This window comes from Salmo salar, chromosome 12 (genome assembly GCF_965601325.2).
Source record: "Salmo salar chromosome 12, fSalSal1, whole genome shotgun sequence".
In the NCBI taxonomy this organism is placed as follows: domain Eukaryota; kingdom Metazoa; phylum Chordata; class Actinopteri; order Salmoniformes; family Salmonidae; genus Salmo; species Salmo salar.
The window spans coordinates 93855664-93999842 of record NC_138302.1 but is presented as its reverse complement, the minus strand read 5'-3'; the positions used below and the strand labels follow the sequence as shown (position 1 = coordinate 93999842).

The 144179-nt window shown below is 43.3% G+C and overlaps 7 protein-coding genes across 13 annotated transcripts in view; 2 read left to right on the top strand and 5 right to left on the bottom strand.

The window, feature by feature from the left end:
• Positions 1-31829: 31829 nt before the first annotated feature.
• Positions 31830-33526, bottom strand: LOC145859561 (major histocompatibility complex class I-related protein 1). The gene is made up of 2 exons (XM_082959462.1): positions 33363-33526; positions 31830-33262 (listed from the first exon to the last, which is right to left on the bottom strand). Exons 1-2 carry the CDS (start codon positions 33418-33420, stop codon positions 32241-32243), a joined length of 1080 nt encoding a protein of 359 aa, XP_082815588.1. The 5' UTR covers positions 33421-33526; the 3' UTR covers positions 31830-32240.
• A 90-nt stretch (positions 33527-33616) lies between these two features.
• LOC145859560 (uncharacterized) lies at positions 33617-65837 on the top strand. Of its 4 annotated transcripts, none has more exons than XM_082959458.1 (7): positions 33617-33867; positions 36191-36323; positions 36720-36809; positions 38978-39072; positions 39236-39396; positions 64475-64588; positions 65308-65837. In XM_082959458.1, exons 2-7 carry the CDS (start codon positions 36199-36201, stop codon positions 65401-65403), a joined length of 681 nt encoding a protein of 226 aa, XP_082815584.1. In that variant the 5' UTR covers positions 33617-33867; positions 36191-36198; the 3' UTR covers positions 65404-65837. The 4 variants fall into 4 exon arrangements, with proteins under 4 accessions (XP_082815584.1, XP_082815586.1, XP_082815587.1 ...); XM_082959459.1 differs by having other exon boundaries at positions 33628-33867; positions 36186-36323; XM_082959460.1 differs by lacking the exon at positions 36720-36809.
• On the bottom strand, positions 65788-73043 carry irak1bp1 (interleukin-1 receptor-associated kinase 1 binding protein 1). The gene is given in 5 exon segments (NM_001165270.1): positions 65788-66183; positions 66254-66270; positions 66272-66382; positions 71411-71476; positions 72738-73043. Coding segments are annotated over 5 exon segments (735 nt in total). The 5' UTR covers positions 73029-73043; the 3' UTR covers positions 65788-65933.
• Positions 73044-81656: 8613 nt separating this feature from the next.
• On the bottom strand, positions 81657-104244 carry LOC145859559 (DCC-interacting protein 13-alpha). Of its 4 annotated transcripts, none has more exons than XM_082959454.1 (22): positions 104068-104244; positions 102678-102809; positions 98930-98989; positions 98466-98537; positions 97999-98086; positions 97657-97698; positions 97483-97541; positions 97209-97355; positions 96915-96997; positions 96574-96732; positions 92846-93034; positions 88660-88702; positions 88480-88536; positions 88179-88270; positions 85838-86023; positions 83704-83756; positions 83407-83581; positions 83253-83289; positions 82876-83022; positions 82506-82556; positions 82318-82407; positions 81657-82099 (listed from the first exon to the last, which is right to left on the bottom strand). In XM_082959454.1, the coding sequence occupies exons 1-22, from the start codon at positions 104119-104121 to the stop codon at positions 81944-81946; spliced, it is 2172 nt and encodes a 723-aa protein (XP_082815580.1). In that variant the 5' UTR covers positions 104122-104244; the 3' UTR covers positions 81657-81943. The 4 variants fall into 4 exon arrangements, with proteins under 4 accessions (XP_082815580.1, XP_082815581.1, XP_082815582.1 ...); XM_082959455.1 differs by having other exon boundaries at positions 83704-83753; XM_082959456.1 differs by having other exon boundaries at positions 102711-102809.
• Positions 104245-104962: 718 nt separating this feature from the next.
• Positions 104963-127341, bottom strand: asb14a (ankyrin repeat and SOCS box containing 14a). The gene is made up of 12 exons (XM_082959452.1): positions 125484-127341; positions 123351-124049; positions 122587-122761; positions 122307-122353; positions 122077-122208; positions 120868-121026; positions 120391-120636; positions 114062-114233; positions 113573-113858; positions 106320-106577; positions 105815-105968; positions 104963-105498 (listed from the first exon to the last, which is right to left on the bottom strand). The coding sequence occupies exons 3-12, from the start codon at positions 122718-122720 to the stop codon at positions 105326-105328; spliced, it is 1761 nt and encodes a 586-aa protein (XP_082815578.1). The 5' UTR covers positions 122721-122761; positions 123351-124049; positions 125484-127341; the 3' UTR covers positions 104963-105325.
• A 287-nt stretch (positions 127342-127628) lies between these two features.
• On the bottom strand, positions 127629-129690 carry LOC145859558 (small ribosomal subunit protein uS12). Its single transcript, XM_082959453.1, has 4 exons — positions 129510-129690; positions 128832-128991; positions 128434-128554; positions 127629-127818 (listed from the first exon to the last, which is right to left on the bottom strand). Exons 1-4 carry the CDS (start codon positions 129511-129513, stop codon positions 127672-127674), a joined length of 432 nt encoding a protein of 143 aa, XP_082815579.1. The 5' UTR covers positions 129514-129690; the 3' UTR covers positions 127629-127671.
• Positions 129691-138673: 8983 nt separating this feature from the next.
• The window catches only part of LOC145859556 (V-type proton ATPase subunit S1), a 15888-nt gene continuing 10382 nt past the window's right edge, over positions 138674-144179 (top strand). Inside the window, exons 1-3 of the mRNA XM_082959451.1 lie at positions 138674-139005; positions 142839-142879; positions 143605-143693. Of these exons, the coding sequence (XP_082815577.1) occupies positions 138905-139005; positions 142839-142879; positions 143605-143693 (231 nt within the window). The 5' untranslated portion in view covers positions 138674-138904. The remainder of the gene's footprint in view (positions 139006-142838; positions 142880-143604; positions 143694-144179) is intronic.

Below are 144179 nucleotides of genomic sequence, written 5' to 3'. Positions count from 1 at the left end.
CTTGGCCATGGTGGAGAGTTTGGAATCTGATTGATTGCTTCTGTGGACAGGTGTCTTTCATACAGGTAACAAACTGAGATTAGGAGCACTCCCTTTAAGAGTGTGCTCCTAATCTCAGCTCGTTACCTGTATAAAAGACACCTGGAAGCCAGAAATCTTTCTGATTGAGAGGGGGTCAAATACTTATTTCCCTCATTAAAATGCAAATCAATTTATAACATTTTTGACATGCGTTTTTCTGGATTTTTTTGTTGTTATTCTGTTTCTCACTGTTCAAATAAACCTAATCATTAAAATTATAGACTGATAATTTCTTTGTCAGTGGGCAAACATACAAAATCAGCAGGGGATCAAATACTTTTCCCCCTCACTGTATACATGAGGTACCAGTACCAAGTCAATGATAGCTTGGCTATATACATGGGGTACCAGTACCAAGTCAATGATAGCTTGGCTATATACATGGGGTACCAGTACCAAGTCAATGATAGCTTGGCTATATACATGAGGTACCAGTACCAAGTCAATGATAGCTTGGCTATATACATGAGGTACCAGTACCAAGTCAATGATAGCTTGGCTATATACATGAGGTACCAGTACCAAGTCAATGATAGCTTGGCTATATACATGGGGTACCAGTACCAAGTCAATGATAGCTTGGCTATATACATGAGGTACCAGTACCAAGTCAATGATTGTCACGTCCTGACCATAGAGAGCTCTTATTTTTTATGGTAGAGTAGGTCAGGGTGTGACTGGGGGGGGTTTATCTAGTTTATTTAGTTCTATGTTGTTTTGTTTCTAGTTTCTTCTTTCTATGTTGGGATTTTTGTATGATCCTCAATTAGAGGCAGCTGGTCATCGTTGTCTCTAATTGGGATCATATTTAAGTAGTTGTTTTTCCCACCTGTGTTTGTGGGAGATTATTTTGAGTTAGTGCATGTTGCACCTCTTTCGTCACGGTTTGTATTTTGTTTGTAGTTTATTGTTTGTTTCACATTAAAATAAAAGATGTGGAATGATACCTACGCTGCGCTTTGGTCTCCTTCCTACGGCGAACGTGACAGAATCTCCCACCACCAGAGGACCAAGCAGCATGGCCAGGAGTGGACATGGGAGATCCTGGACAGCAAGGGGCCCTGGACGCAGATTGGGGAATATCGCCCTCCAAGGGAGGAGATAGAGGCAGCAAAAGAGGAATGGCGATGATACGAGGAATTAGCACGTCAACGACAGAAACCCGTGAGGCAGCTCCAAAATATTTTCTTTGGGGGGGGCACACAGGGGAGATTGGCGGAGTCAGGGTTTAGACCTGAGCCAACTCCCCGTGCTTACCGTGGGGAGCGTGTGACCAGTCAGGCACCGTGTTATGTGGGGATGCGCACTGTATCTCCAGTGCGCATTCATAGCCCGGTGCACACTGTGCCTGCGCCCTGCATTTGCCGGGCTAAAGTGAGCATTCAGCCAGGGCGGGTTGTGCCGGCTCAGCGCTCATGGTCTCCAGTATGCCTCCTCGGTTCAGGATATCCTGCACCAGCTCTACGCACTGTGTTGCCAGTGCGCATTCACAGCCCAGTTCGTCCTGTGCCAGCGCCCCGCACTTGCCGGGCTAAAGTGAGCATCCAGCCAGGACGGGTTGTGCCAGCTCTACGCTCCAGACCTCCAGTGCGCCTCCATGGTCCAGTATATCCTGCACCGGTTCTACGCACCAGGTCTCCAGTGCGCCTCCACAGCCCAGTATGTCCTGTGCCTCCTCCTCGCACTCTCCCTGAAGTGCTTGTCCTCAGTCCAGTACGTCCTGTACCTGCTCCCCGCACTCGCCCTGAAGTGCGTGTCACTAGTCCGGTGCCACCTGTACCAGTCCCACGCATCAGGCCTCCAGAGCGCCTTCCCAGTCCAGTACGTCCTGTGCCTGCTCCTCGCACTCGCCCTGAAGTGCGTGTCAACAGTCTGGTGCCACCTGTCCCGGCTCCACACACTAAGCCTCCAGGGCGCCTGCCCAGTCCGGTGCTTCCTGTGCCTGCTCTCTGCACTCACCCTGAGGTGCGTGTTACCAGTCTGGTGCCACCTGTTCTGCCCCACGCATCAGGCCTCCAGTGCGCCTTCCCGTTCAAGAGCTTCCGGCGACAGTTCCCAGTCCAGAGCTTCTGGCGACAGTTCCCAGTCCAGAGCTTCCGGTGACAGTTCCCAGTCCGGAACCTCCGGCGACGTTTCGCAGTCTGGAACCTCCGGCGACGGTTCGCAGTCCGGAACCTCCGGCGACGGTTCGCAGTCCGAAACCTCCGGCGACGGTTCGCAGTCCGGAACCTCCAGCGACGGTTCTCAGTCCTGAGTCTCCAGCGACGGTCCGCAGTCCAGAGCCTCCAACGATGCTGGCGGGTTCGCGGGATGAGAAGGTTCTTCATCCTGCACCAGAGCCGCCACCAACACTAGACACCCCCCCAACCCTTCCTTTTGGTTTCAGGTTTTGCGGCCGGAGTCCGCACCTTTGGAGGGGGGGGGGGGGGGTACTGTCACATCCTGACCATAGAGAGCTCTTATTTTCTATGGTAGAGTAGGTCAGGGCATGACTGGGGGGTTTATCTAGTTTATTTAGTTCTATGTTGTTTTGGTTCTAGTTTCTTTTTTATATGTTGGGATTTTTGTATGACCCCCAATTAGAGGCAGCTGGTCATCGTTGTCTCTAATTGGGGGATCATATTTAAGTAGTTGTTTTTCCCACCTGTGTTTGTGGGAGATTATTTTGAGTTAGTGCATGTTGCACCTCTTTCGTCACGGTTTGTGTTTTGTTTGTAGTTTATTGTTTGTTTTGCAAAGTTTCACATTAAAATAAAAGATGTGGAATGATACCTACGCTGCGCGTTGGTTTCCTTCCTACGACGAACGTGACAATGATAGCTTGGCTATATACATGAGGTACCAGTACCAAGTCAATGATAGCTTGGCTATATACATGTGGTACCAGTACCGAGTCGATGTGCAGCGGTACGAGGAAAACTGAGGTAGCTATGAAAGTATAGGTAGGGGTAAAGTGACAAGGCAACAGGATTTACATATTTTTTTAGGTTTTTTTGTCATTTAACAGATGCTCTGATCCAGAACGACTTACAGTAGTGAGTATGTACAGAATAAATAGACAGTAGCAGCAGCATATTTGGTGAGTGTGTAAGTGTGTGTGTGGTGACAGTGTGCCTGTGTGTACGTGTTGGAGTGTCAGTGTAAGTATGTGTGTGTGGGTAGAGTCCAGTGTGTGTGCATACAGTTAAAAAGAGTTAGTGCAAAAATGGTGAATGCAGATAACCAAATAGCTATCAGGACTAACTATTTAACAGCCTTATGGCTTGGGGGTAGAAGCTGTTCAGGAGCCTTTTTGTCCCAGACATAGCGCTCTGGTATCGCTTGCCGTGCTGTAGCAAAGATAACAGTGTATAACTTGGGTGGCTGGAGTCTGACAATTTTTAGGGCCTTCCTCTGACACTGCCAGGTATAGAGGTCCTGGATGGCAGGGAGTTCGGCCCCAGTGATGTACTGGGCCGTACCCACTACCCTCTGTAGCGCCTTGCGGTCAGATACCAAGCTGTTGCCATACCAAGCGGTGATGCAGCCAGTCAAGTTGCTCTCAATTGTGCAGCTGTAGAACTTTTTGAGGGTCTGAGGGCCAATGCCAAATCTTTTCAGCCTCCTGAGGGGGAATAGGCGTTGTCATGCCCTCTTCACGACTCTGTTGGTGTGTTTGGACCATGATAGGTCCTTAGCGATATGGACACCAAGGAACTTGATACTATCGACCCACTCCACTAACAGCCCCGTCGACGTGAATGGGGGCATGTTCGGCCCTCCGTTTCCTGTAGTTCCACGATAAGCTCCATTGTCTTGCTGACATTGAGGGAGAGGTTGTTGTCCTGGCACCACACTGCCAGGTGTCTGACCTCCTCCCTATAGGCGGTCTCATCGTCGTTGGTAATCCGGCCCACCACCATCATGACGGCTGTCTTGTTCCCTACCCTCACCCTACCCTCACCCTCCCTACCCTAGTCAATGAATAGCATTCTCACATAAGTATTCCTTTTGTCCAGGTGGGAAAGGGCAGTGTGGAGTGCAATAGAGATTGCATCATCTGTGAATCTGTTTAGGCGGTATGCAAATTGCAGTGGGTCTAGGGTTTCTGGGATAATGGTGTTGATGTGAGCCATTACCAACCTTTCAAAGCACTTCATGGCTACGGATGTGAGGGCTGCGGGTATGTAGTCATTTAGGCAGGTTGCCTTTGTGTTTTTGGGCACAGGGACTATGGTGGTCTGCTTGAAACATGTTGGTATTACAGACTCAATCAGGGACATGTTGAAAATGCCAGTTAGAGACACCTGCCAGTTGGTTAGCACATGCCCGGAGCACATGTCCTGGTAATCCGTCTGGCCCCACAGCCTTGTGTATGTTGACCTGTTTAAAGGTATTACTCACGTCGGCTACGGAGAGCGTGATCACACAGTCATCCGGAACAGCTGATGCTCTCATGCATGCCTCAGTGTTGCTTCCCTCGAAGCGAGCATATAAGCGGTTTAGTTCATCTTGTAGGCTCGTGTCACTGGGCAGCTCGCCGCTGTGCTTCCCTTTGTAGTCTGTAATAGTTTGCAAGCCCTGCCACATAAGACGAGCGTCGTAGCCGGTGTAGTATGATCCAAATTTAGCCCTGTATTGACGCTTTGCCTGTTTGATGGTTCGTCGCAGGGCATAGTAGGATTTCTTGTAAGCTTCCGGGTTAGAGTCCTGCACCTTGAAAGCGGCAGCTCTATCCTTTAACTCAGTGCGGATGTTGCCTGTAATCCATGGCTTCTGGTTGGGGTATGTATGTACAGTCACTGTGGGGCCGACATCCTCGATGCACTTATTGATAAAGCCAGTGACTGATGTGGTGTACTCCTCAATGCCATCTGAAGAATCCCGGAACATGTTCCAGTCTGTGATAGCAAAACAGTCCTGTAGTTTGGCATCTGCTTCATCTGACCACTTTTTTTATAGACCAAGTCACTGGTGCTTCCTGCTTTAATTTTTGCTTGTAAGCAGGAATCAGGAGGATAGAGTTGTGGTCGCATTTACCAAATGGAGGGCGAGGGAGAGCTTTGTACGCGTCTCTGTGTGTGGAGTACAGGTGATCTAGAATAGTAGGATTCAATCTTAGTCCTGTATTGACACTTTTCCTGTACCGGTCAAAAGTTTGGACACACATACTCATTCAAGGGTTTTTATTTATTTTTACTATTTTCTATATTGTAGAATCATAGTGAAGACATCATCTTCCCTGTAGATCAGTTGGTAGAGCATGGTGTTTGCAACACCAGGGTTGTGGGTTCGATTCCCACGGGGGGCCAGCACAGAAAAAAATGTATGAAATTGTATGAAATGTATGCATTCACTACTGTAAGTCGCTCTGGATAAGAGCGTCTGCTAAATGACTAAAATGTAAAATGTAAATGTAAATAACACATGTGGAATCATGTAGTAACCACAAAAGTATTAAACAAATAAAAATATATTTTATATTTGAGATTCTTAATTCAAAAAGGCACTCGCACATCTGAGCTATCTTTTTTGCAGGTGCATGGTAACAGTTGAATAAAATGAGAACAAAGAAGGAACCCGCACTGCTCTTGGTACTATCACTGCTCTTTAATAAGCATTACGTATCGGCCTCATGGCGCTGACGAAGGCCGTGAAGCCGATATGTAAAGCTTATTAAAGAGCAGTGATACTATCAAGAGCAGTGTGCTGGTTCCTTTTTTGTTCTCATATTTGAGATTCTTCTTCAGCCACCCTTTGCTTGATGACATCTTTGCATACTCTTGGTATTCTCTCAACCAGCTTCACCTGGAATGCTTTTCCAACAGTATTGAAGGAGTTCCCACATATGCTGAGCACTTGTTGGCTGCTTTTCCTTCCCTCTGCGGTCCAACTCATCATAACCAATATCAATTGGGTTGAGGTCGGCTGATTGTGGCGGCCAGGTCATCTGATGCAACACTCCATCACTCTCCGTCTTGGTCAAATAGCCCTTACACAGCCTGGGTGTGTGTTTGGTTATTGTCCTCTGCATGTATTATTTGGTGTTTTACATTTGGTGTTTTACACAGAGGATTTTTTGCAGAATTCTGCATGCAGAGTCTCAATTTAGTGTTTGTCCAATTTTGTGAATAATTGGTTGCTGAGCGGACCCCAGACCTCACAACCATAAAGGTTAATGTGTTCTATAACTGATTCAAGTATTTTTTGCCAGATCCTAATTGCTATGTAGCACGTGCTCCAGCAGGTATATCTCTCTGGTCACCCCCAAAGCCAATTCCTCCTTTGGCCGTCTCTCTTTCCAGTTCTCTGCTGCCAATGACTGGAACGAACTACAAAAATCTCTGAAACTGGAAACACTTATCTCCCTCACTAGCTTTAAGCACCAGCTGTCAGAGCAGCGGTCGGCGACGGTGGAAGTCCAGCAGCATAGAGGGGTCCAGAACGTCCGCCGCCGGAACCCAGCACCTCTCCTCCGGACCGTACCCCTCCCAGTCCACGAGGTACTGCAGGCCCCCTACCCGACGTCGGGAGTCCAGGATGGCTCGGACTGTGTACGCCGGGATCCCCCCGATGTCCAGGGGGGGCGGGGGGGCCTCCAGCACCTCACTGTCCTGCAGCGGACCAGCTACCACCAACCTGAGGAGAGACACATGAAACGAGGAGTTAATGCGCTAATACGAAGGAAGTTGTAACCTGTAACACACCTCGTTTATCTTCCTCAGGACTTTAAACGGCCCCACAAACCGCGGACCCAGCTTCCGGCAGGGCAGGCGGAGAGGCAGGTTCCGGGTCGAGAGCCAGACTCTATCCCCCGGGTTAAACACGGGGGCGTCACTGCGGTGGCGGTCAGCGCTCTCCTTGTGTCGTTCGCTCGCCCTCCTTAAACATTCCTGGACCGCGTGGCAGGTCTCCTGAGAGCGCTTGACCCATGCCTCCACCGCAGGAGCCTCTGTCTGGCTCTGTTGCCATGGCACCAGGACCGGCTGATACCCCAGCACCACCTGGAAGGGTGACAGGTTAGTGGAGGAGTGGCGCTGAGAGTTCTGGGCCATCTCGGCCCATGGCACGAACTGCGCCCACTCCCCTGGCCGGTCCTGGCAATACGACCGCAGGAACCTGCCCACATCCTGGTTAATGCGCTCTACCTGCCCATTACTCTCGGGGTGGAACCCCGAGGTCAGGCTGACCGAGACCCCCAGCCTCTCCTTAAATGATTTCCATACCCTGGACGTAAACTGGGGACCCCGATCAGATACGATGTCCTCGGGCACCCCATAGTGCCGGAAGATGTGGGTGAACAGGGCCTCCGTGGTCTGCAGGGCCGTAGGAAGACCGGGCAAAGGGAGCAGACGGCAGGACTTAGAGAACCTGTCAAAAACGACCAGGATCGCCGTGTTCCCCTGAGACGGCGGGAGATCCGTAAGGAAATCCACCGAGAGGTGAGTCCAGGGCCGCTGTGGAACGGGGAGGGGCTGTAATTTCCCTCGAGGTAGGTGCCTAGGAGCCTTACACTGAGCGCATACTGAACAGGAAGAGACATAACGCCGAACATCCTCAGCCAAGGTGGGCCACCAGTACCTTCCCTTCAGGCCCCGCACTGTCCGTTCCACCCCAGGATGACCCGAGGAGGGTAGAGTATGGGACCATCGGATCAGGCGATCGCGAACACCAAGCAGAACGTATTTCAGGCCCACGGGACACTGCGGTGGAGTGGGTTTGGACCGACCCACCCGCTCGATGTCCGCATCCACCTCCCATACCACCGGTGCCACCAGACAGGAGGCGGGAAGTATGGGAGTAGGATCGATGGTCCGCTCCTCGGTGTCGTAGAGACGCGACAGTGCGTCAGCCTTCCGGTTCCGGGAACCTGGAATGTACGAGAGAGTGAAGTTAAACCTCGTAAAAAACATGGCCCACCTTGCCTGATGGGGATTAACCCTCCTCGCTGCCCGAATATACTCCAGGTTATGGTGGTCGGTCCAGATGAGGAAAGGGTGACGTGCCCCCTCAAGCCAATGTCTCCACACCGTCAAAGCCCTGACCACGGCTAACAGCTCCCGGTCCCCCACATCATAGTTGCGCTCCGCCGGGCTCAGCTTCTTAGAAAAGAACGCACATGGGCGGAGCTTCGGAGGAACGCCCGAGCGCTGCGATAGCACAGCTCCTACCCCAGCCTCGGACGAGTCCACCTCCACTATGAATGGCAAAGAGGGGTCCGGATGCGCCAGGACAGGTGCATTGGTAAACAGAACCTTCAGACGATGGAAGGCTCTGTCCGCCTCTGCTGACCATCGTAGCCGCACCGGCCCCCCCTTCATCAGTGAGGTAATGGGAGCTGCCACCTGGCCAAAACCCCGGATAAACCTCCGATAATTATTAGCGAACCCCAAGAACCGCTGCACCTCCTTCACAGTGGCTGGGGTTGGCCAATTACGCACAGCCGTCACGCAGTCACACTCCACCTACACCCCCGAGGTGGAAATGCGATATCCTAGAAATGAGACGGCTCTTTTGAAGAACTCACATTTCTCAGCCTTGACGTATAGGTTATGCTCCAGCAGCCGCCCAAGCACTCTACGCACCAGGGACACATGCTCGGCGCGTGTGGCGGAGCAGATCAGGATGTCATCGATGTACACCACCACACCCTGCCCGAGCATGTCCCTAAGGACCTCGTCCACAAAGGATTGGAAGACAGCGGGAGCATTCTTTAACCCATACGGCATGACGAGGTACCCGATGTGGTACTAAATGCGGTTTTCCACTCGTCTCCATCTCGGATACGCACCAAGTTATACGCACTCCTGAGATCCAATTTCGTGAAGAAGCGCGCCCCATGTAATGACTCCACTGCCGTAGCAATGAGAGGTAGCGGGTAACTGAATCCCACTGTGATAGCATTTAGACCTCTATAGTCAATGCACGGGCGCAGACCTCCCTCCTTCTTCTTCACGAAAAAGAAGCTCGAGGAGACGGGGGATTTAGAGGGCCGAATGTATCCCTGTCTCAAGGACTCAGCGACGTATGTATCCATAGCCACTGTCTCCTCCTGAGACAGAGGATACACGTGACTCCTAGGAAGAACTGCGTCAGCCTGGAGGTTTATCGCACAATCCCCTCGTTGATGGGGTGGTAATAGAGTCGCCTTCGTCTTACTGAAAGCGATAGCCAAATCGGCATACTCTGAGGGAATGTGCACGGTGGAGACTCTCCACCGTAGTTGCACCGATGGAAACTCCTATGCACCTACCTGAGCACTCCCTCGACCACCCCGTTAGAGCCCTCTGCCCCCACGAAATCTGGGGGTTGTGTGTGGCTAGCCAGGGGATTCCCAGTATCACTGGAAACGCTGGGGAGTCAATGATGAACAGGCTGATACGCTCCACATGACCCCCCCACGTCTGCATAACCAGTGGCACGGTGACCTCCCCTACTTGGCCTGACCCTAGCGGTCGACTATCTAGGGCGTGCACGGGGAAGGGGTGGTCCAGCTGAACCCGGGGAATCCCTAACCTCTTAGCTAACCCATGGTCCATAAAACTCCCAGCTGCACCTGAATCGACTAGCGCCTTATACTGGAAGTGAGGGGAAAAATTAGGAAAACAAACGGAGGTGTACAAGTGGTCGACAGGGGGCTCTGGGTGTGGCTGGTGCGGACTCACCTGGGGGTCGAAGCAGTGCTCTGCCTGCCCTCCGAACTCCCGGAGGGACCTCTCCAGCACCGGTCCACAGTGTGTCCTCTGCGTCCACATCGGGTGCAGGAGAGACCCCCCCCTCCGGTCCTCCTCGATGCAGCCACCCCCATCTCCATGGGCTGTGGAGCGGGAGGACTGGGAGGCGGAACGAACAGGCCCCGACTGGAACGTCCCCGGGCAGCCAGCAGGTTGTCCAATCTAATGGACAAATCCACCAGTTGGTCCAGAGTGGAGGTGTTGTCCCTACATGCCAGCTCCCGGCGGACGTCCTCGCGAAGGCTGCACCTATAGTGGTCTATCAGGGCCTGCTCGTTCCACCCCGATCCAGCGGCGAGAGTCCGGAATTCCAACGCGAAATCCTGAGCGGTCCTCGTCTCCTGTCTCAAATGGAATAGTAGCTCACCCGCCGCCCTGCCCTCCGGGGGATGATCGAAAACAGCCCGGAAGCGGCGGGTGAACTCAGGGTAGTCACCCCGGGCCGAGTCTGGACCATCCCAGACCGCATTGGCCCATTCCAGGGCTCGACCCGTGAGACACGAGACGAGGACGCTCACCCTCTCTTCGTCGGAGGGAGGGGGGCGGACGGTCGCCAGGTACAGTTCCAGTTGGAGGAGGAACCCCTTGCACCCAGCGGCCGTCCCATCGAACTCCCTGGGAGGTGAAATCCGGATCCCGCTGGCACCCGCTTCAGTGGATGTGGGTAGGGGCGCAGGGTGAGGGACCGGAGCTGGTCCGGCTGGGGAGGCACCTCTCTCCCATCTCTCCAACCGGGCCAACACCTGATCCATGGCCAAGCCTAGGCGGTGGAGGAGGCCGGCATGTTGGGAGACCTGCTCAGCCATGGATGGCGCTTCTGCTCCTGCTGACTCCATAAGTTTCGTTGCGGGATTCTGTCACGTCTGATTTGGACTGGCGGATAGGCGGAATCAAATGCAGGAGACAGAGGTGCTGGAGGTGAGTGTCTTTTAATTAAACTGACACACACAAACGCCGAAAAGCACAGGGCGCTATACAAAGTTCGCCTGGGAGAAACACTTTCCCATAAAACACAAAATATAATTCCAAGGCACAAAAAGGCAAGGAGCGCAGCCCGGTAAATCCCTCGACAAAACTGTCGGTAACACAACGTGGACAATAAACAATCCCGCACAAAATCCCAACTGAAAACACACATTAAATAAGCCCCCACTAATGACATACACAAAACAGGTGTGGAACAGACAGACAAAACTAAAAGACACAGAAACAACGATTGGTGGCAGGTAATAGGCCGGCGACGACGACCGCCGAGCGCCGCCCGACCGAGGAGGGGCGCCGCTTTCGTTGGATCCTGTGACAGAGAATGATTTATTTCAGCTTTTATTTCTTTCATCACATTCCCAATGGATCAGAAGTTTACATACACTCAATTAGTATTTGGTAGCATTGCCTTTACATTATTTAACTTGGGTCAAACATTTCGGGTAGCCTTCCACAAGCTTCCCACAATTATTTGAGTGAATTTTGGCCCATTCCTCCTGACAGAGCTGGTGTAATTGAGTCAGGTTTGTAGGCCTCCTTGCTTGCACACACATTTTCTATAGGATTGAGGTCAGGGCTTTGTGATGGCCACTCCAATACCTTGACTTTGTTGTCCTTAAGCCATTTTGCCCCAACTTTGGAGGTATGCTTGGGGTCATTGTCCATTTGGAAGACCCATTTGCGACCAAGCTTTAACCCCTCCTGACTGATGTCTTGAGATGTTGCTTCAATATATCCACATAACTTTCCTCCTCATGATGCCATCTATTTTGTGAAGTGCACCAGTCCCTCCTGCAGCAAAGCACCCCCACAACATGATGCTGCCACCCCCGTGCTTCACGGTTGGGATGGTGTTCTTCGGCTTGCTAGCCTCCCCCTTTTTCCCACAAACATAATGATGGTCATTATGGCCAAACAGTTCTATTTTTGTTTCATAAGACCAGAGGACATTTCTCCAAAAAGTACGATCTTTTTCCTCATATGCAGTTGCAAACCGTAGTCTGGCTTTTTTATGGCGGTTTTGGAGGAGTGGCTTCTTCTTTGCTGAGCGGCCTTTCAGGTTATGTTGATATAGAACTTGTTTTACTGTGGATATAGATACTTTTGTACCGGTTTCCTCCAGCATCTTCACAGGGTCCTTTGCTGTTGTTCTGGGATTGATTTGCACTTTTCGCACCAAAGTACGTTCATCTCTAGGGGACAGAACGTGTCTCCTTCCTGAGCGGTATGGCGGCTGCGTGGTCCCATGGTGTTTATACTTGCATACTATTGTTTGTAAAGATGAACGTGGTAACTTCCGGCATTTGGAAACTGCACCAAAGGATGAACTAGACTTGTGGAGGTCTACACATTTTTTTCTGAGGTCTTGGCTGATTTCTTTTGATTTTCCCATGATGTCAAGCAAAGAGGCACTGAGTTTGAAGGTAGGCTTTGAAATACATCTAGAGGTACACCTCTAATTGACTCAAATGATGTAAATTAGCATATCAGAAGCTTCTAAAGCCATGACATAATTTTCTGGAATTTTCCAAGCTGTTTAAAGGCACAGTCAACTTAGTGTATGAGAGAATGACACAAATATACATTTTCACAAAGTCTGCTGCCTCAGTTTGTATGATGGCAATTTGCATATACTCCAGAATGTTATGAAGAGTGATCAGATGAATTGCAATTAATTGCAAAGTCCCTCTTGGCCATGGAAATGAACTGAATCCCCCAAAAAACATTTCCACTGCATTTCAGCCCTGCCACAAAAGGAACAGCTGACATCATGTCAGTGATTCTCTCGTTAACACAGGTATGAGTGTTGACGAGGACAAGGCTGGAGATCACTCTGTCATGCTGATTGAGTTCAAATAACAGACTGGAAGCTTCAAAAGGAGCGTGGTGCTTGGAATCATTGTTCTTCCTCTGTCAACCATGGTTACCTGCAAGGAAACACGGGCCGTCATCATTGCTTTGCACAAAAAGGGCTTCACAGGCAAGGATATTGTTGCATCTGCACGCACAGTGAGGCAAAGACTTTTGGAGGATGGCCTGGTGTCAAGAAGGGCAGCAAAGACGCTACTTCTCTCCAGGAAAAACATCAGGGACAGACTGATATTCTGCAAAAGGTACAGGGATTGGACTGCTGAGGACTGGGGTAAAGTAATTTTCTCTGATGAATCCCCTTTCTGATTGTTTGGGGCATCGGGAAAAAAGCTTGTCCGGAGATGACAAGGTGAGCGCTACCATCAGTCCTGTGTCATGCCAACAGTAAAGCATCCTGAGACCGTTCATGTGTGGGGTTGCTGCTCATCCAAGGGAGTGGGCTCACTCACAATTTTGCCTAAGAACACAGCCATGAATAAAGAATGGTACCAACACATCCTCCGAGAGCAACTTCTCCCAACCATCCAGGAACAGTTTGGTGGCAAACAATGCCTTTTCCAGCATGATGGAGCCCCTTGCCATAAGGCAAAAGTGATAACTAAGTGGCTCGGGGAACAAAACATCAATATTTTGGGTCCATGGCCAGGAAACTCCCCAGACCTTAATCCCATTGAGAACTTGTGGTCAATCCTCAAGAGGCGGGTGGACAAACAAAAACCCACAAATTCTGACAAACCCCAAGCATTGATTATGCAAGAATGGGCTGCCATCAGTCAGGATATGGCCCAGAAGTTAATTGACAGCATGACAGGGCGGATTACAGAGGTCTTGAAAAAGAAGGGTCAACACTGCAAATATTGACTCTTTGCATCAATTTTATGTAATTGTCAATAAAAGTCTTTGACACTTATGAAATGCTTGTAATTATACTTCAGTATTCCATAGTAACATCTGACAAAAATATCTAAAGACACTGAAGCAGCAAACTTTGTGGAAATTAATATTTGTGTCATTCTCAAACTTTTGGCCACGACTGAATATACAATTACTAATCAGGGGAATTGGAATCAGGTGTGCATAATGAGACAGTTCAGTGACGCCTAGAGGCCGGTGCCGTAGACCTCCGGAACTGGTGCACGGAAAGAGCAGAAGTACCAGGGGAATCCATGACAGACTGATCATGAGGATGAGGGGAAGTGTACAGTAGACTTGTATGCAGTGGTGTAAAGTACTTAAGTAAACATACTTGAAAGTACTACTTAAGTAATTCTTTGGGCTATCTGTATTTTACATTACTATTAATATTTTTTACTACTTTTACTTCAAATCAAATCCATTTATAAAGCCCTTCTTACATCAGCTGATATCTCAAAGTGCTGTACAGAAACCCAGCCTAAAACCCCAAACAGCAAGCAATGCAGGTGTAGAAGCACGGTGGCTAGGAAAAACTCCCTAGAAAGGCCAGAACCTAGGAAGATACCTAGAGAGGAACCAGGCTATGAGGGGTGGCCAGTCCTCTTTCTGGCTGTGCCGGGAGAAGATTACAACAGAACATGGCCAAGATGTTCAAATGTTCATAGATGACCGGCAGGGTCAAATTATAATAATCAAGTGGTTGTCGAGGGTGCAACAGGTCAGCACCTCAGGAGTAAATGTCAGTTGGCTTTTCATAGCCGATTATTCAGAGTATCTCTACTGTTCCTTCTGTCTCTAGAGAGTTGAAAACAGCAGGTCTGGGACAGGTAGCACGTCCGGTGAACAGGTCAGGGTTCCATAGTCGCTGGCAGAACAGTTGAAACTGGAGCAGCACAGCACGGCCAGGTGGACTGGAGACAGCAAGGAGTCATCAGGCCAGGTAGTCCTGAGACATGATCCTAGGGCTCAGGTCCTCCGAGAGAGAAAGAGAAAGCAAGAAAGAGAGAAAGAAAGAATTAGAGAGCATGCTTAAAATCACACAGGACACCGGATAACACAGCAGAAATACTCCAGATATAACAGACTGATCCTAGCCCCCTGACACATAAACTACTGCAGCATAAATACTGGAGGCTGAGACAGGAGGGGTCGGGAGACACTGTGGCTCCATTCGACAATACCCCCGGACAGGGCCAAACAGGCAGGATATAACCCCCACCCACTTTGCCAAAGCACAGCCCCCACACCACTAGAGGGATATCTTCAACCACCAACTTACCATCCTGAGACAAGGCCGAGTATAGCCCACAAAGATCTCCGCCAAGGCACAACCCAAGGGGGGGGGGGGGGGCAACCCAGACAGGAAGATCACGTCAGTGACTCAACCCACTCAAGTGACGCACCCCTCCTAGGGACGGCGTGGAAGAGCCCCAGTAAGCCAGTGACTCAGCCCCCGTAATAGGGTTAGAGGCAGGGAATCCCTGTGGAGAGAGGGGAACCAGCCAGGCAGAGACAGCAAGGGCGGTTCGTTGCTCCAGTGCCTTTCCATTCACCTTCACACTCCTGGGCCAGACTACACTCAATCATAGGACCTACTGAAGAGATGAGTCTTCAATAAAGACTTAAAAGTTGAGACCAAGTCTGCGTCTCTCACATGGGTAGGCAGACAATTCTTAAAAATGGAGCTCTATAGGAGAAAGCCCTGCCTCAAGCTGTTTGCTTAGAAATTCTAGGGACAGTTAGGAGGCCTGCGTCTTGTGACCGTAGCGTACGTGTAGGTATGTACAGCAGGACCAAATCGGAAAGATAGGTAGGAGTAAGCCCATGTTATGCCTTGTAGGTTAGCAGTAAAACCAGTAAATCAGCCCTACTTCACTACATTCATAAAGAAAATGATGTACTTTTTTACTCCATACATTTATCCCTGGTCATCCCTACTCTTATCTGGCGGACTCACTAAACACATGCTTCGTTTGTAAATGAGTGTTGGAGCATGCCCCTGCCTATCGGTACATTTAAAAATCAAAGATAATGGTGCCGTCTGGTTTGCTTTTTATAAGGAATTTGAAAATATTTATACTTTCACTTTTGATACTTAAGTATATTTTAGCAATTACATTTTCTTTTGATACTTAAGTATATTTAAAACCAAATACTTTTAGACTTTTACTCAAGTAGTATTTTACAGGGTGACTTGAGTCATTTTCTATTAAAGGTATCTTTACTTTTACTCATGTCAATTGGTTACTTTTTCCACCAGAGCTGGTATGTGTTTTGTTACACTCAGAGTCAATAATGGGGCATTACATTTTCCCACAATTGTTTACACATGTTTGATGAATCTTTGGCCCATTTCCCCAAAACTCTAACACAAAAACACAAACAAAATGTAAAACTCCACAAATCTCTAACAAAAGCAAACACTACATTCAAAACTGTTCTCTTTCCAACATTATTTTTTTGCACCAAAATAACACACACGCGTCATATGAATAGATCTGTCTACCAACCAACAACACACTGATGTGCTCAACACAAAACACTACTATGAATAGATCTGCCTACCAACCAACAACACACTGATGTGCTCAACACTAAACACTACTATGAATAGATCTGCCTACCAACCAACAACACACTGATGTGCTCAACACTAAACACTACTATGAATAGATCTGTCTACCAACCAACAACACACTGATGTGCTCAACACTAAACACTACTATGAATAGATCTGTCTACCAACCAACAACACACTGATGTGCTCAACACTAAACACTACTATGAATAGATCTGTCTACCAACCAACAACACACTGATGTGCTCAACACTAAACACTACTATGAATAGATCTGCCTACCAACCAACAACACACTGATGTGCTCAACACTAAACACTACTATGAATAGATCTGCCTACCAACCAACAACACACTGATGTGCTCAACACTAAACACTACTATGAATAGATCTGCCTACCAACCAACAACACACTGATGTGCTCAACACTAAACACTACTATGAATAGATCTGCCTACCAACCAACAACACACTGATGTGCTCAACACTAAACACTACTATGAATAGATCTGCCTACCAACCAACAACACACTGATGTGCTCAACACTAAACACTACTATGAATAGATCTGCCTACCAACCAACAACACACTGATGTGCTCAACACTAAACACTACTATGAATAGATCTGTCTACCAACCAACAACACACTGATGTGCTCAACACTAAACACTACTATGAATAGATCTGTCTACCAACCAACAACACACTGATGTGCTCAACACTAAACACTACTATGAATAGATCTGCCTACCAACCAACAACACACTGATGTGCTCAACACTACTATGAGTATCCCATCCGTAGGTTCATGCCTTTTGCATTTTCAGTGTTACACTGTAGCCGGTTGTAAAAGATTGTTACAATAATGTGTAGCTATTAAAATATACATAAATAAACACACACAAATGCAATACAGTAACAAAAACATTGTGTTTTATTTCCAAAATGCAGTATTGTTGAACACTTGTGTTTTGTATGTAACACTTTCCATACCCAACAGGAGAAAACCAGGAAAAACATTGAGTAAGATAAAGGTTTATCTGTACAAAAAAAAAAATGAAAGTGGCTCATTCTTTCAAAACACAAAAAGATAAAAACACATGCAAAATGTAAGAAAAAGGACATTAGGCTGCATCCTGCCTCCTATTTTGGTCTGGCCACAGCACCTCATCTACATCATAAGCGATGTTCTCCCTGGCTAAACAACAGGGGAAACAATCTTCTGGAGTGACGGATCCAGCCGCTGAAAGCCCCCACATCAAACTTCTCCACATGCATCCTCCATTGCCTGGAGAAGAGGCATGCATGCAAGGGGATGGCGGTCATACACCTTCCATCGCCATGCCGAAAAAAACTATTCAATTGGGTTTAGGAATGGGGAATATGGTGGGAGGTATAGAACAATAAATTGTGGGTGGTCGATGAACCAGTTGCGGAGCAGAGCAGCCCGGTGGAAACTCACGTTGTCCCAGATGACAACATACCTGGGCTGCTCTGGTCCACCCCTCTGCTTGGCTGGAATGAGGATGCCATGTAGTGTGTCCAGGAATGTGATGAGAAGGGCGGTGTTGTAGGGACCAAGGTTGGCATGGTGATGGAGGATGCCTTTCTGGCTAACAGCTGAGCACATGGTGATATTCCCTCCACACTGTCCAGGGACATTCACAATGGCACGGTGGCCAATAACGTCCCGTCTTCGTCCCCTTCTTTTGGCTAGTACTGTAATGTGTTTATACAGTGCGGATATGATAGTAAATTCACAGTATAGTACTTACCTGCACATATTCATAGTGCTGTTCTTTAACCCTCTGTGAGTTTTGCTCAAATGGCACCCTGTAGACCTGTTTCATCTGGATTTTGTTGTGCTGTAATACACGGTCCAATGTAGACAAGCCCACCTGGTGAATGTTATTGAATATTGTGTTGTCTGCAATTATGTGGTTCTGGATTTCTCGTAGTCTAGTGGTATTGTTTGCCACCACCATGTTCACAATAGCAGTATCCTGTTCTGGTGTGAACAGCCAGTGTCTTCCACCATGGCCTGGCCCTCTCTCAGTTCTGCAGAAGATCCACAAATATGATATTATCGGTAACAGTGAGCTAAAATAATCTATTTTCTTTCAATATGAAATGACATTACTGTAACATTGGCCAACAATCACTGAGTAACATAGGCCTACTGATATGTTAGACTGCAGTATACTACAGTATACATACATAAAGAGCATAGTGTAGATGGTAGGTAACTTACCGGTCGTCATTTCTGAATGTACGGATGATAGATGCAACCGTGTAGCGGCTCAGGTTGGGCTGAACTCTCTGCCCAGCCTCTCTCATACTCAATCCATGGTTGAGCACATTGTTAAGAACATGGTCAACCAATGTGACCCTGATCTCATCTGAGACAACTGTCCTTCCTCGTCCTCGACCTCCTCTTCCTCCTCCTCTTCCTCTCACTTCTTCACCTCTAGCTCTTGCTTCACCTTGATTTCCATTTTCCTCCATAACAGGAGAGCTCATCTGTGGCCTTTTATAGTGCTAAAGCTCTGATTTCTAAGTGAACAATTCAGCAACTAGTGTTTACACCTGTGATGAGTGGGTGTTGCCAATTGGTGTATAGAGCTTGGCATTATGATTGGCGATGCTTCCAAAGGGACTAAAGAGATTTTAATTTTGAATGTTGTGCCTAATGTAGAGAACTGTGTGTAGTGTTTTGCAAAAAGTGTGATATAGAATTGAAAACTGAGTGTAAAGCAGGAATTGTGTTTGCAATTTTGCAGACTTGGTTTAGGGATTTGGTCCATTTGTTTCAGGTTTTGGTGATTGCGTTTCAAGTTCCAATTTTAGTGTGTAAACAATTGGGAAAAAGTGTAAGATGAGCACCTGCAGTTGTACTGTTGAAAGTCTGAAAGTGCTGGCTACAAACACAGATATTTTGATATTTCTCACATCAACTGGATACACCTCCACGGGGTGGTACTACATCCTAAAAAGCATTATGAATTCTGGATATTGTGGTTTGCTTATAACCAAGAAATGTATCTGGCCCATTTCTACCAGTGAGATGCAGAATTTCTTGTATTTGTGTGTTGTGAGTAAATTCTGTATTTTTATACACCTATGATATGTTAATCACATATTAATGGACATATATCGTGAAATAGAGTAGTGGTGAAAATTCCCTTTAAGATGGCAGGTAGGCTTTTGTCTCCATGTGTCATTGTATGCACTGATGGTCAGTCTAGTGTGATTTTCTCGAACCACGAATGTCCCAGTAGTGATGGAAAGTCTCCTTTCACGATGTAGAGTGGCAGCTTTTTAGTTTGTCTGTTTAACTGAACTGTGACATCAGTGATGCTTCCGACAGTGACAGATTCACCTGTGTAAATCTTTAACATGATGTGTGCTGGCTTAAGTGGAAGGTGTTTCAGTGTCTTATTGTAGACTGTGTCTGACACAAGAGATACAGCTGCCCTTGTGTCAATCTCCGTACATACCGGCTGTCCCTCTACCAAGGGGGAGACATAGTAGCCGTGAGGCCACCCAGCAACAGTCAGTATATTCAGTGTGACTTCCTTGTCTGATGAGTTACTCACCTCTGTCATGACGTTGCCCTCTTTGGGTACAGCGAGCACAGTTGACCCCCCTCCCTCTGCACCAGGCCTTTTCTATGCACCATCCCCCAACCTCTATACTTCGACACCAGGCTCTGTGAGAGCAGTTGTAAATTCCTATGAGAAGATCCTGCCTCATGGCCCCAGTATAGAGAGAGAGTGAGTTTTCATAGAGAACAAAGGAGTTCTTCCACCTCACAGAACTTGACAACCGAACAATATTCAGGTTCTGGAGAAGGTATAAAAGATCGGTGAAGAATCCAGCTACGAACTGGTCCGTTTGGTACAATTTTGTGAAACTCATGAGAGACAAAACGGCCATATTACCATAATCATGTTTATACAATAGCCTCAGCTATGAGACTTACATCTAAATGGTTGTATAAAATGAATGAAAAGGATGGAAATGTTTGTGAAATTGTGTAATGTGATTTTGGACTGTTTAGCCTGATATGGATGGGGGCAGTATTTTCACTGCCGGATGAAAAATAGTACCCTACTCTTGCCCAGAAACAAGAATATGCATATTATTAGTAGATTTGGATGGAAAACACTCTGAAGTTTCTAGAACTGTTTGAATGGTGTCTGTGAGTATAACAGAACTCATATGGCAGGCAAAAACCTGAGAAAAAGTCAACCAGGAAGTGGAGGATCTGAGAATTGTAGTTCTTCTTTCTAGTCCCTTTCGAAACTACAGTATCTGTGGTGTTACGTTGCACTTTCTAAGGCTTCCATTGGCTGTCTAATGCCTTCAGAAAGTGGTTTGAGCCTTCTCCTGTCACTGGGCAGAGTATAGGAGCTCAGTTACTGAGTGGTCTGCCTGGCAACAAAGGGATTGGATATGCGCGGTCCTGCGAGCACGCTGTTTTTTATTTTTCTCCTTGAATGAATACGCTATTGTCCGGTTGGAATATTATCACAATTTGACGTCAAAAATACCATAAAGATTGATTTTAAACAGCGTTTGACATGCTTCTAAGTACGGTAATGGAACATTTTGACTTTTTGTGTCTCGAATTGCGCTCGCGCGTTACCCTTTGGATAGTGACCTGAACGCACGAACAAAACGGAGCTATTTGGACATAACTATGGATTATTTCGAACAAAAACAACATTTCTTGTGGAAGTCGCAGTCCTGGGAGTGCATTCTGATGAAGATCAGCAAAGGTAAGAGCATATTTCTAATACTAATTCTGAGTTTAGGTTGCCCCAAACTTGGCGGATGTCAAAATAGCTCGCCGTGATGGCAAGCTATGAACTCAGAATATTGAAAAATGTGCTTTCTCCGTAAAGCTATTTTAAAATCTGACACAGCGGTTGCATAAAGGAGTTCTGTATCTATAATTCTTAAAATAATTGTTATGTATTTTGTCAACGTTTATGATGAGTATTTTTATAAATTCACCGGGAGTTTTTGGTGGGAATACATTTTCTGAACATCACGCGCCAATGTAAAATGCTGTTTTTGGATATAAATATGAACTTGATTGAACAAAACATACATGTATTGTGTAACATAATGTCCTAGGAGTGTCATCTGATGAAGATCGTCAAAGGTTAGTGCTTCATTTAGCTGTGTTTTGGGTTTTTGTGACATATATGCTTGCTTGGAAAATGGCTGTGTGGTTATTTTGGTCTATGTACTCTCCTAACATAATCTAATGTTTTGCTTTCGCTGTAAAGCCTTTTTGAAATCGGACAATGTGGTTGGATTAAGGAGAAGGGTATCTTTAAAATGGTGTAAAATAGTCGTATGTTTGAGAAATTGAAATTATTGGATTTTTGAGGTTTTAGTATTTCGCGCCACGCTGTTCCATTGGATATTGGCTAGGCGTTTCGCTAGCGGAATGTCTGTCCTCACCAGGTTTTAGTGAAGGAAACTCCAATTCCCTTTGGAGTCTTAACTAAGTCCTTGGCACGCCCCCAGGGACACAGACAGGCTGTCTCATGACGCCAGGTCCTTTTTCTATGTCCCGAATAAAACCCCCACTTTGGTTTTCTATCACCAGACTGAGCTGACCTCAATTACGAGATCCCTAAAGGTTGGAGACCATGCATTCCTCTTTCTGAACTTTAACCATATCGATACTGACAAAATAAGAACAAGTCTTTGATATTAATTACTAGTCTGCAGCTAGGAATTCGGTATCATTGAATGCAAAGACCGACGAAACATATGTCCTATAATGACATGAATGAATGTCACTCTGAACGATCCATTATAACCACGACAGAGAGAGAGAGTGCGGACAAACTCTCCAACAGAAACAAACTTTTCAACAAAGATCCCGACGACACACTGAGCGTAAATATATATATTGATTGCAATTATTCCCGAATGAGTGAGCGTTCATGTGCAAAGGATTAGCATTTCAATTGTTATAATTATCAACTCTGTAGTGTCTTCTCAGCCTCCCCCACTCCCCTTTTGTCTAACAAGCCGCCATGCCGGTTTAGCCCACTAGGGCACATTCCTCTATCATTTCTTGTAACGATATCTACTGTTTGTTATGCATTTCTGTGAATTACTTAGTTGGTAAATAAATGATTTTAAGATAATTGATGTATAGATGACTCATAGTGAAGACTGGGTTCGTGCAGATAACCAACAATTTACGATGTTTGGAATGAGACTGCTGTGAGGTAACTAATATGTCATTAATCAGAAGACTAACAGATCCGATATTATAATATCTGAAAGTTATATTAGGAACATTATAACTTTGTAATCTGAATATTTTCCTTGGTGCCCCGACCTCCTACTTAATTACAGTTACACGATTCATCAGTTTAACCTGTTAAGGACAGACGTTACGCTAGCGGAACGCCGTTCCGCCTGCGGAACCCCTAGCCAACAGCCAATGGCATCGCACGGCGCGAAATACAAAACCAACTAAAATACCACAATTCAATTTTCTCAAACAATCAACTATTTTACACCATTTTAAAGACAAGACTCTCATTAACCTCCCTAGTCAACAGCCAGTGGAATCCCGTGGCGCGATATTCAAATACCTTAGAAATGCTATTACTTCAATTTCTCAAACATATGACTATTTTACACCATTTTAAAGACAAGACTCTCGTTAATCTAACCACACTGTCCGATTTCAAAAAGGCTTTACAACGAAAGCAAAACATTAGATTATGTCAGCAGAGTACCCTGCCAGAAATAATCAGACACCCATTTTTCAAGCTAGCATATAATGTCACAAAAACCAAAACCACAGCTAAATGCAGCACTAACCTTTGATGATCTTCATCAGATGACACTCCTAGGACATTATGTTATACAATACATGCATGTTTTGTTCAATCAAGTTCATATTTATATCAAAAAACAGCTTTTTACATTAGCATGTGACTAGCATGTGACTAGCATTCCCACCAAACACTTCCGGCGAATTTACTAAATTACTCACGATAAACGTTCACAAAAAACATAACAATTATTTTAAGAATTATAGATACAGAACTCCTTTATGCAATCGCGGTGTCTAATTTTAAAATAGCTTTTCGGTGAAAGCACATTTTGCAATATTCTGAGTAGATAGCCCGGCATCACAGGGCTAGCTATTTAGACACCCACCAAGTTTAGCCCTCACCAAAGTCAGATTTACTATAAGAAAAATGTTATTACCTTTGCTGTTCTTTGTCAGAATGCACTCCCAGGACTTCTACTTCAATAACAAATGTTGGTTTGGTTCCAAATAATCCATAGTTATATGCAAATAGCGGCGTTTTGTTCGTGCGTTCAAGACACTATCCGAAGGGTAACGAAGGGTGACGCGCGTTTTGTGACAAAAAAATGCAAAATATTCCATTACCGTACTTCGAAGCATGTCAAACGCTGTTTAAAATCAATTTTTATGCGATTTTTCTCATAAAATAGCGATAATATTCCGACCGGGAGTCATTGTTTTGGTTCAAAGACTGAGAAAGTAAAATGGACTCTTCACGTGCACGCGCGCACCCGTCTCATTGTTCTCAGATTGACCACTTACCAAATGCGCTACTGTTTTTCAGCCAGTAACTGTAGAGTCATCATTCAACATTCTGGCGCCTTCTGAGAGCCTATGGGAGCCTTAGAAAATGTCACGTTACAGCAGAGATCCTTTGTTTTGGATAGAGATGACAAAGAAGGCCAAGAAATGGTCAGAGAGGGCGCTTCCTGTTTGGAATCTTCTCAGGTTTTGGCCTGCCATAAGAGTTCTGTTATACTCACAGACACCATTCAAACAGTTTTAGAAACTTTAGGGTGTTGTCTATCCAAATCAAACAATTATATGCATATTCTAGTTACTGGGCAGGAGTAGTAACCAGATTAAATCGGGTACGTTTTTTATCCGGCCGTGCAAATACTGCCCCCTATCCCCAACAGGTTAATCTAACCACATTGTCCGATTTCAAAAAGGCTTTACAGCGAAAGCAAAACATTAGATTATGTCAGGAGAGTACCCTGCCAAAAATAATCACACAGCCATTTTCAAAGCAAGCATATATGTCACAAAAAACAAAACCACAGCTAAATGCAGCACTAACCTTTGATGATCTTCATCAGATGACACTCCTAGGACATTATGTTATACAATACATGCATGTTTTGTTCAATCAAGTTCATATTTATATCAAAAACCAGCTTTTTACATTAGCATGTGATGTTCAGAACTAGCATACCCACCGCAAACTTCTGGTGAATTTACTAAATTACTCATGATTAACGTTCACAAAAAACATAACAATTATTTTAAGAATTATAGATACAGAACTCCTTTATGCAATCGCAGTGTCAGATTTTAAAATAGCTTTTCGGCGAAAGCACATTTTGCAATATTCTGAGTACATAGCCCGGCCATCATGGCTAGCTAATTTGACACCCACCAAGTTTGGCCCTCACCAAACTCAGATTTACTATAAGAAAAATTGGATTACCTTTGCTGTTCTTCGTCAGAATGCACTCCCAGGAGTTCTACTTCAACAACAAATGTTGTTTTGGTTCAAAATAATCCATAGTTATATTGAAATAGCTCCGTTTTGTTCGTGTGTTGAGGTCACTATCCGAAGGGTGACGCACGAGCGCATTTCGTGACAAAAAAAATCGAAATATTCCATTACCGTACTTCGAAGCATGTCAAACGCTGTTTAAAATCAATTTTTATGCTAGTTTTCTCGTAAAATAGCGATAATATTCCAACCGGGCGACGTTGTATTCATTCAAAGGCTGAAAGAAAAAAATGGAGTAGTCTCTCGGATGCGCATCTCCAGTGTCACTGTTCTCAGCCTGACCACTCACAAACAGAGCTGCTGTACTTAGCCCAGAGACTGCAGACACCCCATGACACTTTCTGGCGCCTTCTGAGAGCCAATGGAAGCCTTAGAAAATGTCACGTTACAGCACAGATGCTGGATTTTCGATAGAGATGCTACAGAAGGACAATAAATTGTCAGACAGGGCACTTCCTGTATGGAATCTTCTCAGGTTTTGGCCTGCCATATGAGTTCTGTTATACTCACAGACACCATTCAAACAGTTTTAGAAACTTTAGAGTGTTTTCTATCCAAATCTACTAATTATATGCATATTCTAGTTTCTGGGCAGGAGTAGTAACCAGATTAAATCGGGTACGTTTTTTATCCGGCCGTGAAAATACTGCCCCCTATCCCAAACAGGTTAATCGCGTAATAATAATTACAGAGAGTTATTTGATAAATATGTCTTCAGTTTTAATGATGCCAAAGACACGACACCTCAGTGTTCTCCTGCTCAACAGTGTGAACAGGTCTCTTTTTCTTTCGTTGGAATATTTCTTTCTTGTTTTCAGTCTTTGTTGTTTTCTCTTAGCTCTTTTTGTTTCTGCAGGCTCGTTCGATGTGGCTCTTTTTACCACAGGCTTGGCAATCCATGTCCTTACACCAGCATGTATATGCCTGATGTCCCATTTTGCCACAGCCGAAAGCATGTGCCTTGATTTCCCTGTCTCTGATTTTCAGTTGCAACTCTGTGCACTTTTCCTGATTAACTCAGCTGCTGAGCCTCTTTAGCAGCTAGTTCCATGGAAGACACTGACTTCAATGGCCTTTGCCAAGGTCAGATTACTTTCAGTCAACAGTCTCTTTTGTGTAGCTTCACTCCGTAGCCCACTTACTAGTCTATCTCTAATGGTGTAATTTAGAATATCATTAAATTCACAGCACTCTGATAGTTTCTTTAACACATCAACAGACACTGTCACTGATTCTCTCTCTCTCTTCCTGATTTCTTCTGTGGATCCTAAAACTTTCAGCAATTACTAGTGGTTTTGGTGAAAAGTGTCCTTTCAGTATTTCCACAAAATTCCCATACATCTTATTGCCTGGCCTGTCTGGCTGTAGCAGGCTGCATAGTAAATTATATGTGGTCCTATTACACAAACAAATGTAGGCCAAATGTTGTCCTCAATGTCATTTGCAATAACAAAATATTCAAACCATTCTGTATATGAGCTCCACTGCTCAATACTTTCATCAAACTGTCCAATGTTTCCAATAATTTCAGGCATTTTTTGTTTCTTAATAGGCTCCTGATTGTCACTCACTTCAATATTGTCCTCAACCACGGCAATATTCTGTTCAGCCATGGCAATATTTTCTTTAGTCACGTGATCTTCATTCACTTCACTCACTGACATTGCATCCTCAAATTCGCTCATTTAGCAGTTTTTTTAATTCAGTTCCTCTTCACAGCTGAATAAATGTCCTTTCCTTTACACACTGTATATTCCTCCCTTTTTAATGAAGTTGTTTTCCCGCTCCGTCATCCGTCTCGAATCCTTTTCTGCCGTCCATGACGAAGCTAACTCTCTCTTCTTAGCTATGCACTTGCCTCAGCTAGCAATACACTGTGCTAACATTAGCCTTTCAAACTCAACTCTGGACTTCGAAGTCAGTTCCACTGCTTTTTTAAATTGTTCCACTCTAGTCACAGACTGATTTAGACCTGGAACACCAGGTGAGTGCAATGTAATTATCAGGAATAACAGAACCAGCAGACTCTGGACCTTGCAGGGTGAGAGTTGAATACCCCTGGCTTAGACTGTACCATGGAAAATAACAGTTTTAAACATATAATATTTTTTTACAATTCTGTACAGAATAGTCACTGTCGGTTCAGACTTCTTTGTAACCAATCTTTTGTTATGTCTCGTGGGTTTCATAACCACATATTTATAACAATTCAATAATGATGAGATGGGAGACAGTAATTCAGATGATCATCTCTACACACACAAAGATCCCCCATGATGCTCTGCGGCACAACCCCAATACACCACAAACTGTCTTGATCACCTGTTAAACTCGACTGTAGGCTATAAACCGCGCTGCTTATGGGATTGCATACAGCAAGAGAGATGCGCATGGTCATTTGTTGTATGGCTACTTCAGGAATATGAACCCATCACGGCCAGAAAAGGTGAGGAATTTATTCTGCAATGGTTATGAATATAAAATAAATAGGAAATAGATTGCTATGGCTATGTTGAATTACTTTATATTCCAACACATCGATTTTCACTCTTCTCACTAAAGCCAAATGGCTGCATCCTGTTATGTTTTTATGAACCAGGCGGTGATGTGTGTCATCCCCATATGTACAGAATACTTACTTCAACGACCAGTAAATCTGCGTACGCATGGTCTTAAGTTTGCAGGTGAGCACATTCTCACGTCAAGTTCCATTTATATAAATGCCAACTTTTGTGTGAAAACTGGCACATCTTTGGGTATATTTTATACGTACGCACGGTTTATAAATGAGCCCCCTGGACTCCACTAGGTATTCCATGCACATTTTGCAATGTGTTTAAAAACATATATACACCGAGTGTACTAAACAGGTGTAACGCTTTTGGTTTGGAGACGTAGCGGAGTCAGGCGCAGGACACAGATTTGAATGCAAAACAGTCTTGTTTACTCAAAAACACAATCAAAAATCTCCAACAGCAAAACAACAAGGTTAGGAGAAATACCTCCAACAATCACTGACAAAGAACAATCACGGACAAAACAGAAAGGGAAGCCAGAGGGTTAAATAAGGAACATAATACGGGAATTGAAAACAGGTGTGTATAATCAAGACAAAACAAAACGAACAGGGAAACATGGATCGGTGGTGACTAGTAAGCCGGTGACGTCGACCGCCGAACGAACAAGGAGAGGGGCCGACTTCGGCGGAAGTCGTGACAACAGGACCTTCCTAATATTGAGTTGCAGCCCCTTAAGCCTTCGGAACAGCCTCAAATCGTCGGGGCATGGAATGTACAAGGTGTCGAAAGCGTCCTACAGGGGTCCTGGCCCATGTTGACTCCAATGCTTCCCATAGTTGTGTCAAGTTGGCTGGATGTGCTTTGGGTGGTGTCCCATTCTTGATACACACGGGAAACTGTTCAGTTCATCGTTGCAGTTCTTGACACACTCAAACTGGTGCACCTGTCACCTACTACCATACCCTGTTCAAAGGCACTTAAGAATGTTGTCTTGCCCATTCACCCTCAGAATGACACACATACACAATCCATGTCTCAATTGTCTCAAGGCTTAAAAATGATTCTTTAACCTGTCTCCTCCCCTTCAGCTACACTGATTTGAAGTGGATTTAACAAATGACATCAATAAAGATTTGATACTGTGAACCATCAGATCCTCCTCTCCACCCTCTCCGAGTTGGGCATCTCCGGCGCGGCCCACGCTTGGATTGCGTCCTACCTGACAGGTCGCTCCTACCAGGTGGCGTGGCGAGAATCTGTCTCCGCACCATGCGCTCTCACCACTGGTGTCCCCCAGGGCTCTGTTCTAGGCCCTCTCCTATTCTCGCTATACACCAAGTCACTTGGCTCTGTCATATCCTCACATGGTCTCTCCTATCATTGCTATGCAGACGACACACAATTAATCTTCTCCTTTCCCCCTTCTGATAACCAGGCGGCGAATCGCATCTCTGCATGTCTGTCAGACATATCAGTGTGGATGACGGATCACCAGCTCAAGCTGAACCTCGGCAAGACGGAGCTGCTCTTCCTCCCGGGGAAGGACTGCCCGTTCCATGATCTCGCCATCACGGTTGACAACTCCCTTGTGTCCTCCTCCCAGAGTGCTAAGAACCTTGGCGTGATCCTGGACAACACCCTGTCGTTCTCCACTAACATCAAGGCGGTGACCCGATCCTGTAGGTTCATGCTCTACAACATTCGCAGAGTACGACCCTGCCTCACACAGGAAGCGGCGCAGGTCCTAATCCAGGCACTTGTCATCTCCCGTCTGGATTACTGCAACTCGCTGTTGGCTGGGCTCCCTGCCTGTGCCATTAAACCCCTACAACTCATCCAGAACGCCGCAGCCCGTCTGGTGTTCAACCTTCCCAAGTTCTCTCACGTCACCCCGCTCCTCCGCTCTCTCCACTGGCTTCCAGTTGAAGCTCGCATCCGCTACAAGACCATGGTGATTGCCTACGGAGCTGTGAAGGGAACGGCACCTCCATACCTTCAGGCTCTGATCAGGCCCTACACCCAAACAAGGGCACTGCGTTCATCCACCACTGGCCTGCTGGCCCCCCTACCTCTGAGGAAGCACAGTTCCCGCTCAGCCCAGTCAAAACTGTTCGCTGCTCTGGCACCCCAATGGTGGAACAAGCTCCCTCACGACGCCAGGACAGCGGAGTCAATCACCACCTTCCGGAGACACCTGAAACCCCACCTCTTTAAGGAATACCTAGGATAGGATAAAGTAATCCTTCTAACCCCCCCCCCCCTTAAAAGATTTAGATGCACTATTGTAAAGTGGTTGTTCCACTGGATATCATAAGGTGAATGCACCATTTTGTAAGTCGCTCTGGATAAGAGCGTCCGCTAAATGACTTAAATGTAAATGTAAATGTAAAGGATCATAGATTTCCCATAGATTCACCTGGTCTGTCTATGTCATGGAAAGAGCAGGTGTTCCTAATGTTTTCTACACTTGGTGTATAATTTGCAAGCAATTTAATTTTAAACATTTATTTGAACGCACATTTCACAATTTGACATAATGGCAGGCAACATTTTAGCCTTTACATTAGACATTTTTGATTTATCATATTTTTTAAATAAATTCTTAAGCACTAAGCTACTGAATGAAAAGCCATTTGGGTGCCAAATAAATCGCTCTTTTAGGTGAATGGAGCCAAAAGATCTGGCTCACCGAAAAGACTCGGAATGCCCATCACTACTCCACAACAGTCTTCCGTTGAAGTTTCCACTTACAATCATCCACTCTCCTCTAGCAGTCGATGCTTCCAGTTCCCATTGCATGAGCAGTTTGATTCTTCCAATAATCACTCCATTGCAGCATTGCCTTCTCAGTTGTCAGTTGAATATTACAAGTTACAATCGAGGTATAGGCACGTATAATGCCTCATAATTAATGTTGTAGTTAACATGAATCAATACATTAATCAATTAGGCTACATTTCATTGTCTGTAATAAAGGTATTATTGTGCAGGATGAACATACTGCATACACCACATACAATACAAAACATGGAGACAATGTAAAGCCATTCCAATAATAAACAGATCTCATACACATGATTCTCCTTACAGTACCTGTGTGGGTAAAATCACTGCCGAAGCCAAGCCAGAAAAAAATAGCCATATTACAACCCATGTGTTGTGATAATTGCGTTGTTCGCTCTATAACCTGTTAGTTCATATGCCTTGCCACCGTGATATATAGGCCTAAGTTCGAGACAATAGGAAGACACAATGGCAGAATAAATTCAACAACACATTTGTTTCATCAGAAAACCAGAGAGCAACATCTGTTCGGTGAAGTCCACAAAGCATATTGCATGTAACAAACAGTTAGTTACATAACCTACAGCATGGACAAGCAAGTTAATGTTTCCAACATTTTGGATTACTAAACAACTATTGACTTAGAACCACGGAGAGTTAGGGTACCGCATTAAACAGAAGCTGCCTCCACTATTCCAGCACCATTTCAACATCATCAAATCACCTATGCTTAATCTAATACAGTGACAACTAAAATATACCAAAAACTATTTAGTCCAACATCAGCAAAATATGATGTGGCTGTTCATGTACTAATTTGTGTGTAGAAAAAACATGTTGACTCACCCTACTTGTAGAGAAACGCCAATGCCATCCTCCTGTCTTTCACATTCCTGAAACGGTCTATGACTCTGTCATACAGTACACACTTTTAGTTTTGTTGTCCTAGGCTACCTGGCTAAAATGCTTACTCGCTAGCCTATCTTCCTTTCATGGGCAACGATGATGAGCCAGCTAGTTAACATTAGCCATCTACATATTGAACTTCCATCCTCTCAGGTAACAGGTACATTTTACTCATTTAGCAGATGCTCTTATCCAGAGCGACTTACAGTAGTGAATGCATACATTTCATTTAAAAAATTTCGTACTGGTCCCCCGTGGGAATCGAACCCACAACCCTGGCGTTGCAAACACCATGCTCTACCAACTGAGCCACACGGGACCGCCCCATCTCCAGGCACAATGTATGAATTTACGGTTGGATCAAAATCGCCGTTATAATCATTGGCCAGTATGGAGAATTAAATAAAACGACAAGTCAAAATCCCTATCTCCATCCATGGCTAATTTAGGAAAGGGACAATTTTAGCTAACTAGCCACCGGAGGTCAACAACACAACGAGATTCAACAATTCAAGTTTTTTCAGTCCATGACGTTTGGCTTTTGATGTGATTGGTGTGAAGCCAAATCCAGACGGGCTTCCCTTGACACTTTTTTTTGGTGCGCCAGGACCCTTCACAGTTGAGCTTGCTCAGTTTCGCTCAACAGTGATTGGCAATTATTTTATACTTTTTTATCAAGGGAGGCCAAATGCTCGCTGGCTTCCCTTGCATTCAATGTTATGGGCGGCAACAATACTATACTCTTTTTGACCAGACAGCATCAGATAGATGGGCTACACATACAGAGACAGAGAGGGGCTGTTTTGCTCGCTCGGATGCTTTCTCCGGTGAAATAAAACAAAATGAAACACAGAGAGACCAAATATAAAATGATTTAATATTTTTTTCTTGCTAAAGTCTTTGGGGAAGCCTGGCTTCCCTTGGCACCCATGAATACGCGCCACTGTCTCCTGGTTTAGATACTGGATATCAGGAAATACAACACAGATATAAAGTGTATTGTGTAATTAATGAAAAGTCATGATTTGAAATAATTATTAAAAGATTACTTTTGTTAATGTAAAATATATACATGCAAATCTGGACCAATGCCCAGATATATGTAATTGTCAACAGTCTCCACAACCTGATCCTTTATTAGTTGTTTGTTGTGGGGTTGGGAAATCAACAAATAATAAAATAATGATTTGCACATTTTGTGTCTGCTCTCATAGTCATAGGTGTCATTGTGAATTGACAAAGTGGCATCAGTGTCCCCCAAAAAATATTAGGTCTTCTCAGAATCTGATGACAGGTTCATTTCATCGGCCTCTAATGCATCAACGCTGGCTAGTTGCAACAAATTCTGCGAGGCGGCGCGTATCCTCCTTACGAGGCAAATGAAAATGCAGAATAGAATAACAATCAGCGCCATCACCAGTGGAGCTGAGAGGATGAATAGGTGAACTCTCTCTGCCCCAGACTCCCAACTGACATCCAGCTTGTTGTTCAGACTGAGGTGAGAGGCAGTGCAGGTGTAATTGTGTCTCTCCCTTAGCTCCTCAGTACTGACATAAATACTCTTCCTCAGCTGGTAGGTCCCATCTCCACTAGGCAGCACCTCCCCCCCTGTCAGTTCTTGTTCTGCCACTGGATGGCCGTCTCTCAGCAGGGTCAAGTTGATGTGGCGGGGGTAGAAACCAAATGCCAGGCAGATCACCTGGATGTCTCCAGAAACCGCTTTCTTTATCAACCTGAGTCTGGGAGGCACTCTCCGCATCACAAAGTTCTCTCTCTTCAGGCATTTCTTCAGTGTGTTGATGCAAATAGGAAGCCAAACATTAGCATAAAGTGTTCTTTCAGTTGCTTGCCTGATCCAATTATATCCTAGTAGTAGTTTCCCAGAATCATATGTAAAATGTGTCATGTTGTAATATACCGCATAATCTTCAAAAATTGCATTAAAAGAGTTCTTTGTCATGATCAGGGCCGGTTCACCATTGTGCAGTATCTCACAGCCACCGATTCTTTGCTGAACGTGAACACCTTCCGTAAGATTTAAGTGGTGCTTTAGGCGAAATGATCTCTCTTTCATGTGGTCGTACATAGTTCCAAGTACATAAGTTCCGTCCTGAGCTTCGTCATTCATTTTGTCTGTAATATGGTAACCCCTGTAGACAGACTGTTTAATGTTGGAGTCATAGTAACCTATTTGAACGTCATCCAACATCAACACAACCGTAAACTCAGGGAAAGGTGTCTCTCCGATTATGTATGTTGCAAGTGCCCACAGAGAATGTGATCCTGAACCTGAGAAAAGAGTGACATTATACACAGTTATGGACCGTTAACATTTTATGACATAAAAGTCATAAAATGAGTTTGAGAGAAAGTTAGTAGTCCATCTTACCTGCGTTGACAATGGTGTAAAATGAAAGAACAAACAAAAAGATTGACAGTTTGCCCATGATTTTGAGGTGTAGCCTTGTGTAGCATGTCTCAAGTTTCTGACAGACTTCCTGTTTCACTTATTAAAAATAATATATACTACGTTCCTGCCTGTGGGCATTCCAGCGTCAGGAACGCCCCTCCCTCGAGCATCCCATTGGTTCCTGCATTCCTGACGTGGCGAGGTGCGCCGGTATTTCGTGGACTGCAGCGATTGGACACGCGATATTGACAATTTTGTAAATGTAAATATGCAGGTGCGCTTGCCGGACAGAGAGTTTATTTATGTAAATATAACTACAGAGGCAGACCGAAACCACTGAGCTGTTTCTCCTCGCGCCATGGCTTGTTCCGCACACCACAGCACAACTGCTGTCAACTGACTTTACTAGTCGCCTTCCTCAGGAACGATGTCAGGCAGATAGTTGTTTAAAAGTTGATTTGACTCGGGATTTCTTATAATCACGGTAAGATAAGGTTTCCAATATGTCTGCTAGGTTTAGAAAGCTGTCGGTTTAGAAAGCAGTTGGTTTGTGTCATCATAGCATAAGTGTGTGCCTTCTTTTGCAAATGAAAAAATGCATGACTGCGTTATGGGTTTACAAGCATCTGTTAATCATGTGTATGTGACCAATACAATTTGATTTGGGTGGATAACAGTAAAAAGTTATTGCATATAGAATAGGACTATGTTTTCTGTTTCCATATGGCAGTTGAGCTATGACAAAATGTAATCAATTAATAAAAATGGACCATATGCACCGAAGTAAAATTTAGTTTTACATTGGATATTAGGTTTTCTCTGGCCAATAGCTATTGAACCAAGTTTGCCATGACTATGAAAATGGTTGACTTCTGAATCGGGGGTGGACAGACAACAATCCACACAAATCTTCTATAGCTCTTAAACAAAGTGTTCCATGAAAATGATATACACTGAGCATACTAAACATTAGGAACACTCAATACTAGGAAGGTGTTCCTAGTGTTTGATATACTCAGTGTATATCATTTTCATAGTCATTGCACACTTTGTTTACTACCGACCCCGTTCAAAGCCACTTAAAGATTTTGTCTTGCACATTCACCCTCTGACTGGCACACATACAAAATTCTTCTTTAAATCCTTCTTTACCTGTCTCCTCCCCTTCATCTACTCTTGACGTGTATTTAAGTGACACCAATAAGGGGCTGTAGCTGGATTCACCTGGATAGTCTGTCATGGAAGGAGGAAGTGTTTTTAATGTTTTGTGTATTCTGAGTATCAGGTGGAGTATGAGTATTCAGGTGAGTATTCTGAATCAGGTGGATGGTGAATAAAGCCACTTTTTGGGGGGAGGGGGAATTGAAAATCCCCCCCCCCCCCCCCCCCCCCAAACAAATGTCCTTCCCTGATTCACAATATATCATTTGTTTCTTTAAATGCCCACACCAGTAGGAATCAACTTTTTTGAGTTTAAAGATGATTGCCAGAGCTTACCCTGATGTTGCACAATGACAAAAATGATGACTTATTGATCAAAGTATGATAAATCTCAACTGCCCACTTCATGCAAAGTGACTGCGATGTCTTTTCCTAATTATGACAAATTATTTTCAACCTACATTTTAGTTTCAGGGCTAGGTTTTATTTTAATGTTACCACTAGGCTAGGGCGGTATAGCGTATATTTGGACATTTCCACGGGTTGTTCTTTCAATATCATTTAAACTATTTTGTAGCAGTTTTTTTATAAATATGAATATTTGTAGCTACTTAAGTAAATCCCTGCAGTCAACGTGCAATACGTTAGGAGATAAAGATCTCATTCTTCATTTCTCTTGTCACAATTGTTCATTTTGAAGTCACGTGGTGTTTGTTTACAAACACACAACGATGAGAGATTGGTGCCTTGTGAGTCACTCAGTTGTGCAGCGCACACACGCCTGGTGATCTAGTTACAGTATGGAATTCGCAAGTAAATGTTTGCCAGCTAGATATCTTATACATATTAACTTAACTTACTAAAATGTGCTAAATTCTTTGCAGTTGTGCATTTTGGTTTTCTAATTTAGTAGCATTTAGCTAAGTGGTAAGCTTCTTCTGAAATCAAGCTTAGTTTGGTAACAGCAGAGAATCCCCACCTGGTTCGAGAGTCTTGCAGTCTAATATTTGTGAGTAGCATGTTTGAGTTACTTGTATAACTTTTTGAGCTGATTGTCTTTCCTGAAAATAGTTAGACTGTATAAAATGTTTGCAATGCGCTCATTAGTATTTAGTTAGCATTCTCTATGGGATTTTACATGCACTTTATAGCATTGCTAACCTTTGTATTAGAGGCTGGGGGGTTAGAAAATAACGTCCCTTGTGTTCAGTGCTGGTATTACCTACTATCCCGGTATGACACAAGGTTGGTATGATAATCTGGATACCGCCCAAGCCTAGTTACCACCCACCAGCATGGCATTGTTTATTAATCAGAAACGGCTACTAAGTTCTTCATCACTGAGATGAGCCAAACAGCCTGTCAAATTGGCTATTGACGATTTAAATCCAAAATCTTGTATTTACATTTTTCTCCATTTAAACAAACATTTTACATCCACCTGATTCAGAATACACAATTTTCATAGTCAAGGCCTGCTTGGTTCAGTTGCTATTTATGAAAGAAAACCGACTATAAAACTCAATTTAACTTGTGCTCAAATTATGTATTTATTTATATAGCCTACGGCAGGCATACCTACCTGCTGGCACCAACCGTTTTAGCCTACTGATAATTCTGTCCTGTTCTCTGTCTGGTAAGGTCAGGTGTCGTGATGCCCCAGTTAACGGTGGCAACCATCCTGCAGCTCACCCTACTGCTCTCCGCGCTACCAGCCCAGTACCTCATCTCCCGGTGGACCGGAGCGTCCGTGGCGCAGCGCTACCACGCCACCAAACGGTAACAGTCCGCTCAGACCCCCTAATGGCATGGCACTCATTCATCTACAAACACACCCCTACACCTCACCATTCTGAGAGCCACCACCTTTCTAAATCTAGCAACACACATGGCACAGCATAGAGCTTTTCTTTTACCTTTATTCTCCTAATATTATAAGTGAAATATCTGACTGCAGGGTGTGGGGTTAGGGTTAATAATGTTTCTGTTTTTACTGCAGTTTTCTGGGTATCTGTGATCAGGGGTTAGAGGTCAGGGTTATGGTTATTATAATGTATGTCTGCCTCTACCAGCCTCCAGGGTATCTAGGTTGAGTTGAAGAAGTCCTACCTGAACACCGCCATCTGGACCGAGTTAGGCTGAGGTTAGGGTTATTAATGTGTCTGTCTCGACCAGGTTGTTGGGTATGTGGGGTGAGTGGCGGAAGTCCTACCTGAACACCACTGTCTGGACAGAGTGGATCGCAGACCTTATGGATAGAATCACGTACGTCACATTTACCTCTAGTAAATCTACAGCATTACTCATTATAGCAGAGGTGTCAAACTCATTGCTGGAGGGCTGTGTGTCTGTGGGTTTGCACTGCTCCCTTGTACTTATTTGATCAATTAAAGTAATTGATTAGTTAGGACCTTCCCTCACCTGGTTGTCTGGGTCTTAATTGGACATAAAGGGGAAAAAACAGAAACCAGCAGACACTCGGTTGTCCAGAAATTGAGTTTGATCCCCCTGCTGTAGGGGTGAGTGGGGTAAGTTGAGCCACCCATGTTTCTAGGAAACCATACACACAATTCATAATTTCACCAAATATTTAGGAAGAGGTAATCATTTCATGGAGTCTGTGAAGGAAAAAAAAAAAACACATGGAAAAGGTGCTAAGTTAGGTAAAAAAAATTGTCAGCGGTTTCATGATGCTTGTATCTAAACCAAAGTATATCATTTTATACATTATTTGGGGTCTCTAAGCTTCAATATGTGTTCCTAAAACTTGCATTAAAGTGCATCATTGTAGCTGTGGGCTAATATAGTCAGTGTTTACCTTGGTAAATTGAGTCAATAGCAAGTTGAGCAAATAAGTGTTTTCTTCCCAGGTGTAATGCAAGGCATTACCACTGGGATATGAGAACAACAAGAGAACACTTTTTTTTATTTTTTTATTATTTTTTTTGGGACAAGTTATGTTTACATTAATTCTGATTATTACATTACATTACATTACATTTAAGTCATTTAGCAGACGCTCTTATCCAGAGCGACTTACAAAATGGTGCATTCACCTTATGATATCCAGTGGAACAACCACTTTACAATAGTGCATCTAAATCTTTTAAGGGGGGGGGGGGGTTAGAAGGATTACTTTATCCTATCCTAGGTATTCCTTAAAGAGGTGGGGTTTCAGGTGTCTCCGGAAGGTGGTGATTGACTCCGCTGTCCTGGCGTCGTGAGGGAGCTTGTTCCACCATTGGGGTGCCAGAGCAGCGAACAGTTTTGACTGGGCTGAGCGGGAACTGTGCTTCCTCAGAGGTAGGGGGGCCAGCAGGCCAGTGGTGGATGAACGCAGTGCCCTTGTTTGGGTGTAGGGCCTGATCAGAGCCTGAAGGTATGGAGGTGCCGTTCCCTTCACAGCTCCGTAGGCAATCAGCATGGTCTTGTAGCGGATGCGAGCTTCAACTGGAAGCCAGTGGAGAGAGCGGAGGAGCGGGGTGACGTGAGAGAACTTGGGAAGGTTGAACACCAGACGGGCTGCGGCGTTCTGGATGAGTTGTAGGGGTTTAATGGCACAGGCAGGGAGCCCAGCCAACAGCGAGTTGCAGTAATCCAGACGGGAGATGACAAGTGCCTGGATTAGGACCTGCGCCGCTTCCTGTGTGAGGCAGGGTCGTACTCTGCGAATGTTGTAGAGCATGAACCTACAGGATCGGGTCACCGCCTTGATGTTAGTGGAGAACGACAGGGTGTTGTCCAGGATCACGCCAAGGTTCTTAGCACTCTGGGAGGAGGACACAAGGGAGTTGTCAACCGTGATGGCGAGATCATGGAACGGGCAGTCCTTCCCCGGGAGGAAGAGCAGCTCCGTCTTGCCGAGGTTCAGCTTGAGCTGGTGATCCGTCATCCACACTGATATGTCTGACAGACATGCAGAGATGCGATTCGCCGCCTGGTTATCAGAAGGGGGAAAGGAGAAGATTAATTGTGTGTCGTCTGCATAGCAATGATAGGAGAGACCATGTGAGGATATGACAGAGCCAAGTGACTTGGTGTATAGCGAGAATAGGAGAGGGCCTAGAACAGAGCCCTGGGGGACACCAGTGGTGAGAGCGCATGGTGCGGAGACAGATTCTCGCCACGCCACCTGGTAGGAGCGACCTGTCAGGTAGGACGCAATCCAAGCGTGGGCCGCGCCGGAGATGCCCAACTCGGAGAGTTAGTTACCAAGGATACACAACATCCTGACATGTATGTAGATTATCTTTGTTAGAAAGACTATTCCCTTGACGGAGTAATGCAGAATGTATTAAAAAAAAAGGCTACATTTACCCCACTCATGTTACATTATACACCAGCTTATAGTATCCACTACTTGCAGACTGACCCAGGCCCCACAGGCCATTTTGGAAGCAGCCATGGTAACACTGTCTGTCTCTAACTCCCAGGGTGCTGGTGGGAGGGGAAGAGGAGGGAGAGGTTCCTGGAGAATCTCCTGCTCTGGAGGTCATGCTGCAAGACAACGACCTGGGCTTCTTTGGAGGTGTGTGTGTTTGTTCTTGGTGTGTCTGCCAGTCAGGAATGAAGGGGAGAAACCCTGCAGAACCAGTCTGGGTTTACTTCCTGTTACTGATCTGATTGGTATGAACTTCTCCTTTTTATTCTCTCCTCCTACTTTACCACATATCCTCTCTTTATCCCCCCAGCCTCCCGGTCGGTCCGTAGGCCGCGCCCCCCCTTCGTCTTCCTGCGTGTGGGTGATGTCGTCATGGAGCGGAATGGTCACATGATCGGGGTGATCGTCAGCTGGGACCCAGAGCTCCGAGCCCCCCCAGAGTGGATGAGCAGGGTGCACCCAAATGAGGAGGTAGCTTTGCTATGGAAAGAAGTTTTGAAGTTGAGGACTTCTCCCCTTCTGACTGACTCGTCATCTCGATGGTCAGCTAATTCAGTTCTATGTAGGCTAAAGCCTGCGCTGACCTTGTGTTTAGCCATGCTGACAGCAGTTAGCTAGCATAGGTTGGGGATAGATGGGCTAGCCAGCTGCAGCTATTTCTCTGTCAAATCAAAGTTATGGCAAGAACGAGGATCTGGAATGTGTTTAAGACACTTGTTCTACAACACCTTGCTAACTAAGTTTCAAGATACTTTCTTTCAAAGTTTCATGTCATGTAAAGACATGTTACCATGGAAACGATATCAACTGCAAGTTGAATGCCTGTGGTCTTCAGTCAGCTCAGCTGTCATACAACACAATATTCTATAACTGGCTAGTTTTGTCTCTTATGTCGACTAATATGTTTCCTGGGGGAGAAATCCCAAAACGACTAATATCCCTACAGGGGTAGGCTATATGATGGCATTGCACAAACAATGCCCAGCTTGAGCGTAGATACATTTATCAACAAAAGATCTATGGGTGTGTTCGTGTTACAAAGACAACATTTGTAAATATATTGATGTGCTTATAAAGACAGTATGTCTACACTTAACTAGCAAATACAAATATGTTTTGTGTAGTCTAACCAGAACTAGAATGGCATTCTAATTCATTCAACCTTTATTTAACTAGGCAAGTCGGTTAAGAACAAATTCTTATTTACAATGACGGCCAAACCTGGACGACGCTGCGCCAATTGTGTGCCGCCCTATGGGACTCCCAATCACATCTATTTAACCATACACTGACCTGCACAGCTCTCTGGGTGAGGTTCTATAGCCAACTCTCCAGTGGGTGATGAAGTCCCTTCCATCTATGTCATGTATTAGAGGTTATGGACAGGTGCAGTCAGGTGACAGGAAGGGTGGAGTGCATGACACTCCATCCTGGATATGCCAGTGTGCCTCAACCCATGGGTCCAGGAGGCAGAGTTCAATTACTACAGATGTAAGATGCAGAAGCAGACCACTCTGTAGGCTACTGACCAATTCAAAGCTCCTTCCAGGAGGAACTTTGAAAATGTTCCTTTAAGAGTCTCATTAGGTCATTAGCTAACGTTTTCATAGGAATGTTTCCATTCCCACGTCAAATAGAACTTACCCAGAACGTGGTTACCATGATCTCCGAATGTAAAATATTCATGTTCTAGACATGTTTCATGGGAACGTTGCAAGAATACCTTTTATTTATCGGTTGTCAGGATGTCACTTGATGGTTCCAAAAACTTTCTCCACCAAATTTGTTTTCATTACATATCGTGCCTTGTTACTGTTGCCGAGCCAATCAAGGCCCTGATTGGTGAACCATTAATCCATTCATGGCTCTTTTTTTCTGTTGGCAAGATTAGGGATACTCCCACACAGTACTTTTAGCATAGTGTTTTCAATTTACATTTTTAAGACACTTTGACGTAGAGTCGAAGATGATTACATTGTGCATGTTCATTTATAAAGGAATTATTATTATTGAACATTGTGGTGAAAATTCTACCTTTTTTAACTAATAATGAGTAGAGGCAAAATCAAAAGCTATTACTTTTTATTAAAAACGTAATATAATGAGGAGGCTGGTTGCCCCACCCACGCAGGTGAGATGGCGTGAGAGCCTCCTGTACAAAGAGTACAGGATCATTTATATAGTCAAGATACCCCATGCAAGCATCTGTAAAACACGTGACCTTGTGTGTGATGGGACTGAGTGAAAAGGTTGCCTCAGTCTGTCGCAACTCAGTGAGGACAATAGGGGCCAGAATGACAGGAAGTCACTCCAGGCATACGTCTAACAGTAGCTCAAGTGCCTTTAACTGTCGGCTCAGATGATGTATGGTCGTACTGGTTACACACAAAACATGCATCTTTGGCCCAGAAACAACCGCCAGACAGAACAATAGCTTTATCATTGGTGTGCAGGATATATCCTTTACTCTGTCTCCAGTTAACTTAAGAGGAACCAGTTAGTTTCTGTCAAGTATTGGCTGAGTGCCCAGACATCATGAGGTCATTCTACACACACAGAACTGTTATAACAGGCCTCTTATTATGCACGCACACACTTTTCTGAGTTAGTTTTTGACAATTTTGAACCTAATGCCTAGGCTTTAGGACTGTGTTTTAGTACACAAGCATTACTAAGGTTGAGCAGAATGTCCCCACCTGGGATTTGTACTCACAACCTCTTGGTTCATGGTACCCTCTTGGTTCATGATCTTCCCGCTGCGCTAACATGTCCGTGTCAGGTATCAGTTTATTTGACTATACTTATCATTCTATAGCCAGCAACATACCACCCTGCACACCACTGCTGGCTTGCCTCTGAAGCTAAGCAGGGTTGGTCCTGGATGGGATACCAGATGGTGTTGGAGGGCCAGTAGGAGGCACTCTTTCCTCTGGTCTCCCCAAAAATATCCCAGGGCATTAATTGGGGGACATTGCCCTGTGCAGAGCATATGAGCGGAGATGGAGCGCTGAGCGTGATCCCCAAAGGCTGCAGCATCGGCCTTCTCACCCACTCCAGTAGCGCTCATTTCACAAGATCAGGGAATGCCAGGCCCTGCATGCATTCATAGGCTGTGTGCTGCTAATAGCCCCTTGCTTTAGTTACTGTCATGGAGTTTGCTAAATATTTTCATAAAGAAACTGATAAAATGCACAAATGCAAAATCAAGGTGACTTACAAAGATGAAGAGCAAGAGAGGGAGTGCAGTGATGTAGTGTCCACAACCTAAAGAATCATTGTGGAATCTGAAGACGCGTATCCCGAAAGCATGATGGTGTACTTACTACGTGCACATGCTAAAAGAAAGGAACGAGCTGTGTAGATAACTGTCATTGTAGCAAAGTATTTATAAACTGAAAATCCTTTTTTTTTTTTTTCTATGATCTATAAAATAGGCTATATTATTTATATATTAATATGACATGTAGCCTATTTGAAATGTTGAGCACCTTTTACATTAATATTTTTATTAAAATGCTTTGGTTTCAATACTTTAAAACCAAATGGTAGGTCCATGTAGTCAAAAAATAGATGGGTGTTGGTTAAATTGTGATTTTAATGACTGGAGTGAATTTGGAGTGGCATTTTATTTTTTGTATTTCTTCTTGTGAGCGTGTAATGGTTGGAAAGGCCGTAGAGCCCCGGAGAAATGATTTCCAACCGCTCAACTCACAGGGTGCCGTCTAACGGATGGGACGTTAAATGGGTGTCCTGACTCTCTGTGGTCACTGAAGAGCCCATGGCACTTATCGTAAGAGTCGGGGTGTTGACCCCGGTGTCCTGGCTAAATTCCCAATCTGTCCCTTATACCATCATGGTCACCTAATCATCCCTGGCTTCCAACTGGCTCATTCATCCCCCTTCCTCTCCCCTGTAACTATTCTCCAGGTCGTTGCTATAAATGAGAATGTGTGCTCAGTTAACTTACCTGGTAAAGTAAGGTTGAAATAAAAAAAGACTCCTGATATCTCCAGGAGTGGTAAGTATAATTTGTCTAGTAATGTATATTTGCTAGCTAGGGCTGTCTGCAGTCGTGGCCAAAAGTTTTGAGAATGACACGAATATTAATTTTCACAAAGTCTGCTGCCTCAGTTTGTATGATGGCAATTGGCATATATACTCCAGAATGTTATGAAGAGTAATCAGATTAATTGCAAAGTCCCTCTTTGCCATGCAAATGAACTGAATCCCCCCAAAAACATTTCCACTGCATTTCAGCCCTGCCACAAAAGGACCAGCTGACATCATGTCAGTGATTCTCTCGTTAACACAGGTGTGAGTGTTGACGAGGACAAGGCTGGAGATCACTCTGTCATGCTGATTGAGTTCGAATAACAGACTGGAAGCTTCAAAAGGAGGGTGGTGCTTGGAATCATTATTCTTCCTCTGTCATCCATGGTTATCTGCAAGGAAACACGTGCCATCATCATTGTTTTGCACAAAAAGGGCTTCACGGGCAAGGATATTGCTGCCCGTAAGATTGCACCTAAATCAACCATTTATCGGATCATCAAGAACTTCAAGGAGAGTGGTTCAATTGTTGTGAAGAAGGCTTCAGGGCACCCAAGCAAGTCCAGCAAGCACCAGGACCATCTCCTAAAGTTGATTCAGCTGCGGGATTGGGGCACCACCAGTACAGAGCTTGCTCAGGAATGGTCAGGGGCGGAAATCCCGGGGGGGACGGGGGACACACGACCCCCCCCCCCCCCCCCCCCCCCCAATCCTGTGAAAAATATGATTTGTCCCCCCAATATATCACTGAAACATAACTATGTAATTTAAATAATATTAATAATACGCAATGAAAGCAATTGTGCTGATTATAGACACTTAATAGCGTGTTTGTTTCAAAAGATTGCGACCCCCCCCCCCCCCCCCCCACCCTTTGCCTCACAATGGTTTGATCCACTGCCAGTTCCTTAGCTTGCTAGGTAACAGAGAGGTCGTATCTACTGTCTGAAAGGCACTCAATGAACGTAACTGATGTGAGGTTAATCCAGTCAATCGCGCACACACATTAGCTGAATATGCAGAGCTAGCGCGCAAATATTAACTATTAAGCTAGCTAGTACCTATTCCATTTGTGGCGTCGTCAAAGATGGAATCTTTGCTATCGTTAATTTATTCCAAGATCAGCATGCAGATGATGTAAGTTAGTGCTTCAAAGTCCCTGTGATAAGGTTGGCGATAAACTGAAATCCAAACTGAACAGAACTACACTCTTCTACCATTGTCTTAAATGTATTTAATGGTCTCGTTGCAAAAGCTAAATTGTCGCAAGGGAACTTTTATTTATTTTATTTCACCTTTATTTAACCCGGGTAGCAAAGATTATAGCAAACACCACTGAAACTGAATTGGTGCTCGCTAGCTTTGCAAATTCAGCTATTGTTGGAAGCCAGCCAATATGAAACAAACTATTAAAATTACAAAAGGTTGCAGCATATGTTGTGTAAATGGTGAACTCATACAGCTGTCAACTCTTGTCATTTTAATCCGTTTCACATTTGCTAGCTACCTTTTAGATCGAAGCCCAAATAGAATGATTGAAGATGATAGAAGCCCATCTCATACTGTAAATAACCTACACACTGTGTGTAGCCAGCCAGGTAGAAAAATGGCAGAAAAATAAAAGACGGACGTCAGAGTATTTTTCAATACACCAAAACGCATAGTAAGAACCCTAGTAGCCTAATATCTCAAAGACTAGTTGATAGAATTTAATTTCTTTCTGATGAACATTTTAATGGAAATGTTTCACAATGATGTCATTAGGCAGAGCAGGCAACAGATGGCACACAGACAGCAGAGTTGGGGACAGATATGCAGGGACAGACTGGCAGAGACAGGGAGTCTCAGGTAAGTTTGAGTCTTTGTTTGGCAACATTATGAAAGGTTCTCCATTTTTTTGGGACTTGTAAAATAGGAACATAATTGGAAAATGCCATAGATACCCCCACTCTCAACTTAAACTGGTGACTGAACTAAGATTTGTTAAAGGCAATGGTATTGCTGTTGTGATTAGTTGTGTAGTTTTGGGTACCGGTAGTTAGGAATATGGCAAACACCTTATTTCTTTGGTTCCTCAATATACATTTACCATATTACAATGTAGGCTATGTGTTACAGCACTACTTTTGGTGTCCCCCTCAGGAATTGCTCTTGAGAAAATTTCATGTAATTGTCCCCTCCAAAGTTGATATCTGATTTTCGCCCCTGGGAATGGCAGCAGGCAGGTGTGAGTGCAGACTAATATTCTGCAAAGGGTACAGGGATTGGACTTGGGTAAAGTCAGTCACTCTGATGAATCCCCTTTCCGATTGTTTGGGGCATCCGGAAAAAAGCTTGTCCGGAGAAGACATGGTGAGCGCTACCATCAGTCCTGTGTCATGCCAACAGTAAAGCATCCTGAGACCATTTATGTGTGTGGTTGCTTCTCAGCCAAGGGAGTGGGCTCACTCACAATTTTGCCTAAGAACACAGCCATGAATAAAGAATGGTACCAACACATCCTCCGAGAGCAACTTCTCCCAACCATCCAGGAACAGTTTGGTGATGAACAATGCCTTTTCTAGCATGATGGAGCACCTTGCCATAAGGCAAAAGTGATAACTAAGTGGTTCAGGAAACAAAACATCGATATTTTGGGTCCATGGCCAGGAAACTCCCCAGACCTTAATCCCATTGAGAACTTGTGGTCAAGCCTCAAGAGGCGGGTGGACAAACAAATTCTGACAAACTCCAAGCATTGATTATGCAAGAATTGGCTGTCATCAGTCAGGATGTGGCCCAGAAGTTAATTGACAGCATGCCAGGGCGGATTGCAGAGGTCTTGAAAAAGAAGGGTCAACACTGCAAATATTGACTCTTTGCATCAATTTCATGTAATTGTCAATAAAAGCTTTTGACACTTATGAAATGCTTGTAATTATACTTCAGTATTCCATAGTAACATCTGACAACAATATCTAAAGACACTGAAGCAGCAAACTTTGGAAATGAATGTGTCCTTCTCAACTTTTGGTCACAACTGTACATTAAGTGCTGCCTACTTGGTGTGCAAACTGCTGACTGCTGTTAACTTGCAGATGATAGACATATCAACCTAGGCAATTAGTAGTGGGAGGTGTGCTCTTCACCTTTTGCAAGGCCATTAGAACTTAAGTCTCTCCTGTTTTCTCAGCAGCTGTAAGCGGCGGATTCATCTCAACTAAGGCTGTTGCCAAAACGGACTGTTCTGCTGTGTTAAATTAAGTCTAATTTTATTGGTCACATATACATATTTAGCAGATGTTATTACGGGTGTAGTGAAATGCTTGTGTTCCTAGCTCCGACAGTGCAGTAGTATCAAAATTCTCAACAATTACACAAATCTAAAAGTAAAATAATGGAATAAAGAAATATATTTGAGGAAGGAAAGAGTACAGCTCCATACATCTAAAAGTGAAATATATTTGAGGAAGGAAAGCGGGCAAGGCTCTACACCACTCTCTCAATTTAGTATTTTTACCTAGTTATTTTCAGATTCTCTCATTTTACTCTTTTGTAGCTTTGGAAACTGTGTTTCCTATCCCAGTTCGCTCCTCTCCCTGTAGGCTTTAAAGATGCTCCCCACCCTTTGGCTGCAACCATTCTAATTTAGTGTACCCTGTGCGCACAAACCATGTGAAATTCCTGGTCTCTGGCATTGTTTGGAACTGCTGATCTGCGGTCAGGAACGCTGAGTTCATCTCAGCCTATGCTGCCTTTCAGTCCCTTTACTTTTTGGCCCTGACGGATACATGGATCGCCCCAAAGAGCAGCTCTCTCTTTATCTGACTACATTTTCTCAGTCATCTGGTCGTCACAGTGGTGGCACAGGGGGTACACATTTTTTCTCAGTGGAGATTCTCTCTTCTCCCGCTCTCACCTGTCCATCTCCTTAATTGAATTCCATGCTGTTACTTGTCCACTCAAGCTTAACATTGTTGTCCTCTATCACCCACCAGGTGTATGTTGTCAAATCCAATTAAAAAGTTGAACGCGTACGAGATGGCACACGCGAAGATGAAGCATCATTGCGCAAGCAAACACTGAGTCGAGAGAGAAGTGTGGTCGAGCGAGCAGAGGACGGTTCCTGAGAGAGAGGACACAAAGGGCAGAATCTGCTACAGTTCATCCAGGACAATAAACAGAATATAGATGCAGAATTTCCAAAGATCCACATGTGCAATGTAGCTTATATGAACACTATAAGCTACATTTTATAAATGATGCATGTAAGAGATGTTCAGGGATGATGGTGCATAGTCTGTGGATGAATAGTGCGAAGTCCATGGATGAGAGGATCATCGTGGCCGAGTTGGCCGGTTGGTGAGGGCCACGGCACGGGGGGAAGAAACTGTTCAGGTGGCGGGGGTTTTGGTCGTGATTAACCTGAACCGTTTGCCAGAGAGGAGTCTTTGGAAGAGGGGGTAGAAGGGGTCGGCGGCGAGCTCTTCCTTGCCCTGGAGTCGTGCAGGACCTCTATGGAGGGCAGGTGGCAGCCAATAATAATCAGCAGACTGGACAATCCGTTGAAGTTATGGAGTTGAGGATGGATTTGATGGTTGTTTTAGAACTGAATCAGTATGCACAGTATTCAAAGGAGGACTGAGGTCAAAACGACACCATGCACTCACCAAACATTGCACTGAGGAAAAACGATTTAATAGACAATTAAATCGGTTGTCCTCAGTGCAATGTTTGGTGATTGGGAACTACCATTGTAATTTATAGACAATCTCAAATTATTACAATTTGGCATTGGAAGTTTTATTGAAAAGTCAGTAATGCAGGAGTCAAATCGCAGGGAGAGTCAGATCAGATGTTATCAGCAAGCCAGGGCCATCTGTGGAAATGGCACAAGTAGAACAAAGATATCAGTGCAAACAGAAAAATATATATATATTTTTTAATCTATTGAAGGATGCGTGCTGGTCAGTCATTGCATCCATAGCGTAGTCTATGAATTAGAGAGGGTGGTTAAATTTCTCCAGCCCATCCCGCAGCTTTTTACTGAAACGGGCTGGGAGATCCACTTTGTTGTTGTTTAAACTACTGATTTGACTCTTTAAGAAACACAAGTATGTTTAAGCATACATGACTGTTGGGAATGCGGTGTCATACCTTCAGCTACCAGGTGCAGCAGAGCTGACACACTAAAGATGAAGTTGCAGCAGATGTCTTGACCACCCTCTGGCTGTTTTCCAGACAGCATTAGCGTTGGAAGGTGTCCCAGGCACTGTTTGTGGCCACATCACCTCCCTCAGAACCAGTGAAGATCTCCAGGTTCTTAAAACGGGGCATCAGCATAATCTATAGAGAGGCCAGAACCGTATAGGAGATGGAATTAGATTTAGTATGGAGTCAATGTCCCAACTTCAAATCCTTGTACAATCCATAGACATTGGTAAAATGGTAAACAAAAGTAGGGCACTGGAGTTTGAGGAAGGTGGAGCGATATGTGCGGAACTGTGTAAGGCATAAGATAAGCTGGCGACTCATTGGTCCAAACTTGGCGTCCTCTGCCTTGTTGGTATAGTGGTCCAGGGCGATGAAGTAGAAGTCTGACTCCACCTGGTCAAACGTGTTCCCTCTACACACACACTGACCCGTCTCCTGAGAATAACTGGAGTGAGAGAGAAGAAAATAAGATGTCAGGAAATGTCAGAGTTCAATTGGAGTTAAAATGTTTTTTAACATCTTAAAGTTGCATTCAAGGTAACAGTCCATTTTAAGACTGCCGTGGCTGTATCAAGAGGAAACTATGGATAGTCATTTAGTCAAATAAATGAAATTGCCCTGTACCAATCAACACCACTTGTCAGTCAGCATGGCTCAGTATTGAACAGCCTGCTGTCATGTCATGCCCAACCCACCTCGAGGAGAGCTATCCTTCTATAAGTTCTCACTTCATCCCTTACCTACACTAATCATATTGTTTAGCAATGACTGTCACATACATTCAGTATAGAACCATCTTTCTAACCAATAGACAGCAGCAGGTCATCATCCTCTCTACGTGTCAAATATCCTATGGCACAATGCCTTCATACAGCATCAAAGAAATTAGAGGAACTCTCAGTACCACTAATGATTAAGTTACGGGGGTGATTGGTGGATGTCATGGTTACCTACAGGAAGTCCCCAGAGTGATGTGCATAGAGGAGAGCTAAGGTAACCTAGTTGGAACAGAATGGACTGTATCTCCTGTCTCTGCCAGCTGAGCAGAGAACTTCACCACCACATATTAGTGACAGTGGACCTGCATGGAGAGAGGGATGGAGAGAAGTCATTCATTTATTGTACCCGCACCAAAACTGACAGAGTAAAAGTTCTTTATTTCAATCGAACTGTGTCTCAAAGTATGTGGTTAGCGGTTCACAATATTGGATATTATTTGGTTCAGAGCCTGACCTCATGGCTCTCCCTCCTCAATCACTGACCTCTTCCCCAGTGAGGGTCTTCCATGTCTATTCTCACCCTGCCTCTCCCCCTCTTCTGCCACCCAGTCATGCTGATCTTCCAAGTACTCTACTAAAAAAAAAAACTCCTCGACATAGGTACAATGCTGTTAGTTAAACCAGAGACGATATAGAAATCAAAACCAACTTGGCTTTGGTTAAACCACATGGTTAAACGTTAGCTTGCTAACGTTAGCCTGCTTTAATAACAAAAGACTAAATAAACTACTGTTGCCGTTGAGTCTGGTATTTTGCGGGTACTATTTAGAATCAACGTCAACAGTGAAGAGGCGACTCCGGGATGCTGGCCTTCTAAGGCAGAGTTGCAAAGAAAAAGACATATCTCAAACTGGCCAATAAAAATTTAATATTAAGATGGGCAAAAGAACACAGACACTGGACAGAGGAACTCTGCCTAGAAGGCCAGCATCCCGGAGTTACCTTTTCACTGCTGATGTTGAGACTGGTGTTTTGCTGGAACTATTTAATGAAGCTGCCATTTGAAGACTTGTTTCTCAAACTAGACACTAATGTATTTGTCCTCTTACTCAGTTGTGCACCGGGGCCTCCCACTCTTTTTTTTTTTCTGGTTAGAGCCAGTTTGCGCTGTTCTGTGAAGGGAGTAGTACACAGCGTTGTACAAGATCTTCAGTTTCTTGGCAATTTCTCGCATAGAATAGCCTTCATTTCTCAGAACAAGAATAGACTGACGAGTTTCAGAAGAATGGTCTTTGTTTCTGGCCATTTTGAGCCTGTAATCGAACCCACAAATGCTGATGCTCCAGATACTCAACTAGTCTGAAGAAGGCCAGTTTTATTGCTTCTTTAATCAGAACAACAGTTTTCAGCTTGCTAACGATTGCAAAAGGGTTTTCTAATGCTCAATTAGCCTTAAAATAAAATTGGATTAGCTAACAATGTGCCATTGGAACACAGGAGTGATGGTTGCTGATAATGGGCCTCTGTACGCCTATGTAGATTATTCCATAAAAGAAATCTGCCATTTCCAGCTACAATAGTCATTTACAACATTAAGAATGTCTACACTGTATTTATGATCAATTTGATGTTATTTTAATGGACAAGAAATTAGCTTTTCTTTCAAAAAGGATATTTCTAAGTGACCCCAAACTTTTGAATGGTAGTGTATATCAGTAAGTCACTAATTAATAATTTACTCATCAGTCTCATTCTGAACGTCGCAGACTTTGTGAATCTGCACAAACCCGAGTCTTATCATTCCATCCACACATTCGGTTATTTATTTACCAACAAACTAAATGATAACATAGGATACACACACACACACACACATGGTGTAGGTTGTGGATTAGAAGGTTAATACGGTGACAACAGGTCCCTAGCGGACTAACACAATATGACACTTGTTAAACAAGATGGAGTTAGAGAGAAAGCGAGAGAGAAAGAGAAGCAACACTTGGATTCATTTGGGAACAACGCTCACAGTAACTCTAATACCTTGCCCCGAACTGCCGCTCTTATGGGTAAGAAGAAATGGATGTATTTACACGTTGAAGGTCCTCGTCGAGGATCTCTGTTGGGCCCTTCGTGGAAACGGTTCCACTTTGTGAGACGGGTTCGATTAGGCCTTCTTCATTCTCAGGTGTAAGTCTCTGATTGTCCACAAGAGGTCACAATGTCCTTCTTAATTGTCTGTTTACTTGTACTTGTTCTGGAAGAGTGGTCTTCTGAGGATGGCTAATCAGCCATGTCGATGATCCCAGAGTGGGGATGAAAGCAGTGTAGCACACGGTGATTTGAAGAAAAGAACTGGATGGTCCTACTTAAATTCACCTTCTTAGATACAGTACTTAGAACAGCTACTCAACCGTAGCATTGATTGTTTAGAGGTTATTTTGTCTTCAACCTTGTTTTGCAGTTTTCGGTGTCGTGACTGATGTGGCCCAAGCTGCAGCTTGTAGTCTCTGTTTAATTCTTAACTCAGTCTTTTTATCCCCTCGGGTAAAAAGGGGTCGTTTTCGTCATTCAGACACGCTCTCTGGGCTCCCTGGGGCGTGGCTAGTTACGAGGCAAAGTATCCTAATTACTATGATCTCGTTAGAGAAATAAAATCACAATCCAATCGTCACATTCTCTTTATCCTTAATATTTTCTACACCACGTGAAGGATGTAAACATGATATATACCGTGTAAAATCTCCTCAAGTTAATGTTTTCATTATGTTAATGTTCCATTTTTAATGACTTCACAAAATAGACATGAATGTTCCATGCCAAGAGTGTGCAAAGCTGTCAAAGGCAAATGGTGGCTACTTTGAAGAATCTAAAATATATTTTGGTTTGTTTAAAACTTTTTGCGGTTAATACATGATTCCATGTGTGTTATTTCATAGTTTTGATGTCTTCACTATTATTCAACAATGTAGAAATTAGTAAAAATAAAGAAACCATTGAAAACCCAACATTCGCACATAGCTAAAGGGTAGAGCTGCAGCTTTCAAGGAGGGGACTCTGACCCGGAAGCTTATAAGAAATCCCGCTATGCCCTCCGACGAACCATCAAACAGACAAAGCGTCAATACAGGACTAAGATCAAATCGTACTACACCGGCTCCGACGCTCGTCGGAGGTGGCAGGTCTTGCAAACTATTACAGACTACAAAGGGAAGCACAGCCGAGAGCTGCCCAGTGACACGAGCCTACCAGACGAGCTAAATAAATTCTATGCTCGCTTCGAGGCAAGTAACAATGAAACATGCATGAGAGCATCAGCTGTTCCGGACGACTGTGTCATCACGCTCTCTGCAGCCGACATAAGTAAGACCTTTAAAACAGGTCAACATTCACAAGGCCGCAGAGCCAGACGGAGTACCAGGACGTGTACCCTGAGCATGTGCTGACCAACTGGCAAGAGACTTCACTGACATTTTCAACCTCTCCCTGTCTGAGTCTGTAATACCAACATGTTTCAAGCAGACCACCATAGTCCCTATGCCCAAGAACGTCAAGTTAACCTGCCTAAATGACTACCGACCCGTAGTCCTCACGACTGTAGCCATGAAATGCTTTGAAAGGCTGGTCATGGCTCACATAACACCATTATCCCAGAAACCCTAGACCCACTCCAATTTGCATACTGCACCAACAGATTCACAGATGATGCAATCTCTATTGCACTCCACACTGCCCTTTCACACCTGGACAAAAGGAAGACCTATGTGAGAATGCTATTCATTGACTACTGCTCAGCGGTCAACACCATAGTGCCCTCAAAGCTCATCACTAAGCTAAGGACCCTGGGACTAAACACCTCCCTCTGCAACTGGATCTTGTACTTCCTGACGGGCCGCCCCCAGGTGGTAAGGGTAGGTAACAACACATCCGCCACACTGCTCCTCAACAAAGGAGCCCCTCGGGTGCGTAAGTTTGCTGATGACACAACAGTGATCATCGACAACAAAGAGACAGCTTATAGGGAGGAGGTCAGAGACCTGCCCGTGTGGTGCAAGGACAATAACCTCTCCCTCAACGTGATCAAGACAAAGGAGATGATTGTGGACTACAGGAAAAGGAGGATCGAGCACGCCCCCATTCTCATCGACGGGGTTGTAGTGGAGCAGGTTGAGAGCGCCAAGTTCCTTGGTGTCCACATCAACAACAAACTAACATGGTCCAAGCACCCCAAGATAGTTGTGAAGAGGGCACGACTAAACCTATTCCCCCTCAGGAAACTGAAAATATTTAGCATGGGTCCTCAGATCCTCAAAAGGTTTTACAGCTGCACCATCGAGAGCATCCTGACGGGTTGCATCACTGCCTAGTATGGCAACTGCTTGGCCTCCGACCGCAAGGCGCTACAGAGGGTAGTGCTTACAGCCCAGTACATCACTGGGGCCAAACCTCCTGCGATCCAGGACCTCTATACCAGGCGGTGTCAGGAAGGCCCTAAAAATTGTCAGACTCCAGCCACCCTAGTGGTACCGCATGTCAAGCGGTACCGGAGCGCCAATTCTAGGTCCAAGAGGCTTCTAAACAGCTTTTACCCCCAAGCTGTAAGACTCCTGAACAGCTAATCAAATGGCTACCCAGACTGATTTGAATGAGTATGTGTGTCCAAACTTTTGACTGGTACTGTAAGTATACTGCTCAAAAAATAAAGGGAACACTTAAACAACACATCCTAGATCTGAATGAAATAAATAATCTTATTAAATACTTTTTTTCTTTACATAGTTGAATGTGCTGACAACAAAATCACACAAAAATAATCAATGGAAATCCAATTTATCAACCCATGGAGGTCTGAATTTGGAGTCACACTCAAAATTAAAGTGGAAAACCACACTACAGGCTGATTCAACTTTGATGTAATGTCCTTAAAACAAGTAAAAATGAGGCTCAGTAGTGTGTGTGGCCTCCACGTGCCTGTATGACCTCCCTACAATGCCTGGGCATGCTCCTGATGAGGTGGCGGATGGTCTCCTGAGGGATCTCCTCCCAGACCTGGACTAAAGCATCCGCCAACTCCTGGACAGTCTGTGGCGTTGGTGGATGGAGCGAGACATGATGTCCCAGATGTGCTCAATTGGATTCAGGTCTGGGGAACGGGTGGGCCAGTCCATAGCATCAATGCCTTCCTCTTGCAGGAACTGCTGACACACTCCAGCCACATGAGGTCTAGCATTGTCTTGCATTAGGAGGAACCCAGGGTCAACCGCACCAGCATATGGTCTCACAGGGGGTCTGAGGATCTCATCTCGGTACCTAATGTACCTCTGGCGAGCACATGGAGGGCTGTGCGGCCCCCCCAAAGAAATGCCACCCCACACCATGACTGACCCACCTCCAAACCGGTCATGTTGGAGGATGTTGCAGGCAGCAGAACGTTCTCCACGGCGTCTCCAGACTCTGTCACGTCTGTCACGTGCTCAGTGTGAACCTGCTTTCATCTGTGAAGAGCACAGGGCGCCAGTGGCGAATTTGCCAATGTTGGTGTTCTCTGGCAAATGCCAAACGTCCTGCACGGTGTTGGGCTGTAAGCACAACCCCCACCTGTGGACGTCGGGCCCTCATACCACCATCATGGAGTCTGTTTCTGACCGTTTGAGCAGACACATGCACATTTGTGGCCTGCTGGATGTCATTTTGCAGGGCTCTGGCAGTGCTTCTCCTGCTCCTCCTTGCACAAAGGCGGAGGTAGCGGTCCTGCTGCTGGGTTGTTGCCCTCCTCCGCGTCTCCTGATGTACTGGCCTGTCTCCTGGTAGCGCCTCCATGCTCTGGACACTACGCTGACAGACACAGCAAACCTTCTTGCCACAGCTCGCATTGATGTGCCATCCTGGATGAGCTGCACTACCTGAGCCACTTGTGTGGGTTTTAGACTCCGTCTCATGCTACCACTAGAGTGAAAGCACCGCCAGCATTCAAAAGTGACCAAAACATCAGCCAGGAAGCATAGACCACTTCTCAGTTCCTGTGGTCCCCACCTGCAGAACCACTCCTTTATTGGGGGTGTCTTGCTAATTGCCTATAATTTCCACCGGTTGTCTATTCCATTTGCACAACAGAATGTGAAATGTATTGCTTCCTAAGTGGACAGTTTGATTTCACAGAAGTGTGACTGACTTGGAGTTACAATGTGTTGTTTAAGTGTTCCCTTTATTTTTTTGAGCAGTGTATTTAGACCCTTTGCTATGAGACTCGAAATTGAGCTCAGGTGCATCCTGTTTCCATTGATCATCCTTGATGTTTCTACAACTTGATTGGAGTCCACTTGTGGTAAATTCAATTGATTGGACATGATTTGGAAAGGCACACACCTGTTTTATATAAGGTCCCACAGTTGTCAGTGCAAAAACCAAGCCATGAGGTCGAAGGAATTGTTCGTAGAGCTCGAGACAGGATTGTGTGTCAAGGGACAGATCTGGAGAAGGGTACCAAAACATTTCTGCAGCATTGAAGGTCCCCAAAAACACAGTGGCCTCCATTCTTGACTGGAAGAAATTTGGAACCCCCAAGACTCTTCCTAGAGCTGGCCGCCCAGCCAAACTGAGCAATCGCGGGAGAAAGGCCTTTGTCAGGGAGCTGACCAAGAACCCGATGGTCACTCTGACAGAGTTCCTCTGTGGAGGTGGGAGAACCTTCCAGAAGGACAACCATCTCTGCAGCCCTCCACCAATCAGGCCTTTATGGTAGAGTGGCCAGACTGAAGCCACTCCTCAATAAAAGACTCATAACAGCCCGCTTGGAGTTTGCCAAAAGGCGCTGAAAGGACCATAGAAACAAGATTCTATGGTCTGATGAAACCAAGATTGAACTGCTTGGCCAAAATGCCAAGCGTCACATCTGGAGGAAACCTGGCACCATCCCTACGGGGAAGCGTGGTGGTGGCAGCATTATGCTGTGGGCATGTTTTCCAGCGGCATGGAAGGGAAGACTAGTCAGGATCGAGGGAAAGATAAGCAGAGCAAAAGTACAGAGATCCTTGGTGAAACTCTTAATTGATGGGGAAAAAACGAATCAATTTTAGACTAAGGCTGTAACGTAACAAAATGTGGAAAAAGTCAAGGGGTCTGAACACTTTCAAAATGCACTGTAGGTAGGGGTAAAATGACTAGGATAGATAGTAGAAGTAGCTTATGTGGTGAGTGTTCATCAGTATGCGTGTGTGTGTGTTGGGGTGAGAGTTACTGCAAAAAAGTGTGTGTGTGTGTGCATAGTCAGTCCAGGAGAGTTAGTGCAAAAAAAGGGTCAATGCAGGTAGTCCAGGTGGCTTGGGGGCAGAAGCTGTTCAGGGTCCTGTTGGTTCCAGACTTGGTGCATCGGTACCGCTTGCCGTGCAGTAGCAGAGAGAACAGTGTATGACTTGAATGGCTGGAGACTGAGAATTTTTAGGGCCTGCCTCTGACATCACCTGGTATAGAGGTCCTGGATAGCATGGAGCTCTGCCCCAGTGTTGTACTGGGCCGTACACACACTACCATCTGTAGTACCTTGTAGTCAGATGCTAAGCAGTTGCCATACCAAGCGGTGACGCAGCCAGTCAAGATGCTCTCAATGGTGCAGCTGTAGAAATGTTTGAGGATCTGAGGGCCCATGCCAAATCTTTTCAGCCTCTTGAGGGGGAAGAGGCACTGTAGTGTCCTCTTCACAACTGTGTGTGTGGATCATGTTAATTCCTTAGTGATGTGGACACAGGAACTTGAAGCTCTCGACCCACTCCACTACAGCTAGATCGATGTAGATGGGGGGGCGTGCTCGGCCCTCCGTTTCCTATAGTCTACGAACAACCACTGTCCCAATAAGGGATATCTCTAGGACATGTGCTTATTGGGTCAGTATAGTTGGGCTCTGTCCTGTCCAGAAGAAACCCTACCCCCTGCTCCTCAGGCACTTGTGTAGATCTGAAATAACTTGATTGGTGTAAGGCTGTAAGCAATAAGGTCAATGCACTTTGAAGTAAATCTCAGCTCTGTTAAAGGTACACTCAAAAACGTATCATAGTGATTCAGGAGTATCCTTTAAAATGGGTCAACATGCCCCACAAACAGACAACTATACTGAAAGGTGTTAAATTGCTGAAATAAGTAAATTGATTCAATGATGAGAATACAGTGAGGGGAAAAAGTATTTGATCCCCTGCTGATTTTGTACATTTGCCCACTGACAAAGAAATTATCAGTCTATAATTTTAATGGTAGGTTTATTTGAACAGTGAGAGACAGAATATCAACAAAAAAATCCAGAAAAACGCTGGTCAAAAATGTTATAAATTGATTTGCATTTTAATGAGGGAAATAAGTATTTGACCCCCTCTCATTCAGACAGATTTCTGGCTCATATAAAAGACACCTGTCCACAGAAGCAATCAATCAATCAATCAGATTCCAAACTCTCCACCATGGCCAAGACCAAAGAGCTCTCCAAGGATGTCAGGGACAAGATTGTAGACCTACACAAGGCTGGAATGGGCTACAAGACCATCGCCAAGCAGCTTGGTGAGAAGGTGACAACAGTTGGTGCGATTATTTGCAAATGGAAGAAACACAAAAGAACTGTCAATCTCCCTCAGCCTGGGGCTCCATGCAAGATCTCACATTGTGGAGTTGCAATGATCATGAGAACGGTGAGGAATCAGCCCAGAACTACACGGGAGGATCTTGTCAATGATCTCAAGGCAGCTGGGACCATAGTCACCAAGAAAACAATTGGTAACACATTACGCCTTGAAGGACTGAAATCCTGCAGCGCCCAGAAGGTCCCCTTGCTCAAGAAAGCAAATATACATGACCATCTGAAGTTTGCCAATGAACATCTGAATGATTCAGAGGACAACTGGGTGAAAGTGTTGTGGTCAGATGAGACCAAAATGGGGCTCTTTTGGCCTCAACTCGCTGTGTTTGGAGGAGGAAGAATGCTGCCTATGACCCCAAGAATACCATCCCCAGCGTCAAACATGGAGGTGGAAACATTATGCTTTGGGGGTGTTTTTCTGCTAAAGGGACAGGACAACTTCACCGCATCAAAGGGACGATGGACGGGGCCATGTACCATCAAATCTTGGGTGAGAACCTCCTTCCCTCAGCCAGGGCATTGAAAATGGGTCGTGGATGGGTATTCCAGCATGACAATGACCCAAAACACACGGCCAAGGCAACAAAGGAGTGGCTCAAGAAGAAGCACATTAAGGTCCTGGAGTGGCCTAGCCAGTCTCCAGACCTTAATCCCATAGAAAATCTGTGGAGGGAGCTGAATGTTCGAGTTGCCAAATGTCAGCCTTGAAACCTTAACCTCTCTAGGGTATGTGGGACGAAATCGTCCCACCTACTCAACAGCCAGTGGAATCCCGTGGCGCGATATTCAAATACCTTAACCTCTATGGGCTAGGTGGGACGCAAGCGTCCCACCCGTGGTGCACTCCATCAACAGCAGGTGCATTTCAAGAGCGGCAAATTTGAATCCAAATAAATGTCAAAATTCAAATTTTTCAAACATACAACTATTTTACACCCTTTGAAAGATAAACATCTCCTTAATCTAACCACGTTTTACGATTTCAAAAAGGTTTTACGGCGAAAGCATAAATTTAGAGTATGTTAGGACAGTACATTTACAAGAGTTGTGTGTAATGTTTTGTCAATTCAAAGACAGGGTCACCAAAACCATAAAACCAGCTAAAATGATGCACTAACCTTTTACAATCTCCATCAGATGACACTCCTAGGACATTATGTTAGACAATGCATGCATTTTTAGTTCTATCAAGTTCATATTTATATCCAAAAACAGCGTTTTACTATGGCATTGATGTTGAGGAAATCGTTTCCCTCCAATAACCGGCAGTCAAGTCAGCACCACAAATTAAATAATTAAAATTAGAAAACATTGGTAAAATATTATATTGTCATTTAAAGAATTATAGATTTACATCTCTTGAACGCAATCAACTTGCCAGATTTAAAAATAACCTTACTGGGAAATCACACTTTGCAATAATCTGAGCACTGCGCCCAGAAAAATACGCGTTGCGATACAGACTAGACGTCATGTTGGGGAGATCTAAAATCGAAAATACTATGTAAATAATCCATTACCTTTGATTCTCTTCATCAGATGTCACTTCCAGGTATCACAGGTCCATAACGAATGTAGTTTTGTTCAAAAAAGCTCATCATTTATGTCCAAAAATCTCCGTCCTGTTAGCACATGATCTAAGCCAGCCGGACTTCTCGTCATGAACGAGGGGAAAAAATATATTTACGTTCGTTCAAACATGTCAAACGTTGTATAGCATAAATCATTAGGGCCTTTTTTAACCAGAACATGAATAATATTCAAGGTGGACGAATGCATTCTCTTTTATAACGTATTGGAACGAGGGTACCCAACATGAACTCGCGCGCCAGGTGTCTAATGGGCCATCATCGTTCCATGGCTCTTGTTCGGTCAGATCTCCCTCCAGAAGACTCAAAACACTTTGTAAAGGCTGGTGACATCTAGTGGAAGCAATAGGAAGTGCCAAAATATTCCTCAGCCCCTGTGTTTTTCAATGGCATAGGTTTAAAGGTAATACAACACATCAGGTATCCACTTCCTGTCAGAAAATGTCTCAGGGTTTTGCCTGCCAAATGAGTTCTGTTATACTCACAGACACCATTCAAACAGTTTTAGAAACTTTAGAGTGTTTTCTATCCATATATAATAAGTATATGCATATTCTAGTTACTGGGTAGGATTAGTAACCAGATTAAATCGGGTACATTTTTTTATCCAGCCGTGCAAATACTGCCCCTTAGCCCTAACAGGTTAAATGCTATTACTTCAATTTCTCAAACATATGACTATTTTACACCATTTTAAAGACAAGACTCTCGTTAATCTAACCACACTGTCCGATTTCAAAAAGGCTTTACAACGAAAGCAAAACATTAGATTATGTCAGCAGAGTACCCAGCCAGAAATAATCAGACACCCATTTTTCAAGCTAGCATATGTCACAAAAACCAAAACCACAGCTAAATGCAGCACTAACCTTTGATGATCTTCATCAGATGACACTCCTAGGACATTATGTTATACAATACATGCATGTTTTGTTCAATCAAGTTCATATTTATATCAAAAACCAGCTTTTTACATTAGCATGTGACGTTCAGAACTAGCATACCCACCGCAAACTTCCGGTGAATTTACTAAATTACTCACGATAAACGTTCACAAAAAACATAATTATTTTAAGAATTATAGATACAGAACTCCTTTATGCAATCGCGGTGTCCGATTTTAAAATAGGTTTTCGGCAAAAGCACATTTTGCAATATTCTGAGTAGATAGCTCGCCATCACGGGCTAGCTATTTTGACACCCACCAAGTTTGGCACTCACCAAACTCAGATTTACTATAAGAAAAATTGGATTACCTTTGCTGTTCTTCATCAGAATGCACTCCCAGGACTTCTATTTCATCCACAAATGTTGTTTTGGTTCAAAATAATCCATAGTTATATCCAACTATCCTCTGTTTTGTTCTTGCGTTCAAGACACTATCCGAAGGGTGACGAAGGGTGACACGCGGACGCGTATCGTGACAAAAAAAAATCGAAATATTCCATTACCGTACTTCGAAGCATGTCAAACGCTGTTTAAAATCAATTTTTATGCGATTTTTCTCGTAAAAAAGCGATAATATTCCGACCGGGAAACCCTGTTTTCGTTCAAAGACTCAAAGTTGAAAATGGCCTCTTCACGTGCACGCGCGCACCCGTCTCATTGTTCTCAGATCGACCACTTACCAAATGCGCTACTGTTTTTCAGCAATGGGCTGCAAAGTCATCATTCAACGTTCTGGCACCCTCTGAGAGCCTATGGGAGCCGTAGGAAGTGTCACGTTACAGCAGAGATCCTCAGTTTTCAATAAAGAGAGTGTGGAAGGCCAAGAAATGGTCAGAGAGGGCACTTCCTGTACAGAATCTTCTCTGGTTTTTGCCTGCCATATGAGTTCTGTTATACTCAGACACCATTCAAACAGTTTTAGAAACTTTAGGGTGTTTTCTATCCAAATCAAACAATTATATGCATATTCTAGTTTCTGGGCAGTAGTAATAACCAGATTAAATCGGGTACGTTTTTTATCCGGATGTGAAAATACTGCCCCCTACCCTAGAGAGGTTAATGACTTTGAGAAGATCTGCAAAGAGGAGTGGGACAAAATCCCTCCTAAGATGTGTGCAGACCTGGTGGCCAACTACAAGAAACGTCTGACCTCTGTGATTGCCAACAAGGGTTTTTCCACCAAGTACTAAGTCATGTTTTGCAGAGGGGTCAAATACTTAATTCCCTCATTAAAATGAAAATCATTTTATAACATTTTTGACATGCGTTTTTCTGGATTTTTTTGTTGTTGTTATTCTGTCTCTCACTGTTCAAATAAACCTACCATTAAAATTATAGACTGATCATTTCTGTGTCAGTGGGCAAACGTACAAAATCAGCAGGGGATCAAATACTTTTTTCCCCTCACTGTAGTAAGATTAACCGGTACATGGTAGTATAGCAGGAAGATTGGCAAACTGTGAACCAAATGGTTGGGAGTTCAAATCCCAGGTGAGGACTACTGAATATTAATTGCTGTTCATTTACACACTAATCATGTGTGTCAAATATGTACGTTAATATGTACTGTGTGGGAGTATCCCTAACCTTGCCAACAGAGAGGGCTATGAATGGATCAGTGGTTCACCAATCAGGGCCTTGATTGGCTCGGCAACAGTAACAAGGCGGGATGTGTAATGACAACTTTTTGGGGGAAGAGAATGTTTCTTTGGTTCCATCAGGCGACGTCCTGATAACTGATGCACAGAAATGTTCTTGCATGTTCCCATGAAACGTGTCTAGAACATTAATATTTTAAATTCTGAGCTGATGGTAACTACGCTCTGGGTATGTTCTGTTTGACATTAAGGGAATGTTGTCCTAACGCTGAAAAGATTCTCAGAAGACTTTTGCTAACATAGATTAAATGTTCCCCAACTAATGGAAAACTGGACACTCAAACATTAGGGGAAAGGGGATAACTGGTCAGTTGCACAACTGAATGCATTCAACCCAACCCCTCTGAATCAGAGAGGTGGGGGGCTGCCTTAATGTCCAAGTCATCGGTGCAAGGGAAGAAGATGTTGTTGGGTTAACTGCCTTGCTCAAAGGCAGAAGAGCACTTTTTTTCCCCCCAACCTTGCCGGCTTGAGGATTCGAACCAGAGATATTTCGGTTACTGGCCCAACGGTCTTAATTTACAATACAACAACGTTCTCTCTCCTTAGAATTGTTAGATGGCGTTCTGCTAATATAACATTATTTGCACACTGTTTCAAGAACGCGATAAATGACAGTTTTTCGTTACGCTTTGAGCTCTTGAGTGTCATAGAGCTTTTAGTTATGGATCCCTTAGACAGTTTGGAGCCTGTGATATCTGTTGTTGTTGGCCGAAAGAGGAAACTTTCTAAACATGCCCATGAAAAGGAGAGCCAAGATCCAGCGACGAGAAACATTAATAGGCTCCTGCCTGCAAACAGCGGGCTGTGTCACTCCGACTATAAGAATCAATCCATCCTTGACTGGGATAGGGTCTGTGCAGCAGGCTGAACATTTGTCGTTCCTACTAATGTGAGCTATGCACATCTTCCTTTGACATGCTGCATCACATTACACGTTAGCTTGATGTATTTAGCTAGCGACAGTATCATTCCCCTTTCATCTGTGGTATCATAGTTAGCCTGGCTCGCTAGCATGATCAAGTAATGTTGTATAACCAAAAGTACCTAAGAAAAAAAAATTAATTTCACCTTTACTTATCCAGGTAGGCTAGTTGAGAACAAGTTCTCATTTGCAACTGCAACCTGGCCAAGAATAAAGCAAAGCAGTTCGACACATACAACAACACAGAGTTGCACATGGAATAAACAAACATACAGTGTGTGCAAATGAGGTAAGATAAGGGAGGTAAGGTAATAAATAGGCCATGGTGACGAAGTAATTACAATATACCAATTAAACACTGGAGTGATTGATGTGCAGAAGATGAATGTGCAAGTAGAGATACTGAGGTGCAAAGGAGCAAGATAAATACAGTATGGGGATAGGCTATTAACAGATGGGCTATGTACAGGTGCAGTGATCTGTGAGCTGCTCTGACAGCTGGTGCTTTAAGTTAGAGAGGGAGATATGAGTCTCCAGTTTCAGTGATTTTAAAAAATATATATTAAAATTGCATTTTGTTACAGCCATTGGCAGCAGAGAACTGGAAGGAAAGGCAGCCAAAGGAGGAATTGGCTTTGGGGGTGACTAGTGAGATATACCTGCTGGAGCGCGTGCTACGGGTGTTGCTATGGTGACCAGTGAGCTGAGATAAGGCGGGGCTTTACCTAGCAGAGACTTGTAAATGACCTGGAGCCAGTGGGTTTGGCGACGAGTATGAAGCGAGGGCCAGCCAACGAGAGCATTCAGGTCGCAATGGTGGGTAGTATATGGGGCTTTGGTGACAAAACGGATGGCACTGTGATAGACTGCATCCGATTTGTTGAGTACAGTGTTGGAGGCTATTTTGTAAATGACATCGCCGAAGTCGAGGATCGGTAGGATGGTCAGTTTTACGAGGGTATGTTTGGCAGCATGAGTGAAGGATGCTTTGTTGCGAAGTAGGAAGCCGATTTTAGATTTTAATTTTGGATTGGAGATGCTTAATGTGAGTCTGGAAGGAGAGTTTACAGTCTAACCAGACACCTAGGTATTTGTAGTTGTCCACATATTCTAAGTCCGAACCATCCACTTAGCTATCGTACTCACCAACACCAATCACAGACATGAACCTGTCTGAAGTAATCCATTCCTGGTAATCTGCCAATATTGTTTAAATGCATTGTAAGTTTGTGCCAACTTTATGGAAGCCCATTTTACCACCTATTTGCCAGGTGACGTGTGTGTGTTGCGCCGATAAGCAGACTTCACATAATGGCAGCTGGGGGCGGGCCACCAACGTGTTGTCACTGGGCAATTGTATAATTCGCAAAAGTGGGCATGTAATTAATGCATTACCAAATCCTCAAGTAAGTAGTGATGAATTTACTTACAAAACTCAGTTTTGGACTAGACTGACTTTTATGACAAAGTATCCGATTTACACTTTGTAGTGAATTTTGACACTAGAATAAATGTTTGACTCATATATCGATGCCACATGGGCTGTTTTCAAAAGGAGAAGTTGGTTTTTAGGGGCAGTTGCTCTTTAAAGATGGAATCCGCAGTAGGGAAAAACGGTGTCACTGTCCGCCCCACCGTCGTTTTTGTTTTGTTGACGAAACAGAGCTGTGGAGCGTCAAGGTAATAACAATTGCAATAGGTCCTACATGCTGCTGTTCTATCGTGTGTGCAATGATGTCCGAGGGACTTCGTTGTTGTACTGTAATATCACTAACGGAAGTGGCAGTTAAACCATTTAAGGATTCTAGCTTGAATTTATGACCTCCACCTCTCACTTTGTGTGTGTGTAGGTTAACGCAGAGAACACCCCCCACTATAAGGTGTTATTCAGCGGTCCTGGCCCCTCCTCTTTCCTAGTGGGATATCTTCCTCAGACCAGGCTGGAACGGGTCACTGGAACCAAGGTACGAACACACACACACTCACTGTGCATTAAACCCCCTTGACTTTTTCCACATTTTGTTGCATTACAAAGTGGAATTAAAATGGATTTAATTGTCATTTTTTTTGTCAACGGTCTACACAAAATACTCTTGTCAAAGTGGAAAAAATGCAAACATTTTTAAAAATGTAATGGAAAAATAAACCACTCATATCTTGATTAGATAAGTATTCAACCCCGAGTCAATACACGTTAAACACCTTTGGCGGCAATTACAGCTGTGAGTCTTTTTGGGTAAATATCTTAATTTCTTTGCACACCTGGATTAAACAATATTTGCCAACCATTCTTTAAAAAATTCTTCAATCTCTGTCAAATGGGTCTTGCCATAGATTTTCAAACCAATTTAAGTCAACTGTAACTAGGCCACTCAGGAACATTCAATGTCGTCTTGGTAAGCAACTCCAGTATAGATTTGGCCTAGGTTATTGTCCTGCTAAAAGGTGAATTTGTCTTCCAGTGTCTGTTGGAAAGCAGACTGAACCAGGTTTTCCTCTAGAATTTTGCCTGTGCTACCAGGTTTTCCTCTAGATTAGTGACACAATCTCAGACTGAATTTAAAATGGATTCATTTAACACAAAATGTGGAAAAAGTCAAGGGGGTTTAATATTTTCTGAAGGCAAACTGACACACTCAAACATACGTATACACACCTAACCCTCCGAGTGTGTGTGTTCCAGCCGGAGATCCCCACCCTAGAACAGTACTTCACACACTTTGATGGAGAGCGGTTCATCATGCAGCCCTGGCTCCAAGAGATCTTCCCTGAAGACTGACTGACAGGGACCACAAGAGTGTGTGTGTCAGTGGGACACCTAACTGGACAATAGATGAAAAGGACCGCTCCTCTCTCTGTTCCCCCACAACAAGATCAATTTAATTTCACAGTGATTTAGTGGAGGGGAAAAGGCTTTTACGCATTTAGCGTATTGCGGAAAAATGCATTGAAAATATAGGAAGCATTATTTTATTAGCTGCAAATGGTGATCAGCGTTTACCCACCTACTGTTTTAACCACTACATCACTGAAGATGTCATACAGTATTTCATATCAGAACAAAATTAAAGACAAAATATAATACAGTTCATTATCATAAAGATCTCAAACTTGAATCAAGAACAGCCACATTTACATAATTTATTGACATTCATGTTTATGGACAGAAGCTTTGAGGAAAGGCTTAAATAAATATTCTTCTAAACAAAACAATGACTGTCTATCCTCGTCTTTGTCTTCATATCTACAGTGTGATTGTGAGGGAGTGTGTTTGCACTGTGCTGACGGGGTAGATGGGTAATGTAGTCTTCAAATCTTCTTCCTGGTTCTGTCTTTGTGTCGGAGGTTAAAGGTGACAAACACACGAGAGGTCGCACTGATGCTAGGCCTTTGTACCCCCTCCCCCATCCTCCCCTCTCCTCCTCCTCTCCCTCCATCTCTCTCCGTGGCCTCTTCCTCTCTGACCAGTAGGGGGTGCCCCAGTGTCTGTCCCAGCATGCTGCTCATCTCAGACGCCTTCAGACGAGCATTCTCTACTGCTGCTACACACACGCTCCGCCTGGACACACACACATAATATTATGATAGTGTGTGTGTGTGATAGTATAGTGTGTGTGTGTGTGTGTTACCTCAATAGGCTGAGACACTTCACTGTGGTGGAAGTGAGGTGTGCTGACACACACACTCTTATCCAGCTTCTCCAACAGAACAATACACACTCTCTCCATCTGACCAAAGTCTGAGAACACCACCATCACCTGTAAAAAAATAAATTAAAAAAATAATAAAAAACACACCCACAGCAGTAAGATTGTTGGGCTAGTAACCGAAAAGTCGTTAGTTAGAATCCAAGCCGATAAGGTAAATGTCGTTGTGCCCTTGAGCAAGACACTTATCACAAACTGCCCCAAGGTCACCGCTGATAATGGCTGACCCTGGCCCCATTCTCAGGGAAGCTGGGATATGCAAAAAAACATGTAAGTACAGTACCAGTCAAAAGTTTGGACACACCTACTCATTCAAGGGTTTTTATTTTTACTATTTTCTACATTGTAGAATTAATAGTGAAGACATCAAAACTATGAAATAACACATGGAATCATGTAGTAACCCAAAAAGTGTTAACCTATTAGGGCTAGGGGGCAGTATTTACACGGCCGGATAAAAAACGTACCCGATTTAATCTGGTTGTTACTACTGCCCAGAAACTAGAATATGCATATAATTATTGGCTTTGGATAGAAAACACCCTAAAGTTTCTAAAACTGTTTGAATGGTGTCTGAGTATAACAGAACTCATATGGCAGGCAAAAACCTGAGAAGATTCTGTACAGGAAGTGCCCTCTCTGACCATTCCTTGAGCTTCTTGGCTCTGTTTATTGAAAACTGAGGATCTTTACTGTAACGTGACACTTCCTACGGCTCCCATAGGCTCTCAGAACCCGGGAAAAAGCTGAATGATGTAATTCCAGCCCCTGACTGAAAAACATTATCGCCTTTGGTAAGTGGCCGATCAGAGGACCATCAGACTGAGGCTCGTGCACGAGGGGATCCCATGTTTTTATTTTCTCTCTCTTTGAACGTAAACACGCTTTCCCGGTCGGAATATTATCGCTTTTTTATGAGAAAAATGGCATAAAAATTGATTTTAAACAGCGGTTGACATGCTTCGAAGTACGGTAATGGAATATTTAGACATTTTTTGTCACGAAATGCGTCGTGCGCGTCACCCTTCTTTACACTTCGGATAGTGTCTTGAACGCACGAACAAAACAGAGGATATTTGAACATAACTATGGATTATTTTGAACCAAACCAACATTTGTTATTGAAGTAGAAGTCCTGGGAGTGCATTCTGACAAAGAACAGCAAAGGTAATAACATTTTTCTTATAGTAAATCTGACTTTGGTGAGGGCTAAACTTGGTGGGTGTCTAAATAGCTAGCCCTGTGATGCCGGGCTATCTACTCAGAATATTGCAAAATGTGCTTTCACCGAAAAGCTATTTTAAAATCGGACATAGCGAGTGCATAGAGGAGTTCTGTATCTATAATTCTTAAAATAATTGTTATGTTTTTTGTGAACGTTTATCGTGAGTAATTTAGTAAATTCACCCGAAGTTTGCGGGGGGGGTATGCTAGTTCTGAACGTCACATGCTAATGTAAAAAGCTGGTTTTTGATATAAATATGAACTTGATTGAACAAAACATGCATGTATTGTATAACATAATGTCCTAAGATTGTCATCTGATGAAGATCATCAAAGGTTAGTGCTGCATTTAGCTGTGGTTTGGGTTTATGTGACATTATATGCTAGCTTGAAAAATGGGTGTCTGATTATTTCTGGCTGGGTACTCTGCTGACATAATCTAATGTTTTGCTTTCGTTGTAAAGCCTTTTTGAAATCGGACAGTGTGGTTAGATTAACGAGAGTCTTGACTTTTAAAATGGTGTAAAATAGTCATATGTTTGAGAAATTGAAGTAATAGCATTTCTAAGGTATTTGAATAACGCGCCACGGGATTCCACTGGCTGTTACGTAGGTGGGACGAAATCGTCCCACTGGCCCTAGAGAAGTTAAACAAATCAAAATATTTTATATTCTTCAAAGTAGCCACCCTTTGCCTTGATGACCACTTTGCACACTCTTGGCATAGTAGCTGACGTATAGTGTTGAGTCATCTGCATACATAGACACACTGGCTTTAAGTGGCATGTCATTAGTAAAGATTGAAAAAAGTTATGGGCCTAGACAGCTGCCCTGGGGAATTCCTGATTCTACCCAGATTATGTTGGAGAGGTTTCCATTAAAGAACACCCTCTGTGTTTTGTTAGATAGGTAACTCTTTATCCACAATATAGCAGGGGGTGTAAAGCCATAACACATACGTTTTTTCCAGCAGCAGACTATGATCGATAATGTCAAAAGCCGCACTGAAGTCTTTTTTTATTATCATATTCTCTCAGCCAATCAGTCATTTGTGTAAGTGCTGTGCTTGTTGAATGTCCTTCCCTATAAGCATGCTGAAAGTTTGTCAATTTGTTTACTGTAAAATAGCATTGTATCTGGTCAAATAATTTTTTCCAAAAGTTTACTAAGGATTGGTAACAGGCTTATTGGTCGGCTATTTGAGTCAGTAAAGTGGCCTTTACTATTCTTAGGTAGCGGAATTACTTTTGCTTCCTTCCAAGCCTGTAGGCTTAAATTGAAGATGTGGCGAATAGAAGTGGCAATATTGTCCGCTATTATCCTCAGTAATTTTACATCCAAGTTGTCGGACCCGGTGGCTTGTCATTGTTGATAGACATTTTTTTTTTCACCTCTTCCACAGTAACTTAAGGAATGTAAAATTACAATGCTTGTCATTCATCATTTGGTCAGTTATACTTGGATGTGTAGTGTCAGCATTTGTTGCTGCCATGTTATGCCTAAATTTGCTAATCTTGCCAATGAAAAAAATCATTAAAGTAGTTGGCCATATCAGTTCGTGTTGTGATTAATGAGCCATCTGACTCAATGAATGATGGCGCTGAGTTTGCTATTTTCCCAAAATTTAATTTAAGGTGCACCAAAGCTTTATACTATCATTCTTTGTCATTCATCTTTGTTTCATAGTGTAGTTTCATTTTTTATTCAGTTTAGTCACAATTCTCAATTTGTAATGCCTTTGCCAATCTGTTGTGCAGCCAGACTTATTTGCCATTCATTTTGCCTCATCCCTCTCAACCATACAATTTTTCAATTCCTCAATCCATGGGGATTTAACAGTTTAACAGTCATTTTCTTAATGGGTGCATGCTTATTAGTAACTGGAATAAGCAATTTCATAAATGTGTCAAGTGCTGTGTCTGTTTATTCCTCATTACACACCACAGACCAACATATTATTTACATCAACAACATAGGAATCACAACAAAATGTATTGTATGACCTCTTATACACTATATTAGGCCAAGCCTTTGTAACTTTGGTTTTCCTAGATATGGCTACTATATTGTGATCACTACATACGATGGATCTGGATACTGCTTTCAAGCAAATTTCTGCAGCATTAGTAAAGATGTGATAAATACATACATTTGATGATTTAATTCCTGTGCTGTTTTGTAACTACCCTAGTAGGTTGGGTGACTGATAACCTGAACCAGGTTGCAGGCACTGGTTACAGTTTGACTGGCTTTCATTAAGCTGCCCACTCAAGAAAAAGCTTCAATGTTTAAATCACCCAGAAAATATACACCTCTGTTGATCACATACATTATCAAGCATTTCACACATGTTATCAATGGGACAGCAGGTAGCCTAGTGGTTAGAGTGTTGGTCCGAAAGGTTGCTGGATTGAATCCCCGAGCTGACATGGTATAAATCTGTCATCCTGAGCAAGGCAGTTATCCCACTGTTCCCCGGGCGCTGAAGATGTGGATGTCGATTAAGACAAGCTCCCTGCACCTCTGATTCAGAGGGGTTGGGTTAAATGCAGAAGACACATTTAATTTGTACATATTACTTCAACAGTATTTAACATGAGATCCTCTCTAATCTTTACAGGAATGTGGTTCTGAATATAAACAGCAACACCATTGGCATTTCTATTTAACCTTTATTTAACTAGGCGAGAACAAATTCTTATTTACAATGATGGCCTCGTTCAGTGGCAGAACAACATATTTTTACCTTGTCAGCTCAGGGTTTCAATCTAGCAACCTTTTGGGTACTGACCCAACGCTCTAACCACTAGGTTACCTGCCGCCCCTATCTTTTCTGTAAATGTATTGCTACCACTGTATTATCAAAGGTATTATCTAAGTGAGTTTCAGAGATAGTCAGAATATGAATCATCTGTTACTAGCAAATTATTCATTTCATGCAGTGGTGTAAAGTATTTAAGTAAAAATACTTAACTACTACTTAAGTAGTTTTTTGGGGGTATCTGTACTTCACTTTACTTTCTATATTTTGGATTACTTTTACTTCACTACATTCCTAAAGAAAATGATGTACTTTTTACTCCATAAATTTTCCCTGACACACAAAAGTACTCGTTGAATTTTGAATGCTTAGCAGGACAGGAAAACTGCCTAATTCACACATTTATCAAGAGAACGAGAACATCCCTGGTCATCCCTACTGCCTCTGATCTGGCAGACTCACTAAAAACATACTTTGTTTGTAAATTATGTCTGAGTGTTGGAGCATGCCCCTGGCTATCCGTAAAAAAGAAAGAAAATGATGCCATCTGGTTTGCTTTATATCAGGAATTTGAAATGATTTATTATCTTACTTTTGATAAAGTATATTTTAGCAATTACATGTACTTTTGATACTTAAGTATATTTAAAACCAAATACTTTTAGACTTTTACTCAATTAGTATTTTACTGGGTGACTCACTTTTACTTGAGTCATTTTCTATTAAGGTATCTTTACTTTTACTCAAGTATGACAATTGGTTACTTTTTCCACCACTGATTTCATGAACCTTGTTTCTTAAGCTACATATGTTAACGTGGGCTATTTTTTTGAGCACTTTTCTTCTGGGATGCTTACTTGTTTTTATTGCTTTACTGGGAAGCTTAGCAGAAGTAGATATGCTCATGTTATTTATGTTAGTGCAGGGTGTGCTGCACATGATTGATACTATCTGCTGGACTTCTCACAGTAGGCATGGACTAGAATATAATTTCCAACACTTCATAGACCAGTCTCCATTCCTTTCCCATGTTAATGCATGGCCTACTTCAGTCTGTACATACAAGTTTAGGGATTTCAGCACGGGGGACCTACCAGAGCCTCCATGTGGTACAGGTCATCAGCTCTGTAGATGTGTCTCGTCACTGTCAACTCTTCCCCCTGCAGGGTGAGAGGAGAAGAAAAGTGGAGAGGAGGGAGGAGAGAAATCTTAAAACATCCTACTGTATAGTGATTAGACAGCTGTGTCAGTCAGTCAGTGTGCTGACTGTATGTTTGCCCTGTGTCTGTCTGTCAATGTCACTGACATTGCATTACACCAGTTGCCCACCTCGAGTCCTCCAGTACCCTCAACAATCCAGCACACATTTTAGTTGTATCCGCAGACGATTCAACTCATTGAGGGCTTGATGATTAGTTAACAAGTTGAATCAGGTGTGCTTGTCCGGGGATACAAAAAGAATTGTGCTTTTGGGGGTACTGGAGGCCTGGAGTTGAAATACTGAATTACACAGCTGGGATATGAAATTACCTATGCAACCAATAGCAATAGATATCCTATTGAATTGTTTTAGGCCTATATATCTATATTAAAAGTTATTTGAACTAATATAATTGGGAATTTATAATACTAGAATAGACATGAACCTTCATATGATGGGATAAAGGTCAGACATTTGTCATCGTTTCGTATTTATTAGGATCCCCAATTAGCTGCTGCCGGGGTCCAAACAAAAAAAAACATTGAGTTGGTCAACCCTGGTTTGCCAGTGCTGTGATAAGATAGTGTAAAATAATGAATTTGAAGAATTTATCTGCACTGTAAGTTTGTTAGCTAGCTAGGCAGCCAGTTTTAGAGGAATAATTCCACTGATTTCTTTTTCAAATTAATTGCCAATATTCCATTCAAACAATAAGGTCAATCCACATACAGACACTGGAGGAAATCAGTTGATTATAGAACTGACAAGATGTAAATGCAACAAGTACTTGTATCAAATACTTGTAACAAGTACCTGTATCAAGTACTTGTAAGAAATACCTGGATCATACAATAGCACTCACAGCTTTCCAAGAAAACTAAAATGTATACATTTATGGTCTGTTTACATATATTTTAGAGGCTATTTACACAGAACATTTGTATAAAACACGCATAAACTGTATTTATAATTGTATGACTATTTTAGGTTGACAATTCTATTACACCATTTCTGATATATCACATGCCTTACTTTTATTTTCCTGCATAAATATAATCAGGATTACGCCTCTACTGCCATTCATTCCAATTACTGGTTTGGATTTGACCCTGAACAATATGGCTGCCATTTTCAAAGCCATTCGGGAACTTTAAAGGGTTTATGACATAATCCCTCTAGTCATTTAATAGGATGTCTACGGTTGAATGAACTCACGTTACCTTGACATGGTGTTGTCTCAGGGTCTGTAGAATGTACTCTACTCTCCTTGAGATGCTGTTGGTGACGTCGTTCACCGACTCCTTGCTGTTTCTGAAACTAACGGAAACAGTAGCGCGGTCGGCTGGACACGAGATCTCTGCGCTCCCAGTCACCTGGACCTCCCGCGCGCTGTTCTGGGTTCGCTGAACGGTAACCGTGTGTCCCCCAATCCCTGGTTCGTTTTCGTCCCGGTAAATATCTCCCGCGGCGGGTAATAAAGCAGCGAAAACTCTAGACGGACTGCTAGCCATGACGGAACACAAATTAAACTCTCGCTGCTATGGTAACTAACGCGGGTGTAGGGATGTGTAGTTCCTATGTAGTTCCATCTGCGAAGAACTACATGTACCAAGACAGATGGAGAGGGATGTTTACAAATTTAGCTGACATATTTTCTATGTCAAAAACGTACATTTTGTACACATTTAAATGTAAACAAATTGTAAGATTTGCTGAGATTTTGTATAAAGCTTGTTACAAATGTTAGACTATTAGAGTGACTGATAAGAAAATACGCTTTACATTGTAGTATGATTTATTATGCTTTTGACTAATGTAGCCCATATTTCAGATGTTTAGCACTATATTCCCAGTCCCCCAGAACGTTTCTAATGAAGACGGACAGGCTTTTACCTTTTTAAAATAGCCCGCTCAAAAACTTACCAGTGTATTGATGTGGTCAATAGAAGGCGCCAGAAGCCTTATAATGTAGGCGGACCCAGTAACCCAAAGTAAAGTAGGGTACCTTTTCCATAGGCTTCGGAATGCATCAGTAATGCCGAGGGGATTTCCATTCCTAACTATTAATTAATAATAACATATGACAAGTCTATTTCTACAATAGCAATTTAAAATAAGAATATCAATTTTTTTATGGAACCCATGTCACTTGAAATAAGCCTTAATAATAGATCTATCGTAGGCTATGCTACAGCTTTTTTAAAGGCAATTTTTCCCTTTTTTGTTGAAATGTTATCAAACAATAAATAAAATAACCAATTGATAATGGAAATTAACTATAAAATCATTAGGCTTATTTTTACCTACATCATTTTGTTTGTATATCAGTAGGCGGGTACTGGAGGTGCTGCTGCATATGTGATGCAGTCATATGATAATGGTATTTGGTCTAATGATTATGGCAGGGGTCAAAGACGGGCAGTAGAGAGAGTGAGAGAGAGAGCACCGCCCATGTTGAGGCAGGTTAAGGACGAACAGGTCATCAGGTAAGAATTATAGTTATAAGGCACTATCAGTTCAACTCCTCATCTTTGCTGACTATAGCCCAAGTGCTATAACACAGAGGTTAAAGTTCTTATCATATTTTCCATCATATTTTGACTGTAACTGAATTATTTTATGAATTAATACAGAAATTAAATTATGTAACCAAGTAAGAAGTGTCTGGACTCAGATTGCCTCGACTCCTTTTAAGTTAATTGGGTATAAAAAAAATATTATTCAAGACCATGTACTAGCCAAGCGTGGTGAAGGGTACACAAATAGAATAATGGGTTTTGACATTTCAATTTAGTTAAAGAAGTGGTGTAGCTGTGACTTTCTAAACTGTTAAGAGTAAGAACACAGTTTAAATTAATATAGAAAAATATTGGTATTTCAGTTGTAATTGGGGAATATTGGCCAAAAGATCATTACTTTTTTTTAAATGTATTTTTGCGAGACTGGGTGAAGGGCCCCGCGAGGCCCCGGATAAAACTCAACTACTCTTCTCCTTTGCCCCTTCTGACACCCAGGTGGCGACACGCAACTCTGCATGCCTGGCAGATATCTCAGCTCGGATGTTGGCCCACCACCTCAAGCTCAAGCTCAACAAAACAGAGCTGCTCTTCCTCCTGGGGAAGGCCTGCCCTCTCCAAGACCTCTCCATCACGGTTGACAACTCCGCGGTGTCCCCCTCCCAGAGTACAAAGACCCTTGGTGTGACCCTGGACAACACCCTGTCATTCTCTTCAAACATCAAAGCAGTGACTCGCTTCTGCAGTTCCATGCTCTACAACATCCTTACAGTACGACCTTTCCTCACACAGGAAGCAGCACAGGTCCTAATCCAGGCACTTGTCATCACCCATCTAGACAACTGCAACTCTCTGGCTAGGCTCCCCGCTTGTGCCATCAAACCCCAGCAACTTATCCAGAATGCCACAGCCCACCTGGTGTTCAACATTTCTAAGTTCTCCCATGTCACCCCACTCCTCCGCACACTCCACTGGCTTCCAATCAAAGCTCGCACCATCTTCAAGAACCTGGTGCTTGCCTATGGATCAGCAAGGGGAACTGCCCCTCCTTACCTTCAGGCTATGCTCAAACCCTACATCCCAACCCGAGCACTCCGTTCCTCCACCTCTGGTCTCTTGGCCCTCCCGAGTCCCACCCCTATGGGAGGGCAGCTCCCGCTCAGCCCAGTCAAAGCTCATCTCTGTCCTGGCACCCCAATGATGGAACAAGCTTCTCGGTAAAGTCAGGACAGCCGTGTCCCTGCCCATGTTCCAAGTACATCTGAAACCCCTACTTCTTTTGATGAGTATCTTAAGTAACTCTCACAGCACTTGTCTTTTCCTACTAGCACTGACTTTGCTGATTGAAGGAAAATGTACTTGATATGATTGTGATGTGTTGTTGTCTCACCTAGCAATCTTAAAATTAATGCACTAATTGTTAGTTGTTCTGGATTAGAGCGTCTGCTAAATGACTAAAATAAAAAATATATATAAATAAAAAGAGGTCCCAGGATGAAAACAGGGCCCGTGGCACACTCAGGGAAAGTTCCTGAGGAATCTATTAACTATTCACTTTTTTTGAACTATGTAACGCTAATCCTTAAAATAATCATAAAACATTTTTCTCATGTACTAAAAGTGATACCAAGAATAATTTTGCCATTTGATAGAGAATTTTCATATCCCTTGAATTATAAAAAAATATAAAAAAATATTTATTTAATGAACACTTTTTTAGGCCTTACTGCTATTAGCCCGTACAAATGCATTGAATAACAGATTTACTACACGGAACAACAGATAGTCCCAAAAACAAATCTAAAGGATGTTTGTTCTGAAGTGTCTATCCGATATCTGAGAGGTATAAGAAAGATCAGGAAACATTTCTTATTTTTGTACATGTAATAAACTCCTTGTTTTTGGCACTAAACAGTCTCCATATTTCCATTCATGGGGTTCTGGGGGACCTATAGACGAGTCTTGTGAGGCATGAGCAAAAGAAAGTGACGTGTTTGTGAGAGTTTCACCTTCCCACAGAGTCCAAACTGTTCGGACACTTCAGACAGAAGTTGGCGGATAAGCTGTATCAACTTCAGACAATTCCCAAGATGCTTGTGGGGGTTGTGAGAGTCTCACCTGTCCATAGAGGGGTCATAATAGTTTGTAGGCCCAACTGTTTGGACGCTACAGACAATTTTGTGAGAAGACCGATTTTTCGGTTTCCCCACCACCATTTTTTACAAAAACAATAAATATATAAAGTACCAGTCAAAAGTTTGGACACATACTCATTCAAGGGTTTTTCTTTATTATTACTATTTTCTACACTGTAGAATAATAGTGAAGACATCAAAACTATTACATTTCACATATGGAATCATGTAGTAACCAAAAAGTGTTAAACAAATCAAAATATATTTTAGATTCTTCAAAGTAGCCACCGTTTGCCTTGAAAGAGCATGAAGTGTCTGTGTGTGTCCCTTTCCTCTTCCTTTCCTTCTCCTCCCTGTTATGTATAGCACACTCAATCCTATGAAACGGAGTGTGTGTGTGTGTGTGTGTGTGTGTGTGTGTGTGTGTGTATATATATATATATATATATATATATATATATAGCAGGTCTGTGTGTGATTAGATACACTATATATACAAGGCTTTCGACTCTGTCAATCACCACATCCTCATCGGCAGACTCAATAGCCTTGGTTTCTCAAATGATTGCTTCGCCTGGTTCACCAACTACTTCTCTGATAGAGTTCAATGTGTCAAATCGGATGGCCTGTTGTCCGGGCCTCTAGTAGTCTCTATGGGGGTGCCACAGGGTTCAATTCTTGGGCCAACTCTTTTCTCTGTATACATCAATGATGTCGCTCTTGCTGCTGGTGAGTCTCTGATCCACCTCTACGCAGACGACACCATTCTGTATACTTCTGGCCCTTCTTTGGACACTGTGTTAACAACCCTCCAGACGAGCTTCAATGCCATGCAACTCTCCTTCCGTGGCCTCCAACTGCTCTTAAATACTAGTAAAACTAAATGCAAGCTCTTCAACTGATCGCTGCCCGTACCTGCCCGCCCGTCCAGCATCACTACTCTGGACGGTTCTTACTTAGAATATGTGGACAACTACAAATACCAAGGTGTCTGGTTAGACTGTAAGCTCTCCTTCCAGACTCACATCAAACATCTCCAATCCAAAGTAAAATCTAGAATTGGCTTCCTATTTCGCAACAAAGCATCCTTCCCTCATGCTGCCAAACATACCCTCGTAAAACTGACCATCCTACCGATCCTCGACTTCGGCGATGTCATTTACAAAATAGCCTCCAATACCCTACTCAATAAACTGGATGCAGTCTATCACAGTGCCATCCGTTTTGTCACCAAAGCCCCATATACTACCCACCACTGCGACCTGTACGCTCTCGTTGGCTGGCCCTCGCTTCATACTCGTCGCCAAACCCACCGGCTCCAGGTCGTCTACAAGACCATGCTAGGTAAAGTCCCCCCTTATCTCAGCTCACTGGTCACCATAGCAGCCCCCACCTGTAGCACGTGCTGCAGCAGGTATATCTCTCTGGTCACCCCCAAAACCAATTCCTCCTTTGGCCGTCTCTCCTTCCAGTTCTCTGCTGCCAATGACTGGAATGAACTACAAAAATCTCTGAAACTGGAAACACTTATCTCCCTCACTAGCTTTAAGTAACAGCTGTCAGAGCAGCTCACAGATCACTGCACCTGCACATAGCCCATCTATAATTTAGCCCAAACAACTACCGCTTCCCCTACTGTATTTATTTATTTTGCTCCTTTGCACCCCATTATTTATATTTCTACTTTGCACTTTCTTCCACTACAAATCTACCATTCCAGTGTTTTACTTGCTATATTGTATTTACTTTGCCACCATGGCCTTTTTTGCCTTTACCTCCCTTATCTCACCTCATTTGCTCACATTGTATATAGACTTATTTTTCTACTGTATTATTGACTGTATGTTTGTTTTACTCCATGTGTAACTCTGTGTTGTTGTATGTGTCGAACTGCCTTGCTTTGTCTTGGCCAGGTCGCAATTGTAAATGAGAACTTGTTCTCAACTTGCCTACCTGGTTAAATAAAGGTAAAATAAAAATAATAAAATAAAATAAATAAATATACAAAAGTATGTGGACACCCCCTCAAACTAGTGGATTCGGCTATTTCAGCCACACCCATTGCTGACAGGTGTATAAAATTGAATACACAGCCATGCAATCTCCATAGACAAACATTGGCAGTAGAATGGCCTTACTGAAGAGCTCAGTGACATTCAACATGGCATTGTCATAGGATGCCACCTTTCCAACAAGTCAGTTTGTCAAATTTCTACCCTACTAGAGGTGCCCCAGTGAACTGTAAGTGCTGTTATTGTGACGTGGAAACGTTTAGGAGCAAAAGCGGCTCAACCTCGAAGTGGTAGCCCACCCAAGCTCACAGAACAGGATCGCCGAGTGCGGGTAGCGCATTTAAATCATCTGTCCTCGGTTGCAACACTTACTACAATGTTCCAAAATGCCTCTGGAAGCAACGTCAGCACAAGAACTGTTCGTCTGGAGCATCATAAAATGGGTTTCCATGGCCAAGCAGCCGCACACAAGGCTAAGATCAACATCCGCAATTTCAAGCATCGGCTGGAGTGGTGTAAAGCTCGCCAGCATTGGACTCTGGGGCAGTGGAAACGCATTCTCTGGAGGGATGAATCACGCTTCACCATCTGGAGGAGGAGGAGGAGAGGTTATCAGCCTGGGGCAGGAGGAGACTGTGGGCAGAGAGACAGGTGTGGTTACCTTGACCTCAGTGTGTGGGTGGCTGGCTGAGTGGCTGGCTGAGTGGCTGGGTGGGTGGGTGTGGAATAATTAGGTTCCGTGTATAGTAATGGAGGTATTGCCTTCTGTCTCTCCAGCCTGACTCTGTAAACAGAAATAAATAAAGAGCCACCCCAGGCAACTTCCCCCTCCCTCACCCTCATCCCCCTCCACTCCATCCCCTACCCCTCTCCCTCCTCTCCTCCTCTCCACCTCCCCTCCTTCCAGACTGTGTGTGTAATATAGGCAACACATTGCGTATGACTACCTCAGAACTAAAACAACTGTTACATCTAATCCTAATCAGATACTGCTGACATGGCACGGACGCACGCACACATGCATACGCACAACACACAAACACACTTCTAAACCTGCAGGACTAGCAGGTGCGTGTGTGTCAGAGCTATGATTGGCTGAGAGCTGTCAGAGGTCAGCAGGTCCAAGTTTATGAAGCTACGCTTTATTACCTTTAATAGGTGTGTGTTCAATCTCTTCTATTCTCTCTCCCTCCCTCTATACGTCTCTCTCCTCTGCTTTCCCTCTCCCTGTGTTAAGGCCTGGTTGGGTTTCAGGGTTCTATTAACAGTTCAAAGGCAGTGTTTAACTACAGGAATTGGAACTAGCCTGCTCCAACACATCTCTAATGTGTACACACGTTCCCCTCGTGGCTCTGTCGCTGTCGGCAACAACATTCACCATTCCCATTGGGTAATATGCTGTCATTACCATAGTAATCCTGTCTCACTTCACGTCAAGATCTGTCACCTTTCAGTCTCCTTCTTTGCCCTCTCTTTCTCTCTCTCTCCCCCATTTTCTCAGTTTTTAATTGTTGTTGGAAGAGATCTAATCAGGCAGTGTATCATGTTATATTTGTCCACCAGTTTTATTTCATGGAGGTTTTGGGTACATAGTTTCTGCAAGCAACCAGTGTCGGGCAATAATAGCATATTCATCGTGACTTGTGTGGACCCCAACCTACTATGGATGGGTGTATGTGTTACGTACACCTCTTGGAGGGGGGAACACAACACCCTGCTACATCTCAGCTCCCCGTGGAGTGAAAAAGTATGTGATCGTAGGTGCGGGGAAGGACGACAGAGGCAGAGAAAATGACCGTTCACAGGGAATATATTTGGACGGTGAATTATGTTGGGGCCAAACAAAAGCCGTCACAGCACCAGGTTGACATGTTGCTGTAAATCCGTGTGTAATCATTGTTCTTCCTCGATTCAACCTATTTAAGCGCGGATTAGTGCTCGCTTTAGCGAACAGAACAGCGGGAGCTTTAAACAAATAGCAAGCACACTTGTTTACTTTTCTCCCTGAATGGAATGGAGAGGATCCGGACACACGGGACGGGCGCACCCAATACTTTTGGTCAGACTATGAAAGTAGTCTGCTACTGTAAGAAATAATATACTTGTTTTTACAGTCACCCTTTAGTCTCGAGACACACACACAACCTAAGAGTTCTAAAATAAGACAGCCTTGACTTAGTGTACCTTTATTGTTGAAAAGCTATTTGAGACGGCAACAGTAATCACTGAAGTATATAGAGTAAACATGATCCTATTTCCCCCTGCATCAATAACTAAAGTGCAGTCCCCCATATTAACATCGCAGTAACAACAGTTCCTAACTACTCCTTTAAACACCTTTCCCCAAAATGATAAAGTAGACTCAACTTTCATTATCAGTAATATGTCAAATCAATTCCACTTTGTTGATATGATAGTTTTCCCTGCATCATGTGTTCACTATGAGTTGATAAGTGATAAACTTAGTCACAGCTCAGCACACACTTACATAGCAATGGGTTAAGGTTGAGGAACATTTCAGACAAAATGTTCAACAGCATACATGTAGTGCATTTCTTCATACAGAAATCTGAGAAACACACAAACAATTTCAAAACATAAAATGGATTAACACACATAACGGAAAAAAACAAACAGTTCACAGATCCCGTTTTTCCTTTTAAAAGTCAATGCCCTGATTTAGCACTTTGTATTATAGTATTGTTCTTTGTTCCAACCAATGAGATAAATACATTACAACTCAGGCACAAGGTCTGTTGGGCTATGGCAAGTAGTCTGATCCATTGAATGAGAAACCATTATTGTTGTTTGGGGTTAAAATGATTAGAGATCTAAATACTCATCTTGAAACCAAACACACTCAAAACGGTGAATTGAAAGGGTAATGATTCATTATAGAAGAAGAAAAAAAGCATGACAATTAGGTATCTTGAATGATGGGATCCAAAGTACATGCAAGCGTGTTAGCTGAATGGAATACAACATGTATATGGTAAGTATTTTATAAATGTCATTATGTGCAATGTCTTCCCTTCCCCAACAAATTAATACACTCTATATGTTTTCTACTACGCCATGGTATTCAGAGTCAGAACCACCCTGATTATAAAAAAAAAAAAGAAAAAAAAGCTTAAAAGCATTAATCATCTCCTTCTACATTTCCTCTGAATACAAGTACCAGTATATAATACATGATTTACATATGGAGGATGAGAAAGATCCAGAAGGATTCTTTGTGTGTTCAGTCATTCACACATTTCTCCTCTTCTTTTGTTAGTTTAGTGGGGTCTTAATCCATCTTTGTTTAACGTTATAAAGTCTATTTGTAATCCAACTCCTCTGTAAAACAAGATAGGAGCCAGAGAAAAGCCCATAGAGGCTAAGCCGAGGCCCAGGGTTGAGGAGCCAAGGAACCAACTCCCGCTCTAACTGTGCATTTTCACCGGATAGTACTTTGTAGTAAGACATCGCCAAGCTTGTTCAGTTGTCTGTTCAGAAAAGAACATTGGCTCAACATAGGTGACTTTTTTTATTTATTTAACTAGGCAAGTCAGTTAAGAACAAATTCTTATTTACAGTAACGGCCTATCACGGCCAAACCCTAACGATCCTGGGCCAATTGTGCCCGCCCTATGGGCCAAAAATCACACCAACAATTGCTCAAAGTCTGCTCACGTCGTCTCCTTCCTTTGAAGATGACCGATTTCCGGTACTTTGATGGTCCAAAGTAGTATCTGGTGAAAGGTCTTTCCCTTCCATTCTGTTAGGCCTCCGACTCTCCCTTCTCCCGCCCCTCCACTCCTGCATCACTGTCCTCTGATTGGCTTTTGCTCAGCACCAGGAACTGCCCATCAGCACTAGGAGCAGGGGGGGTGGGGCGACTGGAGGCTGCGATTAAACGGCTCTGTTCCTCCAGGTCCTGTGGGTTCAGTCAACTTAATTGACTCATCAATTAATCAATGAATCATTCAGTTTACTGTAACATGAGTGAACACAGATGGTAATACAGTTATGATTATAGACCAAGAACTGATCAAGATAGGCATTGATCTATAAGTCAACAAGAATAGGATAAATACTATATTATACATTTTTTTGGAACAGAAATGTATTGATTTGCTGGGACACTGACGCCACCTTTTCAATCTGTTTCTGTTTACTCAGCTCCTCCTGCTGTTTCTCCTTGGCCTTGTCCTGCTCCTCCTTCTTCTCTGTAGCTTTGCGATCCTGAATCAGCAAAACAATTGTCAAGGTCCCACACGAGTAGCTAAGATTCATCTTAAAATCTTAAATTAATTCCACTAAAACAGTCTCACATGTCTTACCATCTCTGAGTGGAAAGCGATCTGTTTGGCCAGCCCAACACTGTCACATATCTGAAAGGAGAACACAACAACATGCACTCAGAGAATGTAAATGTAAATAACAAGAAATTAACACAGGGAACAGTAGACACATGCAAATGTCTTCCTTTTGTCACAACATGAAAACTATAAACCGTTTTAACTGATAGTGCCATCACTATACAGACACAATATGCTTATTGCTAGAGTCAAGACTTGTTCCAAACCATGAAAACATATTTACATGTGTGGCTGACCAGGAAAAACTCCAGGCCCTAGTTATAGCCTGTAACTACTGGCCCTACCAACACATCATGTTAGAACAAAGGCTACACAGCAGAGCAGAACTTACCTTCTCCCCATCATTGTTGGACTCAAAGATATAGCAGACGGTGACAGCTCGTCCGTCCACCCTGCCTTCTGCAGTCTGCAGGACGAATCCAAACAGACGCTTGTTCTCCTGGTGGGACGAACACACCACCACACTGGAAAGAGGGAACTTGGGGAGGGGAGAATTAAAACAAGAAGTCATGTCTAATGTCGAGTCTAGACAGGTGTTGTGTCAGTGATGATAGGTCAATAACCTCTAGACAGGTGTTGTGTCAGTGATGATTGACTTGACCTATCAGTAATGCAACTGAAGAAATTATATAACTTACCATCAGTGAATAGAATGATAGATAAACAGAAACATGTTTTAGTGGAGGTAGTGTGAGAGGGAGGACCTACCCTCAGCCGTGTGACTTGTGTCTGAGGATCGATGAGCCTGAAAACCACAAAATATCACACACAGGCAAATCTATTGACTGTAAGAGCATGCTTTTAATTATGTCACACATAAAAAACAACCGCATGCACATCACTCATAGAGCATATGTCTCACTTGAGGCACTCGCAGGTGACCAGCAGGTGAGACTCAGTCATCCTGAAGATGTTATGTATGGCCCTGGCTGCTAGGATCTGTCTCATGGTCTCATAGATGACGTCAGAGCTGTCTGCATTCTTCACCTCCATAGAACCAAGGAAACGCACAATGAACAGCTGGTGCAGGATGGAGTCTGGATGGACACACAGACAGAGAGAGAGAGAGAGGGTGACACACACGCAGACAATGGCATGAACACAGACACAGCAAGACAGACCTGACACAGACAGATAGCCAGACAGAGAGAGACAGTACCTTCACTCGCCTCAGGTGGAGTGTCTCCTGATTCACCAAACGGGTTGGTCCTTCTTTCAGAAACGGGGAGAAAACAAACACAAAAACAAAAATATCAATTAATGTGACTGTTTTCGTTTCAATATAGCTTAAATCAGGGGCGCAACTTTCTGAAATTGCATTTTTATCATTGGAATGTGATATAAAACGAGGCAACGGTGTGCTTTAGGACCATGTGGATGCCTCCGAGCGGTTGGGTATGCTGTTTGGAGTAGAGGTCGGCCGATTATAATTTTTCAACGCCGATACCGATTATTGCAGGACCAAAAGGGCCGATACCGATTAAATCGGCCGGTTTCTTTGTTTTATTTATTTGTAATCATGACAATTACAACAATACTGAATGAACACTTATTTTAACTTAATATAATACATAAATAAATAATGATACATGTTCAATTTGGTTTAAATAATGCAAAAACAAAGTGTTGGAGAAGAAAGTAAAAGCGCAATATGTGCCATGTAAGAAAGCTAATGTTTAAGTGCCTTGCTCAGAACATGGGAACATATGAAAGCTGGTGGTTCCTTTTAACGTGAGTCTTCAATATTCCCAGGTAAGAAGTTTTAGGTTGTAGTTATTATAGGAATTATAGGACTATTTCTCTCTATACGATTTGTATTTCATATACCTTTGACTATTGGATGTTCTTATAGGCACTTTAGTATTGCCAGTGTAACAGTATAGCTTCCATCCCACTCCTCGCTCCTACCTGGACTCGAACCAGGAACACATCGACAACAGCCACCCTCGAAGCAACGTTACCCATGTAGAGGAAGGGGAACAACTACTCCAAGTCTCAGAGCGAGTGACGTGTGAAACGCTATTAGCGCGCACCCCGCTAACTAATTAGCCATTTCACATCAGTTACACCAGCCTAATCTTGGGAGTGGACAGGCTTGAAGTCATAAACAGGGCAATGCATTGCGAAGAGCTGCTGGCAAAACGCAGTAAAGTGCTGTTTGAATGAATGCTTACGAGCCTGCTGCTGCCTACCACTGCTCAGTCAGACTGCTCTATCAAATCATAGACTTAATTATAACATAACAACACACAGAAATACGAGCCTCAGGTCATTAATATGGTCGAATCCGGAAACTATCATCTCAAAAACAAACCATTTTTTCTTTCAGTGAAATACGGAACCGGTCCGTATTTTATCTAACGGGTGGTATCCCTAAGTCTAAATATTCCTGTTACATCGCACAACCTTCAATGGTATGTCATAATTACGTAAAATTCTGGCAAATTAGTTCGCAACGAGCCAGGCAATGAACGCAAGAGCAGTGACACAATTTCATGTTAGCGGGCAATATTAACTAAATATGCAGGTTTAAAAATATATACTTCTGTATTGATTTTAAAGAAAGGCATTGATGTTTATGGTTAGGTATATTGGTGCAACGACAGTGCTTTTTTCACAAATGCGCTTGTTAAAATCATCACCCGTTTGTCGAAGTAGGCTGTGATTCGAAATTAACAGGCACCGCATCGATTATATGCAACGCAGGACACGTTAGATAAACTAGTAATATCATCAACCATGTGTAGTTAACTAGTGATTATGTTAAGATTGATAGTTTTTTATAAGATAAGTTTAATGCTAGCTAGCAACTTACCTTGGCTTCTTGCTGCCCTCGCGTAACAGGTAGTCAGCCTGCCATGCAGGGTCCTCGTGGAGTGCAATGTAAGGCAGGTGGTTAGAGCGTTGGACTAGTAACCGAATGTTGCAAAAACGAACCCCCCTGAACAAGGCAGTTAACCCCCGTTCCTAGGCCGTCATTGAAAATAAGAATGTGTTCTCAATCTGACTTGCCTAGTTAAAAAAAAAAAAAAAAAATAGGCAAATCAGTGGCCAAAAATACCAATTACCGATTGTTATGAAAACTTGAAATCGGCCCTAATTAACCGGCCATTCCGATTAATCGGTCGACCTCTAGTTTTGAGTGTTTATCCAACTGTATAATAAAAAAAAAATAAAAAAAAGAACTTCTCCCCCCACTTCTAAAACCAAAGTTTCGCCCCTAGCTTGAACATATAACAGGGGCTCGTCTTGCCTATACATCGTTTGGAAAACCCTGGTTAGTTAGTACCGACCTGCCCTGTCCCGCAGCCTTGGCCTGGCCTGCGTACTCCTCGCTGACTGGAGAGATGATGTCAAACTGGATGGGCGTGTCAGGAGCCACCAGGGAGTCCAATGAGAGGACAGAGAGGGCCGGGGAGGCTGTCTCAGAGCCCGCTGAGCTCACACTGCTGGTTCGCGCTGCCCGGGATCGCCCTTGTCTATACAGGAGAGATGGAGGTTAGAGATAGATGGAGGTCAGAGGGAGATGGAGGTCAGAGAGGTTAGAGAGAGATGGAGGTTAGAGAGAGATGGACGTTGAAGAGAGATGGAGGTTAGAGAGGTTAGAGAGAGATGGACGTTGAAGAGAGATGGAGGTTAGAGAGGTTAGAGAGAGATGGACGTTGAAGAGAGATGGAGGTTAGAGAGGTTAGAGAGAGATGGACGTTGAAGAGAGATGGAGGTTAGAGAGGTTAGAGAGAGATGGACGTTGAAGAGAGATGGAGGTTAGAGAGGTTAGAGAGAGATGGACGTTGAAGAGAGATGGAGGTTAGAGAGGTTAGAGAGAGATGGACGTTGAAGAGAGATGGAGGTTAGAGAGGTTAGAGAGAGATGGACGTTGAAGAGAGATGGAGGTTAGAGAAAGATGGAGGTTAGAGAGGTTAGAGGAAGATGGAGGTTAGAGAGGTTAGAGAGAGATGGTGGTACGAGAGAGAGATGGTGGTACGAGAGAGAGATGGTGGTACGAGAGAGAGAGATGGTGGTACGAGAGAGAGAGATGGTGGTACGAGAGAGAGAGATGGACAGAGAGAGATGGTGGTACGAGAGAGATGGTGGTACGAGAGAGATGGTGGTACGAGAGAGATGGACAGAGAGAGATGGTGGTACGAGAGAGATGGACAGAGAGAGATGGTGGTACGAGAGAGATGGACAGAGAGAGATGGTGGTAGGAGAGAGATGGACAGAGAGAGATGGTGGTACGAGAGAGATGGACAGAGAGAGATGGTGGTACGAGAGAGATGGACAGAGAGAGATGGTGGTACGAGAGAGATGGTGGTACGAGAGAGATGGTGGTACGACAGAGATGGAGGTACGACAGAGATGGACAGAGAGAGATGGTGGTACGAGAGAGATGGACAGAGAGAGATGGTGGTACGAGAGAGATGGACAGAGAGAGATGGTGGTACGAGAGAGATGGACAGAGAGAGATGGTGGTACGAGAGAGATGGACAGAGAGAGATGGTGGTACGAGAGAGATGGACAGAGAGAGATGGTGGTACGAGAGAGATGGACAGAGAGAGATGGTGGTACGAGAGAGATGGACAGAGAGAGATGGTGGTACGAGAGAGATGGACAGAGAGAGATGGTGGTACGAGAGAGATGGACAGAGAGAGATGGTGGTACGAGAGAGATGGACAGAGAGAGATGGTGGTACGAGAGAGATGGACAGAGAGAGATGGTGGTACGAGAGAGATGGACAGAGAGAGATGGTGGTACGAGAGAGATGGACAGAGAGAGATGGTGGTACGAGAGAGATGGACAGAGAGAGATGGTGGTACGAGAGAGATGGACAGAGAGAGATGGTGGTACGAGAGAGATGGACAGAGAGAGATGGTGGTACGAGAGAGATGGACAGAGAGAGATGGTGGTACGAGAGAGATGGACAGAGAGAGATGGACAGAGAGAGATGGTGGTACGACAGAGATGGACAGAGAGAGATGGTGGTACGAGAGAGATGGTGGTACGAGAGAGATGGTGGTACGAGAGAGATGGTGGTACGAGAGAGATGGACAGAGAGAGATGGTGGTACGAGAGAGATGGACAGAGAGAGATGGTGGTACGAGAGAGATGGACAGAGAGAGATGGTGGTACGAGAGAGATGGACAGAGAGAGATGGTGGTACGAGAGAGATGGACAGAGAGATGGTGGTACGAGCGAGATGGACAGAGAGAGATGGTGGTACGAGCGAGATGGACAGAGAGATGGTGGTACGAGCGAGATGGACAGAGAGAGATGGTGGTACGAGCGAGATGGACAGAGAGAGATGGTGGTACGACAGAGATGGACAGAGAGATGGTGGTACGACAGAGATGGACAGAGAGATGGTGGTACGACAGAGATGGACAGAGAGATGGTGGTACGAGAGAGATGGACAGAGAGGTGGAGATTAGAGAGTTGGACAGAATGCAATATCATGACACCTCTAACTAGAGTAGGGTTTGTCTTAATTTAACTTACTACAGTAGGGTTTACCTTGGTTAGTCTTGATTATGTAACCACTTTATAGGCTAGAGTAGTTATCGGCAATACACTACCAAGGCCAGGAAAAACTCCTGGCTCTAATAATAATGAAGTCTCTATGATTCAGAAACCCACGTGCTCGGCCGCATACTCTCATGCCTCTGCTGGAAGGAGGGAGACGGTGTCACAGCCTCAAGAGCTGATTGGTTCACTCTGGCTGCAATTTCCTGCCAATAGAAAGAGGGCATTTCAGCAATGAGGAAATGTGCTTGACAACAGCTCGGCAACAAAGGGAGGTGGGAGACGAGACTCACATCACAGACATCCAGCATTGTCTGAAGGAATGTCACACCATAGGGCTCACAGCTCTAATTATAGATGACAGATCGAATGAGGATGTAAGAGAAGGGTTTTCCAGTGATTTCCGGCTACTCACCTCTGGGTTCTCACTCAGATATATCCTCTTTGAGATGTTGTTTATAGTTGCAATCCACTAAGGGAGGAGAGGAGCACAGGACAGCGTTATTAGGAGATGCACGAATTCCATGTCTGTCTGGTGTATTTATACAATACATAAATAATTGTACAATACATTAGACTAAAACTGTTGTCTCACCTCTTCACAGTCCTTCCTGCTATCTGCCTGCAATATGGCCACCCTGAAACAAAGACAAAGCACCTCTCACTTCAGTGAAAATAGTTACTAAGTTCTAAAGGTTCATAATCAAATCAAAATGTATTTGTCACATGCGCCGAATACAACAGGTGTAGACCTTAACGTGAAATGCTTACTTACAAGCCCCTAACCAACAATGCAGTTAAGAAAATATTTACTAAATAAACTAAAGGAATACAAAAAAGGTAACAATAATGAGGCTATATACAGATGCCAGGTCAATGTGCAGGGATACAGGTTAGTTGAGGTAATATGTACATGTAAGTAGGGGTAAAGTGAGATAAATAGATAAAACAGTGAGTAGCAGCAGAGGACAAAACAGATGGGGGGGGGGGGTGTCAAAGTAAATAGTTCGGTGGCCATTTGATAAATTGTTCAGCAGTCTTATGGCTTGGAGGTAGAGGCTGTTAAGGAGCCTTCTGGACCTAGACTTGGCGCTCGTTTGCCGTGCAGTAGCAGAGAGAACTGTCTAAGACTTGGGTGACTGGAGCCTTTGACCATTTTTTGGGCCTTCCTCTGACACCGCCAAGTATATAGGTCCTGGATGGCAGGAAGCTTGGCCCCAGTGATGTACTGGGCCATACACACTACCCTCTGTAGCGCCTCACGGTCAGATGCCGAGCAGTTGACATACCAGGCAGTAATGCAACCGGTCAGGATGCTCTCGATGGTGCAGCTGTAGAACTTTTTGAGGATCTGGGGAACCATGCCAAAAAAATTATAATCTGTCACAGGAAGAGGTGTTGTCGTGCCCTTCACAACTTTCTTGGTGTGTTTGGACCATTATAGTTTGTTGGTGATGTGGACACCAAGGAACTTGAAACTCTCGACCCGCTCCACTATAGCCCCAATGTGAATGGGGGCGTGTTCGGCCCTCCTTTTCCTGTAGTCCACAATCATCTCCTTAGTCTTGCTCACATTGAGTGAGAGGTTGATGTCCTGGCACCACACTGCCAGGTCTCTGACCTCCTCACTATAGGCTCTATCATTGTCAGTGTTCAGGCCTCCCACTGTTGTGTTGTCAGCAAACTTAATGATGGTGTTCGAGTCGTGCTTGGCAACGCAGTCGTGGGTGAACAGGGAGTACAGGAGGGGACTAAGTGCACACCCATGAGGGGCCCCCGTGTTGAGGATCAGTGTGGCAGATGTGTTGTTGCCTACCCTTACCAACTGGGGCGGCCTGTTAGGAAGTCCAGGATCCAGTTGCAGAGGGATGTGCTTAGTCCCAGGGTCCTTAGCTTAGTGACGAGCTTCATGAGCACTATGGTGTTGAACGCAGAGCTGTAGTCAATGAACAGCACTCTCACATAGGTGTTCCTTTTTTCCAGGTGGGAAAGAGCAGTGTGGAGTGCGATTGAGATTGCGTCATCTGTGGATCTGTTGGGGTGGTATGCGAATTGGAATGGGTCTAGGGTTTCCGGGATGATGGTGTTGATGTGAGCCATGACCAGCCTTTCAAAGCACTTCATGGCTACCGACGTGAATGCTATGGGGCAGTAGTCATTTAGGCAGGTTACCTTCGCTTTTTTGGGCACAGGGACTATAGCCGTCTGCTTGAAACATGTAGGTATTACAGACTCAGACAGAGAGAGGTTGAAAATGTTAGTGAAGACACTTGCCAGTTGGTCAGCGCATACTCTGAGTACACGTCCTGCTAATCCGTCTGGTCCCGCGGCCTTGTGAATGTTGACCTGTTTAAAAGGTCTTACTCACATCGGCTACGGAGAGCGTAATCGCAGTTGTCTGGGAACAGCTGGTGCTCTCATGCATGCTTCAGTGTTGCTTGCCTCGAAGAGAGCATAAAAGGCATTTAGCCCGTCTGGTAGGCTCGCGTCACTGGGCAGCTCGCGGCTGGGTTTCCATTTGTAGTCCGTAATAGTTTGCAAGCCCTGCCACATCCGACGAGCATCAGAGCTGGTGTAGTATTATTCAATCTTAGTCCTGTATTGATACTGGCCTGTTTTATGGTTCGTCTGAGGGCATAGCAAGATTTCTTATAAGTGTCCGGATTCGTGTCCCGCTCCTTAAAAGCGGCAGCTTTAGCCTTTAGCTCGGTGCGGATGTTGCCTGTAATCCATGGCTTCTGGTTGGGATATGTACGTACGGTCACTGTAGGAACGACGTTGTCAATGCACTTAATCAATGAATATTTGTACTTATTATGAATCCCCATTAGCTGCTGCCAAAGCAGCAGCTACTCTTCCTGGGGTCCAGCAAAATTAAGGCAGTTTATACAATTTTAAAACATTACAATACATTCACAACACACTGTGTGCCCTCAGGCCCCTACTCCACCACTACCACATATCTACAGTACTAAATCCATGTGTATGTATAGTGAGTATGTTATCGTGTGTGTGTGTGTGTGTGTATGCATATGTCTGTGCCAATGTTTGTGTTGCTTCACAATCCCCGCTGTTCCATTTTTAAATCTAATTTTACTGCTTGCGTCAGTTACTTGATGTGGAATAGAGTTCCATGTAGTCATGGCTCTATCTAGTACTGTGTGCCTCCCATAGTCTGTTCTGGACTTGGGGACTGTGAAGAGATCTCTTGTGGCATGTCTTGTGGGGTATGCATGGGCACCGAGCTGTCTGTCTAAACTACTGGCACACAGCTCGGTGCATTCAACATGTCAATACTTCTCATAAATAAAAGTAGCGATGAAGTCAATCTCTCCTTCCACTTTCAGCCAGGAGAGATTGACATGCATATTATTAATATTAGCTCTCTGTGTACATCCAAGGGCCAGCCATGCTGCCCTGTTGAGCCAATTGCAATTTTCCTAAGTCCTTTTTTGTGGCACCTGACCACTGAATAGTAGTCAAGGTGCGACAAAACAAGGGCCTGTAGGACCTGCCTTGTTGATAAGTGTTGTTAAGAAGGCAGAGCATCGCTTTATTATAGACAGACTTCTCCCCATCTTAGTTACTACTGCAGCAATAAGTTTAATAATATACTCCTCAATACCATTGGATGAATCCCGGAACATATTCCAGTCGGTGTTTGCAAAACAGTCCTGTAGCATAGCATCCGCATTATCTGACCACTTCCGTATTGAAGCGAGTCACTGGTACTTCCTGCTTTAGTGTTTGCTTGTTAGCAGGAATCAGGAGGATATAATTATGGTCAGATTTGCCAACTGGAGGGCGAGGGAGAACTATGTATGCGTCTCTGTGTGTAGAGTAAAGGTGGTCTATAGTTTTTTTCCCTCTGGTTGCACATGTGACATGCTGGTAGAAATTAGGTAAAAACTGATTTAAGTTTGCCTACATTAAAGTCCTCGGCCACTGGGAGTGCCGCTTCTGGACGAGCATTTTCTTGTATGCTTATGGCCTTATATAGCTTGTTGAGTGCGGTCTTATTGCCAGCATCAATTTGTGGTGGTATATAGACGGCTGTGAAAAATATAGATGAAAAGTCTCTTGGTAGATAGTGTGTTCTACAGCTTATCATGAGGTACTCTATCTTAGGCGAGCAATACTTTGAGACTACCTCAATATTAGACATCGCGCACCAGTTGTTATTGAGAAATAGACACCTCCCCCTACCCCTCGTCTTACCGGACGTAGCTGTTCTGTCCTGCCGATGCACAGAAAACCCAGCCAACTGTATATTATCTGTGTCAACGTTCAGCCACGACTCGTGAAACATAAGATATTACAGTTAATGTCCCGTTGGTAGGATAGTCTCGAACGGAGCTCATCCAGTTTATTCTCCCGTGATTGCACTCTGGCCAAAAGAACGGATGGTAGAGGCGGGTTACCCACTCACCGACATATTCTTACAAGGCACCCTGATCTGAGCCCGCTGTATTTCCTTCATGCGAATGACCGGGACTCGGCCTTGTCCGGGAGCAACATTATATCCTATGCGTCAGATTTATTAAAGAAAAAAAATCTTCGTCCAGTTTGAGGTGAGTAATCGCTGTTCTGATATCCAGAAGCTATTTTCGGTCATAAGAGGCAGAAACATTATGTACAAAATAAGTTACAAACAATGCGAAAAAAAACTAAATGGCACAATTGGTTAGGAGCCCGTAAAACGGCGGCCATCCCCGCCGGCGCCATACTTCTTCATTAGCTGGTATAACTGGTTTATAAAGCTTTAATATGTAGTCATTTACTTCTTGCCGTCAAAGGATGTGATCTGGAAGCAGAAGCGTCGGTCCTCACAGTCCACGGCCATGACAGAGCAATTATCAATGTCCATGACCAGACCCCCAGCTACATGCCCTCGTGCCTGGCCCATCAGGTTCCCTCCCTGGGTGAAGAAGTACTGCCGGTCCCAGGAGGAAGACACTAGGCCTGTTTTACTGGGCGGACACATTCAGAAGAGAAAAAGGAAAAGCATGGTTAAAACGTGTTGTTGTTCTGATGCAGGCCTTTTGGGCCCAAAACTAACGTCAACGTTTTTCATTACAAATTAATAGGGGGGGATATATATATAGTGGGGGGGAAAGTACACTGCTCAAAAAAATAAAGGGAACACTTAAACAACACAATGTAACTCCAAGTCAATCACACTTCTGTGAAATCAAACTGTCCACTTAGGAAGCAACACTGATTGACAATAAATGTCACATGCTGTTGTGCAAATGGAATAGACAACAGGTGGAAATTATAGGCAATTAGCAAGACACCCCCAATAAAGGAGTGGTTCTGCAGGTGGGGACCACAGACCACTTCTCAGTTCCAATGCTTCCTGGCTGATGTTTTGGTCACTTTTGAATGCTGGCGGTGCTTTCACTCTAGTGGTAGCATGAGACGGAGTCTACAACCCACACAAGTGGCTCAGGTAGTGCAGCTCATCCAGGATGGCACATCAATGTGAGCTGTGGCAAGAAGGTTTGCTGTATCTGTCAGCGTAGTGTCCAGAGCATGGAGGCGCTAACAGGAGACAGGCCAGCACATCAGGAGATGTGGAGGAGGCCGTAGGAGGGCAACAACCCAGCAGCAGGACCGCTACCTCCGCCTTTGTGCAAGGAGGAGCAGGAGGAGCACTGCCAGAGCCCTACAAAATGACCTCCAGCAGGCCACAAATGTGCATGTGTCTGCTCAAACGGTCAGAAACAGATTCCATGAGGGTGGTATGAGGGCCTGACGTCCACAGGTGGGGGTTGTGCTTACAGCCCAACACCGTGCAGGACGTTTGGCATTTGCCAGAGAACACCAAGATTGGCAAATTCGCCACTGGCGCCCTGTGCTCTTCACAGATGAAAGCAGGTTCACACTGAGCACATGTGACAGAGTCTGGAGACGCCGTGGAGAACGTTCTGCTGCCTGCAACATCCTCCAGCATGACCGGTTTGGCGGTGGGTCAGTCATGGTGTGGGGTGGCAATTCTTTGGGGGGCCGCACAGCCCTCCATGTGCTCGCCAGAGGTAGCCTGACTGCCATTAGGTACCGAGATGAGATCCTCAGACCCCTTGTGAGACCATATGCTGGTGCGGTTGGCCCTGGGTTCCTCCTAATGCAAGACAATGCTAGACCTCATGTGGCTGGAGTGTGTCAGCAGTTCCTGCAAGAGGAAGGCATTGATGCTATGGACTGGCCCGCCCGTTCCCCAGACCTGAATCCAATTGAGCACATCTGGGACATCATGTCTCGCTCCATCCACCAACGCCACGTTGCACCACAGACTGTCCAGGAGTTGGCGGATGCTTTAGTCCAGGTCTGGGAGGAGATCCCTCAGGAGACCATCCGCCACCTCATCAGGAGCATGCCCAGGCATTGTAGGGAGGTCATACAGGCACGTGGAGGCCACACACACTACTGAGCCTCATTTTGACTTGTTTTAAGGACATTACATCAAAGTTGGATCAGCCTGTAGTGTGGTTTTCCACTTTAATTTTGAGTGTGACTCCAAATCCAGACCTCCATGGGTTGATAAATTGGATTTCCATTGATTATTTTTGTGTGATTTTGTTATCAGCACATTCAACTATGTAAAGAAAAAAGTATTTAATAAGATTATTTCTTTCATTCAGATCTAGGATGTGTTGTTTAAGTGTTCCCTTTATTTTTTTGAGCAGTATATTTGACCCCCTGCTGATTTTGTACGTTTGCCCACTTACAAAGAAATGATCAGTCTATAATTTTAATAGTAGGTTTATTTGAACAGTGAGAGACAGAACAACAAAAAAATCCAGAAAAACACATGTCAAAAATGTTATAAAATGATTTGCATTTTAATGAGGGAAATAAGTATTTGACCCCTCTGTAAAACATGACTTAGTACTTGGTGGCAAAACCTTGTTGGCAATCACAGAGGTCAGACGTTTCTTGTAGTTGGCCACCAGCTTTGCACACATCTCAGGAGGGATTTTGTCCCACTCCTCTTTGCAGATCTTCTCCAAGTCATTAAGGTTTCGAGGCTGACGTTTGGCAACTCGAACCTTCAGCTCCCTCCACAGATTTTCTATGGGATTAAGGTCTGGAGACTGGCTAGGCCACTCCAGGACCTTAATGTGCTTCTTCTTGAGCCACTCCTTTGTTGCCTTGGCCGTGTGTTTTGGGTCATTGTCATGCTGGAATACCCATCCATGACCCATTTTCAATGCCCTGGCTGAGGGAAGGAGGTTCTCACCCAAGATTTGACGGTACATGGCCCCGTCCATCGTCCCTTTGATGCGGTGAAGTTGTCCTGTCTCCTTAGCAGAAAAACACCCCCAAAGCATAATGTTTCCACCTCCATGTTTGACGGTGGAGATGGTGTTCTTGGGGTCATAGGCAGCATTCCTCCTCCTCCAAACACGGCGAGTTGAGTTGATGTCAAAGAGCTCCATTTTGGTCTCATCTGACCACAACACTTTCACCCAGTTGTCCTCTGAATCATTCAGATGTTCATTGGCAAACTTCAGACGGGCATGTATATGTATTCTTGAGCAGGGGGACCTTGCGGGCGCTGCAGGATTTCAGTCCTTCGTGGCGTAATGTGTTAACAATTGTTTTCTTGGTGACTATGGTCCCAGCTGCCTTAAGATCATTGACAAGATCCTCCCGTGTAGTTCTGGGCTGATTCCTCACCGTTCTCATGATCATTGCAACTCCATGAGTTGAGACCTTGCATGGAGCCCCAGGCCGAGGGAGATTGACAGTTATTTTGTGTTTCTTCGATTTGCGAATAATCGCACCAAATGTTGTCACCTTCTCACCAAGCTGCTTAGCGATGGTCTTGTAGCCCATTCCAGCCTTGTGTAGGTCTACAATCTTGTCCCTGACATCCTTGGAGAGCTTTTTGGTCTTGGCCATGGTGGAGAGTTTGGAATCTGATTGATTGATTGCTTCTGTGGACAGGTGTCTTTTTTACAGGTAAAAATCTGCGGTTAGGAGCACTCCCTTTAAGAGTGTGCTCCTAATCTCAGCTCGTTACCTGTATAAAAGACACCTGGGAGCCAGAAATCTTTCTGATTGAGAGGGGGTCAAATACTTATTTCCCTCATTAAAATGCAAATCAATTTATAACATTTCTAACATGCGTTTTTCTGGATATTTTTGTTGTTATTCTGTCTCTTACTGTTCAAATAAGCCTACCATTAAAATTATAGACTGATCCTTGCTTTGTCAGTGGGCAAACGTACAAAATCAGCTGGGGATCAAATACTTCCCCCCCCCACTGTGTGTGTGTGTGTGTGTGTGTGTGTGTGTGTGTGTGATATATTTATAAAATAATAAAAATGTCAAGCAAGCGTTATGAACATCTTCAATAAAAGCTGTGGCCAGAGACAAAACTGCTGTCCTACTGTAGCTTGATATGGACTAACTTCAGTGGATTGATTTGAATGTATACATTTGTTGAGGTAGCCACTGCCAGGCTTGTGTGTGTGTCTAGTGTGTGACAGTGCTGTCTTACTTGCGTCTGTTGAGGTAGCCGGCCTTGCGTGTGAGGTTGCGGTTGACAGGAACCTGGCTGGGGTCGGGGTCTGGCATGTAGAGGAGGTCACTGGCCTGCTCCAAGTCCTGGATGGTCTGTTGCATTACATCTACCTCACCATCCATCTCCCTGCGGACACTGGACACAACCACACACAAAATTACACACGCCCAGCCTTAAACACACTGCATGCAATATAGCAATAATTCAATTTGGCCTAACAGAAGGCAATATGGAGCTACCACCATTGCTTACAACTATCCAATCTTCTCAGATCTCTACAAATCCCTAGGGGCTAGGAGATTCAGGTTGAAGCTTACTTCTGAACGCTGGTTCCTATGTTGGTGAGGAAGTCTTCCCACTGCTGGGTGAGGTTCTCTGATCCCAGCTTGAAAAAGCTGATCTGAGAGATACAGACATGCTGATCAGAACATATACTGGAGACAGAGAGAACGAGATACAGAGAGAGACAGACAGAGACAGAGAGAGAGAGACAGACAGAGAGACAGACAGAGAGACAGACAGAGACAGAGAGAGAGAGAGACAGACAGAGAGACAGAGAGAGAGAGAGAGAGAGAGAGAGAGGAGGAGGTAGTAAGGTTGTTGTACAATACCTGTGCCTGCATATACCCCAGCAGCGGCTCCAGAATGGCGATCTTCTTCTTGTACTGCAGAGTGTTGAGGGCTAGGAAGTAGTGCATCATGGTCTGGTGATGCTTCTTCCTGGAGGTATACACATCCTCCATCACTTCGCCCTTCACCTGAAGAGAAGACACGCACACAAAATGTCAGGTTTAATTTGGTGAGACAGTTATTGTTAGAACAAGGTAATCTTATAATAATGAACTTCTCCAAAAAATAATATGTTCCCAAAAACAAACCCTGTACCTTCTCGTTGTCCCTCCTTTTAGAGAGACGGCTGTATCGGTTGATGGCCATGTCATGATCTGTAGACAGAAAAATGGCATGAGTGGTTATTACAATTACAACATGGGCTCATGAAATCATACCATGTCACAACAATCATTTATTTTCATGTTTTACTGAGTAGTTCGCACTCACCATCGCTGGCTATCTGGAATACTTCCTTCAGAGTCAGTATCTCTGTATGGGAGGGAAAGATGGTTAACATCCATTTCAACTATCTGTTCACATTCTGCCCCAAGTCAACTTTACAAAGTGCCAGACGTTGGTCTAGGCTAGTGATAGTGCAGCACAGCCACCTTCGGACTACATGTGCCCTTGGACACAGAGATCCTATTAAATTATATTTATTTAATATGATTTTTTTATGTAATTCTATGCCCTTGTCATCCCTGTGATGTGTCTCCAGCTCTCATAACTGTATTTATCTCTATATAAACAGTATTAAAAAAAAAAGGGGGGAATGGAACTTAGTCTTACCTTTTAAGTCCCTCTCCTTAAACTGGGTGATAGGGAACATCATGGCGTCAGCCAGCTGAGTGGAGAGGACTGCATGACAGGAACTCAGCTGTGGGAGAGAAGAAAGGCCAGTTACGTTATTGAATCTCCTCAATCTCCTCAGTGAAATGTGTCTCATCACAGAGGAGAGCTGGGAGAACTTAGCGAGAAGGAAGAGAGAGGTAAATACAGAGTGAAGGAAGGAAGGAAGGAAGGGAGGGGTTTAAATTAAGATTGAAAGAGTATGTAGAGTGAAGGATCGGAGAGGTTAAGACAGAGAGATGGAAGAGGTTAAGATGGACAGAAAGATGGAAGAAGTTAAAGTGCAGTGTGAGAGTGTGTTTATAGTGTAATTAAAGAAGGTAAAGGTTAAGACAATGTAATCCTATGTGAGCAGCAGCGTGCCACAGTGAGGAGGAGGAGGATGAGGGCAGAGCAGCAGTTCTCACCTCGTCTATGACTTTGGCAAAATGCTGCAGGGTGGAGCTCATGACCTCGTCGTCGCTGCAAAGAGGGAAGCGCTGCAAAGACAGGCCAAAGTCCTAATGCATTTTCCATTTATATTTTAGTCGTTTGACAGACGCTCTTATCCAGAGGGACCTACAATCAGAGCATTCAACTAATGTTCTAAACAAACGGGTTTCTTAGAAGATGCATGAGAAAGAGAAATGCAAGCATTTCCTGATTGGAAGAAAATTAACTAGGCCCTAGTTTCTTTCCTGGTCAGGTCACGTTGTAAAACAAAACTCTGGGCCCTAATGATAATACCATAACTGACAAGGTGTTTTTATGCTTCACCTGGTCCTAGTAGTGCATTAACGTGCCATAGAAAACATAATGGACAGTTCAAAGGGAAATCCATCACCACCAATACCTCTATCATTGCAAGCATGTTGACATTGTGAGAACATACCTGTTTCTCATACTCCTTCAGAAGTTTGGAGGTGAGATGGGTGGCAGCACTCAACTCATTCTGAAAAGGAGAAAAGCAAATGTAGTTTTACCAACTGTAGGAGCAACTACTTATTATTGTGTGTTTGTCTGCTTTGCCTTAACTACATATGAGGTCGTCTGGAAAATTTCTCTCATTTGTAAAATTTTTTGAATAGTACAAATACAGTCGGAAAGTATTTCAGACCCGTTGACTTTTTCCACATTTTGTCATGTTACAGTCTTGTTCTAAAATTAATTAATATATTTTTCCTCATCAATCTACACACAAAACCCCATAACCACAAAGCAAAAAGTTTTTTTTTTTGCAAATGTATTAATGATAACTGAAATATCACATTTACATAAGTATTCAGACCATTTACTCAATACTTTGTTGAAGCACCTTTGGCAGAGATTAAGCCTCGGGGTCTTCTTGGGTATGACGCTACCAGCTTGGTGCAACTGTATTTGGGGAGTTTCTCCCATTTGTCTCTGCAGATCCTCTCCAGCTCTGGCAGGTTGGATGGGGAGCGTTGCTGCACAGCTATGTTCAGGTCTTTCCAGAGATGTTCGAAAGGGTTCAAGTCTGGTCTCTGGCAGGGCCACTCAAGGACATTCAGAGACTTGTCCCGAAGCCACTCCTGCATTATCTTGGCTGTCTGCTTAGGGTCATTGACCTGTTGGAAGGTGAACCTTCTCTCCAGTCTGAGGTCCTGAGCACTCTGGAGCAGGTTTTCATCAAGGATCTCTCTGTACTTTGCTCCGTTCATCTTTCCCTCGATCCTAACTATTCTCCCAGTACCTGCCGCTGAAAACAATCCCCACAGCATGATGCTGCCACCACCATACTTCACCGTACGGATGGTGCCAGGTTTCCTCCAGACATGATGCTAGGCACTCAGGCCAAAGAGTTCAATCTTGGTTTCATCAGACCAGATAATCTTGTTTCTCATGGTCTGAGAGTCTTTTAAGGCAAACTGTCATGGGCCTTTTACTTAGGAGTGGCTTCCGTCTGACCACTCTACCATAAAGGCCTGATTGATGGAGTGCTGCAGAGATGGTTGTCCTTCTGGAGCGTTCTCCCATTTCCACAGAGGAACTCTGGAGCTCTGTCAGAGTGACCATCGGGTTCTTGGTCCCCTCCCTGACAAAGGCCTTTCTCCCACGATTGCTCAGTTTGGCCAGGTGGCCAGCTCTAGGAAGAGTCTTGGTGGTTCCAAACTTCTTTCATTTAAGAATGATGGAGGCCCCTGCGTTCTTGGGATCTCCAATGCTGCAGAATTTTTTTTATACCCTTCCCCAGATCTGTGCCTCGACACAATCCTGTCTCGGAACTCCACGGACAATATATATATCAGTGCCTTCAGAAAGTATTCACACCCCTTGTCTTTCTCCACATTTTGTTGAGTTATAGCCTGTCAAACACAGATTCAACCACAAAGACCAGGTTTCGAACGGTGAAGTTATTAATTACACGCCACCCAGAGCCCAGAACTTTGGATGGCGTATCAATACACCCAGTCACTACAAAGATTTCACCATGAGGACAATGGTGACTTTAAACAGTTGAGTTTATTGGCTGTGATAGGTGAAAACTGAGGATGGATCAACACTGTAGTTACTCCACAATACAAATGACAGAGTGAAAAGAAGGAAGCCTGTCAGAATACAAATATTTCAATACATGCATCCTGTTTGCAATAAGGCACTAAAGTAAAACCGCAGAAAATGTTGCAAAGAAATGAACTATGTCCTAAATACAAAGTGTTATGTTTGGGGCAAATCCAACACAACACATCCCTGAGTACCACTCTTTATGTCATGGGTATGCTTGTCTTTGCCAAGGACTAGGGAGTATTTTTTATTTATTTAAAGAAACAGAATAGAGCTAAGCACAGGCAAAATCCTTCAGGAAAACCTGGTTCAGCCTGCTTTCCAACAGACACTGGGAGACAAATTCCTCTTTCAGCAGGACAATAACCTAAAACACAAGGCCAAATCTACACCGGAGTTACTTACCAAAACAACATTGAATGATCCTGATTGGCCTAGTTACAGTTTTGACTTAAATCTACTTGAAAATCTATGGAAAGACTTGAAAATGGCTGTCAAACAATGATCAACAACCAACATGACAGAGCTTGAAGACTCAGACAGACTCACAGCTGTAATTGCTGCCAAAGGTGATTCTAACATCTAAAATGTAAATGTAAATGTCTAACATGTACACTCAGGGGTGTGAAAACTTATGGAAATGAGATATCTGTATTTCATTTTCAATAAATTTGCAAACATTTCTAAAAACATGTTTTCACTTTGTCATTATGGGATCTTTTATGTAGATGGTTAAGATAAAAAATTGTTTTTTTTTAAAATCCATTTTGAATTCAGGGTGTAACACAATAAAATGTAGAATAAGTCAAAGGATATGAATACTTTCTGAAGGCACCGTATTTTGTACAGACAATAATGAAAATCAATTATGGGTCTACATCTTAATATTGCTCCCAGCATTGATCAAAGCTAAGAATGTTTATATTATTGATCTGACTGAGTTCTAATTGTGCCTGCCTCCTTGCCAACGAGTAGAATCATGGACAGGGGTTTATTCATTATGTTCGCTTACGCCTCCTGCATTTGCCTCCCGGATTTGCCTTTTTGGCAGCACATTCACTATCCTTTCGCAGCACAGGCCAGGGGCCTGAGACGTGATATGAACTCCCCGCCTCGCATTCGGCTCAGTTAGGAAACTTGAGACACTGCTGAAAGTATGCTTGCGAGATGCTGGACAAAAGGCAGTTTTAAAACCATCCTGCGATTAATACAGTGTTTACAGACATCCCCAAAACAACCAAAAACCAACTCTCAGAGAACGAGTGCACAACTGGTAAATAGTCGCTTAATAATATGTCAGTGAGTCAGGGGGCTAGCTGCCAGCAGAGACATATTGCAATAATGTTGAAGGGCTCTGGCTAGTATTACTTAGCCAGCTAGAAGAATGAAGTAAGAAGCAAAAGCGAACGTTAAACTGAGCCTATCTCAGCAGTAGCAAAAAGTTCTCATAATAACGTTGCTCTACAGAGAGTACCGAGACAGACAGTGATGCAGTGCCCAGTAGTGAAGCAGGCTGCAATGCATGCAGAAGGGGGGGAGCAAAGGAAACAGAGGTTACCAAACTTGGGGTCAGAGCCCCATGTGGGGTCCCCTGAGAAAATCTGTACTAATCTTATCAAACAAATTAGGGGGGGAAAAAACATAAGTTTCAATACGAACATCTCCACGTGGCCTATGTTCCCTAAAGGCCGACATTAAAATATAACATGCAATCAACATCCAAACAATACAGTTCTGAAAATGTCATACGTTTTTGTTTTCGTCTCCAATGCTACGTGTCAGTGTGAATCATTTCTCATATTCCCCCCCCTTTCAGGGGTATGATGTTACAATTGTATAGCTAATAGGCTCTGTGTTTGTTGATGGACTGAGGTGAATGAAACTACAGCAGCCAAGGTGATAATGGCTGGGGGCATTTTTGCTTGTTTTTGCTGTTCCCCAAATAGCATTTAAAAAACATTTTATTGTGTAGAAATGCAGTAAATGAGCTTCAACTTTCAAAAATGCCAGGACCTCACCAAAACTCTGGTTACAGCCCTGTTTGTATGAGTGTGTGCTTGCTTGTTAAAAATAAATAAAAATAAAAATAAAAATAAAAAAGCTGGCACACTAACTGGCATGAACTGATCCCAGAGCTCATTGCTCACTTGTGCATCGTAGATTCTGTTCATGGCCTGGAAGAGCTTCTGGGAGTAGTTGGATATTGCAGCCGCATCCTCCTCGAACACACCGAGCAGGGAGCGCGTCTGGCAACAGGGAGAGAAAGACAATAGATGAAGGAACCACTCATCTAAGGAAAAATTCAGGTTAGGCCTACCCGAAAGATGATGGCACACTTATGTCACCGTTTGGCAAGGCTAATCTGGTCCCAGATCTGTGGCTTTAGCCAATCCCTCTGACTATTGTGTTCATCCCACACATCAGAGGTGGCCTCCTGGAAAGCGACCCTTCATCAAGATTATGTTTAGCTGAATCAAGTGTGTACTGTGTAGGTTGCACAGGGCAGGATAAAGAAGAATGCATGCCCAGTAGCTATCCAGGAGGCGGGCCCCAGACACCTCAGACTAGGTCAGGGACATGTCATGTCAGTGGGTGCAAGCTAGTGATCAACACTCTGGAACTGGTCTCATAGGTATGTGTTGCTGCATTCTGTCAGGGGAGAGAGCCTCAGCCATAGAAATAGAATGGATTGGAATATAATTAAATAGTATTTTCTATGGCCTCAGTCCCCTGACACTGCTGGACAAGCCTGTTCTGCAACAGACAGTAATGGTTCTTATGACTACTGGACATGCAAGCAGTTTTGTTGGATACTGTATCTAGGCTATATACCGTTGCTGAAAGAGGGATTCATTAATGCCAACAAATACAAAGCTAGGTCTAAAGAACATTTAACATTCACTGTACAAGTGCAGCTCTCATAGACAAGCCAAATACCATTTATAAAAGGCCTAGCAGCTATGGTCAGATAGCCAACCCATCAAAATCCAGTGGTTTGCAGCTAGGGAAGTAGTTCGCTAGCTAGCCAATAACCTCGTCTCTAGATTCTGGGGAAGTAGCGGTGTTTACTCAACTCCACGATAGGGAGGAAGTGGTGCACCCAGCCAGCCAGCCAGAGCCAGGACGGTTACGTAGTTTGACCGACTAATTTATGTGTTCAATATCATCAACAACAAGGGTGTGATGTGTGCCATGGCATTGTCTCAAAAGAAATCCATTATCTAACTAGCGTTATTTTTATCAGGTGGTGCAAAGGCCGATAATGCAAAAATAGCTACTACCATTGACAGCTGGCTAAATATCATGAAGCAGTTTCGCTAGTTTGCCTGGGGACCAGACATATTAGATTTGAAGAGGCCACCTATCACCTTATGACAGCTCTTTATTTGACGCTTGCTCTAGCGAGCTAACATGGCTGGCTAACATTCGCTGCGCTCTTCCACACCACAAAGACAACAGGGAGCTACAGTAGCTAGCAGGCTACAGAGCATAGTTTGAGATTACCTGCGGACTGTCCTCGAATGTCTCCTCGATCGGTAATTTATCTATTCCAGGCATGGCTATAGCTAGCTATTTCAAGTCGTACGAATGTGAACTGTAATCGGTCAATAAGAAATGAAATAGCTAGCCTATCACTCCCACTGAATGTTTTCCCTTTAGATCAACCTCCACACACAGCTCATAAACATGCGGATATCCCGCCTTTTAGAACGATTATGATTGGATAAAGTATTTATCGACAGATTCCATTGGTTCCTTGGTGCTATGCAAAGAAATACATTTTGTCTCAATTCAACCTCTGCCCATAAACGATTACCAGTCTGTTGTCAGAGCCAAAAATGCCACCACCCCCTGTGTGGTTACGAAGGTGGGTGGCTATGTCCGAACAGTCTTTGATGACTTTCCACGTTCAATTAGTCTGGGCGTGGACTCTACAAGGTGTCGAAAGCATTCTGCAGGGATGTTGGCCCATGTTGACTCCAATGCTTCCCACAGTTATGTCAAGTTGGCTGGATGTCCTTTGGGTGGTGGACCATTCTTGATACACACAGGAAAGTGCTGAGTGTGACAAACTCAGCAGCGTTGCAGTTCCTGACACAAACCGGTGCACCTGGCACCTACTGCCATACCCGGTTCAAAGGCACTTAAATATTTTGTCTTGCCCATTCATCCTCTGAACGGCACACATACACAATCCATGTCTCAAAGCTTAAAATCATTATTTAACCTGTCTCCTCCCCTTCATCTACACTGATTGAAGTGGATTTAACAAGTGACATCAATAAGGGATCATAGCTTTCACCTGGTCAGTCTATGGCATGGAAAGAGCAGGTGTTCTTAATGTTTTACATTGTACATGTAGCTCTGATAAATTTTAAGACAATGAAACTTGACAAAAAAAAGAGAGAGGTTTTATTTTATGTTGAAACACACCAAAAGTCTTCAATCCCCCCTGCCCCACCCTAATTTTTAGGTGAAAAGCAGCAAATTCCACTTGATGATAACAGTAAACTCTTTTAACCTGATGTGAGTGAGCTCAGCTCGTCTGCCTGACAGACTAATAGCAAGGTTTGAATTACAGTAGAGCTAGGGGGCTATAGGCACAATGAACAAATCATCCTCCAAAAATACTCAAAGATTTCGACGTCGGGCACCCTGGCCCTAAGAGTAAAAAAACTCTGACTAATAGCATCGCTGAGTCACTGACTAATTGTTAATGTAGGCCTATCTTCTTCGCTCATCCTCCATGTACTTCTTCCTGTCAGCCCACTTGGATCTTCTGGCTGAAGAGATCATATTCCCGGTACAGGATGTAATCTTTGAGCCGGTTGGGTAGAGGCAGGAAATGCCTGAACACTGGGGCCCTGAGACGCAGTCGGCCCAGACAGCTACGGATCTTCAGACGACAGAGATGCTGAAGACAGCGAGCGTTCTCTGTGGGGAGGGATGATGATTATGATGATGATAGACACAGTCAGATACGAGCTAGTCAGTTACAGACTGTTAAGTAGGCCTAGTTCATCAACTATCTGAGTGACATATTTAGGTTCCAGTAATTATAGCCAATAATTAGGGGCCAGATTTTTACCATGGTCAGGTTGCATGCTCAGGAAAAACTCCAGGCCCTCAACATAATCATAGTCATGGACAATCTATGCCTTCTATGAAAACATAACTGTTCCCATTGAATGGTTAACAGCACACATAGATGTGTTTTGTCCACCTAGTTTTGTTTTGTTTATCCACCAACCTTGAACTTTGCAGATATCAGGCCACTGCTTTTGTTCCATCAGGACAGCCTTTAGTTTCGAGCAGAAGGTCACGTGATCGACGTAATCCATCATGATACGCACCACGTGTCCCGAGTGTTCTTTCAACCAGTACAGTGAGATAACCTCGCAAAACTGCAAGGAAGCACATAACAGTTTTAGGTAACACTTTACTAAAAGCCTGCAGTTATTGCTTAATCCGTTCTAACTTGTTATAAGCATACTAGGAGCCTAACGTTTTAAAGCTAGAATCCTGAATTCAAACGATAAAGTGTATTTGGGGTTCGGATGGGGTACCTAAACTCATGAGACATTTATACGTTTATTCTTCAAGAATCAATGGGTACATATCATTCATTTACATGTCCAAAAATGGATGTTGCAACTTTATATTCTAGCTTTAAGGAACTAAAGAATAATACTTAGCCACATAACCTGACCAGAGAGAAACCCCTGGACCTATTCACCCTACCAATATCCCCTTACCATGGAGTCGTTGATGACCGTATTTGTCCAGCCCTCATAGTCATCAGGAACATGGGACGCTTCACCGTAGTTGCACTCGAAGCAGCGCTGGACATCGTAGCCATAGTTACAAAGCAAGCGCAGGACAACCTCGTCCTTCAAGGCGTACTGCAGCGCGGAGGGGAAGTGGGTGGTATTGATGCGGGAGAAGTAGTTGACGTTGGCTCCGAACCTCAGCAGGACGTAGATCATTTCCAGGTTACCCGACCTCAGAGCCACCTGCAGGAGGGAAAAAAAGTGTGTGTTGCTGTGTGTTGATAAGTGCACCTTTCTTTCATACCTAGGTGAATCCACTACTTTATTACAGTTTTTTTGTGTGTAACTTTCACAAGTATGTGGTACATTTTCACAATTATATGCACAACAATCAAAACAGATCATCATAATGGTTCATGTTTGAAAACACTAAGCGCATTTTCAATTGACTGAGTACAACAAACACATTCACAAAGGCACATGTTCACTGCACCATATCACTCTTTCAATTTGGATACATATTCAATCAATGTATCTGCTTTTCAAAATGCAATATTAATTATACTTTTGATATGATTTTCTTGTAATTTGTTCACATTCATAACATTACCCTGAAGAAGGCACAGTGATGTCGAAACATTGGTGTTTTTTTACCCAATAAATTACTGGGAGGTTATATATATATATGGAGTGTGCGACTCTTTGTTTTCATAGCTTCACCGTTAGTCAGCACCTCTACACTAAATAATTTTCTCTGAGTGTGCACCTGCTCACGCTTTTTATTACACTTGTCATTTGTTAACAATACAATTAATTATCACTTAATAAAACTGCTCAAAACTGATAACTACTGAACCAAAATGATGTAGTGCCTAGTAAACGTACACTACCGTTCAAAAGTTTGCGGTCACTTAGAAATGTCCTTGTTTTTGAATGAAAAGCAAAAAAAATGGTCCATTAAAATAACATCAAATTTATCATAAATACAGTGTAGACATTGTTAATGTTGTAAATGACTATTGTAGCCGGAAACGGCAGATGTTTTATGGAATATCTACATAGGTGTACAGAGGCCCATTATCAGCAACCATCACTCCTGTGTTCCAATGGCACATTGTGTTAGCTAATCCAAGTTTATCATTTTAAATCATTAGAAAACCATTTTGCAATTATGTTAGCACAGCTGAAAACTGTTGTTCTGATTAAAGAAGAAGGAATAAAACTGTCCTTTAGACTAGTTGAGTTTCTGGAGCATCAGCATTTGTGGGTTTGATTACAGGCTCAAAATGGCCAGAAACAAATAACTTTCTTCTGAAACTTGTCAGTCTATTCTTGTTCGGAGAAACTAAGGCTTCGGAAAATATTCAGACCCCTTGACTTTTTCCACATTTTGTTAGGTAAAAGCCTTATTCTAAAATGTGTTAAATTGTTTTCCCCCCTCATCAATCTACACACAACACCCCATAATGACAAAGTAAAAAATGTTTTTTATAAATTTTTGCAAATTTATATAAAAAAAACCCTGAAATATCATATTTACATACACTAAGTATTCAGACCCTTTACTCAGTACAACAAGCTTGGTACACCTGTATTTGGGGAGTTTCTCAAATTATTCTCTGCAGATCCTCTCAAGCTCTGTCAGGTTGGATGGGGAGCGTTGCTGTACAGCTCTTTTCAGGTCTCTCCAGAGATGTTCGATTGGGTTCAAGTCGGGGCTCTGTCTGGGCCACTCAAGGACATTCAGAGACTTGTCCCGAAGCCACTCCTGCGTTTCTTGGCTGAGTGCTTAGGGTCATTGTCCTGTTGGAAGGTGAACCTTCGCCCCAGTCTGAGGTCCTGAGCGCTCTGGAGCAGGTTTTCATCAACTCTACTGTACTTTGCTCCGTTCATCTTTGCCTCGATACTGACTATTCCCCAGTCCCTGCCGCTGAAAAACATCCCATAGCATTATGCTGCCACCACCATGCTTCACCGTAGTAATGGTGCCAGGTTTCCTCCAGACGTGACGCTTGGCATTCAGGCCAAAGAGTTCAATCTTTGTTTCATCAGACCAGAAAATCTTGTCTCCCATGGTCTGAGAGACTTTAGGTACCTTTTGGCAAACTTATAGCGGGCTGTCATGTACCTTTTACTGAGGAGTGGCTTCCATCTGGCCATGCTACCATAAAGGCCTAATTGGTGAAGTGCTGCAGAGATGGTTGTCCTTCTGGAATGGTCTCCTATCTCCACAGAGGAACTTTAGAGCTCTGTCCGAGTGACCATTGGGTTCTTGGTCACCTATCTGACCAAGGCCCTTTTCCCCCGATTGCTCAGTTTGGCCGGGCGGCCAGCTCTAGCAAGGGTCTTGATGGTTCCAAACTTCTTCCATTTAAGAATGATGGAGGCCATTGTGTTCTTGGGGACCTTTAAAGCTGCAGAAATGTTTTGGTACCCTTCCCCAGATCTGTGCCTCGACACAATCCTGTCTCAGAGCTCTCTGGACAATTCCTTCGACCTCAAGGCTTGGTGTTTGCTGACATGCACTGTCAACTGTGGGACCTTATATAGACAGTTGTGTGCCTTTTGAAATCATGTCCAATCAATTGAATTTACCACAGGTGGACTCCACCTCCATCAAGTTGTAGAAACATCTCAAGGATGATCAATGGAAACAGGATGCACCTGAGCTCAATTTCAAATCTGATAGCAAAGGGTCTAAATATTTACAGTACCAGTCAAAAGTTTGGACACACCTACTCATTCCAGGGTTTTTCTTTATTTTTACTATTTTATACATTGTAGAATAATAGTGAAGACATCAAAACTATGAAATAACATATATGGAATCATGTAGTAACCGGGTTCGATCCCGGCCTGTATCACAACCGGCTGTGATCGTGAGTCCCATAGAGCGGCTGACTTTGGTCATCAGTTGAACAGTGTTTCCTCAGACACATTGGTGCGGGTGGGTGTTAAGAAGCGAGGTTAGGCGGGTCATGTTTCGGAGGACGCATGACTCGACCTTCTCCTCCCGAACCTGTTGGGAAGTTGCAGCGATGAGACAAGATCGAAATTGGGGAGGAAAAATAATAATAATAATAATAAAAATATATATTTCACTGTTATTTAACTAGGCAAGTCAGTTAAGAACAAATTCTAACTTACAATGACGGCCTACCAAATGGCAAAAGGCCTCCTGCGGGGGACGGGGGCTGGGATAAAAAAATAATAATAAAAAAAATATATAGGACAAAACACACATCATGACAAGAGAGACAACACAACACTACATAAAGAGAGACCTAAGACAACATTGCATGGCAGCAACACATGACAACACAGCATGGTAGCAACACAACATGACAACATGGTTGCAACACAACATGGTACAAACATTATTGGGCACAGGCAACAGCACAAAGGGCAAGAAGTAAGAGACAGCAATACATCACGCAAAGCAGCCACAACTGTCAGTAAGAGTGTCCATGATTGAGTCTTTGAATGAAGAGATTGAGATAAAACTGTCCAGTTTGAGTGTTTGTTTCAGCTTGTTACAGTCGCTAGCTGCAGCGAACTGAGAAGACGAGCAACTCAGGGATGTGTGCGCTTTGGGGACTTTTAACAGAATGTGACTGGCAGAACGGGTGTTGTGGAGGATGAGGGCTGCAGTAGATATCTCAGATAGGGGGGAGTGAGGCCTAAGAGGTTTTTATATATAAGCATCAACCAGTGGGTCTTGCGACGGGTATATAGAGATAACCAGTTTAAATCAAATTAACGTTTATTTGTCACGTGCGCCGAATACAACAGGTGTAGACCTTACAGTGAAATGCTTACTTACAGGCTCTAACCAATAGTGCGGAAAAAAAGGTATGTTTGTGTGTGTAGGTAAGTAAAGAAATAAAACAACAGTAAAAAGACATTTGAAAATAAGAGTAGCAAGGCTATATACAGACGCCGGTTAGTCAGGCTTATTGAGGTAGTATGTACATGTGGGTATGGTTAAAGTGACTATGCATATATGATGAACAGAGAGTAGCAGTAGTGTAAAAAGAGGGGTTGGCGGGTGGTGGGACACAGTGCAGATAGCCCGGTTAGCCAATGTGCGGTGCACTGGTTGGTCAGGTCAATTGAGGTACATGAATGTATAGTTAAAGTGACTTTGCATATAAGATAAACAAAGAGTAGTGGAGGGGGGGGGGGGGGGGGGGGCACACAATGCAAATAGTCCGGGTAACCATTTGGTTACCTGTTCAGGAGTCTTATGGCTTGGGGGTAAAAACTGTTGAGAAGCCTTTTTGTCCTCGACTTGGCACTCCGGTACCGCTTGCCATGCGGTAGTAGATAGGACAGTCTATGACTGGGGTGGCTGGGGTCTTTGACAATTTTTAGGGCCTTCCTCTGACACCGCCTGGTGTAGAGGTCCTGGATGGCAGGCCGCTTAGCCCCAGTGATGTACTGGGCCGTACGCACTACCCTCTGAAGTGCCTTGTGGGAGGCCGAGCAGTTGCTGTACCAGGCAGTGATGCAACCTGTCAGGATGCTCTCGATGTTGCAGCTGTTGAACCTTTTGAGGATCTCAGGGCCCATGCCAAATCTTTTTAGTTTCCTGAGGGGGAATAGGCTTTGTCGTGCCCTCTTCACGACTGTCTTGGTGTGTTTGGACCATTCTAATTTGTTGTTGATGTGGACACCAAGGAATTTGAAGCTGTCAACCTGCTCCACTACAGCCCCGTTGATGAGAATGGGGACATGCTTGGTGCTCCTTTTCCTGTAGTCCACAATCATCTCCTTAGTCTTGGTTAAGTTAGGTTGTTATTCTGGCACCACCCGGCCAGGTCTCTGACCTCTTCCCTGTAGGCTGTCTCGTCGTTGTCGGTGATCAGGCCTACCACTGTTGTGTCGTCAGCAAACTTAATGATGGTGTTGGAGTATTGCCTGGCCATGCAGTCGTGGGTGAACAGGGAGTACGGGGGGGACTGAGCACGCACCCCTGGGGAGCTCCAGTGTTGAGGATCAGTGTGGCAGATGTGTTGCTACCTACCCTCACCACCTGGGGGCGGCCCGTCAGGAAGTCCAGGATCCAGTTGCAGAGGGAGGTGTTTAGTCCCAGGTTCCTTAGCTTAGTGATGAGCTTTCAGGGTACTATGGTGTTGAACGCTGAGCTGTAGTCAATGAATAGCATTCTCACATAGGTGTTCCTTTTGTCCAGGTGGGAAAGGGCAGTGTGGAGTGCAATAGAGATTGCATCACCTGTGGATCTGTTTGGGCGGTATGCAAATTGGAGTGGGTCTAGGGATTCTGGGATAATGGAGGAGTACCAGCCTTTCAAAGCACTTCATGGCTACGGACGTGAGTGCTACGGGTCTGTAGTCATTTAGGCAGCTTGCCTTTGTGTTCTTGGGCACAGGACTATGGTGGTCTGCTTGAAGCATGTTGGTATTACAGACTCAATCAGGGACATGTTGAAAATGTCAGTGAAGACAACTGCCAGTTGGTCAGCACATGCCCGGAGCACACGTCCTGGTAATCCGTCTCGCCCCGCAGCCTTGTGAATGTTGCTTTCCTAGTTGCCTTCTGCGGGTCCGGACGAGGCATCCGGTTCTTCTTCCTCTGCGTCGCTTCCTTTTGCGAATAATTGGGATGTCTGCCCTGTGGGGTGTTTGGAGAATATCGTGTGAGTCCTGCTTACTGCTGTTGTTGTTGTTGAAAAAATCTTAGTCTAATCCGAGGTAGAGTGATCTTTGTCCTGATATCTAGAAGCTCTTTTCTGCCGTAAGATACGGTTGCAGAAACATTATGTACAAAATAATTTACAAATATCGCGAAAAAAAACACATAATAGCACAATTGGTTAGGAGACCGTAAAACGGCAGCCATCTCCTCCGGCGCCATTTTGTTGTTTACAGAGGAGTACAGAGTGCAGTGATGTGTCCTATAAGGAGCATTGGTGGCAAATCTGATGGCCGAATGGTAAAGAACATCTAGCTGCTCGAGAGCACCCTTACCTGCCGATCTATAAATTACATCTCCGTAATCTAGCATGGGTAGGATGGTCATCTGAATCAGGGTTAGTTTGGCAGCTGGGGTGAAAGAGGAGCGATTACGATAGAGGAAACCAAGTCTAGATTTAACTTTAGCCTGCTGCTTTGATATGTGCTGAGAAAAGGACAGTGTATCGTCAGAATAAGTCTGTAACGTAACAAAATGTGGAAAAGGTCAAGGGGTCTGAATACTTTTCCGAAGGCACTGTATATGGATGTGGCTGTAAATACTACATCGTCATTCTCCATCAGCCAGTGTGCTTTAATAGGACAAAGTGGGAAGAGTCACTATGTTCTACCATTTGTAATTATAGTGTAGTGTACAATGCACTGCTGAAATACCTAGGTTGTACATATAACAATATATTCCACTCATTATGTGAATTACATTGACAGGTGATACTGCATCAGTCGACAAAGTCATGTAGAAAAGGTGATCTTGTATAATGTCGCATGGGGCAGAAATGGCATACAACACGTGCTACATTTTAACAGGAGCCAACTATTTCACAACATCCCTATTTCTGATGATTTGTCCTGAGTATGTACTGTATAAGGATAATGAAACTGTAAGACTGACATATTTCTCAACTTGCTCACAACCTGCCATTCGACAGAAATTATACTTTCTTTTGATTGCATGTCAAGTTTTTGTTAAATAATGTATGGAAAATGATATTTACCATCTACTATTGTTTCTATTCAGCACGTCAAAAAGAACAGTTTTGACATTTGTATCTTGTATTTTTTGCTATTGGATTAAATGGTAGTTAAAATGACTAAATGGTCAGCTTGTCATTATCTGATGTATTGGGGACTAAACAAAAAATTCTCATGGTATTTCACAGAAAACATAAGATTTTGCATGAATGACTCAGGGGTGAAAGATGTGTGAAACCACAATCAATGCACAATCAAAGGTTCTGAATATAAGATAGGGGGAATTACAAGTGTTATCAGTTTAGTACTTAAGAGTTTTCAAAACTTACATCTGAAAAATGTGCTAAATTGATTGAGAAAAACGAGTTTCTGCGTGTTGACGTCATCAGGGTATTTGACAAAAAGCCACGAGGGCCCGTTTTCAAAAAGTGTCTCAGAGTAGGAGTGCTGGTCTAGGATCAGGTTTCCCCTGTCCATATAATCTTACCCATTATCATCTAAAATCCTAGATCAGCATTCCTACTCTAAGACTTTGTGAATATGAGGCCTGACCTGTAGGCACTTGACAGGGTCCTGGTTGGGCATGGCCCCAGCCTCCAGCAGCAGCTTGGCCGAGGGGACATCATCGTTGGACACAGCAAAGTACAGGGAAGACTTCCGCTGGTCGTCGTAGTTACGTCGGACCCAGGGGTGCAACATGTAGTTAGGGTCATAGCCTGCCTTCAGCAGGGCCTTTAGACACTGTGTGTGACCACCAGCAGCTGCAGAGTGTAAGGGGCTCATTCCACTCTCATACACTGCGTCACAGGTCGTCACAGGGATCAGGATCTTCAGAGCTCTGAGTGAGTGAGTGAGAAAGAGAGAGAGAGAGAGAGAGAGAGAGAGAGAGAGAGAGAGAGAGAGAGAGAGAGAGAGAGAGAGAGAGAGAGAGAGAGAGAGAGAGAGAGAAAGGCCAACTGAGCTCTGAAATATGATTGTGATTTCTAATCACTAAACTCAGATCTGTGACAAGGTTAAAGGTGCAGTACCGGTGCCACCTACTGTAAATGGCCCCTGTGGGAGACTCTGTGGATGGGGAGGTGTCCGGTGTGTTTGGGGACATTGGCATCAGCTCCATACTCCAACAGCAGAGAGATAATCTCAGGGTTGCCAGAGGCAGATGCCTCAAATAGGATTGTGGCATAATCCTGGGCCATAGACTCCACGTTGGCCCCTGATACAAACAGCAAACAACAACAAATCTGTAACGCTTGTACAGAGCAACAAAAACAAAGTCCATGACATACAAAAACAAGTTGATGCCAATTATACGCCCTTATATGGGCCCAAGTCATAAGATACAGCATGTGCTTGTGTAACAGGTACAGTGCCTTGCGAAAGTATTCGGCCCCCTTGAACTTTTGATCTTTTGCCACATTTCAGGCTTCAAACATAAAGATATAAAACTGTAATTTTTTGTGAAGAATCAACAACAAGTGGGACACAATCATGAAGTGGAACGAAATTTATTGGATATTTCAAACTTTTTTAACAAATAAAAAACAGAAAAATTGGGCGTGCAAAATTATTCAGCCCCCTTAAGTTAATACTTTGTAGCGCCACCTTTTGCTGCGATTACAGCTGTAAGTCGCTTGGGGTATGTCTCTATCAGTTTTGCACATCGAGAGACTGAAATTTTTGCCCACTCCTTGCAAAACAGCTCGAGCTCAGTGAGGTTGGATGGAGAGCGTTTGTGAACAGCAGTTTTCAGTTCTTTCCACAGATTCTCGATTGGATTCAGGTCTGGACTTTGACTTGGCCATTCTAACACCTGGATATGTTTATTTGTGAACCATTCCATTGTAGATTTTGCTTTATGTTTTGGATCATTGTCTTGTTGGAAGACAAATCTCCGTCCCAGTCTCAGGTCTTTTGCAGACTCCATCAGGTTTTCTTCCAGAATGGTCCTGTATTTGGCTCCATCCATCTTCCCATCAATTTTAACCATCTTCCCTGCCCCTGCTGAAGAAAAGCAGGCCCAAACCATGATGCTGCCACCACCATGTTTGACAGTGGGGATGGTGTGTTCAGGGTGATGCGCTGTGTTGCTTTTACGCCAAACATAACGTTTTGCATTGTTGCCAATAAGTTCGATTTTGGTTTCATCTGACCAGAGCACCTTCTTCCACATGTTTGGTGTGTCTCCCAGGTGGCTAGTGGCAAACTTTAAATGACACTTTTTATGGATATCTTTAAGAAATGGCTTTCTTCTTGCCACTCTTCCATAAAGGCCAGATTTGTGCAGTATACGACTGATTGTTGTCCTATGGACAGAGTCTCCCACCTCAGCTGTAGATCTCTGCAGTTCATCCAGAGTGATCATGGGCCTCTTGGCTGCATCTCTGATCAGTCTTCTCCTTGTATGAGCTGAAAGTTTAGAGGGACGGCCGGGTCTTCGTAGATTTGCAGTGGTCTGATACTCCTTCCATTTCAATATTATCGCTTGCACCGTGCTCCTTGGGATGTTTAAAGCTTGGGAAATCTTTTTGTATCCAAATCCGGCTTTAAACTTCTCCACAACAGTATCTCGGACCTGCCTGGTGTGTTTCTTGTTCTTCATGATGCTCTCTGCGCTTTAAACGGACCTCTGAGACTATCACAGAGCAGGTGCATTTATACGGAGACTTGATTACACACAGGTGGATTCTATTTATCATCATTAGTCATTTAGGTCAACATTGGATCATTCAGAGATCCTCACTGAACTTCTGGAGAGAGTTTGCTGCACTGAAAGTAAAGGGGCTGAATAATTTTGCACGGCCAATTTTTCAGTTTTTTATTTGTTAAAAAAGTTTGAAATATCCAATAAATTTCGTTCCACTTCATAATTGTGTCCCACTTGTTGTTGATTCTTCACAAAAAAATACAGTTTTATATCTTTATGTTTGAAGCCTGAAATGTGGCAAAAGGTCGAAAAGTTCAAGGGGGCCGAATACTTTCGCAAGGCACTGTATGACCTATCTGCATGCCAACTAAATTAAGCATTTTTATTGGTTAATTGACAGATCATGTGATTTCAACCTCCTGTTTTGTGTTTCCTGGCGGCTTCCCACAGGGGGTGATGCAGTGCAGAGGCGTGATGGATCCTATGCAGACTATGATGATTTCGTTGATGAAATGGTCACGGGTTTGAGCTGAACGTTTAATATGAGAATAAGTAGTATGGATGCCTGCCTGCTGGGCTGCACCCTTTCCTGTGCCACTTCCTGTGCCCCTTCCTGTGCCCCTTCCTGTGGCCCTTCCTGTGGCCCTTCCTGTGGCCCTTTTGATTTCTTTGGTTTGTTGGTATGTTTTGCGTGATTTTAACTAGACTGGTTTTAAGAGTAAAAAGTAAGTGAAAATGATATTTATGGGGAAAAAGTAATTGAACAGAAATGAGAAACTGGAATGTGTTTAACACAAAATAACGGAAAAACATGCCTTAAAGGGGCAATCTGCAGTTGCTACATCTGATATGTACACCATTGATTCTTGAAGAACACAATTTATAAATGCCTCCTGAGCTTAGTTCAACAATTGTACCACATCAGAACCAAAATATAAGCTTGCTTTACTCCAATATGTGTAAACAAAGTACATGTAAACAAACACTGTATAGCCTCATCTCAAAATATGGTTAAAATTATATCACTTTGATATAATTTCACCAGCACCTCCCTCAGCTTTTTACTAAAACAGGGGTGGGGATAGGCTTTGTTATTAGATCCACCGCAGATTGCCACTTTAAGAAAATAAATGTCCCTTTTGTTGTCTGCCTCTTCTTCACTCTGCCTGCTCAACCCAGACATAGGACCTGTCACCTTTCCACCTTGTGACACAGGGACATTAATACAGTACGTTTTCACTTGGGGAACATCGTCTATTTCTATGGGCAGAAGCACTGTTCATGACACAAACTGTTCACACCCCTCTTGTTGGTGGAGAGAATTTTGCAGATGTACAGCTTATTTCCTGCAATTCTACACATTTTGTCATGGGGTGCAAAGAAAATGTTGCCGTTTTAGAGCAAATTTTCTTGCAATTCTATACATCTTGCCATGTCAAATGTGTATTCGTGATATTTGAGTGACAAAAAAATTACAACAATATCGATGGGCTAAAAAAACAAAATAAAAAAAAACGTTAGCTGACATGGGCTAGTTGATCTGGACATTTCTGACCAGTTATAAATATCTCTCTAAGTTATGCAATGACTAACATGACAAGAGGAATTGATGATGCACTACCCAATTTCTAAATTATATACATGTACAGTACCATTCAAAAGTTTGGACACACCTACTCATTCAACGGATTTTCTTTACTTTTACTATTTTCTACTTGTAGAATAATAGTGAAGACATCAAAAACTATGAAATAACACACACGGAATCATGTAGTAAACAAAAAAGTGTTAAACAAATCTAAATATACTGCTCAAAAAAATAAAGGGAACACTTAAACAACACAATGTAACTCCAAGTCAATCACACTTCTGTGAAATCAAACGGTCCACACCTAGGAAGCAACACTGATTGACAATAAATTTCACATGCTGTTGTGCAAATGGAATAGACAACAGGTGGAAATTATAGGCAATAAGCAAGACACCCACAATAAAGGAGTGGTTCTGCAGGTGGAGACCACAGACCACTTCTCAGTTCCTATGCTTCCTGGCTGATGTTTTGGTCACTTTTGAATGCTGGCGGTGCTTTCACTCTAGTGGTAGCATGAGACGGCGTCTACAACCCACACAAGTGGCTCAGGTAGTGCAGCTCATCCAGGATGGCACATCAATGCGAGCTGTGGCAAGAAGGTTTGCTGTGTCTGTCAGCGTAGTGTCCAGAGCATGGAAGCGCTACCAGGAGACAGGCCAGTACATCAGGAGACGTGGAGGAGGCCGTAGGAGGGCAACAACCCAGCAGCAGGTGGGGGTTGTGCTTACAGCCTAACACCGTGCAGGACGTTTGGCATTTGCCAGAGAACACCAAGATTGGCGAATTCGCCACTGGCGCCCTGTGCTCTTCACAGATGAAAGCAGGTTCACACTGAGCATGTGACAGACGTGACAGAGTCTGGAGAAACCGTGGAGAACATTCAGCTGCCTGCAACATCCTCCACCATGACCGGTTTGGCGGTGGGTCAGTCATGGTGTGGGGTGGCATTTCTTTGGGGGGCCGCACAGCCCTCCATGTGCTCGCCAGAGGTAGCCTGACTGCCATTAGGTACCGAGATGAGGTCCTCGGACCCCTTGTGAGACCATATGCTGGTGCGGTTGGCCCTGGGTTCCTCCTAATGCAAGACAATGCTAGACCTCATGTGGCTGGAGTGTGTCAGCAGTTCCTGCAAGAGGAAGGCATTGATGCTATGAACTGGCCAGCCCGTTCCCCAGACTTGAATCCAATTGAGCACATCTGGGACATCATGTCTCGCTCCATCCACCAACGCCACGTTGCACCACAGACTGTCCAGGAGTTGGCGGATGCTTTAGTCCAGTTCTGGGAGGAAATCCCTCAGGAGACCATCCGCCACCTCATCAGGAGCATGCCCAGGCGTTGTAGGGAGGTCATACAGGCACGTGGAGGCCACACACACTACTGAGCCTCATTTTGACTTATTTTAAGGACATTACATCAAAGTTGGATCAGCCTGTAGTGTGGTTTTCCACTTTCATTTTGAGTGTGACTCCAAATCCAGACCTCCATGGGTTGATAAATTGGATTTCCATTGATTATTTTTGTGTGATTTTGTTGTCAGCACATTCAACTATGTAAAGAAAAAAGTATTTAATAAGATTATTTCTTTCATTCAGATCTAGGATGTGTTGTTTAAGTGTTCCCTTTATTTTTTTGAGCAGTGTATATTTGAGATTCTTCAAAGTAGACACCCTTTGCCTTGATGACAGCTTTGCACACTCTTGGCATTCTCTCAACTAGCTTCAACTGGAATGCTTTTCCAATGGTCTTGAAGGAGTTCCCACATATGCTGAGCACTTGCTGGCTGCTTTTCCTTCACTCTGCAGTCCAACTCATCCCAAACCATCTCAATTGGGTGGAGGTCGGGTGATTGTGGAGGCCAGGTCATCTGATGCAGCACTCCCTCACTCTCCTTCTTGGTCAAATAGTCCTTACACAGCCTGGAGGTGTTTTGGGTTACTGTCCTGTTGAAAAACAAATGATAGTCCCACTAAGCACAAACCAGATGGGATGGCTTATCGCTGTAAAATGCTGTGGTAGCCATGCTGGTTAAGTGTGCCTTGAATTCTAAATAAATCACAGACAGTGTCACCAGCAAAGCACACTCACACCTCTTCTTCCATGCTTCACGGTGGGAACCACACATGCGGAGATCATCCGTTCACCTACTCTGCGTCTCACAAGGCATCGCGGTTGGAACAAAAATCTCAAATTTGGACTCATCAGACCAAAGGACAGATTTCCACCGGTCTAATGTCCATTGCTTGTATTTCTTGGCCCAAGCAATACTCTTATTATTATTGGTGTCCGTTAGTAGTGGTTTCTTTGTAGCAGTTCGACCATGAAGGCATGATTCATGCAGTCTCTTCTGAACAGTTGATATTGAGATGTGTCTGTTACTTGAACTCTGTGAAGCAGAGGCTGCTATTTCTGAGGCTGGTAACTCGAATGAACTTATCCTCTGCAGCAGAGGTAAGTCTAGGTCTTCCTTTCCTGTGGCGGTCCTCATGAGAGCCTGTTTCATCATAGCTCTTGACGTTTTTTTTCAACTGCACTTGAAGAAACTTTCAAAGTTCTTGAAATTTTCCGTATTGACCGACCTTCATGTCTTAAAGTAACGATGGACTGTCGTTTCTCTTTGCTTATTTGAGCTGTTCTTGCCATAATATGGACTTGGTCTTTTACCAAATAGGGCTATCTTCTGTATACCACCCCTACCTTGTCACACCACAACTGATTGTCTCAAACACATTAAGAAGGAAAGACATTTCACAAATTAACTTTTAACAAAGCATCCCTTATTATTGAAATGCAATCCAGGTGACTACCTCATGAAGCTGGTTGAGAGAATGCCAAGAGGGTGCAAAGCTGTCATCAAGGCAAAGGGTGGCTACTTTGAAGAATCTAAAATATATTTTGATTTGTTTAACACTTTTTTGGTTACTACATGTTTTCATATGTGTTATTTCATAGTTTTGATGTCTTCACTATTATTCTACAAAGTAGAAAATAGTAAAAATAAAGAAAAACCCTTGAATGAGTAGGTGTGTCCAAACTTTTGACTGGTACTGTATATACATATAATTATATAATTTTGGGGGGAGGGGACCCAGGCGCACCCCACAGTTTGGGAACCACTGACATAGGCTACTGTACCTTTCTGGACGAGGGCTTGGACTACCTTCACATGCCCACACTGAGCGGCAAGGGCCAGGGGCGTGAGCCCATAGTCGGACCTGGCGTCTGGGTTGGCCCCAGACCTGAGAAGCAGCTCCACAAAGTCCTCCCGTCCCAGCTTGGCAGCCTCATGGAGGGGGGTCCTGCTGTGACATCCCTCCAGATTCACATTGCTACCGAACCCCAGTAGGAGCTTGGCCAGGTCCAGACGATCGTTTCTGATAGCTGTTGGATGGAAGGAGAGAAGTGGGATAGGTCTGTAATGATCCTACATGTCCTAGAGTTCTTCTCATTGTCAGGACTACATAGGCTTACATTTGGACTGTCTATTGTTCTGTCAGCTCTACATTCAGTTATTCCCAGAACCAAATATCATGTGAGCTGGAGTCTGTCACGAGAGACTAACCTTCAGTATGTTTTGAGTGTATTAATAACAGAGGATGCAAACAGGTTTACCTATAACTAGCGGTGAGTCCTCTTCGTCATCCTGGCAGTCAGAACTGGAATGGTTCTGTAGCAGAAAGGTGGCGTTCTCTATCAGACCTTGCTCCACCGCCAGGAACAGAGGTGTCTTTCCCCGGTCGGTCCGACATTGCACTGCATTTTGACTCGACGCTGAGGAAGGAGTACATCAAGTCAGTCTTATGATCTATCATTATACTTTAAATATTATTTTGTCATTGAAAGGAAACGTGAACTCATGTTCACATTTGACTATAGTGAACAAAAATATAAATGCAACATGTAAAGTGCTGGTCCCATATTTAATGAGTTGAAATAAAAATCCCAGAAATGTTCCATACACAAAAAAAGCTTTTCTCCCAAATTTTCTGCACAAATTTGTTTTACATCCCTGTTTGTGAGCATTTCTCCTTTGCCAACATAATCCATCCACCTGACAGGTGTGACATATCAAGAAGCTGCTTAAACAGCATGATCATGATACAGGTGCATCTTGTGCTGGGGACAATAAAAGGCCACTCTAAAATGTGCAGTTTTTGTCACACAACACAATGCCACAGATGTCTCACGTTTTGAGGGAGGGTGCAATTGGCATGCTGACTGTAGGAATGTCCATCAGAGCTGTTGCCAGAGAATTTAATGTTAATTTCTCTACCATAATCCGCCTCCAACATTGTTTTAGAGAAATTGGCAGTACGTCCAACCGGCCTCAGAACTGCTGACCACATGTAACCACGCCAGCCCGGGACCTCTACATCTGGCTTCTTCACCTGCGGGGTCGTATGAGGAGGGGGTGGTGAGGAGTATTTCTGTCTCAATAAAGCCCTTTGTGTGGGAGAAAACTCATTCTGATTGGCTGGGCCTGGCTCCCCAGTGCCTCACAAGTGGGTGGGCCTATTTCCTCCCAGGCCCACCTATGGCTGCGCCCTTGCCCAGTCATGTGAAATCCATAGATTAGGCCTAATGAATTTATTTCAATTGACTGATTTCTTTATATTAACTTTAACTCAGTAACAACTTTGAAATTGTTGCATGTTGCATTTATATTTTGGCTCAGTGTACTTTCCAGCTTTGAAAACATCGGACAAACTTTTATTTTGGTGTTTAATGTCCCTTTGATTGTTTGTATCTTCTCGAAACAATGCATGATTTAATTGACCCTTGTGTGTAGGGATGTAGTAGACGAGACAAAGATATACAAACCTGCAAAGGTGACCTCTAGAATATTTTGGTTCTTCTGACTAACGGCCTCATGTAGGGGGATCCAGCCTCTGTTGTCCACTTCAGAGAAAGCACTCTGGCTGACAGACAGCTGGCGGAGAGCTGCTTCATCACCTGGCAACAAACCAGGAAGCAGAGAGGATTATCAAGGAGACACTGTTATGGAGACACAGTAAATAACCAATAGTGCATAACCGGCACTCACTACTCACCTTTTCTTATGGCGGAGAAGATTTTTACATTATCTGTTATACCTTGACTGTGGAAAGAAAAAAGTCACACCATAAAAGCTGTGCCACCATCCTCATGATGAGGGTGTGAGTTCCAGATACAGACTTTATAATTTATAACCTCTTTATAATGTCTGGAGAAGTGTTTACAATCTCAGGACCAACATAACATGTATAACTATCCTACTATCTGGGCAGACCTGTGTATCTGTGTCTGGTGTGCTTCTAAAGGTTCACAAGGGTGAAGCAAGAAGCTGTGTACCTGCACTCATCCCCTAGGATGGAATCCCGCGATCCAATCTGCTTGTTACATTCCAGAAGACTCTGTTCAATCATGTATTGAGTGTCCACATCCTCATAGTCGTCCCCTTCATTTCCTAGTTCGTCAAAGTGCATGTCCAGGCCTCTTGCAGTCTCTCTAGTGGGGATCTCTCCAGCTAAACTCAACAAGACAAACTATCACCTGGCATGACCTATGGCCTATAGCATGGCATGCATGTGACAGGCCCATCCCTTCACAATCAATCAACCATGTTTACATTGTTTACTATGCCTAACAATACTCTTAGTTGGTTTGGTTGATATGCCCAATAATTTACAGACTCATTTAATTTGGCATGTTGCATCATGTGTAACAAAATAACAGGTATCCAGGTCAAAATATTCATAAACGCATCCATGCAAACACATAAGTCATGAGTCATAACCCCTTGTGATACGTCAAGCATGCATGTGTTTAACGACCCATGGCGCAGGAAATGGCAGGTTTCAAATGTTCCATTTTAAGGATGCATTTGTAAGGACATGTAATAGTGTTCCAATCTTAATCTAATTAAGGGCTGTAGGTCTATAGCTAAAAATCTCATGGATTTTAGAATTCTTCACTTTTTCTTTACATATTGAAGAGAAAAGCCCCTTACAGTAGACATTTAGTGTAGGCCTACATGACTCATTTATATTAACTTTTCATATGATCTAACACACCAAGACTAGGTTTATACTATGATGCAGTTTGTTTTCTTTTACCTTTCGTAATCAAGCTGTAATGTGGCTATGGCGTCCTTCGTGGTTTAAAGGGGATCAGTTTTTCTCCATTCTGGGGCTATTTATACCTCCCCTGCTATAAATACCTGATCATGAGACAGACCAGCGACCAGGGTTTCTCTGTACCTCTGGCACACTGAACGACACTCATTGACACACTTTTCCTGCTCCTGCATGTTTCTACTGATAGACACAAACAGATGCACATTTACGGAATTCATGCTTTTATAAAGATCATAGATTAGAGCAAGTAAATAAGAAAGAGATGCATGAAAGACTATTTGCATGAACATTCTTCCTTTAGGATTCACAATTGAACAGTTTAGAAAGCGAAAAGAATGCATGCAATACCTTCTAAGTGAATTCTCAGTGCATTATTTTAAATAAGACAATTGAATCACCACCCATACTTATGTGAAAACGTCCAGTGTAATAAAGTGTCTGTCCATCATTATTTACTGACAGCATCATCCAGGAAGAGTGTTATCATTAACTGTTTTTCTGTGCTACTCCAGTTGTTTGAAGGTCACCAGACTTCTGCCTGTGGAGAGGATGGATGGGTTGCTGCCCTGCCCAGGCTGCTGGATTCCTGTCACTCACTATCACCCATCTCTCATCACTCACCAGACACCTCCACTGAAGTGATTCAATGTTATCCTTTCTGCCTCCTCTGAAGGAATGCTGTGAGAAAAGAGAACCGTGAGATCACTCTTGGCAACAACCACAATCTCTCTTATTGAACCTGATAACCTTATAGGAAGTTAGGCTAAGTGGATGTACTGGTACTTCCTGTATATAGGTCCATTCTTGTGTCTTTTATTTTATTCCTCGTGTGTTACTATTTTATTTTTAAACTCTGCATTGTTGGTAAGGGCTCGAAACCAAGCATTTCACGATAAAGTCTACACCAGTTGTATTTGCCGCATGCGACAAATGACATTGATTTGATTTAAAGCTCTCAAATGATTTACACAAAATATGACAATTTAGTATTTAAAATAGAGACTTCGTGTAGTGTATTCAGTTTTAGTACTTTCCCATAATTCAATGTTACTTTAGTTGACGGTTTCCATGTATCTGACCCTCACCTCCACTAGGTGGAAATAACATTTACATGCACATTAATAATTCAATATTAAACTGATTATGTCAGTAGGCAGAGTACAGCAATAGTCATGTTAACACTTTACTCTGCTTATCTTAATCTGCGTAAGGTCAAAAGTCTAAGTAAGCATACGCTTATTAGATCACCTGGTTTTCTGAGCAATCTTTTTAAGCATTTAGGACATGTAGATAGCTTAATCTGCGTTCCTAGCTGTGTATTTGATCTGCACATGGGCACGAGTGACATAAAAAACGAAAAACTGAAAATATGCATTTTATTTATAGTTTTAACATACAAACTTTGTTGCAAAAATAACATGTTGACTTTGGTAGAACGTTTATTTTGATTGCCATTCTTCTGCATGTGTCCATGTACACTGAACAAAAATGTAAACGCAACATGTAAAGTGTTGGTCCCGTGTTTCATGAGCTGAAATAAAAAAATCCCAGAAATGTTCCATATGCAGAAAAAGCTTAATTTTCTCAAAATATGAAGACGCTGATTAAACAGCATTATCATTACACAGGTGGATCTTGTGCTGGGGACAATAAAAGGCCACTCTTGTGCAGTTGTCACACAACACAATGCCACAGATGTCTCAAGTTTTGAGGGAGCGTGCAATTGGTATGCTGACTGCAGGAATGTCCACCAGAGCAGTTGCCAGAGGATAGGCCTGGCTCCCCAGTGGCACACAAGTGGGTGGGCCTATTTCCTCCCAGGCCCACCTATGGCTGTGCCCTTGCCCAGTCATGTGAAATCCATAGATTAGGCCTAATGAATTTATTTCAATTGACGGATTTCTTTATATTAACTGTAACTCAGTAACAACTTAGAAATTGTTGCATGTTGCATTTATATCTTGGTTCAGTGTACTTTCCAGCTTTGAAAACATCGGACAAACTTTTATTTTGGTGTTTAATGTCCCTTTGATTGTATCTTCTCGAAACAATGCATGATTTAATTGACCCTTGTGTGTAGGGATGTAGTAGACGAGACAAAGATATACAAACCTGCAAAGGTGACCTCTAGAATATTTTGGTTCTTCTGACTAACGGCCTCATGTAGGGGCATCCAGCCTCTGTTGTCCACTTCAGAGAAAGCACTCTGGCTGACAGACAGCTGGCGGAGAGCTGCTTCATCACCTGGCAACAAACCAGGAAGCAGAGAGGATTATCAAGGAGACACTGTTATGGAGACACAGTAAATAACCAATAGTGCATAACCGGCACTCACTACTCACCTTTTCTTATGGCGGAGAAGATATTTACATTATCTGTTATACCTTGACTGTGGAAAGAAAAAAGTCACACCATAAAAGCTGTGCCACCATCCTCATGATGAGGGTGTGAGTTCCAGATACAGACTTTATAATTTATAACCTCTTTATAATGTCTGGAGAAGTGTTTACAATCTCAGGACCAACATAACATGTATAACTATCCTACTATCTGGGCAGACCTGTGTATCTGTGTCTGGTGTGCTTCTAAAGGTTCACAAGGGTGAAGCAAGAAGCTGTGTACCTGCACTCATCCCCTAGGATGGAATCCCACGATCCAATCTGCTTGTTACATTCCAGAAGACTCTGTTCAATCATGTATTGAGTATGCAGAAAAAGCTAATTATTTCAAAAAATGAAGACGCTGATTAAACAGCATTATCATTACACAGGTGGATCTTGTGCTGGATACAAAAGGCCACTCTTGTGCAGTTGTCACACAACACAATGTCACAGATGTCTCAAGTTTTTCAATTTCAATTGACTGATTTCCTTATATGAACTGTAACTCTGTAAAATCATGGAAATTGTCACATTGCATTTATTTTTTTGTTCAGTATAAAAAGGATTAGGGAAAGTACAGATTCTCACAACATAAGAATGATCTGACAGCATGTTTTCTGTCTGTGACAAAGTACTAAACTAAATGAAAGAATTTCCCCACTGAATTATAATTTCAGCAGCAGCTGGCCACGAGTCCACGTGATCTTTTCTATTCAAACTGTCCATTTCATATCCTTTCTATTACCCCCAAACATGTCACTTTCATAATCTGCAGCAAATCCTCTTCCAACCCAACACCAATTAGTCATTCAGGTTAACACTGCATGTCTCAATATATGTCTAGACTATTGGACATTGCATCACAAACATCAACTCATTAAAATGTAATCCTATTAATAATGGGGATGAAAGGATATTACATTCTGGAAGATGGAATTTGTATCACTGTGGAAAATGTCCTAAGATCCTTCTTGCCATATTCAACGGTCTGGTCCTTCAAGCTCAATACTAAAATAGTTATTAAAACAAAAGCTCCGGCCAATGCGATCTATGCTCCCACCTTTGAAATCAATCGCTACAGCATGCCACACCAAAACAAGGATCACAATCTGTTGGACAGCTTTTCTACTGGTTAAAAAGTACTGTCAATTATATGTTGACAGGTGTGGCTAAATTTGGGCAAGTGTATGAGGAAATGAGATACACCAACCATGGTTGAGAAAAATAAAAGACATTGCCTCTTATTGGCAGCTGTCTGACATCCATGCCTGTAAGTTCCAGACGATGCCACGGCATGAAATAAGTCCTCTTCATTACCGGAAGGGTACATGTGACATGTCAGTGAGGCAAAACTTGACTGAAGATGAAATGCATCTACTCTACGACCAATCAAGACACCCAATGTCAAACCATTACAATCCCTCTAACAAGCTATAAATAAAACAGCAAATGGAACAAGTGGAGATGTAATTGCCAGAACAGGCAGCTTGGGTAGAGCTGAACACATCGACACCACTGATGCTCTGCTGGCACGATCAAGCGCTAACGTCTTGAGGACATTAACTTGATAAAAAAAGAAATCGCTTGAGTTGTCATTCTAATAGTCAACCTGGACATGTAGAAGTGAACCAGAGAAGACCCTCAGATCAGGAACCAGGATGGGCAACTTCAGTCCTCTGGGGCCAGGATGTCAGCTGATTCTTTCAATGGCGCACACACACACACACACACACACACTACACCTGGTATCCCAGGTCTAAATCACATGGTGATTTGGAAAAGGAACAAAAAACAACATACACGTCCGAGGACCACCAGAGTTGCCCATCTCTGCAACATAATATCAAAATCACAACAAAATGCACAACAAACCGACTGATATTGTGAAAACATTTTATTGCTTTCCCCATCAGAACTGTCTAAGATCTGGGTCTCTCCTTCTTGCCTTTGTAGAGGGCCAGCAGGGAGACGTTAGCCACCTTGACCACCTTAAAACGTACACCAGGGATATCACCAACGGCGTGTCCCTTACGACCAAATCCTGCCACCAGAACCTCGTCATTTTCCTGAAAGACCAAGGGAAACAAGCCGAATACACACGTCAAAATGCATCATTGAAAAAAATATATATATACACACACACACATTATTTTCTTAGATTATTCAGGGATCTATGCTGATGTTTTTTACAAGGAGCAAATGCACCTAAATTGAAAAAAATGCATGTACAAATTAATAGGCGCACAATGGAAAATAGTTGAGGTATCAAATCACATTTTATTGCTGCATACACATGCTTGTGTTCCTTGCTCAAACCGTGCAGAAATATCTAATAGACAATACACACAAATCGAAAAAGTAGAATGGAATTAAGAAATAACACAATATTAGGATTAAAGCTAGAATCGTAACATTTTTCTAAGCGTACTGGTGCTTCTAAATTCAAAATATACAGGCTGCACATCAAATATTTATGCTCATTTGATCTCACTGTAGACAGCCCTGTTATTTATGGGGAGTCTTGCATTTGTTAGTGGATATCAGGTGCAGTTTACACACTAAACTGCATCCATCAGACCCTAACACAGTGGATGTAAATAAAAATGTTAAAGTAGTTGCATTTAAAAAAAACACTATGTTGGAAAAATGCTTGGGTGCCAGGCTGACTAGTTAACTCTTACCTCGATGAAGTTCAAGCAACCATCATTGGGGACAAAGGCGGTGATCTTCTTGCCGTTCTTGATGAGCTGGACCCTGACACACTTCCTAATGGCGGAGTTGGGTTGCTTAGCTTCAACACCACTGTAAGACAGGGATAGAAACATTTGGAACTGGCATACTGGATGACATGTCATTACACATTATTGATATTCAGAGAAGACATTAGGGCCTGTATTAATGTGTCCCAGAGTAGCAGTGCTGCTGAACTAGAATCTGTTTTGGCTTTCAGATTATTCTGAAAATAAGATTAAATGGACAGGGGGAGGGCTGAAACCTGATCTGCACTCCAAACAAGACACTTTCTCAATACAGGCCCTGATCATTAGTGATGATATCAGAGGAGTTGTGATGTACTTACACTTTCTCAAGTACAATTCCCTTGGCGTGGGAAGCGCCTCCGAAGGGGTTAGCCTTCAGGGCAGTGCCGAGATGGGCCTTTTTGTACTGTTTATCGTGCCATCTCTGTTCACGACGGTGGTTACGCAGCTTCCTGGCTGTACGCAGACCACGACACTTTCCTGAAGGGATACAAAGTAAATAGTTAAGTGGTAGTTAACTAGCTTTTCACGTAATAGTATTGTCCAACAAAACATTGTTTGGTCAGTCAGCCAACTACCGGTATCTACAGAAGATTATCCGGACATGAACACCTCATCAAATGCGGTTAGCACTGTAGCAGTTAGCTAACAATTAGGTTAATTGGAAAATAATTTAGTTACATTTAACCAAATTGCTTATGCAGAGTGCACATCCATTTCAATAACTTTGTAACCCAAACTCTGGTAACTGGCTACATAAATGTTTGGTGACTGAAAAGGAAGCCCTGGCCAGCACTGACGGCATGTTATGGCCGTCTCCACGTTGCGGAGATCGCGCTAGTTGGCTGGTGGTAAATTTCAGAATATGTCTAGAAATACATCCTGTTCTGCCACGATAATAACGAAACGGGTAAGAATACATTGAAATTCCATGTCAATATAGAAAAGACACTGATAGATGTTGTAACCGTTCCGTTAAAAATAGAAAATTATCGTACCCATGTTTGCAGATTACGAACCCAGGCTAGAAAGAAAGAAGACCAGAATCCTCCGCGGCAACGTCTCCTCACAGGACCCCAGAGGTGGATACTAACATGCCTGTTTGGCGTTGTATTCTCTCGGTAAATTTAGCGTATTTTAAATGTAGCTACATTTAAATAAACATTATTAAAATAACACAATTTAGGGAAATAGCACATGTGCACTATTTGGATAGCTTTGTTATATCAAGTCTATATAATATTGAGATGTTTACGTGCCTGATTCAAAATGCAACAAATCATTAGTCAAAACGAGTCTGAAGAGACATTCTTCTTCTTCGATGGGATTTAACGGCGGTTGGCATCAAATGTTAATGGTACATTACAGCCACCAGCTGGACCGGGTATTGAATAAGAAACAAACATAAACACATTTCGGGAAAGGGGCAAAACAACATCATACAAAATAAAACATGTAAACAAAAAAATAAATAAACATCACACTTCTTCAATCACAGTCCCCTCCAAAATACATCCCTACACAGGCTCAGAGGCCTGTGATGGGGCTACATTCACCGACAGGATTTATTGCGCTGCCTCGTCTGTGAAATCACAATACCAAATAAACTTTCAGTGGCATTCACAATGATTCCAATTTTTGTTGACTTCTTTTCTGCTTGTGCTGTACAGTTTATGACCATTGCAATACATAATACAACATCCACATTTTTAGCATGTAGAATTTCACTATCCCTTGGTTGATGAGAAACCTTCCCCGGTTGTGGCTCTACTACCATTGCTTCTTCCCTGCCACTCGTTACTTCTAATTTTCTCACTGCCTCCAGATAGGAGACACGCTGGACACTCCTTACCCTTACCACCTCATTGTCCTTCACCAGGGCACTTCAAGAATTCAGGCGCAATATTTCCCTTCTTCGGGCATTCAATATTCTTCCTTTCTGCACACAATTGACACATTACCAAATATTTTACATGTATGACACTAAAGGGGCTTATGCACAAAAGCTCTTACAGGGTATCAAATCAAATGTATTTATATAGCCCTTCTTACATCAGCTGATATCTCAAAGTGCTGTACAGAAACCCAGCCAAAACTCCAAACAGCAAGTAATGCAGGTGTAGAAGCACGGTGGCTAGGAAAAACTCCCTAGAAAGGCCAAAACCTAGGAAGAAACCTAGAGAGGAAAAAGGCTATGAGGGGTGGCCAGTCCTCTTCTGGCTGTGCCGGGTGGAGATTATAACAGAACATGGCCAAGATGTTCAAATGTTCATAAATGACCAGCATGGTCAAATAATAATAATCACCGTAGTTGTCGAAGGTGCAACAAGTCAGCACCTCAAGAGTAAATGTCAGTTGGCTTTTCATAGCCGATCATTGAGAGTATCTCTACCGCTCCTGCTGTCTCTAGAGAGTTGAAAACAGCAGGTCGGGGACAGGTAGCACGTCCGGTGAACAGGTCAGGATTCCATAGCCGCAGGCAGAACAGTTGAAACTGGAGCAGCAGCATGGCCAGGTGGACTGGGGACAGCAAGGAGTCATCATGCTAGGTAGTCCTGAGGCATGGTCCTAGGGCTCAGGTCCTCCAAGAGAGAGAAAGAAAGAAAGAAAGACAGACAGAAAGAAAGAAAGAAAGAAAGAAAGAAAGAAAGAAAGAAAGAAAGAAAGAAAGAATGAGAGAAAGAGAGAATTAGAGAGAGCATACTTACATTCACACAGGACACTGGATGAGACAGGAGAAATACTCCAGATATAACAGACTGACCCTAGCCCCCCGACACATAAACTACTGCAGCATAAATACTGGAGGCTGAGACAGGAGGGGTCAGGAGACACTGTGGCCTCATCCGATGATACCCCCAGACAGGGACAAACAGGCAGGATATAACCCCACCCACTTTGCCAAAGCACAGCCCCTACACCACTAGAGGGATATCTTCAACCACCAACTTACCATCCTGAGACAAGGCCGAGTATAGCCCACAAAGATCTCCGCCACGGCACAACCCAAGGGAGGGCACCAACCCAGACAGGAAGACCACGTCAGTGACTCAACCCACTCAAGTGACGCACCCCTCCTAGGGACGGCATGGAAGAACACCAGTAAGCCAGTGACTCAGCCCCTGTAATAGGGTTTGAGGCAGAGAATCCCAGTGGAGAGAGGGGAACTGGCCAGGCAGAGACAGCAAGGGCGGTTTGTTGCTCCAGTGCCTTTCCATTCACCTTCACACTCCTGGGCCAGACTACACTCAATCATAGGACCTACTGAAGAGATGAGTCTTCAATAAAGACTTAAAAGTTGAGACCGAGTTTGCGTCTCTCACATGGGTAGGCAGACCATTCCATAAAAATGGAGCTCTATAGGAGAAAGCCCTGCCTCCAGCTGTTTGCTTAGAAATTCTAGGGACAATTAGGAGGCCTGCGTCTTGTGACCGTAGCGTACATGTAGGTATGTACAGCAGGACCAAATCGGAAATATAGGTAGGAGCAAGCCCATGTAATGCTTTGTAGGTTAGCAGTAAAACCTTGAAATCAGCCCTTGCCTTAACAGGAAGCCAGTGTGGGGAGGCTAGCACTGGAGTAATATGATCAAATGTTTTGGTTCTAGTCAGGATTCTAGCAGCCGTATTCAGCACTAACTGAAGTTTATTTAGTGCTTTATCCGGGTAGCCGGAAAGTAGAGCATTGCAGTAGTCCAACCTTGAAGTAACAAAAGCATGGATTAATTGTTCTGCATAATTTTTGGACAGAAAGTTTCTGATTGTTGCAATGTTATGTAGATGGAAAAAAGCTGTCCTTGAAACAGTCTTGATATGTTCTTCAAAAGAGAGATCAGGGTCCAGAGTAACGCCGAGGTCCTTCACAGTTTTATTTGAGACGACTGTACAACCATCAAGATTAATTGTCAAATTCAACAGAAGATTTATTTGTTTCTTAGCGTCTCTGTTTTGTCCAAGTTTAAAAGTAGAAAGTTTACAGCCATCCACTTCCTTATGTCTGAAACACAGGCTTCTAGCGAGGGCAATTTTGGGGCTTCACCATGTTTCATTGAAATGTACAGCTGTGTGTCATCCACATAGCAGTGAAATTTAACATTATGTTTTCAAATGACATCCCCAAGAGGTAAAATATATAGTGAAAACAATAGTGGTCCTAAAACGGAACCTTGAGGAACACCGAAATGTACAGTTGATTTGTCAGAGGACAAACCATTCACAGAGCAAACTGATATCTTTCCCTGCCACTCGTTACTCATGAATCCTAACTTTATATGAGAAGGGAGAGACTCTTCATCAAAGAACAGTAGCATGGATGACTTATTTTCTCCCTCCACCATACAGGTCAGACGACGTGCACCAACCACTTCATCGATGTCTTCAGTTATATCCTCTGCCTTTATTTCTTGCGCCACCTCGGAAATAACCCCCTTGATAGTTACCCTGCTACGAAAATGCAGGAAACTGCATTTTCAGGAAATATGCAGGAAATATGTCATGCAGGAAACATTCCACTCCGATATCTTTTTCAGTCTTAAAACACCCTTCTTCTGTTCCACAGACACACATAAAATGTAAATAAGACCACTTCTTGTGACTCTCACCGACTCCACACTTTCTTCCAGCACATTCCACATTTTCCTGGAGACGTTAAATAGATTTCCCAAGTAGCATTGATCCAAAACGATGACTCCGACCCAAAACGAGTCTAGTGGTTTCCTATTTTCCAACACAGCTTTACTTCTCTTGTTTCCCTTTTTCTTCACCACTGTAACCCACTCATTCTCACTTTCTGTGCTATTAGCTTCACTGGACTCACTAGCAGTTTCAAACAAATATTAGTTTCTGCCATCTTCCGTCCCACTCATTCCTCTAACCGGCCTTCCATCAAACTCATGAGCGTCTCTCTTCCTGCCTGACAACTCAGCTCTGAAGAGACATTATATCTGCTTCAAGATGATATAGTAGTCAGTAAATTATGTGAAAGAGGAGTGAGGTGAAATCCCTGCCTTTACTTGCCTAGCTAGGTACTACAACTACAACCTCCACCATTGGTGAAGAATTTGAGATTGTTTTATAAAGGAGAGGGTTTTTAGCAGTAGCATGCAACTGAAAACGGTCCCAGTCTACTAGGCTGCCCATCACTAGTAGACTCATTTGACTAGTCTTGCTGTATCATGTCTAATTTCATGTGACAAAGCAACTACAGAGACATAATTCAAGATGTCCTCTAATAATATACAGTGAGGTCCAAATGTATTTTGACAGTGACACATTTTTTGTTGTTTGGCTCTGTGACCCAGCACTGGATTTGATTCAAAGACTATGAGGTTAAAATGCAGACTGTCAGCTTTAATTTGAGGGTATCTTCATCCATATCAGGTCAGTAAACTATTTAGAAATTAAAGCACTTTTTTGTACACAGTCTCTTCAATTTAGGAAACCAAAAGCATTTGGACATATTCACTTACAGTACCAGTCAAAAGTTTGGACACACCTACTCATTCAAGGGTTTTTCTTTATTTTTACTATTTTCCACATTGTAGAATAATAGTGAAGACATCAAAACCATGAAACAACACATATTGAATCATGTAGTAACCAAAAAAGTGTTAAACAAATCAAAATATATTTGAGATTTGAGATTATTCAAAGTAGCCACCCTTTGCTTTGATGACAGCGTTGCACACTCTTGGCATTCTCTCAACCAGCTTCACCTGGAATGCTTTTCCAACAGTCTTGAAGGAGCTCCCACATATGCTGAGCACCTGTTGGCTGCTTTTCCTTCACCTCTGCGGTCCAACTTATTACAAACCATCTCAATTGTGTTGAGGTTGGGTGATTGTGGAGGCCAGGTCATCTGTTGTAGCACTCCATCACTCTCCTTCTTGGTCAAATAGCTCTTACACAGCCTGGAGGTGTGTTGGGTCATTGTCCTGTTGAAAAACAAATGATAGTCCCACTAAGCGCAAACCTGGTGGGATAGCGTATTGCTGCAGAATGCTTTGGTAGCCATGCTGGTTAAGTGTGCCTTGAATTCTAAATAAACCATAGACGGTGTCACCAGCAAAGCACCCCCACACCATCACACCTCTTCCTTCATGCTTCACGGTGGGAACCACATATGCAGAGATCATCCGTTCACCTACTCTGTGTCTCACAAAGACACGGTGGTTGGAAACAAAAATATAAAATTAGGACTCATCAGACCAAAGGACAGATTTACACCGATCTAATGTCCATTGCTTGTATTTCTTAGCCCAAGCAAGTCTCTTCTTCTTATCGGTGTCCTTTAGTTGTGGTTTCTTTGCAGAAATTTGACTATGAAGGCCTGATTCACACAGTGTCCTCTGAACAGTTGATATTGAGATGTGTCTGTTACTTGAACTCTGTGAAGCATTTATTTAGGCTGCAATTTTTGAGGCTGGTAACTCTAATGAATTTATTCTCTGCAGCAGAGGTAACTCTGGGTCTTCCTTTCCTGTGGCGGTCCTCATGAGAGCCAGTTTCATCATAGCGCTTGATGGTTTTTGCGACTGCACTTGAAGAAACCTTCAAAGTTCTTGACATTTTCCGGATTGACCAACCTTCATGTCTTAAAGTAATGATGGGCTGTCGTTTCTCTTTGCTTATTTGAGCTGTTCTTGCCATAATATGGACTTGGTCTTTTACCAAATAGGGCTATCTTCTGTATACCACCCCTACCTTGTCACAACACAACTGATTGGCTCAAACGCATTAATAAATAAATACATTCCACAAATTAACTTTTAACAAGGCACACCTGTTAATTGGTTGGCTGAGAGAATGCCAAGAGTGTGCAAAGTTGTCATCAAGGCAAAGAGATGACTACTTTAAATAATCTCAAATCTAAAATATATTTTGATTTGTTTAACACGTTTTTGGTTACTACATGATTCCATATGTGTCATTTCACAGTTTTGATGTCTTCACTATTATTCTACAATGTAGAAAAAAGTCAAGATAAACCCTTGAATGAGTAGGTATGTCCAGACTTTTGACTGGTACTGTACATTTGTATTAAAGTAATCAAAAGTAGTACCGGTAGCCTATTTGGTACCCTATTTCTAGCATGTAATGACTACATCAAGTTTGTGACTCTACAAACTTGTTTGATGCATTTGCAGTTTGTTTAGGTTGTGTTTCAGATTATTTTGTGCCCAATGGAAGTGAATGGTAAATGATGTATTGTGTCATTCTGGAGTCGCTTTTATTGTAAATAAAAATATAACATGTCTCTAAACAATTATACATTAATTTGGATGCTACCATGATAATGAATCATCATTAATGAATCTTGACAAATGATAAGTGAGAAAGTTACAGAGGCACAAATAATTTATCCAAATACGTTTGGTTCCCTAAAATGGGGGGACTATATACAAAAAGTGCTGTAATTTCTAAACGGTACCCGATATGGATGAAAATACCCTCAAATGTAAGGTGACACTCTGCACTTTAACCTTATAGTCATTGTATAATTTGAAAGTGCTGGAGTACAGAGCCAAAACAACAACAAAATGTGTCACTGCTCAAATCATTTTGGACTGCACTGTATGTCAGGAATCCAATGGGATGATTTGAGGTAGGCAGCGTTCAGCCGTCTAACAGTATTGCGCTTTCGTCCCTTTGTTATTAGATCCACCGCTTTCGTCCCTTTGTTATTAGATCCACCGCTTTCGTCCCTTTGTTATTAGATCCACCGCAGAGTGCCACTTTAAGAAAATAAATGTCCCTTTTTGTTGTCTGCCTCTTCTTCACTCTGCCTGCTCAACCCAGACATAGGACCTGTCACTTTTCCACCTTGTGACACAGGGACATTAATACAGTACAAGTAAAATAATCTAATTGAGCCAAGTGTTCCCAAACGTTTTCACTTGGGGAACATCGTCTATTTCTATGGGCAGAAGCACTGTTCATGACACAAACTGTTCACACCCCTCTTGTTGGTGGAGAGAATTTTGCAGATGTACAGCTTATTTCATGCAATTCTACACATTTTGTCATGGGGTGCAAAGAAAATGTTGCCGTTTTAGAGCACATTTTCTTGCAATTCTATACATTTTGCCATGTCAAATGTGTATTCGTGATATTTGAGTGACAAACAATTACAACAATATCTATGGGCTAAAAAAACAAAATAAAAAAAAACGTTAGCTGACATGGGCTAGTTGATCTGGACATTTCTGACCAGTTATAAATATCTCTCTAAGTTATGCAATGACTAACATGACAAGAGAAATTGATGATGCACTACCCAATTTCTAAATTATATACATGTACAGTACCAGTCAAAAGTTTGGACACACCTACTCATTCAAGGTATTTTCTTTATTTTTACTATTTTCTACTTGTAGAATAATAGTGAAGACATCAAAAACTATGAAATAACACACATGGAATCATGTAGTAAACAAAAAAGTGTTAAACAAATCTAAATATACTGCTCAAAAAAATAAAGGGAACACTTAAACAACACAATGTAACTCCAAGTCAATCACACTTCTGTGAAATCAAACTGTCCACTTAGGAAGCAACACTGATTGACAATAAATTTCACATGCTGTTGTGCAAATGGAATAGACAACAGGTGGAAATTATAGGCAATAAGCAAGACACCCCCAATAAAGTAGTGGTTCTGCAGGTGGAGACCACAGACCACTTCTCAGTTCCTATGCTTCCTGGCTGATGGTTTGGTCACTTTTGAATGCTGGTGGTGCTTTCACTCTAGTGGTAGCATGAGACGGAGTCTACAACCCACACAAGTGGCTCAGGTAGTGTAGCTCATCCAGGATGGCACATCAATGCGAACTGTGGCAAGAAGGTTTGCTGTGTCTGTCAGTGTAGTGTCCAGAGCATGGAGGCGCTACCAGGAGACAGGCCAGTACATCAGGAGACGTGTTAGGCAGCGTTCAGCCGTCTAACAGTATTGCACTTTCATCCCTTTCCTCGCCCCAACCTGGGCGTGAATCAGAGACTTTCTACACACATCGACAACAGTCGCCCTCTAAACGTCGTTACCCATCGCCCTACAAAAACCGCAGCCCTTGCAGAGCAGCCTAATTCCCCGCTTTATTGGCTACGTTTCGATCTAAACGGATCTTCTTCGTCAGGTCAAACAGACTGTGCTCACATCCCAAACTATACACATTTCACCTTACATGACCGTTAAGCACATGAGGCATGGTTGGTGTGGAAACAATTCAACTCACTTTTGCGCATAGTCAATCATAATTCATCACAGAGGTACATATGGTCATAAAGGATTACATACATACAAATGGGTCCAAGTTCAAACCGAGGAAAATCTAGGTACAATATGCTACAATAAAAAAGTAGGGTAAAAAAAAACATGGGCTAACAATGGACTGATTCATATTGTAATCATCTAAATAGTAATAAAATAATCAAAAAGGCAAAACATCCTAATATAATCGCAAATGCTCATGATATGATAATAGTTTTTATTTTAAATTAAGGGGTGGTGACACCAGTCAGTTGTCATAATAAAATTAGTTACAGGGGGTTGAAATACAGTGTCTGCTGCTCCTGCAACTGGTGTGAAATGGTTGGCTCGTCAGCGGTGCGCGCTAGTGGCGTGTCAATCGGTGACGAAGTTACTGTTTAATTTACTCTGGTTGCTGAGGAGCATCAACAGTGTGCGGGCCTGCCTGTTCTTTACAAGCATATTGTACAATCTCATCATTCATGGGTTACTGAAGTACAGACAGAAGGGTAGACTAGTCTAGGAGACAGAACGGATTCCTCTATTGTCAGACAGCTATATTCCATTGATGAGAATGAGGATGTAATTCTAGTGGTTTAACATGTCTTTTGTCATATTCCATACTGCTTCATCAACCCATGACCGTATCGGATGCAGAGATTTTTTTTCTTCCGAATTATTTATTTTACCCTTATTTGCCAGATAAATTGACTGAGAACACGTTCTCATTTACAGCAACGACCTGGGGAGTTACAGAGGAGAGGAGGGGGGATGAATGAGCCAATTGGAAGCTGGGGATGATATGAGGGACAGATAACTGGTTTATCCTACAAATTAATTCCAATAGAGATAGCATCGCATCTAGGTCATTTAATCATGGGGGTGCCTTCCCTATCGAAAAAAATCCCGGCACGCATACTGACCTTTAACATATAAGTATCTGTGTATTTCTGTATCAGTTTTGTTGAGGACAGCTCATGGGCTTTGTGTGCGTGTGTTCTGAGTGGGTGTGACCGTGACACATGATTACCCCTCCCTCTAGATGCCTATTTGCTGCTGCCGGTGTCCATCATTAGGTTCAGGCTTCGGCTCTTATCGAAGAACGTTATGAAGCAGTCGTCATCTGTGGCAGTCTCACCGGGCCGGCTCCATGGCAAAACAAGACTTCTTTATGTATTTTTATTTATTTTCTGTCGTTTTTCTGCAGCTCTCTTTGTCATTTGATCAAGTGCCAGCGGTTGTGGAAAAAAGGTAGGTGTGAAAGGAGCTATTTCAACTCTAGGCTGGAGTCAGGCAGGACGATGGATGGATGGGGGAGAACGAGGGTCTTTTATAGTGTGATGGAGACCGTGGGAATGAGGAGAAAGATACAGTTTTAGAATGCGTTTGTGAATCTGTAAAAAGCATGATCTCGTATCATCTGTAACCATTGTGATAGTGATTTCCCTCTTGTACATTTGAGATGTGATGCACTGTTACTGTAGGTTACGATACTGTAGTGTGCACATCTGCAATGCAAATGTAGCTACTAGGGCTCTGTCAGTGAAATACAAGAGACAATCCATGGGTGTTGCTCTCATCAGTTTACAGGGCAAATCCATATATGCACTACAAAAAATAGGCAGGGATAAATGCTGCTACATCAGATATGAGATGGAGTCCAATGATGTGTGCTGTATACTGCAGAGACAGCCTTCCTCTGAGAAGTACACTATATGAGTACAGCTCCGTAAGATGCTAGATGGAGGAATTGTCTTCTATTTTATTCTACGCAATTCCCCTCAATATGTCTGGCACTGCTGCCACTCAAATAATCAAAATGTAAAAACAGTAATCACATAAAAACATTTAGTTATTTCTGTAACACAGAAAGGTTATTTTCATTAGTTTTACAGTTGAATATATTGAATAGAATATGTTAACTATGACGAAAAGGGTACAGATTGTTATAGTAAATTAATGTATTTGTTTGTAGTATTCCATTGGACAGCAATTCATTGATTTTGGTTCTAGTAATTGACAATGGGATTATTGCAGTTCATTTTAAGAACATGGATATAATATCCCTGAATTGTATTTTGTATAACTTTAATGAATGCAGTAGTCTGGGAGAGCCGGATCCACCATACTTTGACTGAAATATGACATAGCAGATTGCCCGGTAGATCCTGGTGCCTTGAATACCCCCACCTTCGGAACCCTGCTGACTTCTTAATCATCCTGTTTTGGCATGTGGCATTTTGTCATAACCCTGACACTTGCCCCAGCTGCTGCTGCCTAAGCTCCAGCAGCCTCCAGTCAACCTTTCTTGAATAGACAGCACAGGGGCTTTATATCTAAATATAAGATCAGATGTTAAGCTAAAATGTTAGGCAGTATTGTGCATGTACTGTTTATACATTTCTTCATATCATATTTTATTGATATTTCAATTTAGATGCCTGTAAACATGCCCTGTAATACAAAGCAGGGGCTTATAATGCTCCCTGTAGGGTAGCTATGTGATATTGTGATATTTAAGTAATAAACATGAAGGGGTGTGGTATATGGCCAATATACCACGGCTAAGGGGTGTTCTTGCTCACGCCGAAACGCGGAGTGCCTGGATACAGCCCTTAGCCGTGGTACATTGGCCACATACCACAAACCCTTCGGTGCCTTATTGCTATTATAAACTGGTTACCAACGTAATTAGAGCAGTAAAAATACATGTTTTGTCATACCCGTGGTATATGGTCTGATATACCAGGGCAGTCAGCCAACCAGCATTAGGGGCTTGAACCACCCAGTTTATAATGCAATTTAATCAGGTGATGAAAACATAGAATACAGTAAACAAAGTCACCTGATGATCTGAGAGGTCAGGATCATTCCAAATGCAATAATCCTGAAACAATCAATAAATCAATTTTTCAGGCTCATTTCACTTGTCAATGTGTCTTTTGTGCATTTAGGAACAAACTATACATGGACAATACTGCTTAACATGTTTGATCTTTAACTGAAAATATCAACCCCCCCCCTGACCTGTTTACCAAAGTCATTATTCTCCGCCCTGTCTCCCAACACCTTGGGCTCATCTATCAGGGAACATTTAACTTCATAAAAAACCCTCATGTAATTGGCAACATATTGCCTCAAGGGCATTGGTGGCAACATGTAGGGCAGTGCAGGCTTTAGGCTGAGCACAGGAAGAAGTCTAAAAGCACCCCCTTATCTTCAAACTTACCCTCACAGAATACATGACATGCCTGGCATTGTGAGGTGAGTGAGAGATGATCAGTGGATCATATTTATTATGTCATGGCTGGTCCACATCATGCTATGTTGCAGCCAGTCAATGACAGCAGCAGGGTAGAGTACAGAGTGGATTTGTAAGCTGATGTGTAGGGTGGGGACAGAGGTAGGAGAGGATTTCTCTATCCCCTGTTGATCACAGTCGGTTCAGTCGTTTGAATGAAAGCTACATTTTTGCTTGGGTTAGTGGTTTTGGTGAGTCTGTGTAGCAAATTCAGGTTGACATTTGTGTTCAGATAAATGATTACTCAGTGTTTTGTCACTTTTTATTACGTAACAATGGCATCTGCTGGTGAACAAGACAGAGCACTCACTCCTCATCAACTCTCAAATGTATTGTTACATCACTGAACCAGGCCAACAGAGATACAGCTACAGATGAGCTTTCAATAAAAATGGCAGATAATTACACTTTTACACTGAGGTACACTGAATATGAACTATTCCTGTTATAGATAACATAGTATTACAGTAGTATGCCTCTCTGCAATAGTATTAAACAAATCGCCACACACAATGCAGTGCCTTACTGCAGGGTCAAGCTTTATGCCCTCATGCTTTATGAAGTGAGGAACGAATCAGATAAGGAATTCTGATTCATGCAGAATATAAGCACAATATAATATAAATACTATTTAGCAGACACTTTATCCAAAGCGACTTAGTCACGCTTGCATACATTTTACTTACGGGTGGTCCTGGGAATCAAACACACTATCCTGCAGTTGCAAGCGCCAGGCTCTGCATTGGATTATGACTGGGTAAACTATAGATGCGAACTACCCACTGCTCTAATAGACTAGTAATGGTCCAATGGAGAATTCTACTCGACACCCAAAGACGAAAGCTGTAGAAAATGTGCTTTGTACATTATTGAAATTTGCATTGATATAAAAGTACCGAGACTCTTTTTTACAGACTACAGGCTAGTGCTAAAATTACACTGCTAATGTTTGTCAGTCAGGGTTGGAGTCAATTCCATTTCAATTCAGGAACTTAACTGAAATTCCAATTCAAATGAAGAACATTGGAATTTCAGTTTAGTTCCTGAGGAATCCAACAGTGTCCAGGTAGCTTCCTCAGATCTGGTGGGCAGACAGTCTACGCTAACCCCCTTAGCCCTAATAAGGATACCATGGTCTGGCTGCTAGCTCCCCTGATTCCCAGTAAGGACACCACGATCTGGGAAGAAATTCTGAAAGAGATTGGTGTGTTTGTTCCACTATCTGATCATGGCATCGGATTGTTCAAAGACAGACATGTATATGTTTAAAATCTATCACTTGATGGTTTAATTTCAGAGAGACAAAAAAAATAATGTTTTATTAGCAAAATGCTATATATCCACCTCAGAGAAATAAGCCTTCCCTGTGGCTCTGTTGGTAGAGCATGGTGTGTGCAACACCAGGGTTGTGGGTTCGATTCCCACGGGGGGCCAGTACAAAAAAAAAAAAATGCATGAAATGAAAATGAAATGTATGTATTCACTACTGTAAATTGCTCTGGATAAGAGCGTCTGCTAAATGATGTAAATGTAAAATAAGTAGTACTGATAGGTTTTAAATGTAACAAATAACTACATTTTAAATAAAGAACTGTACAAATTATACATGTGACATTAATATTAAATATTTATTTTAATGATGTTATGGTCAATCTACCATTGTCTCTACATCTACAGTCCTAGTAATACTATAAGGGATATTTACATTGATGTTCACTATCCAGTACCTTATAGGCTACTTCTATATCATCTGAAATAATCATTTACTTTTGTATGTTTACAGTTCAGCGGGGCCAACATCCCAAGATATCAGGGTTCAAAACAGTGAGTTATTTTCCCTTATTGTTAATTGATTATGTAAATGTTGAGTTTTTTTTTTATGGCATGTGTATAAAAAAATAAAATACACAAAATTCACTGGTAACACTTCACTGTATGTTGTTGTCATATGAAAGAGACCAAGGCGCAGCGTGCGTATCATTCCACATCTTTATTTCTATGTGAAACTATGCAAGACAGACAATAAACTAAAACCAACAAACCATGACGAAGAGGTGCTACATGCATAAACTCAAAATAATCTCCCACAAACACTAGTGGGAAAAAACCCAACTTAAATATGATCCCCAATTAGAGAAAACGATGACCAGCTGCCTCTAATTGGGAATCATACGAAAACCCAACCTAGAAAAAGGAACCTAGAACACAACATAGAAAATGTAAACTAGACAAAAACCCCAACATAGAAAAAAGAACCTAGAACACAACATAGAAAATTTAAACTAGACAAAATCCCCAACATAGAAAAAAGAAACTAGAACCAAACATAGAAATAAATAAACTAGACAAAACCCTCCAGTCACGCCCTGACCTATTCTACCATAGAAAAATACGAGCTCTCTATGGTCAGGACATCACAGTTGTTAATTTACCTATGTAATAGTGACACTGGTGTAGTAGTGACACATTGTTAATATTAATTTGATAATTGCTTTATAAGTTCTAAATATTTTATTTAATAAAATTTCTCTCTTTCTCCTTGTATACAGATGGGTTGGCTGCCCAGAGCCACAGTGCTGCTTCCGATGGGGAGAGTTCTTCGCTTATAGTGGAGGACCCTCTCAGGAGAGTCCTGCAGGTCCCAATTATTATCTTTCCTTCCTCCCGAAGTGTGCACTTGTTCACTTCACTTCACTGACTTGAAAGGAAATGACTGGTACAAAAAATATGGTGGAAACTCCCACTAGCCAATGCCTCCACCAGATTTGCAGAAAATAGTGAACGAGTTCACACTTCAGAGAAGGGAGATATAGACTACTGTGTGTGTGATTAGACAGTAGAGACTGACATTTATAGGAATCCAATATGGCGTTGTTCATGAAAAAAGCTTTTATTCCCAGCCGTCTGAAACAAATCCCAGACAGAAGGCTTAGTCTCAGCGAGATAAACCATTAGATTTAATTTCAACATAAAATTATAAATAGATTAGATTATTCCTAACAACACCTTTACACAAAGTCTTATTGGTCAGTGAATGCCCACTGTAGACCCCACAATGAGATGAAAAAGCAATCTGTAATAGTTTTTCAGATTACTGTTGTTTGTCAATCAGTGAGCCACCATC

Coding starts and splice junctions, on each gene's coding strand:
- LOC145859561 (XM_082959462.1), bottom strand. CDS start 33,420: ATGGGCAAACTGTCAATCTTTTTGTTTGTTCTTTCATTTTACACCATT. Junction 33,263..33,362: donor TTACACCATTGTCAACGCAG/GTAAGATGGACT, acceptor CTCTTTTCTCAG/GTTCAGGATCACATTCTCTG.
- LOC145859560 (XM_082959458.1), top strand. CDS start 36,199: ATGCCCCAGTTAACGGTGGCAACCATCCTGCAGCTCACCCTACTGCTC. Junction 36,810..38,977: donor GACCTTATGGATAGAATCAC/GTACGTCACATT, acceptor TCTAACTCCCAG/GGTGCTGGTGGGAGGGGAAG. Junction 39,073..39,235: donor CGACCTGGGCTTCTTTGGAG/GTGTGTGTGTTT, acceptor TTATCCCCCCAG/CCTCCCGGTCGGTCCGTAGG.
- LOC145859559 (XM_082959454.1), bottom strand. CDS start 104,121: ATGCCTGGAATAGATAAATTACCGATCGAGGAGACATTCGAGGACAGT. Junction 88,703..92,845: donor ACATCCTTTGACGGCAAGAA/GTAAATGACTAC, acceptor TCTTTGTTTCAG/GGTGGCCATATTGCAGGCAG. Junction 86,024..88,178: donor GAGAGTATGCGGCCGAGCAC/GTGGGTTTCTGA, acceptor TCTCCTGTATAG/ACAAGGGCGATCCCGGGCAG.
- asb14a (XM_082959452.1), bottom strand. CDS start 122,720: ATGCACTTTGACGAACTAGGAAATGAAGGGGACGACTATGAGGATGTG. Junction 105,969..106,319: donor CGGTCATCAACGACTCCATG/GTAAGGGGATAT, acceptor GCTTCCTTGCAG/TTTTGCGAGGTTATCTCACT. Junction 105,499..105,814: donor TGATATCTGCAAAGTTCAAG/GTTGGTGGATAA, acceptor CCCTCCCCACAG/AGAACGCTCGCTGTCTTCAG.
- LOC145859558 (XM_082959453.1), bottom strand. Junction 128,555..128,831: donor GGAATTGTACTTGAGAAAGT/GTAAGTACATCA, acceptor CCTGTCTTACAG/TGGTGTTGAAGCTAAGCAAC. Junction 127,819..128,433: donor GTTGCTTGAACTTCATCGAG/GTAAGAGTTAAC, acceptor TTGGTCTTTCAG/GAAAATGACGAGGTTCTGGT.